Genomic DNA, 142172 nt, shown 5'->3' with positions numbered 1-142172 from the left:
GAAACACCCTGAGGCTGGCACACACAGTGGAACACATCATGGGATTTCTGCAGAGGAAATGTGTGTGGAAGCCAGGTCCCATGCCTAGTCAAGGCCAGGCCAGCAGTCGGCTTGGATGTCCGGCTGTCTCAGGGACTACATTGGTGGACCTCTTCTCCTCTAATCCACTCAGGGCCTGAATAGATGAAAAAGACTTCTCAGGCAGAGTCAAGGATGCTTACCTGATGACCTCTGAGCTGCATTCCGGCCTTTTGTTAGCTCTTGAGCAGCCTTGGAAGGCTACTTGTCACAAACAATACGAGGGGAGCTTGGACTCAAAGGAAGGTCTGGCCAAGTCTGAGTTCTTTGTCACGAGTCCTGGAAATGTGTTAGTTTAGAGATAGGGTTGGATGTAGTGGAGGCAGGTGCATTAAGACCCCACCCTGACCCCTTAGATAGCCACTCCCTCACTCCCTCAGGATGAACCTCTAGAGTGATGGGCATGGTTGCATAGCCTTTGAGTTAACGCAGACCTTGGCTGGTGGGGGCTACTAACCTGTTCTGCCAGCGAGTACACTGAATCCCGGCTCTGACCTCCATGCCTTCTTCTGGTCCAAGAGGGCTGGAGATCAGCCTTGACTTAGATTCTTTCACACATGACGCCTCAGCTTTGGTGGGCAGCAATGTGTCCAGTTGGGCATAAGCTTCAGATAGGCTGGGTCTGGACCAGAGTGAGGCCAGTCCACACACATGGATTCCAGGGCTGTCTGTGGGTACCAGGGTGGCATCAGATCCCCAGCAGGTAGAAGCTTGGAAGCTTATGGATAGGTAGGAGCCTCAGGAGAGGCCTGGAGGCCAGGGTCAAGCAGGGTTAGGATAGGAAGTAGACTGGGACAGCTGTGCGATGAGCCAGCTCACAGGACAAGCACAGAACAGTAGGCCTTTGGCTCAGGGCACTAGAGTTAGGAAAAGATGTTTCTGGAAGGGTGGGGATGTATGGAGAAGGGACAGTCCCTTCACAGGAGTCCCCAGGCAGTCTCCCTCTCCAGTCAGGATGTAAGCTCCCTCAAGCAAGAAGATGCTCCCTGGGGCCTTGGAAGGAGTACAGAAGCACGGAGTCCTGGGGTCGCTGCCAAACCCCAAGTTTGCTCCTCAGGCAAAGGCTGGAGAGAAGAGGAGAGAGGTAAACATATGGGGAAGTTAGCATCCTTCTCCCGTTGCTGGGAGATGCAGCGCTTGTTGCGGAAGCTCAGAGGCAGCTTGCCCTTCCTGCCTCCTTCCCCCTCCCATCCACGTCTGCCTGCCTCTAGGCTCCAGCTCTGGGTAGGCTCCAGGGATGGACAGTGGGTCCACACCAGCCCCTGCCCTCAGGGAGGCATGGTGACAAAAGAGACATGGGTCAGATGGGGACCGGGGATGTGGCCAGACAGAGAGCATTGGCTTCCTGGAATAATCAAGGAGGGCTCCTGGGAGGCAGCAGCTGATGAGGTCAGCTGGGATCTGGTTGGATCTGTGGGTTGACCGAGGTGGGTTTCCACTTATGTGTGTGCATCTGAAATGTGCACTCACAGGGACCTGAGCTCAGGGGTACATGGGGTGCTTTGCTTTCTTAGGGTCAATAGGTGAGGGTAAGACATTGGATCCAGACCGATGGCTGTCCTGAATGGACTTCCTTGGTCACTAGGCCAAGTTGACAAAAGGGGGATGCTGGGAAAAAGCGTGCCTGACTCACTCTGGGTTTCGTCTTGAGGAGGAGCTCCTGGGACTGAGGAGGAAGACGGTGGCCTCTGTGGCCAGGGTCTGGGCTAGGGAGAGAAAGAGGAGCATGCTCCAGATGTCCCCACAACAGCATTTCAGACCATCTTCCATGGCCCCTTAGCATGCTTGGAAGGTGTGTGTGAGCATGTGTGCAGAGGTGTTTGTAGGCATGTAGGTGTCCAGCCACAGCAAACTGCCGGCAGGTAAACAGCCTTTCCTGGACACTGATAACCAAACTTGGTTTGGCAGCAAGTCAGCAGGAGCCTATCTGGATCTCAGTCCTGTGCTGGGACTTGGTGTACTTGAACCTGGCAACCCACCGAACATCCATCCAGAGATATGCCAGATTGGCAGGCAGATGTCAAAGCCACGCTGGCCGACAAGGTCTCAGATGTCCTTGACTTGATGATGGTAGTGTCCACTAGCTCTTCTCTCTGTAGACCAGACTGGCCTCAGGCTCACAGCAGTCCTCCTGTCGCTGCCTCCCACAATGCTTGTGCCACTACACCCAGCTTGTCTCTTTTCTCTGGAACAGGAGATTCAGGGCAGGTCAATTCGACCCTGGGATCCTGGCGTCTGGCAGGAAAGGGTCTTAGGGAGTCCAAGGACCTTCACTGAGGGCTGGCTAGGGGCTTGCATTCCTGCACTTTGACCAGGAATAAGACCGTGGCCTCTGGGTGAACCCTGGCAGGGTGGAACCATCAGCAAAGCCTCCAGGAAGTCTCTGGAACGAATCACCTATCAGCCATCTGGCTTCAGGGGCCAAGGCTATCCTCCTTTGGACACTGACATGACAGGACAGGGTTTGGAAGACTCAGGACACAGCAGGTCCCGGAAACAGAGGTCACACGCGTGGGAGGAGGTGAGAACTCAGCCCTGCTTCAGCTCAAGGGTGTTTTCTCACTTCTACAAAAGCCTGTCCCTGGCCATGGCCTCTGTGGTCAGCTAGCTGGCTCAGGTTCTGACCTCTCTGTAGCCTCTAGGCCTGTGGGGGAGGGGCACTTCTCTGTGTGCAGATCTACTAGCCGGCCTGAGGTCTCACACTTGGCTTTCCCCTGTCCCTAAAAATGTCACCTGACACCCTGAAGTAACCAATTGCCATCTTAGCCCCTTCCATTCAGCTGATCAAGTACGCTCACCTAGAGACCCTCTCAGGACCTTTATGCCCACCCAAGTCCTCTTGTGCCAACCAGCCAGCTCTCTTGCAGGATGGCTCTGTGCTGAGGATCACCAGACACAGCTCAGGACCAGGGTTTATAAACTTAAGTGGCGCCCCCTTGTGGCAAGAGATTCCTTGCAATTGATAGGCTCTGCTCTACCCACACAGGGACTTTAAAATGGGGTGCTGGAGGGTAACTTGCTTTACACTGATTTCAGGCTTTAGGCGTTGACTGTGGCTTCACTTCTGCTGTCATGTGGTGTCACAATAAATACCCATCAACTGGCTTTCCACAAAATGAGACTTAATAGCATGCTGCTTACACCTTCCGTTTAAAAAAAAAAAAAAGCCACAGTACATTCCCCACCCCCCAGCCCCACCGACTCCCCAAGTTATCAAACCAGGCTTAAATGACCTTATTATCAAAGAAATGTTCTCAGGGCTCCCTCTCAATCCAAACTTGGTCCTTGGGGTCTGAAGGTACTCAGGCCCACAGCTTGTGAGTGAGACACGCAGCCAGACACATATTTTATTTTGTTATTTTGTCTTTTTTTGAGACAGGGTTTTTCTGTGTAGCCCTGGCTGTCCTGGAGCTCTCTTTGTAGACCAGGCTAACTTCAAACTCAGAGGTCCGCCTGCCTCTACCTCCCAAGGGCTGGGATTAAAGGCGTGTGCCACCAGCTTCCAGACACAAATTTTAATGTCACATTCTATTCTGTTCTATCTTCAGTGTGGAGATTTTAGGAGAAAGCCAGCGTTCAGAGAAATGCAAGGTCATATACTGTAGGAGAATAAGTCCACACAATGCCCGTGAAGTGCACGCTAAACATTTAATTGGGGTTGGGGCTGTTGAGGAGGGAGTTCTCCCTGCCCCATCTTTAGACTTCCAAAGCACCTCTGCTCGGCATCCTACTCACTTTGCCTTGGTGGCTCTGCTATGTTCCTGTGCCAGTTGCCCTGGTAATAACTGCAATTCTCTAGGATCTGCATACTAATTAGTTAGCGCAGGACACTGGAGGCGAGTGTGTCTTCAGAGAGAGCACAGAAGGAGGTGGTGTGGGTCACTGTGGTATTTCTAGGTCGCTTGTTGATCGTACTCCCTCAGTTTTGTTTTTTTTTTTAACCTTTGCTGTAGACACTTGGACCTGGGCCTTCTGGCCTGTTATAGGTTTGAGGACCCTTCATGTCCGGCCTGGGTGCAAAGTCAAATGCGCCTCTATCTTCAGTGGGTCATATTGATGCTTCCCTCTGAGTCACAGGTCCAGGGCAGCTAACCACCTGCTCACAGGCAGATCTCAGCCTCACTAAGGGCTCCGTGCCTCTGAGCAGCAGGCACCCTCCACAGCTCTCATGGCGATGCATGCGAGTACAGGAGCCAAGAGTGGCAGGAGTGCTCAGGTCCTAGGCATGGTGGTGGTGGTTCCTTTGCCGCTGTCTGCAGCTCTCCCTCCTGCTCTCCTGCTCTCTCTAGAGATAGGAGAAAACTCAGAGAGGACTGGCCAGAGAGGGCAGCTCAGTTTTGGTTTTGTGTGCCAGCCTGGGACAAGTTGGTTGGTCCTGTTGTTGCTGACAGAGAGAGTGAGGCTGGGGTGGTTGGCTCTCAGCTTCCCCACCTCCCTGAGGGGGCTGTAGCAGTCGGGGCTACCCAGTAAATCAATATTCCAAGTAAACACGGAGTACAGCAGCTTAACTAAAAAAAAAAACAAAAAACAAAACAAAACAAAAAACACTGATTAAAAAAGCTACATAGTGATTTCACTATCTCATCTCTTTTTCTTAAGATTTAAAAGAAAAAAAACCCTATGTGTCTGTGTACATGTCTCTTTGTGTGTGTGTGTGTGTCTGTGTTTGTATGTGTGTGCGTACGTGTACATAAGGGTAGGTGTTCCCAGAATCCAAAAGAGGGCGTTAGAGGACAGGCAGTTATGAGCCATCTAATGTGAGTGTTGGGAGCAGAGCTCAGGTTGTCTGAAAATGCAGTATTAGCTCCTAACTGCCGAGCCACCGTCCAGCCCTGCAGTGTGGCATCTCAGTCATGCACACACCACGCAAAGATCAGATAAGGGTCACCCTTGCACTCCTCACCTCAACCACTTACCATTTCTTTGTGTTGGGAATATGTTTTTAAAAACTCCTGTTAGGAGCTAATTAGAAATAAACAACTAGATGTCAGGCACAGTTGCCCTACTGTGAAACAGATGTGAAGGAGCTCTGCACTCTCTAACAATCCTCTTTCTGCCCTCTTCCTCCTCCCTGCTCTCCCTGGCCCCTGATAACCAGTGTACAGTTGGTTCTCTGCTTCCGTGGGATCAATTCTCCTGTCCACTTGCAGGTGAGAACATGCGCTGTCTGCATTTTTCTATCTGACTTATTTCTCTTAACACCATATCCTCCAGTTCCATCCATGTAACTGCAAGACAGGCTTCCATTCTTTTTTATGGCTGAATAATATTCCATCGTGTACATGAACCTGTCGATAGGTACCTATGTTGCTTCTCTGTTAAAGACATGAAACAGGTGCTGTGTTGTTGTGTTGGAGTGCAGATGTCTTTTTTTTTTTCTTTCCCACTTTGATTTTCCTTTGGATGTATCCCTGGAAGTGGGATTGCTGAATAGTTTTTCTCCTCCTCCTCCTCCTCCTCCTCCTCCTCCTCCTCCTCCTCCTCCTCCTTCCTCCTCCTCCTCCTCCTCCTCCTCCTCCTCCTTCTCCTCTTCTTCTTCTTCCTCCTTCTCACACTGCTTTTCATAACAGCTGTGCTAATTTATTTCCACTAACAGTATGTGGGCGTTTTCTTAGAGCCTTCCTACAGCAGTGTGAATGGGATTAAAGGAGCCACCAGGAATGCTGCTGTACTCAGGGGCCAAGAGGAGGGGTGCAAGGTGGGGTCAAGGAGGAAGTCTCCTGGTTGAAGCTGTTGTCACAGGAGGACATGGCTGTAGCCAGTGCCTTGGTGGTCACTTAAGGAGAGGGCAGAAAAGAAATGTCAGTCTTCCTCAGTCCCCATCTGTGGGGACCTGCCAGTGGTTCCATGTTAGCACCAAGCCGCTAAGTCAATATAGTCTTGACTGGGCCCTGCATTCCAAAGCCATACAGAGAGAGTGGACAATGGGGCAGAAAGGGCCACAGAAGTTGTCTCAGGTTGTTCTGGCCCAAGTTATTGATTCTAGGGTGTCAAGAGAGGCCCCACTTTGTAGAGGCTGGAGGAATGGCTTAATATGAAGATCTTCAGAATCCACTTAGAAGCCAGGTATAGAGGCGTCAACACTGGGGAGGCAGAGACAGACACATCCTGGGGTGGGGGAAGTTTGCTGTTCAGCCAGCCTGATCAGTGAGAGACCCTGCCTCAAAACCCAAGGTGGAGAGTGATTGAGGAAAAAAAAAAACTGGATGCAGGCTTCCTGTCTCCACATGCATGCTCACACACAGCACTCCCTCATGCAAACACATAAGAACGCATGCTTACGAAAGCGAGGTGTCTCTTCATGTCTGTGGCGTCCCAGCAGCTTAAGATGTCTGCAAGACCCCTGTCTGGCTCAGCTGCTGACTGTCAAGAATGCTGGGTAGATTTCAGAATACACCAAGGGTCAGGAAGTATATGTGTATTCTGGGAATTGAAGGGGTATTCCCATGGTGCCCAGACATGGGGCATACCTCACATGGGACGCACCTGTTGCTAGGGTCACTGTGGATCATTCTCCGTCTACCCCAGCGTCATGCCTTGTGCTGGTTTGGGTGCTGCCAAGGCCATACAGATGCAGAGCCTGGTCCAGCCATGATGTGTGATCTTCCAGGATCCTCGTTGGTGTGTGGGGTGAGCTGTGGGTTCCCAGAACATTTTCAGGGTCCTGTCACTAAGCAGCTGCAGGCCGTGTACCCTCCTAACCTATGATCAGAGGCCAAGGCCATTGGCAGGAAAGCCAGGAGGCTCACTGGCTGTCTGACCCTGGAGGCACAGAGCACTAGGGCTCTGTTCCATTGTGCGGCCAGTGCAGCTGTTGTTCTGCAGGCCAGTGGTGGGCTCTGGGTGATCATTTACAGATCAGCAGTGGGAGATAAGGCTTGCGTTGCCGGCTGTTTGCGTGCCCCTTAGGGTCATAAAGCGATGGCACTGCATGGCCACACTCCCTGCTGGCCCCCCTTTTCTGACTATCTTTTATTGTCCACTCTTATCTCTCCCTCCCCATGCCTCACCCTGTGCAGATCCCCAGGACCATAACCCTCTTCAACTGCTGGTGTGTGTGTGTGTGTGTGTGTGTGTGTGTGTGTGTGTGTGTGTGTGTGTGTGTGTGTTTGTGACCTTCTGCCCCAGGTGTGGAAGGAGACCTTATCATCAGGGGTGGGAAGGCTTGGCATGTCTGGCCCTGAGTGGTCGGAGAGGGGCATGGTGTCAGCAAAGCTGAGATGTGAGAAAGCAGAGCACCATGCAACAAGGGCTTATAAAAAACGTCCCTGTCAACCTCAGGTGTACCTCAGCCCTCAACAAGCTCTTCCTCCTTGGGGAATGGGATGGGGTCAGATTGGTTCTTGTTTTCATTGTGCCCAGTGGCTACTCTTGTTAGACAATGAAATGTGAGCTCTCTAAGTGATGAGGGACTCTGAGAGACTCTCAAAATTCTGTGTTCAAACCTTCTTATGGTGGGAAGGGAATAGTCACTGCAGGCTGGGGAGGTGGCTCAGTGGGTAAAGTGCTTGCTTGGAAAATGTGAGGTCCTGAGTTCAATTCCTGCGTAAAAGTGGCATGCACCTACAATCTCAGTGCTGGGGAGGCGGAGACAGAAGGATCTCTGAGATTTGATGGACAGCCTCTCCAGCTGAACCAATGGTCTCCAGGTTCAGTGAGAGATCCTGTTTTAAAAAAAAATGACGAAAGCCATCATATTAAAGGTGTGATGGCGCACACCTTTAATCCCAGCACTCAGGAGGCAGAGGTAGGTGGATCTCTATGAGTTCGAGGCCAGCCTGGTCTATGGTGTGAATTTCAGGACAGCCAGGGCTACACAGAGAAACCCTGTCCCGATGAAAAAAACAAAAGATGGAGAGTGATTGAAGATTGATAAAGTATATGACACTGACCTCTTGCTCCTCCCCCTCCCCCCCCCACTCCCCGTGGATGACAAGTTCCCTCAGTTTCGGAGAAAGTTAAGAAGTCATAGAGCATGAATCCACATCTACCAAGTATGGGGTTTGAGCCACAATCTCTACTTCACAGCACCCATGGCCAACCTTTATACTTCCATACATAGCGGAGGTGAAAGAGGGTAACTTGGGTCTGGTGGACACTTGGGCAGTAGAGCTTGGTATCACCATCGGGCAAATCCATCTTCTGCGTCTCAGTTTCCTGTTTGCAAAACGAGACTTGTGAAGCCCCCTACTCAGTCAGGTACTAAGAGAACTGAAACCAGGGCTGGCCTTGCTAGTAACAAGTGCTCCCCAAGTGGTAGTGGGTTTCCATTGTCCCAGAAACTGAGGCTACTGGAGAGCAGTCATATGGTGGGCGGGGCCAGCCTTCGCCTAGGGCATATCTTTTATTCCTCATTCATCCTTTTTCTCTCTTTGCTGGACTGCTACCACAGTTGGCCCAGCCTCACCTCTAATCCAGGACTGCTTATGGCCAGTGTGGCATCAGCTCTCCTTTTAAACCTGCAGCATAAAGCTAGCATCCATTACCCAGGATGCATTATCCTGCATCTCACCACCCCCAATAGAGAAAGGCTAGTGGGATCCTCACAGTAGGTATTCAGTTCTTGCTTCAAGTGTTCAGAACCCCCTTTGTGGACTTTGAGGCATTAATAGGGCTTGGGGAAGATGGGGTACTTACTGGCTCCTTCAGCCTGGCTTTCTTGAGTCACTCTCCTCTGGGCCCAACCCATGTTTGTTTAGTCTTTCTGGGTTTGAGGCCTTTGGCCAGCAAAGGTTAAAGATTATTGAAGCAGCTGACAATAAAGTGCCTGGCGTGGTGGCCTTTGCACCCCCATTAGCAGCAGCAGGATCACCTTCTACACAACGGCCAGAAAGGCGAAAGTGCCAGGGTGTGGGCAGGCACACCTTGGGCATTAATACTGAAGGACAGTCGCTTTTGCTTGGCAGTTGGGCCAAGTTTCTCTTTTATCTGTAGCAGGGCCACAATGTGTCATTGTTCTCAGTCTCAAAGGCCACCGTGCAGCCCCAGAGTGGACCTGGTGTGGACTCCACCTGGTAGAGTAAACATTCGGTGGAGGTGGCCGTGGGCCAGGGGGACAAGAACATTTCCTTCTTCTGGAAGAGCTGCTTTTTCTCCAAGTGGGCTGGGAATCAGAACCCTCACCGTCTCACCAGTCCCCTGTCTGGACCTCAGCTCCTCAACCAAGCAGGTGGCTCTCAGACAATCTGGGCCCCAGAGAAGTATCAAAGCCTTTGTGCCCTGGACCTGAAGCAGCTGGGGGCCCACCTGGGGCAGCTGGGGCCCTCTTCTCAGAATAATGCTTTCTTGGGGCCCTCGAGACAAAGCTCAAGGATTGAAAGAAAGCCAATGATACTGAAACTTGTTATCAACATATTTCAAAACACATTCGAGTCAATCCAAGTGGGTCTTTATGGATGCAGTTTACAATCTGGCCATAGGTCTGTTGACAAGTGTATTCTCTTGAGAGTAGCAGAAGCCATCTTCCAAGTTATGAGGCCACAGCCATAGGAACTATCTGTATTTCAATGAAGGATTTTTATGTATGTGTGCTTATGTTTTATTTTATTTTGGAAACAACTATTGGCACACAGGAAGTTGCAAAAATAGCATAGAAACCCAATTTCCCCTTCACCAGCTTTTCCCATAGCAGAAAACATTGTCAAAGCAGACTCTCTGACTACCACGTCTCTTGCCTCAGTTCTTACAGTACTGGGTAGGGGGCATCACAGATCCCAATTTACAAACAGGAAATTGAAGAACAGAGATAGCCTTGTTCAATTGTTTCTCTACTAGTGACTTCTCATACAAAAAGTAAAAAAATTGACATTTATTTATTTATTTGGGTGGGCCACAAGTGTCACAGTGTCTGTGTGGAAGTCAGAGAACAACCTGCAGGAGTCAGTTATCTTCCATCATGTGGGGTCCTGGGATCGAACTCAGGTCATCAGGCTTGGTGGCAAGCTCCCTTTACCCCTGAGCCATCTCACTGGCCCTCACCCATGAGCTTTTAAAAATGTGATTCCCCATGTATGGGTGTTTAAGATAGGTATACCAGCCAAACATTTACCACCAATAGACCACAAAGAAATTTAATTTAAGACAGTTCTATTTACAGTGCATATTTCATCTCATTATTTATTAAGGATTAAAGTAAATTTACATATTAATTAGATGAGTATGCTTGTTCATTTGTACATGATACATTAAATCCTGAATGAGTATTTGACATTTTCAGGATGTAGAAAATCTCCAGCATTTTCACATTCAATTGATATTTTTATTTTATAGTTGTTAATATTGATAATGGTGCTTTAAACAAACAGATAGCATAAGTGGTGGTTTGAATGAAAACTGTTCCCCACAGTCTTGGGCATTTGAATGCTCATACTCACTAGGTGGCAATGTTTTTTTTAAAGGAAGTGCATCACTGGGGGCAGGCTTTCAGAGGGAAAAAAAAAAATCTTGCCTATTTCCAGTTTTCTTTCTGCTGCTGTTGCTGCCCCATGCCTGCTGCTTGTTGCTACATTTCCCTACCATGGTGGTTCTGTCTGGAACCATAAGCCCAGGTAAACATCTTATATAAATTTCCTTGGTCATGGGATTTTATAACAGTAACAGAAAAGTAACTAATAAAACATACAAAATGATAAGTATGTCTAGGACCATTTTAGAAGTCGTTGGAAGGTCTGTTCTAATCCTAAACCAAAGTTGATTTAAGATATATTTGTAAATGAGACTTGTAGAGGAATGTTAATTCAGAACATGGCTGTTCTGGCAAGAGATCACATCCGAAGATCTTCTAGGTCTGTCTGAGCTGGCTGGAATACAAATATGCCTCTAATCCAGGAGACAGAGGTAAACAGATCTGAGTTCAAGACCAGCCTGCGATAGAGCAAGTATCAGGTAAAGAAAAGCTTAGATCCAAGCATAGTGATATATGCCTTTAATCCCAAACAAAGGTAAAGTTAGTTTGTAGAAGGAAGCACCCATATTTGACAGTGATGTCTAACTGAGTGGCAGAAAAGGTGACAAATCAGAGAAGATTTGACAGAATATGATACGCCCAACTCTCATGAGAAGAGAGGGGAAAGGGAAGCTACTTAAGAGGCAGTTTTTCAGAGAGAGGAGGCAGTTTTACCAGGATGGTAATAGAGAGATGGGTTGCAGAGAGAGAACTCAGGTGAAGATGGAACACGCCAGAAAATGAGAAGGAGCCAGAAGACTAGAGCAGATTGTTGAGTTAGTCTGAGGCCAAGCAGAGCAATTCAGGGGCCGAGAGAGAAGCCAGATTGAATAAGTCAGCTGGGAGAGGAGTTTGACCCAGAACATCTGAGTTGAACCAGCCAGCCCAGAGCTCAGAAAGAACAAGTAAGGGTGAGCTTATTAAGCAGTAAGTCTCAGAGGCTGAAAACATTCGAGGCCTAGGTTAGATTGTATGGAGGCTAGAAGCTTCCAGGACTAGGTCTAGGTTAGCAGGAAGAGGGAGTAAGCCGTAAGCCTCCCAGACAACAACTGAACCTGGAGAATAAAAGTTACTTTTACAGAAACTCAAATAGTAATTAAAAAAAAAAAAAACCCAAACATTATATCCCAGCACTCAGGAGGCAGAGGGAGGTGGATCGCTGTGAGTTCGAGGCCAGGCTGGTTTGAGAAGCAAGTCCAGGACAGCCAAGGCTACACAGAGAAACCCTGTCTTGAAAAATCCCAAAACAAGCAAACAAGCAAACATCATAAAACAGTCAAATCCAAAAATATAATACTATGATACTTACATGTTGAGGAATGACAGTGGGAAAATATTAGAAGTCCTTATTTCTGTAGTTAACTATTACATTTTGTGCTGAAAACTGTATAAGCATCAAAACACTTCATTTCATCAAATACAATATGGCTGAGGCTCTACCTCAGTGGTAGAATGCTTGCTTGTATACACGAGGTCCTAGGTTCAAGCCCCAGTATTGCAAGGAAAACAAACAGACAAACAAACAAACAAACAGGAAACTAACTTAACGTAACTTTTAGTCTGACCTAAGGTGTCCCCAGCAGAGTTGATTGGTGTTGGCTGATGTGACCCTGTGTGCAGTGTCATGTGAGCAGCACATTACGTAATCAGAACAAAGGAGCAATGAGACTGTGTGACGCCACACAAGCAAGCATTTGATTTTGGATTAATGTCCATTTGTTGGCACTTTTAGAAACATTTTACTGTTCCCAGTTTCTTGTGACTTCCCTAAACCTGGTGGGGCAGCTTGAATAAGAATGGCCCTCCTAGGCTCATGTATTTGAGTTCTTTGTCAACAGGGAGTGGCACTATTGAAAATGATTAAGAGGTGTGGCTTGTTGGAGGAACTGTGTCCTTGGGGGTGGGCTTTGAAGGTTCAGAAACCCAAGCCAGACCCAGTCTCTCTCTCTCTGTCTCTCTGTCTGTCTCTCTCTCTGTCTGTCTCTCTCTCTCTCTGTCTCTTTCTCTCTCTGTCTCTCTCTCTTTCTGTCTGTCTGCCTGTCTCTCTCTCTCTGTCAATTTCTCTCTCTCTGTCTCTTTCTCTCTCTGTCTCTCTCTCTCTTTCTGTCAGTCTCTCTCTGTCTCTTTCTCTCTCTGTCTCTCTCTCTCTGTCAGTCTCTCTCTCTGTCTCTCTTTCTGTCTGTCTCTCTGTCTCTCTCTGTCTTTCTTTCTGTCTGTCTCTCTCTGTCTCTGTCTGTCTGTCTTTCTCTGTCTCTGTCTCTCTCTGTCTCTCTGTCTGTCTGTCTGTCTTTCTCTGTCTCTGTCTCTCTCTGTCTGTCTGTCTGTCTTTCTCTGTCTCTCTCTCTGTCTCTCTTTCTGTCTTTCTCTGACTCTGTCTCTCTGTTTCTATCTTTCTGTGTCTCTGTCTCTGTCTCTGTCTCTCTCTCTCTCTCCTTGTTGCCTGCAGATCCAGATGTAGAATTCTCAGCTATTTCTCCAGCCCCATGTCTGCCTGCACGCTGCTATGCTTCGGCTATGCTGACGATGGGTTAAACTTCTGAACTGTAAGCCGCTGTACTGGCTGGTTTTGTGTGTCAACTTGACACAAGCTGGAGTCATCAGAGAGGAAGGAGCCTCAGTTGAGGAAATGCCTCCCTGAGATCCAGCTGTAAGGCAGTTTCTCAATTAGTGATCAATGGGGGAGGGCCCAGCTCATTGTGGGCGGTGCCATTCCTGGGCTGGCGGTCCTGGCTTCTATAAGAAAGCATGCTCAGCAAGCCATGGGGAGCAAGCCAGTAAGCTGCATTCCTCCGTGGTCTCTGCATCAGCTCCTGCCTCCAGATTCCTGCCCTCTTTGAGTTCCTGTCCTGCCTTCCTTCAATGATCAACAGTGATATGGAAGTATGAGCCAAATAAAACCGTTTCCTCCTCATAATAGCAATAGTAACCCTAACTAAGACAGCCACCCTCTATTCAATGTTTTCCTTTGTAAGGGGTGTTGTAAGGGGGGTCATGACCTCCATCTGTTTAAAAAAGCTAGGATCGAGGCAAAAGGAGCCTAACTGGGATTTCCTGCTTCTTGCATGCGCTTCCTTTGTGAGTGTCTTTGTGGCTAATTCTATGCTAGTGTGGCACATGCAGGTTCACTGATAAGTCGCCTTACCAAAAAGCAAGTTTCTGCCCTAACTTCTAGGGCCCTGCTGATTGTTTCGGGTCTCCCTGCTCCAGTGTCTGCCCTCTTGCCTCAGCCTCCTAATCCCAGTGATCTGTTTCCCTTCGTGTGTGAGTACTAAATTGATATGTACCACATGCCCCAACCAAGTACTCTCTTGTGTTCACAGAGGTTGGGTAATGCTCCCCAGTGACCCAGCAGCCGATGACAGAAACATGTCACTCATATCTACAACTTCTGCTTAGCAACCCACCCCCAGCCCCTCCCCACTCTCCCGCTCCAGAGAATAATAATCTTGGGTTCTATGGGAGACTTTATTGTTTAATGCACCGTGACTGGAGGCATTGTGATTTGGGGGTGTGCCCTGGGCCTGTGTTTGGATGTCATCTCCTGAGGGAAAGGAGTGATGATCTTATCCATCCATCCATCCATCCATGCATCCATCCATCTATCCATCATCCATCCATCCATCCACTAACCTACCTACCCATCCCTCCATCTCTCCATCTTCTCTTTATTCAACAATCCATCCATGTACCCCCCCATCATCGGCCACTCACTCATCCAGTGTTTGCAGGGTGCCTGCAATGTGCTAGAACTTGAACATGCACTGATGAGCATACTCCACACAGTCTCTGTCCCTGGTCTCCAGATTGTGTCACCAGGTCCTAAAGAGAGTGCAGGACATCTCAGCTGGGCAGTCCAGCATCCACCTTCCCTGCCCGCTGCCTTTCCTCTCAGGCTCACTCACTGCTCCCCTCCCATGGCCACCTACAGTACCTGAACTCATCTGGCCTTGCAAGCCTCTGTGCTTGTGTTCTGCTGTCCCTTCTGTTTGCAATACTCTCACAGCAGCCTGGCTGGATTCACCTTCAGAGCCAGGCTCATCTTTACCTCCCTTGGAGCCTCTTCTCTTGTTTGCTGGGATGGCAATGACAGGTCTGTGAAACTGATGACACTAAAGGCTTCTGAGACCTGGAGGGGTGGCTGCCTTTCTTTAAGCCTGAATTGTGTACTTTTTGTGCCTTTCCTTAGAAAGTCTCTCTCTCTCATGAGAGAGACCCTGTATTATAGCTTGTTTGAAATTTCTTTCCCTCATTTTCCATCCCCAGTTATCCAGGAGTTAGCTAGAAGCACACTTTGGCCTCGTGCGCCTGGAGATGCTGTGGACCAAGCTCACAAGCACTGGAGACAGTAAAACGTTTAATACTGAAAAGGTCTTGAGTATGGCCACTCAAGCCAGGAAGTGAGAACTGATTCTGGCTGTCCATGGGGCAGGGAGGGAGGATGTGGACAGCTTGTGGGACCCACCCAAGGTGGCATTATGAAGCTAGGAGCCAAATCATGCAAGGGTGAGCCAGAGGCCATGTCCCTTCTCCTGGGCCATCAAGGAAACCTAACTGCGTGAAAGCCCCTTGGAGAAATGGTAGCTCAGGGCAAAGAGCCTAGCTTAAGGGATCCTAATGAAAAGGGACCCCAGATGCAAGATCTGAGGTTTGAGGAGACCAAGAAAGTGTTCAATGTGTGCGTCAAAGTTGTTCTGTGTAGAGCATATGGAAGCTGGGATGGAAGTCCCTGGTGTTTGCACATCCAGCAGGTGCCTGCTAGGGATAGTGGCTGAAGATGATGGCGTTGTTGACAATGGTGGACACAGTGGCTTGCAGGCCGGTTCCATAGAGAAGTATAATGTCACCAAAAGTTAGGCTTGATCACAAGATCCCTGGTCATCTGAGGCAATGTGAAGTGTTTGCAGAGTCATTGTGAAGTCATTGTGAAGCATATTAAACAGCAAGGGGGCAGGGCCGGGGGCGGGCCAGCACGCTGTTGGGACTTTGAATCTCTTTTTTCTTTTTCATTTTTGGTTTTTGAGACAGGGTTTCTCTGTGTAACCTTGGCTGTCCTGAACTCACTTTGTAGACCAGGCTGGCCTCGAACTCACAGAGATCCACCTGCCTCTGCCTCCCGAGTGCTGGGATTACAGGCATGCACCACCATGCCTGGCTTGGAACTTTGAATCTCAATGTTAAATTCAGTTTATCAGATAAAGTCTGGAGCTAGAGAGACAAAAGCTGAGGAAGGTGGGTAAAGATGCCAGCAGCAAAACTAACTGTGCACCGAGCACTGGCTATATACTAGACACTGAGCCATGGAGTTCATATATGGCTCCGTATTTAATTGGCATGACAGCTTTGTGCGTTAGACAGCGGCACAGCTCCTGTCCTAGTTTCTTCTCCTGTTGCTGTGATAAAATACAAAAAGGGGAGAGATAGTTTATCCTGGCTCATGGTTCAAGAGTATGGTCTGTGACGGTGAGGAGTCATGGCAAAAAGGAGATGGAAGAAACGGACCATGCTGCATCCCACAGGCAGGGAGCAGAGAGTGATGACTGCCCGCCACCTTGCTCCACTAACACTGTCCAGGATCCTAGCTAGGGAATGCCACTGCCCACAGTGGGTGGGCCTGCCTACCTCAGTGAATACAACTAACGTACTCTCCCAGCCATGCTCCATGCTGAGCACCTATCTCCCAGGTGGGTCTAGAGTCTGCCAAGTGGACAGTCAGCATTAACCATTGCATCTGATACATTCAACACCAGAGTGGATGAGCTTTAACTCTTTTTCTCAATTCAACATGCAACAGTCGATATCAGTTACTATTTTCTTGATTATTTGGTTAAAGAAACAAACGCAAAAGGAAAATTGCCTCAATTCAATGAAATTATTTTTGTAACAATCACGTAACAGTCAATATTATTATTGTCTTAATTATTTGGTTCAAGCTAAATGTAAAAGGAAAATTAATACTAAAGGTGTTTATATTCAGTAACATGTACTAAATTACGTACTAAAATTATACTTTTTAAACAACTATATATATAATTCTCTCAAGGTTTTTTTTGGGGGGGGGTTTGAGACAGGGTTTCTCTGTGTGGTCTTGACTGTCCTGGACTCACTCTGTAGTCCAGGCTGGCCTTGAACCCACAGCGATCTGCCTGCCTCTGCCTCCCAAGTGCTGGAATTAAAGGCATGCGCCACCAGGCCCGGCTCAAGTTTTCAATTGTGAATAATTTCTAACTATTCTGAACTTACTTTCTAAATAAACCCACACACCTGAGTTTATTTTTATGCATTGGTTGCAAACTTTTTATCTGGAACTTTCATCTAGGATACAATATTTGTCAAAAAATAAAATATGGTAATTGTGATAGCGATGATCAGATTATGAAATCTCAGCCATAATAGACATGGTTATTTATATATAACTAACACCAGCAATGTTTGTTTTTAACAAAAAACTTTACTATTTAAAAGAAAAATCTTGCAGATTAAAAAAAAAAATCACAATTAACTAGACCCAAACTAACTGGGCCCAAAGTCTATACAACTCAATGAGTGTGTTGCTGGGATTATGACAGTTGATGCCTAGTATTAAGAAAAGCGTCTAACAAGCCAGGCATGGTGGCACACGTCTTTAATCATAGCACTCGGGAGGCAGAGGCAGGTGGATCTCTGTGAGTTCGGGGCCAGCCTGGTCTACAGAGCGAGTCCAGGACAGCCAAAGCTACATAGAGAAACCCTGTCTCAAAAGACAAAACAAACAAACACAAACAAAAAAGAAGAAAAAAGAAAGAAAAGAAAAGCTTCTAGCCTCCACATAATCTAACCTAGGCCTATGATGTTTTCAGCCTCTGAGATTAACTGCTTAATTAAGCTCACCCTTTCTTGTTCTTTCTGAGCTCATAGCTGGCTGGTTCAACTCAGCTGTTCTGGCTCAAAATCCTCTCCCAGCTGACTTATTCAATCTGGCTTCTCTCTCGGCCCCTGAATTGCTCTGCTTGGCCTCAAACTAACTCCAGCAATCAGCTCCAACCTCCGGCTTCTTATTCCCTGGCTTGTTTTGACTTCACCTGAGTTCTCCCTCTGCCACCTGTCTCTCTATTACTGTCCTGGTAAAACTCCGTCCTCTCCTTCTCATTCTCTGTGCTGCTCCCTTAAGTAGCTTCCCTTTCCTCTCTGTTCTCGTGAGAGTTGGGTGTATCCTACTCTGTCAAATCTTTCTCTGATTTGTCTTTTTTTTTTTCTGTTACTCAAATATCACTTTCAAACATGGGATATTTCTTTTACAAACTAACTCTACCTTCATTGTTTGGGATTAAAGGCATGTACCACCATGCCTGGAGCTAAGCTTTTCTTGAGCTGAAACTTGTTCTATACAGGCTGGTCTTGAACTCAGATCTGCTTGCCTCTGTCTCCTGGATTAAAGGCCTGTTTGTATTCCAGCTGGATCACACAGATGTAATCTCTTGCCAGAACAGCCATGCTCTGAATTACAATTCCTCTACACACACAGGCACCACCAACACGTCTCCCTCCCCGCTCTCCCCATTTCTGCTAACCCACTGAGTCCAGTTAGTGCTGCTGGCATGTTGACTGGTCAGGCTGGCATGATCCTTTGCAGGTTACCATAGCTACCATGAGTTCCTGAGTGTAATGGCTGTGTCGTGTCCAGAAGACAGCACTTCACAGTTCTCCTCTCCATCCTCTGGTTCTTACGTTCTTTCTGTCCCCTCTTCCACGATGCCCCCTGAGCATCTTTTATTATACTTTTATTAATTAAATGTATAATTTGTCAATAATAGTGTGCAATCATTCTTGCTCTCTTACTTTATTCTATGGGTTGTGAACACTAACTTTATTCTGATAATCAAATTGCCTCCAGTTTGGCCTCTTAGGTCTGGCTTTGTCCTGTGTCATATCCTTCCTCCTACTCTCACTCCTTCCCCCTCCTCCTCCCCTTCCGCCTCCTCTTTCTCTCCCTCCTCTTCTTCTGTCTTCCTCTTTTTCCTCCTCCTCCTCTCCCTCCTTCCCCCTCCTCCTCTTTCTCTCCCTCCTCCTCTTCTGTCCTCTTCCTCCTCCTCTCCCTCCTTCCCCCTCCTCCTCTTTCTCTCCCTCCTCCTCTTCTGTCCTCTTCCTCCTCCTCTCCCTCCTTCCTCCTCCTCCTCTTTCTCTCCCTCCTCCTCTTCTGTCCTCTTCCTCCTCCTCTCCCTCCTTCCCCCTTCTCCTCTTTCTCTCCCTCCTCCTCTTCTGTCCTCTTCCTCCTCCTCTCCCTCCTTCCCCCTCCTCCTCTTTCTCTCCGTCCTCTTCTTTTTTGCCTCCTCCTCCTTCTAGCGTTTGTTTACTTTTATCTTCTACAAAATGTTCTAAGCTCATCTGTACTTTCCTTATTCCATCCCTGGATCAGTCACCTGCCCCTTGGTGTTTATAACCAGGATCTTCACCACACCAGCCCCCAACACCCCGAGACAGGGTTTTTCTTGTAGTCCTGGCTGTCCTAGACTCACTCTGTAGACCAGGCTGGCCTTGAACTCACAGAGACCCGCCTGCCTCTGCCTCCCGAGTGCTGTATAACCAGGATCTTATTTGTGCATGTGTCCATTGCTGTTAGGCTCAGGAGTCAAAGTTGTGTACACACATAAGCAAAAACAGTGACAACTATCTGTCACCTACTGTTTATCTACATGTCTGTCATCTGTCAACAATCTACCTATTTATTACCTTTCTGTCCATTTTCTATCTATCTATCTATCTATCTATCTATCTATCTATCTATCTAATGTCTATCCATCTGTTGGTGTTGCCTCCCTTCTCTTTTCCTCACTCCTTCCCTCCTCTCTATTTTGAAATATGTAGCTTCACACTGATATCTCCAATTCCCAGAAACACAATGTGGACTCCCTCTCTCTCTCTCTCTCTCTCTCTCTCTCTCTCTCTCTCTCTCTCTCCCCACCTTTTCACATTTGCAGTTTCTTTCTCAACAGCGACAGCACTGGCTTCCATTCTCACAGCACATTCATGTTCTTTCATCTTAAGATGTACAGAGTAGTTTCAGAATTGCTAATCCATTTTCTGCAAAACTGGGAACCAGTTTGCTTGAGTTTATAATGTGTCTAGAGCTTTTGGTCCATTTTTTGTGGGTGTGTAACCCAAACTTGTGTTCAAATGTTACTGGCTTTCCCCTTTTGTGTGTTCTGCCATTTGTCTGAACTCTAGCTCTGTGCTGCAGATTGCTTTGGGTCCCTGCCTGCCTGTCTATTTCCTTTTCCTTTTCAGGCACATGGAATGTGAGCTTGATCGTGACCACACAAGGTACAACAGGAAGTGTTAATTGCATAGCCTTGCCCCCTCTCTGCCTCCCACAAAGCCTAGGGACTGTGCTATAGTCTCTTCAAACTCCTGTGCTTGAAGCACAAGGCTCTTAAGCTCAGGTAGTGACTGCTGCACTTGGAGACACAGCTTGTGTGTCTCTGGGTGGGTGCACATGTGTATGTAGGCCAGAGAGCAACCCACACTGTTGTTCCCCAGCTGTCCGGCTCATTTACTGTGGGATCCTGCTATTAAGGTCCAAGTCTGGTATTTCTAGATAGCCTCTGAGCTCCATATAAGATGAAGGAATCCCTTTCTCAACTGGGTTCCTCTCCACCTGACCTGGGGAAACCCAGATCTTCTAAGGAGAGTCACATAGCCCTCAGGGAGATTGCAAGCCCAACTCTTTCCTGATAAGAAACCCATTCAGCAAGCACCTAGGGATTCCTGGAAAAACCCACCCTATGCTAATGAGATGTCTTGGTGTCTTAGCTTTCAACCAATGACCTTTGTGTACCTGGAGTTCTACCCTCCCCGCAAACCTCCCATTGGATGATTAAGCACTGCTTTCCCCTCTTATGATAGGGCTGTGTTGTTACATATAAATCAAGTATCCCTGGCACTCCTAGCCCCAGCGAATCAAACACATTCACCCTCAAAACTCCTCCCACTGCCCAAGGTTCTTAAGTCACTGATTTTACACAAAACAAATGTGCTGGGTGCTACCATTAGCTTTTCACCACGTCCTTCTGAAATTCATCATTTATTATGGGGAAGGAAGGGCTCCCAAGACCACTTGCCTAGTCATGGTATTGCCCACAGTGGTTTGGGTCATCCCACCTCAACCACCATTAACAAAAAAATGCCCTGCAGACTCGCATGCAGGCCAACAGCATGGAGGTGTTCCTCGAGTGAGATTCTGTCGTCCCAGATACATCTAAGTTTGTGTGAAGTTGTCATAAACCAACCAGCACAAAGAACTCAGAACTCAGTCTCAGGTTCAGGGTGAGGAACAGCAGAAACGTAACCAGACAGTGGGTGTATGGAGGCTAGGCTGGGGATGGGTCACTGGGCACAGTTAGAGATGGCCCTTGAAGCTGTGTGTGGTGGGATTATGTGTAAAGAGAGAGTATGAATCAAGAGGTACAACTACTCTCTCTTTGTGTTCAGAGCTACATGGCTACAGCCAATGGATATAGTGTCCAATACTTTTAGTCACCAACCGCTCAGAGCTGTAACCTGGCTGGTCATTGTTCCCTGGTCACTGAGCTTCAAAGGGGGTACCACGCCCCAGGTTTTCTTTCTCATCTCCCCTTCCCCTCTCAACCAGAGAGGACATGCAGAGAGCCATGGTTGGTCCTCTCTCCTCATTGAGGGTTGCATCTCTATCTTGCCCCACCTCTTCCTCTGCAGTATCTCTGTCAAGGCCTGCCCCTTAGTGGCCTTTATTTCCCACCCATACTCACGGGAAACTTGGGTCTCAGGGTCTCTGTGCACCGTGGGGTCCTGTCCATCTTGCCACTGATAGTGCTTCCTTAGAGGCAGTTCCTGTCTTCTGACAGGGATCCCTATACCTTGGAGTGTTTTCATTTTCTCGTATGCTTGACATCAAGCTGAGCCTTAGCATGCACAAGAGCATAGTAAATTAGCTGAAACAAGTCCCTGTGATTGCGTGTTTCACACAGCAGGCCTTTCTCCATATTGAGGTCTCACTATGAATCAATGAGACTGCAGGTCCTCTGTCCTCGAGATGCCTACTCTCTTCACGAGTAAGTCCTTGGAGTCTTTGAGAATGCTGTGGCCTGCCTTCCAGCAGGAAGACTCCTTGTCTTGGGTGAGGTTGGCCCCTTAGACCTTGGGTAGGAACCCCAAGGCTATGATGAACGTCAGTAGGGGCAGAGAATTTGGAAGTTATTATGGACTAATGTAACCTTTTCATCTGTGTAGTGGAACCCCTGTGTGGTGATTGCTGGAGCAGGTGACGTGGTCATGGGAGTTGTGAGGGCAAATATGTCATCCTGACAGAATCTGGAGTCACCTAGGTGACAAGCCTGACGCATGCCTAGAAGGGATCCTCTAGATTAGATTAGTCTCTAGGCATATCTGTGAGGTGAGGAATTGTCTAGATTGGGTTAACTGAAGTGTGGGCAGCACCACTCCCTGGGCTGAGACCCTGGACTGAATGCCAGCATTGTCTCTCTCTACTTTCTGTCGTGGGACGCATGTGATAAGCTATGTCATGGTCCAGCTGCCATGCCTCCTCCACCACACGGACTGCCAACCGAAAGAAGCCTTGGCTGCCTTAAGTGGGCTTGGTCAGGCAGTTTGTCACAACAATGAGCACAGCGATTAATAAGGGATGGGGCCCCACCCATGGATTAGTGGCCTTATTGAAGGAGATGCTACTGCCATACTTTCCAGGGCTGAGAGCTCAGTAGGGAGATAGTTGGCCAACCAGACAGTGGGTGCTCGTGAGCCCCTGGAGCTGCTAAAGTCTCCATCTTGGACTCCTTTGCCTCAGAACTGTAAGGAGTAAAGTGGCTCAGTGTCCCCTCTTTGGTGACTGAAGAGTCTCCACATGGCCCCACCCATTTCACCACCTAGTGTCATCCTGGGTCATCCAAGAGACATCTCCAGGCCTTTATCAGTCTGACTAGAAACTGATTCCTATGTTTCCCCAAACATGGTTTCCTTTTGTTGCTTGACAGACCGAGACAGAGTAAGGAAAATTTGGGGATGGGGTAGGAGGTAGAGATACTGACACAGGCCTGGAAATCAGGGAATGGGGTCTGCCTCCAGGTTCACGCATTGCCCCTGGGTACGTAGCATCCCTACCACCCCTTGGCCTCCAACTCCCTCTTGAGGTAGGTGGACTGCATTATCTCCTGGCTCATTCCAGCTTAGAATTCCTGTTCCAAATCCATCCATCAAACACTGTTTTGAGGGCTTTGAAGGGAAACCTGGGTGTCATTACATTATCTTCCACACCCACCTCACAGAGCTTTCAAGACACCTGATTGACACGTCTAACAGACAAGTTTTGGGATTAGAGGGGGGCCCCGTCTATGAGCCACTCTTCACAAGGAGCTAACAAGTCACCTTTAAATCTCTCAGGTGTGTTTGCTCTTGGTGGCAGACAGCCCCAGAAGGAAAGATGCTTCTAGACCAAGACATTTCTGCATCTGGGGAGGTCTCAGCCTTCTCCTGGGGGGCGAAGCCAGCTCAGTGAGTGTGTGGCAAAGAAACCAGTCACATTTGGTAAAAGGCAGAGGGCAGGAAGCCTAAACACAGTAATGATGTTTGGCCCTTCTCTTTCTGTCACCCATGGCCTTGTCCCCAGTTAACTTGTGGAGGCTCATTTACTCATTTATTTCACTGGTAACATCCTGGCACACTCCTAGGGTAATACCTAGGTACTGCTCTCCATACTCACCTGCCTGTGTGCATTTCCCAGTTTCCTTTGCAGTTACATTGGGTCACATGACTGGTTCTGGCCAATAGGCTGTTAACAGAAGAGCTAGGAGCCCCTTCCAGGCATCAGAGCTACTGTGACTTCCCTGAGTCCTTCCTGTGTGTGATAGTCCTTGAGACCATCCCATGTGTGGCTAGCAGAGCAAGGAAGGCTGCAGGCAGCCCAAGGTATGAACAAACACCTGATGGTTCCTAGCAGGAGCCTGTTGGATACAGGGGTTGATTGTTCCATCAGCACAGCCTGGCTCATTCTAGCCAACCAGGGTAGACAGGGTGAGGACCAGTGTCTGCCTCTCCTGGCTGTGCTTGCTCGTCAAGCTGTGCATTCTTGGTTCCTGTGATGTCTAGGGGACATGTTGAACTGACAGTGTGTGGTGTGCCACATGTGCTGACCGTGCCCACTGCACTGTACAGGAACAGTCCCTGCCCTCAACAGCCCTGTGAAGGTCACGGCCGGCCCCTAACGGACATACACAAGCCCGCTGTGTTTGGTCAAAGTTGCAGCAGGTGGTGGCCGAGTGTGAACCAGCACCTCTCAGAAGTGTGAATTCTCCACTTGCCTGCTAGGGAGGCAGAGGCAACCAGTGGTGGGATGAGGCCGCACAGGGCAGCAGGAGCCAGGGTGGGCAGCGTGCAGAAATGTTAAATCGGACCGGTTCTCTGCCAAAAGTAGGTCAGATTTAAAAAAAAAAAAAAAAAACAAAACCAAAGCTGGTGCATGGGACTCAGAGCTGCTGCAAAACAGTGTTTGTGGGTCTGACGCCTTTTCAGCCTCTGGACGCAGTGGTTCTCAACCTGTGGGTCGCGACCCCCTTGGAGGCCAGCCAGCCTTTTCATAGGGGTTGCATATCAGCTATCCTGCATATCAGATGCTTACATTATGATTCATAACAGTAGTAAAATTAAAGTTATGGAGTAGCAGCAAAAATCATTTTATGGTTGGGGGGGTGGGGTGGTCACCATAACAGGAGGCACTGGACTAAAGGGTTGCAAACGTTAGGAAGGTTGAGATCTGTACAACGAAGACGAAACCTGACCACAGACACCAACCGGACACCTCAGGGGCTGCAGAGGTTCAGGGCCAAGTGTATCTCACTTTAGGATGGGCTTTGTGTCGGTGCTGGTTATGTGGTCAAAGGGAAGGTGTGATTTGAGGGCCACAGTGACTGTCCTTCAGCCCCTGATGTTTCCTGTAACTGAGTGCTTGTTTAAATCAAGCCCTGTGGTAGCAACCGGAACCTGAGCTGGGTACAGGGGCTGTGCGTGAGTGAGGAATAGAGGCTGTTGTGTAGTTCCAGGTGGGACATCAGGATTAGTCTGTGTGGCTTGGCCCAGCGTGTCTCCTGTTACGGCTCCCCGGGCACATGGCAGTCTTTGTTGATGCTCGCCTTGCACTTGCACCACACGGGGAAAGCGCTTTTCATGTCAGCCTGCTTTCCGAGGCCTCTGACGGTGCAGGGTGGTGAGGCAGTAGATGCCAAATACACTTGAAGGTGTTCAGAGAGGAGTAGCAAATGGGGACCCTGGGCTGGGGACCCTGGCGGGATAGAAGGGGAAGAAGAGAAGGCAGAGGCAAGCGCAGGCAGCATCCTTCTTCTCTGCCTCCAGGCCGCCATGTTCTGCTTTCCATCTGGACTGAATGAAGCCCACGAAACCGTGAGCCTCAGGGAGAGCCCTTCAACTTCAAGGCCTTCTTACAGCGTCCTGAGAGCAACAACCGCAAGGGCTTGAGGGGCTTGAGGGCTCTAAGGTACTTGCAGGAAGCACACAATTGGGACTGTGATAGAGTGTGATGCAGTTTGAGTGACAAGATGCCCGGGGGGGGGGGCGGTGTATGGAGGGAGGCAGAAGGGGAGTAGGGGGGGGTAGGGGGGAGGTGAGAGGGGATGGAGAATGCAGTGTGGGATGAAGGGGAGTGAATAGAAAAGAGGACTTTATGTTCAAAACAAGTCCATTCCTTCCAAAGCTGCTGTGTACTGTGCAGCCATCAACAGCTTTGCTGATTGCTCATTTGCTCTTCTGTGAGGGTCACAAGGTACTTTACTGGCCCCACTTCCTTCCCTCCCTCCCTCCTCCTCTCCTGCCACTCCTTCCTTCCTTCCTTCCTTCCTTCCTTCCTTCCTTTCTCCTTCCTGTCTGCTTGTTCATTGGCTGTGCTGAGGCCAAGCCAAGCTCCGATGAGATGGAAAAGATAGTAGCACACTTCCTGTCTTCATAGACCTCCGGGTCCTGTAGACATTTCAGGACACTTCATCCCAGCAGCTGGCAGCTTTGGGCCTAGCACTCCTGAGTGGAATCTTGGGAAAATGGGACAGGGGGAAAAATTCTTTCTCAAAGAAATTTGAGAAATAAATCTCAACTTTTCTCTCAGCTATTGCGCCCTTTGTTTTATTCAAGGGGAGACCCTGGGTCTGAGGGCTGTTTGGGTTCCTGGCTCTTGGGGAGGACCTGAGGTGAGGAGTTGAGGAGCTCTGGGTCTTGAGTGCTCCATTGCCTTGTGGTAGTTGAGGGCATGAGGGAGCCTCTGGAGAAGGCTCAGAGATGGGAGCCAAAGCGTGTGCAAAGCTTCCAGGAGGTTCCGGGGGATCGTCCTCTGCAGGAAGAACGGAGCCATCCTGTAGCCTTCCCCATTCCAGAAGGCTCTGTAGTGAATGCATAATTAGTCCCTCTGTAATTACCAGTTTGAATCTGCTTAGGACACTCAGGCTCCCACCCCCTAATTTACCTTATAAATTTATTCTGCTAAAAAAGTTGAAAATGTCAGTCTCCTGTGAGCACTGCATAAATGAATTATCTCCCGGGATGACAGAAGGTGGGAAGGAGGAGGAGGCTCTGGAGGACGTTCCTCACTCTGAGTGTTTGCATATCTCTACCCAGAGAGAGGCCAGCGAAGGGCGCTTTCTGTGCAGGAAGAGGACAAGGCCAGGGGTTGCGGGGGGTGGGGGGTAGGGGGATGGACAGAGGAGACAAGACGACTGCCATCCAAGCTAGCCTGCCTGGACTCTCTGAGGACAGCTTTGGGGGCATTTCCTACTAGGTATTAGTAAATGTTTATCATCTCAGGAGGTGATGGGAAGGGAAGGAGGCTGTTTCTTATAGAAGCTTATATCCAACTAAGTCCTGCAGTCACCTCTGCGCTAGGATGGTCTCACTTGGGGGCAGTGACCTTATTGGATCTCAAGGCCACATTCCTTGCTTCAAAGAACAGTCATGATGCCTGATTCTTGAATAAAGAACTGTTGCCCCAAACTGTAGAAATGTGTGTTGAAGCCCGGACATGGTGGCACATGCCTGGTGGCACACGCCTGGTGGCACACACCTGTGACTCCAGCACTTGGGGGTGGGGAGCTGAGGCAGGAGGATTAAAAATCCAGCCTATATAGAAAGATCTTGTCTTAAAGAAGGAAAGAAAGTGAAGGAAGAAAGAAAACATACAAGACTTAAGGCTTCAGTGCCATGCCAGGTGGCTTGAATGAGAAAGTTGTTTCAGAAGCCTCTCTAATCCCATAATCCTAACAAAACGGTGGTTGCCATGTCCAAATCTCCATCTAGTCTGCCCCCCTCCAAAAGATAGTCAGCTTCATCTCTCTCCCCATCTCTCTCTGGACTAAATGGCTCAGCGACTGTAAATTTAAATTTTGAATTTGGGGATGGATTATAAACACCACAAATGCAGCCTGCTGCAAACTTGGTGACCAAGAAAAAAATGAATAATGGTGACCAGCCCTCCTCATCCCTGAGAGGACACCCAGTAGCCACAGAGACATCCTTTCCTGCCACTGTCCACTCGTTTTCCTAGTTTGTTGATGCATCGGGTCTTTTATACTAAGACCCAGATGGCTTAGACACTGTTACACAAGATTGTATCAGTTAGAGACAAGCCAGAAGGCGGAGCCTGGACAATCCACCTGGAGAAGCTGAGCCTGGTGACAGATGTGACACTTGGAAGTGTAGACTTCGGAGGTTTTCCTCTGTGCTTGAGCCTCAGCCTGGTCCTGTCACACTGAGCTGAAGGGCTGCAATGGCTTGTCCATGCACACTTCAACATTCATACCAATTCTTCCTCATGATGTGACATTAAGAGGTGGGAGGGGACTAAGTCATCACAAATGGGTCAGTACCTTAAAAGGGGCCAAGGGAACACTTGTCCTGTGCCTTCTACTGTATGAGATGCAGGCCTGGTTTTCCCTGGAGGGCACAGAACCCATCCTAGAAATCCTCAATGGACCTTAACCTTCCTTGGACTTTTACTCTCCAGAGCTGTGAATATTATATTTCTGTTCCGTATAAATGGCCAGCTCCAGGTGTCTTCCTATAGCAACACAGAAGGACCAAGACAAGCTGCTTTATCAATCAATACTAGCTGAATGCATTCACAGAATCTGGGGCACACTTCTCCTTTTGAGTGAAGATGTTGAGATGTGTGTCACTGATTGAACTGAACGTGAATTGCTGTAAAGTTAAACATTGACCTCCACTGTGCCATCCTTAGTTAAACGCCTGCACTGTGCTGTGTCCCGTGCCTTGGGCTTCCTGCATGGTCACCCGAGGAACTCCTGACCGAGGCTGGGGCCTGACATAGGAAGACCTGGTATGCTTAGAAGGTTAGCTGCTTGCCCCCAGGGCTCCTAGCTTATGGTAGAGCTGGTACTGTGAGGATGTAGGCCCCATGCACTCCCAGTGCACTTCCTTGGTTCCCCTCTGCCTGGGACAATGCCTCAGCACGTTAGCCTTTTGTTCCTCAGCACGTCCCCTTTGTTGTTTGGTGTCCTGGCTGTGGACATGGCTTCCCTACCCTTGCCAATCTGTTCTGTTAAACAGATGTCCTTACTGGGTTCAGGGCTGGTTCACCTTTGAACTTTCTGTTTCCCTCCTTTGTGTCTTAATCTACTTGTGACTTTTTGGCACTTCTATTCTAGTCCTAGGTCGAGCGATGTCTCTGGTCGAAGGCCTGGGGGATTTGGGTTTTGTCTCTGGGAGCCTGACTTTAGCATGGCCTGGGAAATGGGCACTGTCTCCCTACATAATGAGATAATATAAACCCCTGACAGATATGTTTAGACAGAGTGCTCCTGTGACCTGGCAGGCCTTGAGAGGATTGCAGGGGTGAACTCAGTAAGAGGGATGCACAATCCAGGTGGTGGTGGTGGCGCATGCTTTAATTCCAGCACTTGGGAGGCAGAGGCAGGCTCTGTGAGTTTGAGGCCAGCCTGGTCTACAAAGCAAGTTCCAGGACAGTCAAGGCTGTTACACAGACAGACCCTGTTTCAAAAAAACAAAAACAAAAACAAAAACAAAAAAACAACCAACAACCAAACAACCAAACAAACAAAAAGAGGGATGCACAGTCACAAGTAAACTTTAGAGACTGTAATGTCCCTAGTGTCCACAGCTGTCATTGCCTTTTGTTTGATGTCATCAGAGTGATGGATCAAGTTTAGGTTTGTCTGAACTATAAACCTGGGTACTAGGTAATAAGTGCCATCTCAATCACAGTGTGCTTGTGAGGTGTGTCCAAGAAGAAGTCAAAGGGTACGCATACTTCGACTCCTATGTGGCAGAGGCCAAGACTGCCAGCTCACAGGTGTGCTGAGGCTGTGTGACAAAGACACCCTAAATCAGTGACAATCGTCTATTTCCCCACATTGCTCAGCAAGAGGGCACCTTTTCCTAGCCCATGTCTGCCCATCTGTATCCTGGGAGTATAGCGGGAAGGCAGGGTTTGCAGGCTAGGAAACCACAGGCAGTTGGGAGCTGGTAGGGGGAGAGTGTCTACGGGTCTGGCCATCACCTCTGAAGTCCGGCTTTAGACCTAGTTTCCATTTCTCATTTCGTAGAAGCCCTTGATGGACGCCATGGTGGTGGCGGAGGCTAATTGCATGGAGCCTGGAGCTAATGCAGATGCTGTAATTCCTGTCACCTTCTAACAGCTCAGTAGGCGCTTCTGATGAATAACGCGTGGCGTTCACAGGCTGTGTACATCAGTCGCATGTGTCACTGGCAGAGGTCTGGCAGGGCACCAGAGCGGTGGGGGAACACAGCGCCACCTTGCCAAGTCTTTAATTAAAGGAGGAAATATGTCAGAACCTATTCGGCCACTGTCCAACCTAACAGGTCCTTCCTAGTGTCAGTGAGCACTGCTGTTAAAGGCTTGATGGGGTGCTGCAGAGATGGCTCAGCGTGTGCGATTATTTGCTTCTCTTGAAGAGGACTCAGTTCCCAGCACCTAAATGGTGCCTCACAGGCATCCATAGCTCCAGCTCCAGGGGATCTGATGCCCTTTTCTGACCTTTGCAGACACCAGCCACATACATGGTGCACATATGTACACGCAGGCAAAACACCCATATGCGTCAAACAATGAATAAATAAATCTATTTATTAAAAAGGGACCTTGATGGGAGCCAACCACTCCTCTGGCCTGCTCCTTGAAGGAATAGAAAGAGAGACTGTCTGAACATATTAGGGGTGAGAAATGTCCACCCAGGAGATGTCTTCCGGTTTCAGAAGGGTCTCCCTAAAGCCCCTCAAACCTGGCAGTTTTGGGGGTCTTGCCTCCTTGCATCTCTTGCTTGGGAACAGTAACCTTCAGAGATACACAGGGGCCTGAGATTGAGACAACTCAATAAAGTCAGAATGAAACACCCAAAGCGTTCCATTCTCTCTCACTTCTTTAACTCAATTTATTTTTCATTTTGTGGACAGAGATTTAGTCCGGGTATTAGTTTATGATTTTTACTGAAGGAATTACTCAACACACACACATATAAAAAGGAAATATTATTTTTATCATTTATTTTGTGCCATGTATACCATAGAAGAAGAAAACAGAGTGAAATCACTTCAGTACTGCTGTTTTTCATTACAAAGTTATTACATATAGAAATTACTCCAAATTATCTGAAATGAATGGAAATTATGAGGTTTAAATTCCCCAGGTTACTGCAGGCAACAGCTCTGGAAATTTATTTTGTCATCTTGCTGAACATAATTGCTACAACAAAATTTCTTCCATTTTACAACTGCGGTATAACTTATTTATACCGCTGTAGCAGTAATTTTACATCAATAAGTTGCATGGGAAGGAATACACAGGTGGTAATTGAAAACAATAATTTGTGCCGAGGTCCAGGTGGGATGGTTGGCTCAGAAAAAAAAAAAAAAAAAAAAAAAAAAAGGCTCCAGTTACTGTCGGCAACAGCTCTTCTTCATCCCCTTAGTCAACGTGGGTCGAACCATCCAAACGCCTTTCATCAATGTTCTCTGGGGCTGGGGTAGTGAGGCTTAATTGTCCTCTTAGCCCTGTGGCTGGTGCACTCCATTCTGAAAACGGGGGGGGGGGGGGGCCACAGAGGCCCGGGGGGCAGGTCTCACACTGCCGCTTTGCCAGCTCCCGGCTTCTTCCTCTCCTTTCCGACTTGCCTCTGGGTTGGATGCATTTAGGTACCCGGAGCTAATTAAGGTGTGTGATAGATTTCAATTGGAGTGTGAGTTCTTGCCAGAAACATTGACAATCCGATCCCCCAAGCACGGCACACAGTGTTAAATCCACTAATGCTTTATACATTACTGTCTTCCTTCCCAGCCGGAATGTGTGGTCTGGGTACAATACCGAACCGGTCCCCAAACAGGCGTCCCCACTCTTCTGTTCTGTAATTGTTCCTGTTAAGCAGATAGAAATAATGAAGCTGCGGATGCCTGTGCCGAATCCCAGCAGCTGATGGAACCACCGTCTACATCTGGGGGGTCCAAATGCAGATTTTAACAATTGACCATAAATCTGCCCCATTTAAGACTCCAGATCGTCAGGGTGAGCTGGACAGAGGCCGGAAATGGGCTTCCTTGCTCCTGTTAGTGTTCCTTGTCACACTTGTGGGAGAGAGCAAGCACAAAGCGGGTGGGTCGGGTGGGGAGCTTTGTTGCAAGTTCAGATGGGGAGAATTATTGTCGCATCTATATTTTAGAAGCCATTGTTGTTTTAAAGATCCCGAAGGCTTAAGATCACAGTGAAATCATTTTTTTTTTTTTTTTTTTTTTTTTTTTTAGAAGACCCAGATTAAACTAGTATCAGAATGTACAGCAATGCAGCAGCGTACTAGTTCTCCCTTGGGGGGCATTTATCCTCTTTTGTTGTGGTAAATTGTCTGCCTGGAAAATGGTACCCAAAGTGCACCGTCAAGCCAACATACATTTTGCTTTATCTTATATTTACTTTCTTTCTTTTCTTTTTTCTTTCCTTTCTTTCTTTCTTTCTTTCTTTCTTTCTTTTTTTTGGATAGAGAATCTCCTGCAGCCCAGGCTAGCCTTGAACTTGCTACGTGCCTGAGGATGACCTTGAACACGGGATCCTCCTGCCTCTACCTCTGAACAATGCGTGTTTGAGTATGAAACAACTGAAAACTTCCATGCACTATAGTGATGCTGCCCCCACCCTCCATAACTGTGCTGTCCAGTATGGCTTGTTAGTGGGATTCCGACCTACCTCTCAAATAGGGGAGAAACACCAATGCATTTTCTAGGATGCAAGCAGCTATCTTGGTTGGATTCACTGGAAAGCATGTGTGTGGCTGTTTCTAAAACAACGAGACAACAGATGAGCTCTCTCTCTTTTACTTTTCCAGCTCTGGAAGGCATAACTGAAGCGAGGTGTCTGCTGGCTTTTCTTTTTGTTTTTCTCTTCTTCTTCACTTTTTTTTTTTTAAATAAGCGCCCCCTTGCAGTGTTCTCATTAGCTGTGCCTTTCGCCTGCCTTTCGGAAAGGATGCTAGCCTGACTCACGCTTCTCGCTCCTTCTCCTTTCTTCCCGAAGCTCTCCTTCCCCCTCACTTCCTTTGTAGTGCATCACGGCACAGATAGAAATTTTCACAGCCTGGGCCTTTGGGGTGGGGGCAGCAGCTCTCAATTGAATCAAACTTGTCTACAACTCTAGCTTAGCATTTCCAGAAACCTCCTCCTCTCTTTAGACTGCTTAAGGATACAAACTAATTAATCCTCACAGCCTCGTCAAGCCCTCGTTGGGAAGGTGACCCTTACAATTGCCACCACCCTGGCCCTCCCTGGCTCCTATCACCAGGCACCTCCTTGTCGCCCCAGTTCTCAGCTATAGTCTGACAAGCCAGAGCCGGAACAGAAAATTCCCTTTTGAGTCCCTGTGTTTCCCCCAAATGAACCGTTTTCACTCTTCTCGACCTCCTCACGCCCTTGCCTCTGCTCTACATGGGACAGATTGCTCAGTCACCAGACCACTGAACCCCAACTCCCTTGTGTGTGCCATGTGTGAGTATGTCTGAAGCAGAGATGTCACCATTTTCAGGGACATGGCCCTCTCTGCGTTTCGAGTCACACCAGGCGCACGGAGACCAAGAACAGCAGCGGGGAGAGCTTTTGCACGCTGTGCACATGTAGATGTCAGGACCCACCATTCTGACTGTGAGAGAGGTGAGGCTGCAGACTTGGTGGTATCTCTCCCAACTGGGTGATGGCTTCCCTACCCAGTTTGAATTGATGACTCAACTAAGGAATTAAAATTAGCAAGGCAAGAAAATTCCAAGTGAGGTGAGAAAGCTGTAGAAATAGTTCCAGATCCCCCAGTACCGAGCCATTCACCATCACTCCTGATGACAGGGGCAGAGTTAGGAACATTCGATGTGGGTGTATGTCTTTTTCACATACAGAGAGCTGCGAGTTGAGAGCTGGGCAAGGTTTTTTTTTTTTTTAATTAAAAATATTTTCAAGGAAAATAAAACATGAATCAGGAGCAGTGAAATGTTTAAGTCTTCTAGGTGGCAGACTGAAAGCAAGCAGGCAGGGATGCCTCTGTCTCTCCCTCTACCCCAGACTACTTAAGCAGTTAAATGATTGGTACTAGGGACCAAGTCTTACTTGCGGGGGGGAAAAAAAAAAAAAAAAAAAAAAAAAAAAAAAAAAGAAAAGAATAAAGAAAAGAAAATATGATGCAATGACTCATGTTTTAACAAAAATCTGCATCTTAAATTCAACAAGAACAGGCTGGAAAAGGTGAGGCAAGTTTCAGGGTCCTGTTTAGCCTTCAAGTGCCTAGACGTAAGTCCTCTGGTGATCCAGAAAAGTCCTTTCCTGTACCCACAAAGGGCATGTGCAGGGACACTTAGCAGGCCTCTTACTGTCCACTTAGGAATCTGGATGTTAGAGCAGGAAAGATGAGGCCTTTGCAGTGACGACCTGACTTGGATCCCTTTGCTCCACATAAAGGTTTGGAAGGAAAGAAGCAAGTCCACAAAACACACACACACACACACACACACACACACACACACACACACACACACACCTGTGCAGGCTCATTAATTTAAAGGGTAAGTCACGAGGGATGACATCAAGGCCGTCTTCTTACTGTGTACAGGACTTGCTTAGGGTTTTCCATGCTCACACAGAAGAAGGCGTGGACGCTCTGATGAGAGTGCTCTCGAATTTCCCGAGTCTTCACAGTCAGTAAGGTTTGGAGCCTCGGAGAGCAGAAAGCAGCAGGCATAGTTTACTTCTGAGTTTGCCCCACACTTGTGAAAATAAGAAGATTCGGCTTCTCTTTGCACAGTTTTTTTTTTTTAAAGCACCAGAAATGAAACTCAAAGTAATTTGGTAAGCTGTGCTGTTGGGTCCTCAGACAGCTCCAAAGTTATCTGTCTACATTTCAGAGGGAGGATCCCTGTTAAGAAGAAAATAACAAAAACAAATGAAATGTCAGTTTTCTTCCTGCAAGGACTCCAGGACTTCCCATTTCCCCTGACACTTATCTAGATCTTTCCAAATTTTTGTAAAGACATAAGATGAAATATAACAGCTCAGAAGGCAAATACAACATTGCAGACTCTTCCATAGCCCCCCCCCCCCCCGTTTGCGCCTAAGGATTGAGAATCTTTCAAGGAATTTTAAGCAAAAAGCCTGAATGAGGTGAGGTGGGCGGGGGTGGTTCGGCTCTGCTCAGCCTGCCCCCACCACACAAGTTAATAAATACGCGATTCGATTCGGCAAAATGAATTTTAATTTTAATTTCAGAAGATTCCTCTGTAAAGTACGATTCCCTTGTCCTTAAAGGGACGGATGCTGTGGGCTTTCACTCCGGGGATGTGATGTGAAGCCGAGGAGGAAAAAGCAGGCAGATATTTGGGACTTCAAAAAGCGTTGTGACGTTCATATTTATATTCTCTTATTCATTTTCTATCTGAGTATGGCCTTTGCCAAGGGCAGAGCACACAGTAGGTCTATAGCAGGTGCCACGGAAAATGATGCTGAGGTTTTACGCAAAGGGTTCAGTGCCATGAGTGTGCCTTCCTTCTTTTGGTGTGTGTGTGTGTGTGTGTGTGTGTGTGTGTGTGTGTGTGTGTGTGTATGGGGTGGGTTGTCTGGTAGTGACTTTTATTTTAAACAAGGCTTCATAGGTGGGTGGATCTGTCTAAGGTGTTTTGGACACACCTGCCTGCCCCTGAGTTCTGAGCAAAGGCTAGTGATTTCCAGCCTGGTCAGATCTGAGCCAGAGCCTGTACCCTGGAGCCAGAGGCCTAAGCAGGCCTGGTCGAGCGAGAGGTCAAGGTCGGCCTTGAGGCCGCTATTGATCTGGCTGGGAACGCGAGACACCGAGCGCAGCAAGACTAAAGGGGGAGCTGTGAGACCAGACATTAACAGCTTTCAGCGCAAATGATGCCGTGCCAGACGGGCAGAGGGAAAAGGAGGAGACTGGAGTGGCAGCTGGGATCGCTCGCTGCCTGCACCCGACCGCCTCCTGGGAGAGGAGGAGGCTCAGGCCCGGCAGACAAGGCGGCCTCTTGCTGGCGGCCGCGAGGTGGAGCGCTCGGTAGCGACAGCTCGGGCCCTGCACCCGCGCGCACGCCTTCCCGCCGTCGGGGTACCGCGGGGTCCGGGGAGGCCCTGCTCGGGGTCAGTCCCGGCTGCGCCGCCGCTTCCCGCTGCTCCTTCTCGAGTCCCATCCGTGCTGGAGCGGGCAGCTGACTCCGGGGGCTCCTGAGCTCCTTTTTTTTTTTTTTTGAGTGAGCTCCTCCTTCTCCCTTGTCCTGGGCCGGGTCCCCCATCCTTGGAGCCATCTCCCCCAGAAGGTGAGGGCCACGTGTTTGAATTTCGCGCCCAAGGTGGCAGGCTGCTGCTGGCAGGCCACAGCGTTTTAAGTACAGACTTGTCCTGACGCGCTGTGTGTTTGGGGGTAAAGTGTTATCCCTCTCTGGCCTCCCTACCCATCTGCCGGTCTGCGAAACAAGACTAGTTGCTCTTTCAAATTGAAGCGAGGATGTGAGGATAAGGCCAGTTTATGGATTTCTTGGGAGCTTTATTAAAGGGTGGGTGTGGGCTATTTTTTTACCCCCGACTCTGGCCACTTTCCTGGAAATATTTTTTTTTTTTCGTTGGGGCGGGATGGATTAGGAGGAGACGTTTCCAGACTTTGGACCACGTGTGTGTGGTGGTGGGCAGCAGCACGCGGCCTGCCCGGCCTGTAGAAGGAGGTGGCAAATCCGCCCCCATCCTACATCACCACGGCTCAGCCTCGCGTCGGTCCGTGGACCTTGCAGCCCACAGCGCTGGAAACTGCAAGCTGGGGCACATCGTACAGTGATTATTTTGGGTAAAGTGGGAAGGGAAGAGAGATCCTTCTGTCCTTGCTCCTAGCACTGAGAGCTTCGGTGGTGCCAGGGCCCCACCCATGGCTTTCAGGATGAACAAAAAGCCCAGGTGCCCCCTGAGGTACAGGCCCCGGGAGAGGAGGCTCGCCTGGAGGCCTTGCAGCCTCGCCAATCCCTGGGCTGAAGCCGGGGCGCCGGGCCTGGGGCGGGGTGAGGCCGGTGCAGCCAGTCTCACCGCAAAGCTCAGCCCCAGCCAGGCCCCGACCCGCCCTGGCCGCCAGGGAGAGGAAAAGGGGTCCAGGAGCCCGGCGCGCCCAGCGCGGGAGGCCAGGTTATCCAGTAGACCCAGCTGGTCTTCTGGAAGAGAGCGCCGGGAGGGGGCGGTGCGTTCGGGGACTGCAGCCTGGCCTTGTCCCCGGGCCACGGGCAGGCCCCCACAACTCCCCTTGTCCTCGCCGACTAGAGATCAAACGGCTGACAAGGCAGCTCTGTCCTTCCCGGTCCGACAAGCAATTTCAAGTCCGATCCCCGGCCTTGGAGGAGGGGGGCGGATATCCAGGTTGCGGAGATTTTACGGAGAGAGTTGGGGGGCGCCTCTCCGAGTCACCCTCCTGCGGAGCGCTAGCCACGCCCGCTTCTGGGTCTGTGAGTCCCACGTGGAGTGCCCATGTCCCTCTAGCGCGTGCTTCCCAAGGAGACTAGGATGTGGGGGCGGGACAATGCTTGACCCCTAGGAGTTAATAGGGCTCAGAAAGGCGAGGGTCCTTTCTGGAATTGGATTCAAACAAAATGCACACCCCCTCCACCCGTGCCCTCCTAGTATCTTTTACTTTGTTGTCTAAGAGAACCAACCTCCCCCCCCCACACACGGTTTATATGGAAATACTTTTTGGAAGTTTCTACAAAACGCCCCCACCCCAAATAAGTAAAACCAACTGTAACTACTTTTCCAGAGAGTGAAGTGAAGCAATTGTATCTATCTCCCCAGTCCCTCCCCCTCGCCCCCCCATTTCCAACCCTCCTTCCTGAGTGTTAAGAGTGGGTGAGTTTAGACTTGCTTGGACTCAGTGTACCTCAGTCACTCACAGAGCACTCCGCCCCCTTTCCCAGGGGGTCCTGCTCCCGGAATAGGGAGAGTGAGGGAGGGGACAACAAAGATTTTATTTTATTTACCCTCTCCCCCCGCTTTTGCGCAGCCAGTGCTTGGGGATAAGACCAGCTCACAAAAACAGCAGTTTGCACGTGTGGCCGGTCTGGGTTGCGGGTGTGCGCACTGGCGAGTGTGTGTGAGTGCGCGCGCGCGTGTCTCGGTGTGTGCTTTCTTGTTCTCTTACAGGGTACAATGTTAAAAAGCCACCGCTAGTCGCCCCCAGTGCTCCGACTCTCTGGGTCTTTTTGTCTCTAGAGCAGATTAAACGTCACGTCCGCACTTGAACTTGAATTTTATCCCATTGTACAGAGGCAGCCCCAGCCACAGAGAGACCGAGAGCTCCCGGAGAACCCGGACTCCGCCATCTTCACGTTGCAATCTATAGCTCCTGTCCACGCCCGCACCGACCCGGGCGCACTGGGCGAACCGCCCCGCAGACCCGCTCCCCCTGGGCCCGCGGCGCCGGGCAGTGCTGGGGAGCGCGCGCGGGGACCCGCAGCCCCTCCGGCCGGCGCCAGCCTGCCAGGTGACCCGGGAAGGAGCCGCTCCCGGAGTCCCCCAGAGCCTCGGAGGGGTCAGCCTCCGAGAAAGAAAAAAAGCAGGCAGCGCGCAGAAAACCCAGAAAGAGCCGAACCAAGGCAGTTTTTCATTGCTTTCGGGTTTTTGAGGGGGCGGGGTAAGGGGGGCACGAGACAAGTCCCCAAGTTTTCTTTGCTTTTTTTTTTTTTTGCTTCTTTTTTGAAATTTGTTTGCATTTTTTTCTCCCCCCTCCCCTTGGGTGGAAGTGCGCGTTCCACCTACCAGACCCCGAAAGAAAGGTGTCAAGAGGCCGGTGCAAAACCCGGTGTAACTTCAAGAAGACATTTACAAGTCTAAGAGGCCAAGCACTTTGAAGAAGTGTGAGAAATATTTTTCCTTCAAAAGAATATATTTTTTAAAGAAACCGGTCAGCCCGCGGCGAGCAACTGCAGTTTTATAATTTATTTTAGCCTTTTCTATTTTAGACCAAGCCATCTTCCTGGTTTTTTTCTTTTTGCAAAAACAAAAACAAAAACACAGCCCAGAAGAAAAAGCAAAATAAAGACGAAGAAGAAGAAGAGGAGGAGGAGGAAGAAGAGAGGAAGGGCAGAGGCACCAACCCGGGCGGAGGAGGAGGCGCGGCGGCGGCGGCGGCGGCTCTGACCCCCTCCCCGGCCCGCATCTGTGCAGCTCTCCGGGCGATGCCAGAATAGATGCCGGGGCAATGTCCCGCCGCAAACAGGGCAACCCGCAGCACTTGTCCCAGAGGGAACTCATCACGCGTAAGTGTCTGCCGCGCGCGCGAGGGGCCGGCGGCCGGAGCCCCGGGCGCCCGGGGCTGGGGACACCAAACTGGGCGCAGCGGCCGGTCGTGGGGCCCTGGGAAAGTTTTTCTGCAGCCGGGGGCAGCCGCTGCGAGCTCCAGGCTGGGGAGGGGACGCGCGGGCTTGCAGGCGGCTATGCGCGCCGAGCCCGGCTGGACGCTTGGCCCTCCAAGCGGCGTGTGTGGCGGCGGCGGCGCTGGTGGCGGGGTTTGGAGAGGAGGGGGAGGGGGCCGGGGAGCGGAGGGGGAGGGGGAGCCGGGAAAAGTTGGCGAGCGCGTGGGTCCGCGCTCGGAGGAGCGGGCGGACCGAGCCCCGAGTGCGCCCTGGACCCGGGCACCCACAGGACGAGGGGGTGGCCTCGGGCGTCGGGTGCCGAGCCGCTGCTCCCCGCCAGGCTGGGCGCCGGTCGCGCTGGTTCTAGGATTCCGAAGCCTCCGTCCCCTCCCTCCTCTCGCTATTTGCAAAAGAATCCAGCTGCGCAGCTGTTTGCTGGGCTGGAGCACCCCCTCCTCATTTCTCCACCTCCGTCTCCTGGGACGGTCTTGTCTTCTTCCCCCCTCCCTCAAGTCCCCCCAAAAAATGTGGGGGGAGGATTTGTGTTGGTGAAAAAAAATCCCCGCCACGAGTTAAAAAAAAAAAAGATAGTCATGAGTGGGAAAAGAGAGATGCTCTTATAACAGTAAAAATAAAGATGAAAAAAAAAAAAAAAAAAAAAAGGAAGAGTAGAAAATACCTATTGCCCTCTTATCCATCTTTCTATCTCAGTATCTTTCATCTTCCCCATCTAAATAAACAAGGCAGGTCGCGGTGCAAATCCGCCGGATTTCAAGCAACTGGAGGGGCTCGCGAAGTCAGGCAGCAGGGCAGACACGCAGCAGCTTCCAACGCCCCAGCTGGGTTCATTTAGAAAAGAAAACGCCAGCGAGAGCCGCGCAGGTACGCAGTTCTCCCGGAGCCCGCCGGGTCCCCGTGCTGCCACCAGCGAGGTCCGCTTGCAGAGCTCCGGGCCGGCCCGGGCTGCAGCCTCCGCGAGTCTCTCCCCGCGTTTATTTGGGTCGCGGTTGCTTGTTATTTATTATTTTTTTATTGCAATAGAAATAAAATTTCCTCTGGGTGCCATCGAGACCTCAGGCAGGTTGTAATTTTGCAATCCTTCGCTCACCTCGCTGCGCTGGGGCCGGGCTCTCCGCGCTAGAGCGGAAAAGGCTGTGAATGACGGCCGCCGCCTAGGACTGGCTGCCCTGAGGTCAAGAGCCGAATATTTATGTTATATTTTAAAGAATTTAAATAAATAAATAAATATATAAAGGGGCTCTCCCCTCCCCTGCAACCCAGCGCAGGAGCCATCTGCTCGAAGCTATTGCTGGTCCCATCTCTCCTTTGTTACAGCAGACACATTAGTAAGATTTTGTGCGTTCTATTATTATTATTATTATTATTATTATTATTATTATTATTATTATTGTTATTATTATTATTATTTCGGGGCATATATATTGAAGTGAGGTTCTTGGGAGAGGATGTCTTTTTAGGGGCAGGAGGGAAGAAGAGCCTCCTTTATTTTTGCAATGCTATAATGTCAAAGGAGACTTACTGGTTGCATTTAAAAGAAAATGTTTTGCAACCAGATTTGAGCCTGGTCTCATCAAGAGCCTCTTGACCACTTGGTATTTATTTTCTTCCTTTAGTTTGCCACAGCCTTGGGTTATTTTAACAAGCCCCCCCCCCTCCTACCTTTAGGTGAGGTGACTGTTAAAACATCCATACTTCCAGACCCTAATTTGTCCAGGAGGCAGTTTGCCCCGGGGAGCCCCTGTATAATTACAAGGATTGTTTTTGAGGAGGGGAGAGAGAGAGTCTATGGGAAGAAGGAGACGCTGGTAGCTTCAACCTGAGAACATTGAGTATTAGGGGGAAAGGCAGGTAGATTTGCTGTCTTTTTCTCTGGGTATCTCTGGGACATCCTGGGCAAGCTCTGAGCAGAGGGACCAGTGGCAGCTGGGCCTGGGGCTGACGGGTGCTTGGTGTGACATGTCTCCATTCTGCACTGGCTCACTGTCTCACCCTTACTCAGAGCAGCTGGGAAAAGCCAGCTGACGCTGCACCAGAGGAGAGAAGTGATGGGAAGAAAAGAGGGGCAGGAGGCCAGGCTGCTAAGCAATTCTACCTGCTTTCTGGAGGCCCCAAGAGCCTGGGCATTGTTTAGGGTTTAAGGAAGGAGAGTGGTCCAAAGAGTGCTCAGGAAAAGCAGCTGGCTTTTCCGTGCACGGTGTCATCCCAGAGGTGGCAAGACAGGGATGCAGGAGATGCAGCGTGGCCCGGGGGATGTGGGTAGCCACAAACCGTGGCATGTGGAGCCCTGGTTGCAAGGGGACTCTGAAGCCCTGGCCAGCAAAGCAAGTGTCTCAGCCCCTACCTCTCACATGTGAGATTTCAGTATGCGAAGGAAACCATGTAAAATGTGGCGTATCGTTTTCAGCTGGGTGGCAGCCTTGGGCCTGTGGGGCAGCCGCTTAAGGTTCTTTGGGGATGATGCAACTAAGATCCACTGATGGCCTCGGAAAGCAGAGAAGCTCAAAAGTAACACCCATGATTGTGTGTGTGTGTGTGTGTGTGTGTGTGTGTGTGTGTGTGTTGGGGGTTAGGAGAAGGGCTCCTTAAAGAGTTAGTTACATTTACCGGTTAACAAGAGTGAGGCAGCTAAGAGAGTGGGAGACAGCTGGAAAGGAAAACCTGAGGTCTCTGGTTTGTTTCAAAATGTTTGACCCAGATGGATGTGGCTTTTCAAACAGGAGGACAGACACATCAATAAAATCAAACCCAAAACAACACAGGGGGAGTATGGTCGAAGGGAGGTGAGGGAGGCAACCGCTGGCCAGGCAGAGGGAAGGGCCTTCTTGCACCAGCCATGCCAGGCAGGGTCAGGCAGAAGGAAATGTGTTGTGAAGTCTGTGGAAAAACTCAAAGGTTTTCTGAAGAAAACAAGGAGGTAAAATTGAGTGCTCAATTACAGAGCGCTAATGAAGTCAACTTTTCAATAACCCACCAACAGGTTCCTAAGGAAGGGTAGTAATCTGCTGTACGCCTTCATGATTTTGCACAACAGCCAGAGAGCCAAGATTTGCCGCAGAAGTTAGGCTGGTTGAATTAATTCCATACTAGCCTCTTCAAATTGGGTTTTGTGGTCGTTGTAGGTTTTAAAGGTGGCTATGTTCATAATTATCTGAACCCTAGGGTACAGTACGTCTCTACTGGTTCACTTATAAGCTGCATTTCTGATACATTTCATAGGATATGCCCCCCCCTTTCTCTTTCTGTGATAGTCGGGTAGGGGCAGTGAAGTTTGCCTGCCGTTTTCACAGAAGGGAACCCCGTGTCATTAGAAGTGTGATATGTCAGCGGCTCAGATTTCATGGGAGAATAAAAACGTGTTCGCCAAAGGTGTTATGCCAGGTTGATTTTATTCATTTGTAATTCACACCTGAGAGAAAACAGCCATGAGCATATTTTAACACCCCCTCATATTTTTGAAGAATATTTTCCCTCTTATTCAAAGATTTTTATATACATGTTTGTTTCTTGTTTGGAAGGGGAAGTCTGCTATCTGCCTGAGCTCTGGCTTTGGCAAATTTGATCTAGTCTTCAGTATGTTTCATAACAGAAAAACAAATCCGCTTTCCAATTTTGGGGTGAATGCAGTTACTTTTGGGGAGCTGGCCTTAGAAACTTGGAAAGGGTAGATGGTTAGGTACATGTCTCAGCTTACCAGCAAAGGACCCAATGGGTCTTCCTTGACAAGAGGAAAGGTCAGTTTTCAGTGCATTTGACAGTAATTAAAACTATATCTCAGGTGAAATGGACGCTTCTAAAACTGGTTACAGACTTCAGTTTCCTACAGCGGCAAGCAGGTTTTAAACGCCTAATCAGACTTTGACTCCTGATAGCTCCTCCCCGCCTTTATGCATCAATTCTACCCCTCCCATCTCCACAGCCTCGCTCTCTCTGTTGCTTGTTGTGATAAAATACTTTACAAAGTAAACTTTCAGTGGAATTGGCTTTTGGTTAATGGTAAAGCCGGAGGCTCCAAGCCTCGCCTAGCGCCTCTCGTCAGCTAGGGGGCGCTCGGTGCCCGTGTCATGGCTGCGGTGCCTTCGCCGCTATGCCTGGGAACCCGCGTCCATCAGCAGCATTGGCCTAGGCAGCAGCTCCAGCAGCAGCAGCAGCAGCGGGCTGCAGTTTGTGTCGCTGCAAAATGTCTTAAGCGTGAAGTTGTAATATTGATTTTCCTGCGGAGATTCGTGCAGGACAAACATGAGAATATAAGTTTGAGAAATCTATTTTCAAGCCATTGGCATCCATTTGTAAGCCCTTACCTGGCAGGTGGGGAGACGTTTCCTTTTCTTTTTAAACAATTAAAATGGTTGTTCCTGAGTGAGTGTTCCGCGCCCCCCCGTCCCCCCGCCCCCGCCCCCGCCACGATCTGCCCATAGTCTTGAGTTCTGAACATTTTGTTTTGTTGGGAAGGCATTCAAAATTCATGCAGCGAGTCTGGTGAGAGTGGTTGTCATTTTAGGGGTAGTCCATCTTGATGCAGGTTACCTGGGGGTGGAGGGTGGTGGGGATCACTGTGAATTGCTCCTTAAGAGAGTGACGGACATAAGGCAGCTTGATGAATGGATATCCTTTCCGCTTCCATTTGATAGTACTTTCAATCGCATCTGTTCTCTAGTGACCCCCACAGAACTTAAGGGGAGCCGGCACTGTTTCCGCAACGGTATAACATGGGCAATTTTGTTTGCAAGGAGTGTGTGTGCTTGCTGGAGGAGGCAGCAGCAGCCACCATACCTTTCACCCCAGACGGTGGCATGTCATGAAGCTACATCGCTCGCCAAATGTGTGATTTTAGTCTTGGGGAATATGTGTGTGTGTGTTGATTGTGGGGGTTTTTAGAGTTCAAGACATCTGCAACCAGCAGTGTAAGCTGGAGCCGAGTGCAGGAATTCAGTTTATGAGCTGAAGAGCTCGCCCCGACACAGCAAAGCGCTTTATTCTAACCTAAAAGAGAAGTAAATTAGGTCAGACAAAAGCCTTCACTGTCATCAGTTGGAGGAAGAGGGCCAGCCGTTTATCTGATGATTTCTCTACTTGACTTAATGTTTGAATCTGCCCAGTTGTAAGCACACCATGGGTGCAAGCACGGAGGATAACTCTGAAATGAAGACCGAGGTACCTCTCCATCTGGGTCTGAGCAGTGGCTTCCGAACCTCAGAGCACTGTTTTTTTTTTTTTTTGCTTTAATTCAGTTTATAGAAATCCCTAATCATTTGCCTTGGAATTTGGGGACTTTCTCATACTGTGACTACACACCAACACAGACATTCAATTTTTGAAAAAAAATTATGTGTGCGTGTGCATGTGTGTGTGTGTGTGTGTGTGTGTGTGTGTGTGTGTTGATAGGACAGATGGCAGCTGGATGTTTTCCTGTGAGAATCTCTCCCTCTTTCATGAAGGAAGGACTCTTCGGCTGCCTGGTCGGGCCTTCCTTTTAGCTTAAACTCTCCAAGGGTTTTTCGTCCCCAGGTTAACGCTGATGTCACACCTGGGAAGGACAGGTGAAAAATAAACTCTTTTGTGTGTGTGGGGGGGGGGGCTGTGCCCAACACCACATGATCAAGGTATTGAGCAGCCTGTCCTGAAGACTTTGTTAGCTGCTGGCACACTTGGATTCTGCTTAGTCGGGGGGAGACAGAGAAGAACGCTGGCGATGGTGGCCCCACGTCATACAGATGTTCCTACTGTGGCTTTGTCCTGTCTCAGCGTTTGCTTGACTCATAAGATCCTGCTTTTAGGCGCGGGGGGGCGGTGTCTTGAGTGCTTTGCCCTCTACCAGTGGCCATCCACTCCCCCCCCCCATCCCCATCTCACAAATCTGCTTTCCCATCCTAGGGAGCTAAATACAGGACCAGTGGAGGTTGCTCACATTCTGTTACAGTGTCTCTAATTAGTGGACAACCTCCCCTGAGCGTTTGGTGTTCACAGGATGTGAAACCTAAAAATTGCTGGGAGCAGGCTCCCCATCAGGAGCTGGTTAGAGGTGAGCATAGCCATCTCTTGTTTACTGACAGAACGGCACTAGCTGGTGAGCAGTGCTGTGTTCCGGGGACTCTTGCTGGCGGTTTGACATATGTAAGTTTTGTATGCAGTTGCTGAAATTCCAGAATTTCATTCTTTTTTTTTTTTTTTTTTTTTTTTTTACCTCCCCCCCATCTCTTTCTCTGTGGCAGCTGATAATTTGCTTGGGTGTGGAATTAAGCCAGCTCGAGCTATTTACTGCAGTGAAATGCCAGACCACACAAAATTAAGTAACTTCAAAGTAAAAAGAGTTAAACAACAACAACAACAACAACAACACAACAACAACAAAAAAACCTCTCTGTTTTTCTATAACTTTTTACGACCTTGATCTGCTGAACTGCTAAAATACAAATACACTTGTGAATCACTCTAAGGCCCTTCTAGAACTGCATGCCGAGAGCCTCAAGAGAGCCGGGTGCCGGCATCATCTTCATTAGCAAGTGCCTCAGATGAAGGCGTTGCTACAAATGAGAGATGATGAAGTCAGAGTCGTGTTTAAATTTCTATCCTAGAGAGGAGGTATGGGAAGAAACGGCTGCCCTTGTGGGATTCTTGCTACCTCGGAGTAGCTGGGTCCCCTAAGAGACAGCCTCATGTCCACTGTACCCAAGGAAGTCCTCTCCCCCTGTAGTTCTGAAAACCCAAATGTTAAACAAAACAAATGCCCTCATTTGGCCAAGGGGACCCTCCTCTATCAAAGGGTTGCTAGCCCCACTGTGGCTGTGAATGTTTAGAAAGTGTTCTATGGTTGGTACATCCCGCCCCCCCCTTCTTTCTTTTTAAAGGCAGCTGTTTTATTTATCAAAGTGATGCCGATTCATTCTTGTTTGTCATGGGCTTAGCTTTGCATTTCATTTTCTGGTACAATGAGGGTCTATGGATATGGCTGAGTATAAATTTCCTTTCCCCTTCCTTAGTTTTGAGGGGATCCAGGCTTCCTGAACCACGTTTTTGGGGGTTCTCCAGAGCCACGTGCAGTGGAGGACAGGGGCTGTTATAGGACAGTCTGTGCAGATGGGGCTGCCAGCCCTCACCATAGGATTCTCCTACCTAGACTCCATCACTGAAGGCCATGGAAGTGACGTTTCTCCCTGTAGCCAGGACTTCTGCATGGATCAGAAACTGCCCACCTTCCTGGAGTGCTGACCAGGTTCCACCATGCCCCCAGTTGGTCTTGTCAGCCCTAATCCTGGTCAGTTTCCCAGAGGAGAAACCTACTCTGCTGTCACATTCTCTGCTCACTGATTTCTCCCGGTCTTTATATCACTTGTCAGAAAATGGTGAACGTTTCACGTAATGTTGTGGTGATGTACACCTGTAATACTAGCACTTTGCTGGGGCGGGGGTGGGGTGGGGGCAATGAGCAGGCAAGTGGATCTCTGAGTCCAGGCTAGCCTGGTCTACAGAGCTAGCTCCAGGATAGGATCAGGAAACCCTGGCTTGAAAAACAAAACAAAACAAAACAAAACAAAACCAGGAACAATTTCAATTTGAGTTGTGTGCTACGGTAGGCGTAAAGCAGGCAGGGTAGCAAGCTGGTGTGTGCTATGTCCCTACTCCTGCCTGGAGGTGGCTTTTGTAAGGTCTTAGACAGATGCAGAGAAGTGACGCCTGGGACTTGCAGGACGAGAGAGGGCCGATGATCAGGGCAGAGGGGGCAGACTAGAACGTAATTCCTGCATTGCACCCTGTTAGATGTGCCTTCCCAGGTCCTTGCTAGGAGCCTAACCCTTTGTAGCCCCGCATGGGTATTCCTCTCAGCATGAGCTTTACCCTTGCTCCTAGCGCTTCTTCTTTGGACACTTCATTACTCCTCCAATTGCAGAACATTATCAAACCTCTCGTTGCATCGTCCAATCATAGGTCATTTTCTCCCCCAAGAATTGATGCCTGCCTTCTCCCACCCAGCCCTCTTCTTCCCCTCCCCCAGCCTTCTCCTTCCCCCTCCCTATGCCTGCTATTTTTCCCATGGATCCAATAAATTAAAAATTGATGGGAGCTCGGAAAATGTCGTGCTCCACCGGACGTGAGTGTAGGTGGTTGTAACTGTTGCTGTGTCTCTTGGGTGTCTCGGCCCCTTTTCAGTGTCCGCCCAGAACAGACTGGGAAGACCCCTTTGCAGACTGTTGGTAAGCATGGGTTAGCTGGCCAAGGTTCTAGCTTCCTGAGAAGCAGGCCTAAAGTCTCCAGTCACAAGGAGGCAGAGCTTGGTAGATGCTGAACAGATTTTTGTAAGCATGTATAAGCATTGTGATGGCGGCTGTGACGTTGGCGGCACACCGTTTTAACAAGCTGCCCTCTCCCCCAACGCGCCCCCCTCCGTCTCCACCTACCTTACTGAAACAATACTTACTGTGCTTAGTCATTAAGGATAGAGATTTGGAATTGAGCAGAAGCAAAGGGGAACAGGAGCCTATGTATTGCTTCGGCAGCAATGCATGTGCAAGTGTGTGTGTGTGTGTGTGTGTGTGTGTGTGTGTGTGTAGCAGCACACTCACACCATGGCCTGGGGACAGCAGGTAGCAGATCTTTTGGCTGGAATTCCCTGAGGGGCAGGTGCAGGGCAGTTGTGCTGCAGGAGCAGGAGAGGCAGGGCCCTAGGATCTGTGTGCACATAGGGACTTTCACGCTGGATAAGGCCTCTGAGCCTTGCTGGAGGGTTGGTTGGTGGCTGCTCAGCTGTGCCAGTGTGAACAGCTCCTCTCCGTTTCTGTCTTCTGTCCCAAATTCCTTGCCATGGGAGCTGACACATGGCAAGTTTGCCTCAGGATCAAGGGTTCCCCCTTCTACTTAACAATGATGCGCGTTATTATTTGTGAAGCCTGATTTCATTGCCTATAATTGCGTTTACCAGCTGGGAGGAGGCCTGGCCTTGTAAATAAAATGTGGTTTTGTTGTAAAAAGAAAATCTAACTCTCTCTCTTTCTCTTTCTGTACATGTGCGTGTGTGTGTAAATATATATTTGCTCCTGTACTTTAGATTTAATATTTCAAAACTCTCTCCAATCCCACGGTATCTTACATTTGAGCAAGTTGCCGGCTGCCTCTGTCCATTCATTTTCCTCTTAATGAGTCAAACATTTTTAGCAAGTGCTGTTCTTATTTGGCTCGTGGTGTATTGAGAGCAGTCATATTTTACAGGCTGCCTGACACTCGGAGCTTTTCAGGAACACACATATCTTTTCAGAGGAGCGCTTTATCTGGGCCTTAATGTTTAACGCCCGAGGTTGAGGGAGGGGCTGGTTTCTAGAATCTGGGTTCGGATGGCCGCTTTGCATCTGCTTCTCTCTCTCGTGGAGCAATCGAGACTGTGCCTGTGTACGCAGAGGCTCAGTCCTCCGAGGTGGATCAGAGCCGGGAGATACAGATGCCTGGGCCAGACATATACATCCTCAGCGTAGGGCAGCCGAGGAGAGTTCCCAGAGGAACAGCCTCCCTTTTCTCAGGAGTTGGACCAAGAGGCTCTTTCCCCCTTTTCTTTCTTCCGTTATTGATACAGTTCTTAGAAGGGACACACACACACACACACACACACACACACACACACACACACACGCACTCAACATGCCCAGCCCATATCCGCTTGCCAGCGGAAATGAAACCACAGCCTTTGGGGTGTCTCTGAGAGACTCTGCCTGAGTTTTTCAGGCCCAGTCAGCTTGCCTGGTCCATCCATTCTCACCCCAGAAGTTGGGGTTCAGTGGGACTCTGCTGTTTGAATGCTGGGGGACGAGTCACCTTCCTCAGGAGAGAACCATTAGCAACAGGCCAGAGTTCAGAGACCCACACACAACCCGGGGGTGGGGAGAGGAAACTCCACTCCTGGGCGTTGACAGGGCAGGCATGCTGTCACCGGCAGGAGCTTTACTTTCAGCATTGAAGGTGGGAGGGGAGGTAGCTTTTGATTTTTTTTTTCCTGGTTCCTTCTCCTCCTAACTCCTTTCATAGTTGCAATTGGTTGGGTCCCAGTCTTGGCTCAGCATGTCTGTCTGTCTGGCTTTGGCACTTCAGGTTGGCTACCTGTAAGGGGGGGGGCACGGGGAGACAGAGAACTTAGAACTGTAGCTTAGTAAACAATAGTGCAGACCTTCATACCCAATGACTGGGGCTCACAGGACTTCCTGCATGAGGAAAGTAAAGAGACAGACAGACAGACAGACAGACAGACAGACAGAAGACAGACAGACAACCAGATATTACAAAAAAGGGTGCTAATTTGGAGTCTCTGTCAAAGAAGGAATGGAGACAGAGGAATATATGACCTTAGCTAATTTGTGTGCTAGTCTGTGCTTCTTTGGAATTAGAAACGGATCTGAAATTCTGTGGCCTGAGACCTCCTAACAGAGAGGACATAACTCATATTTTTTGAGAACTGGCCAGGTGGGTAGGCATGCCTGAAAAAGTTAGTCCTACTACTAATAATAATAAACTGAAGTTAGACTCAATTAAAAAACAAAGGGGCCCCTTTGCTGTCGAGAGCAGCATTAGGTTGGGGATGTAGGCTCATTGTTATCAAAGGCTGTAAGGACCAGGCGTGTTACCAGGCCTGCTCGAGGAGGCCATTGAAACCTTCCCAGGTATAGCACCTTTCCCTGCTTGGTCTGAATTCTCAATTTTATTTTGCCCCCCCCCCCCTCCACTGCCTTTCAGCTCATTTCCTTTTGCTTTTTTTTTTTTTTTTGACCAAACAATATTTTGACACCCTCCTTCTATTTATTAGTGTTCCCTTTTTGCAAACAGGGCACGATACATCCTTATATTTCTAAAGGACTGTTTGCACAGCTCTCTCCTTTGGCTCTGAAATTATGTATATGTAATTGGTAATTAAAGGTGCAAGCTTTTCAATATAAACAGTATTGCTCAGTGTTAGATTATTAAAAGGAAAGGAGGCACCGAATAATTACCTTTTACGTCCTGACAAACGGTTTACAGGGAATCCAGTCTCTCCCTCGAACCTTCAGCTTGAAGGTTGTGATTACATTTTAACCATGGCAAGGCAGCTTTTCATAAGATAAATCGGTAAATTAATTACGCAGCATTGTCTTCAAGCTCCTCTTAAAGTAAACTCCGATTTCCTTTTCAAGGGTAATTAATGGTTTCTGGTTGGTGTGGTGAGGATTGCCCCTTTACCTGTCTTCCTCCCTCCCTGCCCTGGTTGTTGTTGTTAGTGATGTACAGACAACAGATTTAAGATTTACACATCTGCGGGCTGTTTGTAAGTGCCTTTTTTTGTTTGTTTGTTTGTTTGTTTGTTTTTTGTTTTGGGGTGCATGTCTACATTTAATTCTCAGAGGGCCCTGCCTGCCTCCCGGTGACTATGGGCAGAGAATCAGGTTGTGATTTCCATTGGGGGTACCTGCACCTCTCCCTGTATCACGCACGGCACTAGGTGCACGTTCCATGTCACCGTCCTCAGATGCTGCATTCGGTTTTGCACGTGGACTTGCGTAGGCTCCACGCAAACTTATGTTCAGGAAACATGTAACACTGGAGACGCCACAGGATATTTTCCTTCAATTTTCCACGTTGGCTCTGGCTCATTAATAACATCACTACCATGAAATGTACCTTCCTCCTTTTCGCCCCATCCTGCTCCTCTGTGCCAATCGTTACCGCCCCCTCCCCCCCCATCTAATTGCTGGACAGTTCAGAATTCATCTCTCTCCTCGGTGTCAGACCTGTGGCTCTCCCCAGCTCCTCTGAAGCCCTGGCCACTTGTCTTCCATGCTGACACCTAAGAATTCCAGCCAGAGTAGCCCAGACCCCCAGGGGGACGCAGAACTTCCTCGTCCACTTCCTCTGATTTATTATGGCACTTCACTGCTGAGCCTTCCAAGGATCCCTTGAGGGAGTGGCTGCTTTTTTGAAGCATTTATTAGCTTCAAAATATTTAGATCCCATGCCCCTTCCAAAAAAGTAACATAAACAACAAAAGGAAATGTACTGGCTGCTAAAGACATTTTAAAAACCTCCAGATCTGCCAAGAAATGATTTTGGAGTTCGAAGGAGGTTTCTTTCTTTTCTTTTCCTTCCTTCCTTCCTTTCTTTCTTTCTTTCTTTCTTTCTTTCTTTCTTTCTTTCTTTCTTTCTTTCTTTCTTGGAATGAAAAGAAAACCAACCAGACAAAAAGGATGGTAGGGAGCTGATGGGCACTGAGAATTTTGCTAGGGTGTGGAGGTCTGAGCAGGAGTGCACCGTGTGGGGAAGCCAGCTCCCCTCTTTCGGGTTTGCTTTTTCCTTCCGTATTCTGGAACCCGACTCTTCTCTCTGAGCACCTGTGCCTCTTTCTCTGGGCAGGGCTGGCTTTCCGTCACCTGTCTGGGTTTCTGTTTTCCAGTTTGGTGCCTGGCTAGGACTCAGGTAGAAGAATGCAAGCAGGAAGCCCAAGAATGGGGAAGGCTATGGCCATGAATGAAAGCTGGTGGGGAGAGGACACGGGAGCAAGGGGGTGGGGCACAGTGTCACCTCCCTCCTTCTCAATGTGGCGGGTCCATTGGAATAATGTCATCGGCGGGGCAGCTGCCCAGCTCACCCTTCAATCTGGAGCGAGAAGCTCCCTGTGTGATGATCTGATACCCAGAGGTGTGAGAGAGTCATCTCCAGCTGACGGTGCTGGAGTGTGATGCACGTGCACACACCACACACACACACACACACACACACACACACACACACACACACACACACGTGTTGGGAGAAATTGGCAGGGCACGCTCTAGGGAGCCCAGACAGTGCTGTTGTGATGACCTCAGGTTTATGAGGGGATAGGATGGTGAACTCCAATCCTGGGAGGATGTGAGGAGCCACAGCGGCTGGCCTGGCCTGGCCCTAGAAGGGTTTCGTAGTGGGGAGGGATGGAGGGGAGCCAGTCTGTGATCACCTAAGCCCATCTCTGTCTTCTCTGCCCCTCCCCTGTCTCCTTTCTGTCTTCAGCAGAGGCTGACCATGTGGAGGCCGCCATCCTTGAGGAGGACGAGGGTCTGGAGGTAGAGGAGCCGAGCGGCCTGGGGCTGATGGTGGGTGGCCCCGACCCTGACCTACTCACCTGTGGCCAGTGTCAGATGAACTTTCCGCTGGGGGACATCCTGGTTTTTATAGAGCACAAGAAGAAACCGTGTGGGGGCCTGGGCGCCTGCTACGACAAGGTCCTGGACAAGGGCAGTCCTCCACCCTCCTCTCGCTCTGAGCTCAGGAGAGTATCTGAGCCAGTAGAGATCGGGATCCAGGTCACACCGGATGAAGATGACCACCTATTGTCGCCCACGAAAGGCATCTGTCCCAAGCAGGAGAACATTGCAGGTATGACCTTTGCTCACCTGGTGGCTGCTGAAGCTGGTCCCGTTTGCTGACCTTGGGACATTGGTTCTTGGGGAGGTCCAGGGCTTTTCAAGATGGGCCTCTGGGTCACCCTCTGGGGCTTCCTCTTTCTGAGGGCTCACCTTCCAGGTGACTCTCTGGGGGCCCACAGCTGAGGGAGGCCCAACGGTTTGCATGTTGGGTACTTTGCTTTTGGTGAGGGCCTGGAACACAAGATGGAGGTTTGGAGGTTGGCTTGGCCCTCTCTGTGTTGGCAATCTTGGCTCAGTCCCTGGCTTTGGAGCCAGGCTCAGTTTGCACTCTTGTGACTTCCAACCTGGATACAGTGTTTCCTCATCTCTAAGGTGGATGGAGTTCAGGAGACCTCCCCTGTGTTGTTGATGGTTTGGTACTTGCTAGGCACTTACGTATGGCATTTGTCTCACTTCCTCTCTACGGACTCAGTTTCCCCAAATGTGAAAAGAGCTGGTAGGCCCTCTGATCCTTGAACCCATTTTGCCTGATCCTCAGGTTGTGGGAACCTGTCTGAGCTCTGGTCCCTTGGGGGGGAGAATGGACACTTGTTTTTGGCATGCTCTTTGGTTTTATCCGGACAGCTGATCTGTCCACCTGAAGAGCAAGCATGGGGCCTCTGTCCAAAGTACCACCTGTGCCCTTCAGTGGGATGTGCCCACTTGGTGACTTTGCTTTACGTCCTTCCTGGCCACACCACGGCATGCTAGTCTCCCAGGGAGCCTCTGTGTAGTATGCAAACCAAGGCTTTTGCTTCTGGGGAATGTGGGAGCCATGTTCTGCTGTGTCCCCCTCCCCAAAAGAGGCAGCAAGACAGGTTGTAACAGTTCATGCAGATGAGAGATCCAGCCCTGCTTCTTCATTTTGGGCTAGCTGCTTCAGGGCTTTTGAGTTTCCTCTTTTGTTAATAGGGAATGAATGGTCCTAGGAGGCCTCGTGTGAGAATTGGAACAAGAAAGGACTCTGCAAGTGCTTGGCAGTAGAACTGCTCTCTGGCTTTGCAGCATGCAGGAAGGACACCGGGGCATTGCATGCTCTTAGGAGGGGACACAAAGTATGGACCAGGCCCTCTCATCACCCAGAGACAGTCAGTGCCACTGCAAGCCCAACGCCACACCATGGCAGGTGTACACCTTTGGACGTCAGTGCACTGGGAGTAACTAGACAGTCTGAAAACCCTCACAGACACAGGCTGGGCAGTGGGGAGAACCTGCCAGCCACTTTGGAGTTGGCTTTGCTTTCTGGGGTGTGTGTTTGTGCCCTAATGGGAATCAGGCATGAAAACAATGCCAGCATAACCAGGTCTGGGACAGACAAACATGGCCTGTGCGACACCTCCATTAAGGCAAGAGAAGTCTGTGTTGTCAGATATACCACTTGGGATAGATTTCAGAAGTGGGGGCATTTACCTGGTGTCAGCAGTGCACAGCGACCTTTGAGGGGTGGTTGGTTCCTATTTGATTTCATCTGCTGACCCTAGCCTCCAAATCCTCACTTTACTTTAAAGGGCTTTCCCAATGAGAGTCTGTGGATCACCGTGGGAGAAGTTTGCTTAAGAAAGAAACTAAATGTGATTTTTCAAAAGACGGTTAATCTCCTAGCAGCTTCGTTCTTATCCTCCAGCTCCCTCTGCCCCTCCCTCATATCCTCCCCACATAATAGCTCACAATATTTTTATTTTATGCATGACAGGAGCTATCCTTGGTTGTCTGTTCAGTGGTAGGGCAAGAGGAACCAGGTGGGAGTGGTTTTCTTCATTCTAGAAGAAATACGTAAAATAAGCCCTTAGAAGTCTAAAGAGATATGTTTGTTCAAAGCATTTAAAATATTATTCTAATGAAAGGCACAAAGCACTCGGTGTGCTGTGTCAGCTGTAACTGGCCACTCTCATCCTTACAGTTCATCCCGTCCTTCCTTTCCACTCTGGGACCTCCTGGTCCCTCCCTACTTGGGTACCAACTTTTTCTTTTTTTCCCATTTAACAGAAAGGAAAGATTAAAGAATAAAACATCAGTGGCTCAAATGTATAAAGTAATTTAATATGGCGAGAGCATTAATTATTTTAGCTTAATTGAATTCTGAGGACCCTGCAGTCCTTGCAGCTTGGTAGACAAGGCCTGTTTATTATTTCTGTGTAGATTAACAGTAAAGGAAACACAGATAACTTTCGGTTATTTATTGTAAAATAAATGTGTCAATTCATGTGTAAAGCAAGCTGCCCAAAGATAATTGAGTCTTTATGTTTTAAGAGGGGAGCTCGGAACCACGGACTCTTCTCCACCCAGGCTTCTGGAAATCCTTACAGCTGCTGTCCAGGCCTCTGGCACACTGGCGTCCATGGCCCCCTGCTCCTGCCTCCCCGGCTGTGGCTTTGGGGGTTCCAGCTGCTCCATGTCCTGTGCTGTCTCCATTGGCCTTGCTGGTCCCTGGCAGTAGCCGGCGAGCAGGTGGCTGGCTGTTGATTCTCGGGACCCTGATTCTGGCTGGTCAGTGTGGCTGAGTCCGTGGGCTGGCTGTGAGAGAGGCATGTTCTGGAGCCTTCACTTGCCTCCAATAGCCTTTCCTTTCAGCAGAAACCTCTAGAAGCAGGGCCCCAGAGAAGGATGCAGGTGCTGGTCTGTAAATAGATGAGACTCCTCCTGTCCTTCACTGTGTCCCCAGGGTGAGAGGTGAGTTGGGATTTGGCCAGCCATCCAACCAAAGTGTGGGCCAGGCCATTCTGGAGATGGCTCTAAATAGTTTGCGATCTTTTTTGTTACTTTAAATGAGAGAGCAGCGGTTCTTAACCTTCCTAATGCTGCTACCTTTTAATACAGTTCCTCATATCGTGGTGACCTCCAACCATAAAATTATTTTTGTTGCTACTCCTTAACTGTAATTTTGCTACCGTTATGAATTGTAATGCAAATATCTGTGTTTTTTGATGGTCTGATGGTCTTAGACAATCCTTGCGAAAGGGCTGTTCAACCCGAAGGGGTTGCAACCCACAGGTTGAGAGCTACTGTGATTGAGGATTAGGAAGGTATGGAGAGGAATTGATAAAGCTCGGCTCCCGGAGGTCATTCATTCATTCATTCATTCATTCATTCATTCATACCACACCTATGTGCTTCCCCTTGAGGGGGTGTCCCTCTAGGGAATGTGTAAGGAGGTAGCAACCTCATCCTCAATGTTGGCCTGGGGGTCTCCTCATCGGTCACCTGCTGTGGTAGAGGAGGTCCTTGGCAGCTGATTTCAAGGCCCACCTCCAGATGGGGTGATGAGGAGTAAAGCTTTTGGCTGCAGGTGACTCAAGAGTTTGAGGGATGGCTTTGAAGATACCCACCCATGGAGGTGCTGGGTGCCCCTGGTGATTCCTCCTGTGGCCTCTCCCTGCCTCTGTCAGGGACTCTACTCAGGCACTAGGTCCTGAGTGGGGGGTGAGGAGACTCAGGGTTTGCTGGGGGCTTGTTCAGGGGAAGGACGGAGAAGGAAGGGCTCAGCTGTCTGGGGTGGGAAGCAGTGTGGGAAAGACAGGATTGAAAGCGACTGTGCTCCTTACCCTTCACAGTCTCAGTTTCCTTATCTGTGCATGCAGCTAAGGACGGACTCAGGCCCGTGTGTGGGGACCTCGTGTGGGGTGGCCACTAGTACGATCACATGTGCAGCGCACATATGTGCCCGCCTGAAGTTTTCCACATGGCACTCTGCTCGCTATCTCCACACACTTTTGGGTGTTTTAGGAAAGGCTCCCAGAGAGAGAGAGAGAGAGAGAGAGAGAGAGAGAGAGAGAGAGAGAGAGGAGAGAGAGAGAGGGAGAGGAGGAGAGGAGGAGAATGGGAGAGAGAGGAGAGAGGAGAGAGAGGAGAGAGGAGAACATGCTGTGGAAGCATCAGAACCACTGGCTTCTGAGACTCACACACCAGAAACAATGACAATGGGTAAGGGATCATGTCCACCCCTCTGTCTTTGTCACACTAGTGTCAGGTTGTGACATCCACGCAGCACCTCATCCGGGGAAGGGGATGGGGTGCTCTCTGAACTGAGTGTAAGCACTCCAGCCGTCAATCACCACCTGCCCGGCCTCATTTTTCTCCTGCGCCCCACAGGAGCATCCCGCAGAAGACTCAAGTGAAGTGAGGCCTAGGATGCAGCACGTGGCTCACACCAAGCCAGAGGCAGGCAGCCCAGCAGAGGAGAGTGTGCACCCTATTTAGTGACCGGAATCCTACTCTCTCAATCTTAGTCCTGAATCTGGCCCTACCTGTGAATCCTACGTTCTCCTTAGGCTTCTCTTAGATGGCCTCCAAAGGAAACTTGGTTTTTCATGTTATCACACCATCCAGAAGTAAGCACAGTGGGGGAGGAATCTTCTGTCTTTTCCTTCTCCCTGAATGAAAAACAAAACAAAGCAAAGAAAAAACAAACAAACAACAAACAAACAAAAACCCCACAAATGGAGGACATAACTACCTGTAAGAGGTTGAGCTTTTTATTATAGACATAAGGGAGAAAACAGGCAGAGACAGACATCTGGGAGAGCCCAGAGAGAACATGGCCAGACCAAGCTGGGCCGTGTGAGAAGAGGAAGAGTGTGTGGGAGAGCGAGAGCGGAGCCGCTGACCAAGAGGGGCGACCTGGGCCGAGAGAGTGGCGTAGCCAAAATGCCTGAGTTATATAGGGGCCAGAGAAGCTGGGGAAAGAGAAAGCCGAACCAATTCATGAGCAGGAGAATTTTAGGGCAGGGGGCCTGGTATGCCAGGCAGGAGAACCCTGTGACAGGAAGGGATTGGGGGATACTGGCAGAACCTGGTGGCCCGAGTCCATTTTGATATGTTAATAGGCACCTCAGCTGGTTGTCCTGGGTTTGAGCCCTAACTCTCCCCAAAGCCCAAGTGCCAGTTTTCTGAAATCTAGGAGAGAGGATGGCAGTGTCAGGTGGTGACAGGTGGTTATCACTAAAGGTGGCTGTGCCTGCTGAGTGCATCTTCATTGGAAACCTGAGCAGGGCCCAGGATGAGCCCGCAGAGCTTCTGTATAGACAGGGGCTTGGCTTATGGTCCCAGAAACCCCACTGCTGGAGGAAAGGGGGTCTCGGTGAACCCCACGATTTACACGCTGCTCTGAGAACACTCACTGCACGCTACATAGAAAATTCAATGTGAAAAACCGAAACATTACCTTGGATGTGCGAGAAAGTAAAGGAGTGGCTTGTGCTGGGCGCTGGAGATAACCCCACTTGCAGGCAGGATGCCTCAGAACACTTGCATTTGATCTGTACGGAGCTGTCATTTTTCCTCCAAACTAAGATTAGTTATATCCGTGTATATTGTGGTTTGGATTATCTATCTTTACTATTAAATCATGGCAACTAATTATTAGTTGTGTCTGCAGTGAGGAACAGCTCTGTGTTCTGTGTGAGGGACGTAGGCCTGGGGGAGGGCTGGAGATTGGATGCTGGTGGACTGACCGCAAGGGTCGGGATGGTGCGCTGGGCGGGTCCAGACAGAGGTCCTGCCTGGTCTTTCTCCTTACTGTGCTCGGTTTCTTGGGTTTTCACACTTAATTTTCAAACCTCCAAATAGATCTCGCTAATCCTGCATTGAATGCAGGTTTTGACAGTTCTCGGACAAGTTGGAGGACTTGCCCATAGTCGCATAGCAAAGGAGATCCAGACCTGGTTGGCCTCACTAGCTTAAGCGGGAGGCTTTTAGAGAAAGGCATTCTGTCATTTGCCTGGCAGATCCGGGGTGGTGGTGGTACAGCAGGCAACACTTCTGTACCCCATCTGGGATGATATTTGAATCTCATGTTGGAGTCTAGATGTAGCCTGAAATCTTTAGACCCCCCCCCCAAAAAAAAAACTTGACCCTTGTTTGTGAAGGCTTTGGAGAGAGGCAGGTGGCAGCCAAGCAAGCTGTAAATGTGAATTTCCATGGGCCTGGGATAGAAACTTTTTTTTTCCATTCATGAAAATGATTTATTTTGTTTTATACTCAGTGTTGCAGTTATTTGGAACCCACAAATACAAATCATTTGTTTTATTTTGTGGAATTGTGGGTTTGAGCAAGAACTGGTTCTTTGCTTCTGGGAGTCTCAGTGCCCCGTACAATTGGGTGATCTCTATTCCTTCCAGGACGGACGGTTTCCCGTAAAGCTTACTTGATATTGTGTGTCTGTACACCCAGCCCCTAGACCGGTAGCTGCTGTTACGGGGCCACTCATAGGAAGGCTGGCCTCAGAGACAACACTGGAAGGCCGGGTAATGCCATCATAGACTGGGTGGCTTGTCTGGACTTAGCTGTTCATGTCCTTGAGTCAAGACAAGTGGCACTTTGCTAGCCATCACTACCCAGCTCTGAGACCTGGGGCCAGTTGTCTCCCTCAGACGGTCACTTCATCTGTGACTGGGGTGAACTTCTGCATGGCAGCAGGAGACAGAGGCCTCTGAGCTGTACGAATCAGAGCAGTGCCAATGACAGACACGGCCTCACTTCTGAGCTATAGCCCAAAATTTCATTGGATTGAAAAAAGCTTTGCTCTTTTAGAAGGGTATCTCTGCGTGCCCCCTCAGGCTCGTCTTTTTATTTGCTAGGTGGCATATTGACCCATTCTGAGGGAAGCAACTTGAGAAAGGAGGGAAGAGAGAAAGAGAGAGAAACCGGCTCTGAGGGAGAATTTAGCTACATTTAGTCTGTTATTATTGTTGTTTTGTTTGACAGTAGTTAACAGTTGACTCGAGTTTTTATTTTTTTGTAACCCCGCCCCCCCCCCCGGTCTGTGTGTGTGTGTGTGTGTGTGTGTGTATGTGTATTGGACAGAGTTTGCTGATGTTGCTGTTGTTAGTCTTATGCAGAGCTAGGGAGATGTGTGTGTCCATGATTGTTGGATTTTTAATTTAATGAATACACACCGCAGCTCAGTATGAGCTGTGTGTCACTATTTCCAAGGGCCTCGTAAAGATTAGCCCTCCGTTTAATGTTATAAACTCCGTGCCTTAGGAGTTAACTTGAACCCCACTTTACAGACAAGCAGAGATGCGGTCGTATTTGATTCTTGGTTCTGTCTGCTATCTCCGCCTTCTAAACGCTGTAAATCAGCTACTACTTTCGTTTTGTAGGAGAGGCAACTGAGTCATAGGCAGGGTAGGGCCTAAGTCTGTGGGTGGTTACTGGAACCCAGTTCCTGCCCCCTGACCCGGAAGGAGTCTTCTGAGCCAGTGAGTTTCACTGTTAGGTACAGGCTTTCTGCTCCTAGCTGAGCAATAGGTACAGTCTACTGGAGGGCCATCCTGAGAAGATGTGGGACCAGGAGGACAGTGGCCCCAAGTGTGATGTACATATCTGTGGTTCTGTGTCCAGTGCTGGCTGTGCTGCCCCAACTGCAGGATCAGAACCAGCGGGTGGCTGGGTTCACGGAAGGATCAGACTGGTGGGCAGAGATCTAAGACCCTGAAGGTGTATTCTTGTTGTGTGACCTTGAATAGGTCCATTCCTTCTCTGGGTCCCTGTCTTATAAACTGAAATGTGTGTGTGTGTGTGTGTGTGTGTGTGTGTGTGTGTGTGTGTGTGTGTGTGTGTGTTAGGTGGGCTCCATTTCAGCCCCTCCTACCCAGCCATCCAGATTTGACTTACTTACATAAGGGGCTTGGGAAGCAGATTTCTCTGAAGAATTGGCCGTTGAAAATGAAAATCATTCAGGTGGGGGTGATCAACAGACTACTGGGGAGTGCTGAAAGGGACAAATGGGACCTCCTAGTAAGCCATAGGTCTGGGGTGGCATCACTTTGTGGCTTCCCACACAGGATACCTGTGTTTAGATTTGCCTCCCAGGCCAGAGCACCGCCCCCCCCCCCAGCCCAAGTCCAAAACAGCCACACCTAAGGATGTGTGAACAGCAATGTAGTCTGTTGGCTAGAGCCAGGGCGCAGTCTCCATGACTTTCAGGTTGTCAGTGTGGACACAGCCTTAAAGGGGCAGGGCGGCCCTGGAGGGATCAGCCTCTCAATACTGAGCCCTGTAAAATGGCTGCAGCCCCAGTGCTCGGTTTGTGCCCCCAGTGATGACACAAATGTCCTAGTTAGCATCCAGCGAGTTTAAACCCGGTTCTTCTTGAACTGTCTGAGTGGTCTCCTTTGAGTTTTCCAAGACAGACCGGATGTATGGAGAGGGTAGTGGTCCAGTTAGGGATGGAAGCCAAGTCCTGTCCTGCGTTTAGGGTGACAGCAAGGTCTGGATTCTTCTTCCTTAAAAATAAATAGGACAACACGTCTCCGACCCTTTCCCATCTCCAGCAAATGGCTGGAAAAACCGTTGTGGGGTCCTAGGCTAGAACTAAGTTCTTACTTGGAGCCTGAGCTGGGTCTGCCCCACCCCCACCCTAGCTCAAAGCTCGGCCAATTAAGAGACCTAAACAGTGCGGTCTTCCCTGCATCACTGGCTTGTAAAACTTTCCCTGCAAACCGGGCGACTTTATTCGCTGGGAAGGGGAGAAAAAGGCATGTAATTTTCCTGACCTAGCCTTTGCTTGGGGGGAAAATGGAAAAGAAAGTCATTTTCATAATCAGTCTTTCGAGCCTCAAAGGAGGTCCGTGCTTCGGGTCCGGGTCTGTATACTGCAATGCAGGGGTCTGGAAAGTGTCCCTTGGTTGTGATAGTGGTCTCTAAGGTTTCAGGGTGTTTTTGAGGCCTGAGGGAGGACCTGGGGTCGGGGTGGACATCAAAATCTTCCCGAATCTGACCCCGAACTTCCTCAGGCTCTTGCCACAGGCACCACTAATGCAATTTCCCAGGCGCCCGGAACGTGCAACTTGAAAGAATCATCTCCTTTCCTGCCTCTGGCCGCCAGCAGCCCTTCCCCCACCCGGCCTCTGCCCCTCCCCTAGGCTCCTGGGAGAGGGGGCTGGTACTGCGCTCCTGGGCCTGGTCCACGTGGTGTGCACCTTCAGCCCTGCCTTCTCAGAGGGCACTCTGAAGTTTGGGTCCATTGATACCAGCTCACCCAGCAGAACACAGTGACCTCCCCTGAAGCGGGCTGCGCGGTGCTTTGGCCGGCGCAAGGCGCGATGTGGACACCTACAGCTTGGTGACTGCACCCGGGCTTCTCTGGCTCCCGGTGACCCTCCCCAGGCCCGGTGCACAGCTTTGGGGCCTTGGGGCGCGCCAGGTCCTTCTCGGGCCATTCCTGACTGCCCTCCCCACCGTGCACATTGATTGCGCCCTGGGCGGGAGGCCGAGGGGAGCCAGACCCATGCATAATTCGGGGGCTTAATGGACCAGCTGCCTGCGAGGGGCGCGGGCTGGGTAGAGGCGCAGCTGACCCTGCCGTCGTCTGGCCTCGCGGGGCAGGCGGGCTCCTTTCTTCCCTGCCCGCTCTGGCCCGGGTCGGAGTTAGGGGTGGGGGCTGGGCGAGCCAAAAGGCCACTCCTGATGAGGAGGGTCCGTCCTTCAAGCATCCACTTTTGCAACTTTTGCTTTGGGCTTGGGCACTGTGCATTGAATCGCAGAGGCTCAGACCCTGCGGGAGTTGCAGTGCTGGTTTCCGCAGAACGCGCAGAAGTCGTAGACTCTTTTTTTTCCCCCCTCCTATTTCTTTTATGTGTCCCTTCCTCCACCCCCACCTCCATCCCGGCACCTTGGAGGCCCCCAGCCCGGCCTCAGTCCAGCGAGCACGCCTCTGGCTCGGTGCCAGGCCCTTTCCCAAGCTACTAGAGCCGGGATGGAGGCGGAGACCCAAGGTCAAGGGCGGGGAGGCAGCCCGCCTTGGGGCCTTTGTGCACGGGCCACCCCTCCCCCACCGCTCTCCCAGTCTCTGCCTACGGTGGGTGCGTTAAGTCCAGTGACCCCTTGTCTGGGGAGTGTGGCATTTCAGAAGCCCCTGGAAGGTTCCAGTGGTCTCTTCCCCGAAGCCGGAGAAGGGCAGAGCTCCCAAGCCTTGTGACTTTTGTCCGGAGTCCCGAGGCCGCCCGGGAACCCTCTCTCCTTTGCCGCTATCGCTCAGAAGGGATCTTAAACTCACCTTGGCCTAAGGATCCAGGTGAGACCGCATGGCAGGGGCCTGCCTGAGTTCCCTCCTGCAGGCTTGAGTTCCTGTAGGGCAGCCAGGCCTGCCTCATAGTGGGAACTCATGGGGTCGTGACTTGGAAACACTCGGGAACAAAAGTTTTCTCAAGTGTGCGGGACTGGAACCCTCCACTGGAGTGGGGCGGAAAGCGTGGAATTACCGGGAACGGAGTCATCCCCCTCCTCAACCTCTTATGCATCCTTAGAGAGAATTTGTATGCAAATTGTCACCTCGCTAGAATTCCGGTCCTGTGTCTTCAATATTGGCCTCACTGTTGAAGCGCTCCAGTAGCTGCAAAAGCAGTGGTGGATCTCGGTATTAACCAATAAGCTCTTAAGAAAACGGCCAAACGGTCTTCGGGGGCTGGTACTTCTGAAATAAGATGGAAGATGAGGTGTTTGCCTTCCCGGGGACATCTTTTCCAATTGAGGATTGTGCCCAATTCTCTGTTCTCCATCATTCAGAAATAGGGTCTGAGGGAGACAGAGTAAATGCATTAGAACAGTAGGCAAGGTAGTTAAAAAAACGTGTGTCCGTGTGTACTTATGGTTTGGGCCTGACAGGGTGGGTTATACCTCCTGCTCTCTTGTGTCCTGTGTCAACAAAGCTTTCCTGGAATTTTGAGAGAGAGAGAGAGAGAGAGAGAGAGAGAGAGAGAGAGAGAGAGAGAGAGAGAGAGAGAGAGAGAGAGATCTTCAAAAGAAAAAACGAAAAAGAAAAACAAAACAAAACCTTAGCTAATCCGATTTTGGAGCAACTGGCTTTTCTGGTGGAGTCTGAAGGTACTTGTCAATTTACTTGTTGAAAAGCCTTGGGGAACAGTAAGTTGTTCCCAGAAGTGGAAGCCTCCAGTTCTGGACAGGAAGGGTCTCTCTCTCTCTCTCTCTCTCTCTCTCTCTCTCTCTCTCTCTCTCTCTCTGCCTCAACTTGCTCCTGGATTTCTGAGACATCCATTTATGACAGTTCCAACAAGATAGAAACTGCCTTTGGTTATCTGTAAATACTGGTGAAGATCATATCCCTGCTCTCAGACTGGGCTGGGGCTTGAAGGCAAGTTCTGGGCTTGATTCATTTTTACGTACCTGGGTTTCTTGACCGAATGAAAGATGAAACGCCGTGTGTGTGTGTGTGTGTGTGTGTGTGTGTGTGTGTGTGTGTGTATGTATACTGTGTGTACATCCCAGCTCTTTGCAGTTAAGAGAAATGAGCATTTAGTGTGTTGGAAGCTAGGTGTGTGAGAGGAAGGGGCCGCTGTTCCTGCTTTGTTTGCAGGACAAGTGTCTTGCCTTAATGGCCACCACCCCAAGGAGAAGGCCAGCTTACCACTTGTGACGACTCAAAAGTGATTTTTAAAACTATGCATGATTCCCCCCTCTACGTTTCAGTTAAGGCTTAGGGCTGCATAGTGAAGGGGTTTCCTCCAGACCCCCTCCTCCACCCCCTCATCCTTTGCAGGAAGGGTGTGTAGATTTTCACGCCTGGGCGCCAGAGTGACAGAGGGCTCTGCCTGGCTATGTGCTTCTGAGCCCTGGGCTGTGTCCTCAGGGCACAGGTGGCTTTGCTTGGCTTTGTTCGGGAGCAGTGTGTGGGAGGTGTGCGTGGAAATGGAGCCCTCTGTCAGCCTGATGCTGTGGCAGTTCAGCTAAAGGGTGGAGGAAGCCTGCCGCAGCACCACGGCCCAGCATCACTTCACTTTCACTGTGTGGAGAAATCTCTGTGTTCTCGTAGGATTTCCTATAGCGCCCCTCCCTTGGTGGCACTTGCAACCTGCTTAGGCCTTTGATAAGTATTTGTTGCTTTTGGAGTGTCAGGTGCCACCTCAGGGCTTAGGCACTGGGTGGAGCCTGGGGCCTTTGGCATGCAGCCTGGCCTATTCTCCAACAGGCCTGGACCAGCCAGTCCCTCAGCTGGTGCCTGTATCTGTATAATGGGGTTGTATTTTTTTTTTTTTTAACTTACCGGTCCCCATCTATACAGGAGCTTAAGCCAGTGGTGGATCGAAGCTGCCGCTGATTTCATAGATATCATACCGGGGAGACTGTTATTGTTTGGGCCCTGGGGGCGGGGTGGTTAATTTGCAAAAAGGAAAGGAATCCAACAGCTGCTTGTATAGGGTGTTGTTTTTAATGCAAAGAGGAAGCATTTGGGGGCTTTGGGGAGAGGCTTAAGGCATACCACTAGTAAACAGCCCTCCTCCATCTTCATTCACGTTAGAGGCCGTTCTCTGTAGCGCCCACCCTCCGCCCCCCAACTCCAGCTCCTGATTGTTGGGGCACATCATGTGACTTAATACCTAGTGATGTTTCTGTTCTAGACCTGAACAAACACCCCAAAAAGGCCCCCTTCCCCCCCCACTCCTGATACCAGCTTCTGGCCAAGGAAGGGTAGGGAGGAAGTTGGGGGTGAGGGTGGGTGTTGGGATAGGTTGTAGACTTGGCTTGGGAGGGATGTATTCAGCAAGCCGCCTTTAAATGTATAGTCTTGCTCAATGAAGGAGGGACTCCGATCAGACGGGTGAGGAAATCATCGTTTTCCTCTCACCGCTTCTCCTCAAAGCTCTCAGAAATTAGCATCTGTACCCATTGAGTACACAGCTGGCGGCCATGAAATGGCACCTTCACTAGGGAGATGCAGACCCCCAGTGGCCTGCAGGGGGCCAGCGATTTACCTTTTGTTGTTGTTGTTGTTGTTTTTTTTAAATTCAAAGAGGCTTGGTTTCTTTTCCTTCTGCAAATGCCGGGTGACCTGAAGTCGAGTTTTAATAATAACCTCTTGCAGGACCCAAAGCCTCCAGGCAAGTCCTGCTCTTTAGGCGTGCTGACCTTGCTGTGTGTTTGGAGTGTTTGACAGCCTGGGCTTGAGTCTGGGATGGGGCCGGTGTGCGCACTCTCATCCTCCCTACGGGGACCTTGGCAGAGGCCCTGCTCCACCATCTGAGCCGGAGGGGGTGGGGTCCGCAGATAGGCTAGGTCTGTATCGTTAGTGTAGGCTTGCGGCCAGGTGTGTGGCACTTTGTAATTGAATACAGACCTGAGTGAGTCCCGTGTGGGCACACAAGGATGGGCGAAGGGAGGCACGGAGGCTCCCGGCTCTCTGTCGCTGGACCTGGCATCTCAAAATCTCCCGAGCCCAAATGGTGTATGGAAAAGCTAGGGAGCAGCAGAGATCCTAGAAACCCGTGCATCTTCTGTTTGCACCAGTATGCTCTCCCATCTTTTGTTAGTGGCAGTTCCTTAATTAACCCGCAGATTAGGCCTGCCTTCTTCTGACACATGCGTATATTTTGGCGGTAGAATATTCTTGCTCGCAAATCCAACCGGAACCGCTCAGGAGCCTCCCTAGGGAGCTATGGCCTCTCCTCTCCCTCTTGTCTTCCCAGCGTTTCCCCTTCCTGTAACCTCCTACCCACCCTTCCCTTAAACCCAAGTGGGCTTGTAGCGGAGTGGAAGACAGGCGTGTTACACACAGCTAAATAAATCATGTTTACGCTTGGCGTTCTTGGTAGTGAAAAAGCTGTTGGCTGTTTCCACTTCCTTATTTCTCAGCGTTTGCTTCCTACCTGTTTTTGAGTACATGCCCAGAAATAGTAGTTTTGTCAAATGAGGGGGTAATGCCAGCCAGCCTTTCCTGCTGCCAAGGAAGCTGCTGGATTTTGCAAAACAGAGTGACGTTTTCTTAGTGACACTGATTTCTCCCCCCCCCAAAGAAATTAGGATATAGAATAGGGGGTATTAAAATGCACATAGAGTAAGAGAGGCAAAAGAGGAGCTTCTTAGCCACTTGGTAGGACTTGCAGCAAGCAGGGTTAGAAAGGAAAGATCTGGATTTATTGTTGCTGTTCATTTCTCCCAGGGCAGCAGGCAGCCGCAGGAGGTGCAGAGGCTGTTCTGGGCCCTGAGAAAGGAGTTAACTTCCCTCTTTTTCAGTCCCAAGACTTCATTTTCTCAGATTTGGAGATAGAGTGTAAATGATTTTTTTCCCCTCTCTTTCCTTCTGTTCAGTTTTGGGTCTTAGTTCCGGAGGCCTCCAGAGCCTCCAGAATAGTACTGGCTGTGTTCTTCCCCCGAGGTCCCAGTTAGTAATCTATCTCACCCTGGCCTGAGGTGGGAGCTTGTAGGGACCCAATGGACACTGCCATCATGCCTGTACAGCGTAAGCGCTGCACCCGCTATGTTGTTTTGGGGACATGTGAAAAAGTCACTTTCATGATGGGTCCTGTCTGCCAGGCAGAGGACTTCCTGGGTAATCACAGCCAAGTGCAGGCTTGCGGATTAAAAAAAAAAAAAAAAAAATTAAAGAAACTATTTCAAAACCATGTAAGTGGCAGATAAACACTCCACTCCTGAAGGAAAGTGAGACCGGTTTTCTCTGTAAGATCCCTGCAGAAATTCTGTTCACAGTCCAGCACATCAGCCCTGTTGCAAAAATGGCCAGGAAAAAAATTACAATAAAATCAAAGTAGGCGTGCTCTGATTTTCCACAGTTTCTAATGGGAATACTCTGTAGTAGAGATGATATTTCCATTGAGGACTGCACTGCCAGCATCTTTAATTACATTAAATAGTGGTATAAACCTCAGCTGAATGTAAACCTCCTGTACGGCCGCCGCCGCTGCAAGCTCGCTAGATTGACTCGTAAGCATCAATGTTGCCAGTGTTAACGTGATAACCATCTTTATTAAATTAATCCCACGAAGTGTTAATTTTTACATATTTTGTTGTGCACACACCCCTCATCACCTCTGGTGTGTTAGAAGATGAAAATGGATTTCATGTTTAAAAAAAAAATGTAAAAAGGTGATTGTCAGACTGCTTGGTCCCCCTTAAAAGGAAATGGGTGATTTTTTTCTTTTCTTTTTCTTTTTCTTTTTGCTATCAAATGCTACTATGCTGAAAGCAGGCACACAATATACACATATGTATGTGCATATACATATGTATATAAACATACATATATATATTAAATGCCATCTACATACAGAAAACTGAAGTAAAGAGACTACTTGGTTGAAAGTAATTACAGGCCTGCTCAGTCTTCAGTCAGTGACATTTCAGACTTAGCTTAGAAACATAAAGGCACTAATGACCCTGCCCTTATGTGAGGCAAAGCATTCAACCCCAGTATTCTGTGTCCATTCAGAAGAGGTACAAAGAGTTGAAAATGCAGGAAATCAACTAAATCTAGAAGAGAGCTGGATTAAAATAATTATAATAGGGGAGATCAGTTGCTTATAAGGGTTAACACATGCAACAAAAAGAAAAGGCTAGCAGGGGTCTTTTTTTTATATTTTATTTTATTTGAATTTTCTCTTTACCAAGTTTACTTTTATTCCATCTGAAACAAGAAACCCTGCCAACCTGGATGCTGTGAGTTCCTGTCTGCCCTGGTGGAGTTTTACGGTGCACTCTGCACAAGGGCAGCTGTGCTGACTCGCGTCAGCCCCGGCAGCTCCATGTGTGTGTGCTTTCAGTGTGCTCCATGCTCTAGGCTGAAGTAACCGGGCTAACTCCTGTAGTGTACGGCCTTTTCCTTCCATTCTTTTTATTGGCCTGGGCTATTTTTGTCTGTAATTCTCTGGGATTCACACAGGTCAGGCTCGCCTCTCCCTTCTATTTACTCCCTTGCGTTTTCCCCAAGTAGAAGCCAAGGTTGGAGCTCCTGGCACCTTCTAACCATAGCGACTTCCTGAACTCAGCAGCTTTCAGACATATTTTGTACAGGATCAGATCTCCCCCCATCCCCAGACACGGTTTCTCTGTGTACCCCTGGCTGTCCTGGACTCACTTTGTAGACCAGGCTGGCCTCAAACATACAGAGATGTCTGCCTCTGCCTCCTGAGTGCTGGGATTAAGGGTGTGCTCCACCACCACCTGGCTCAGGACCAGATTTTTGATAAGGGGACAAGTTCAGTGTCTTTATCTTTAGGTTATCGTGTCAGGCCCAGTAGATGCTGTCAGGGAGGATAAAGCAGCCTTTAGCTTAAAACTCTCAGGAGCCCCCAAATCTGACAGTTTGTTCCCTGGGTACTTTTCTTCTTGTCACATGACTTGTTTTCAACCAAGGATCCCAACTCCCCCCCCCTCCCCCCAGCTGTAAATGAAAGAAGACAGAGCTCATGAGTGACAGAGCTTGTTGCTGGAGTTTGGTCCTGAGTTTTATCTGAAGGGTCCTGACCCCTAAATCTCAGATTCTTTATTCTTGGAATGCAAACAGTGCACTCAACCATTTGTTCTGGAGGTGGAACCTAAGACAAGTTTCTGAAGTACATGACGGACTTAAATTGAGAGCAGGATCTGATAAGGTCTGCCGCAGCATCACAGCTTTTGGCTGAAGGGCCTAGGCTGGGAAACAGGAGTCTCCTCTGCTGAGCATTGGCTATTTTTTGTAGGTAAGGTTAGAGACTCTGTCAGCTCCTGTAGACTCCTGGTAGACGGCTTAACCTGTCCATGTTCCTGACACAGATGTGGGTGCATGCTCATAGTGGGTGCTTGCAGCTCTAGCCTCTTTGCGTCACAGATGCGCTCACACATTTTTCTAACTAGTCAAACACGTGGCCTCGCTCTCTGGTACCCCTAGGCCACATCATTCTCAGAGTCCTGGACCCTGGTTTGGTGGGCTATGCCTGCCAAGATCACAGTTGAGGACTCCTCTTTGCTGTTTTGTACGCAGCAGCCGGAAGCCACCAGGCTCTGGCTTCTGGGGCAGATGACTGTGGTTAACTTGCATCCCAGCAGTCAGTCGTGGGAGCTCCAGGCTTCCTCAGGAAAGAAGCAGAAGTAAAGGTCCAGGTTTCAAGTTTCCCCAGCAGGTGACCTTCTCGGGGCTGGAATGGCTCGAGGCCCAAGCAACTGGCCAGCTCCTCCACCTCACCCTGGGTAGATCTGAGGAGATGCTTCAGGGTCCTCTGACACACACTTTAGTGACACGTGCACTGTCCTCCCTCTGCCCCTGGAGTCTGGAAGCTATTGGAAGATTCTGGCACAGGTGGCGTAGCTTCACTTGTCTTTGGCTCTGGGTACAGAAAGGGGATCTGCTTGCCCCCCAGGGGATTTCAGCAGCTCCTTGCCTTGAGGAAGTTAGGCTTGGCAGCCATCGAAACAAATGGCTCCTAGACCTTGGGAGGTGGTACCACTCTGTGCCTGCTTTGATTGCTAGATACAGCTGCCGGAGATGATGATCTCTTTTCCAACCCTGGTAGGAAGCAGAAATCAGGTTTTGGTGTGCCCTTGGAGGGCACAACCGTGTTTTCCGCATCCCTTAACCCTTTCCTGGAATGCCTGTCTGGGAGTGAAAACAGTGATGCTCTTCCGGCAGTTACAGGGATGCCAGATGAGGGAGGTGCTTGGAGGAGGATAGCCTGGCTGAGGATCCCAAAGATGTGCTGCTTTCTCTTAGGGCGCTGGGTACAGGAAAGATGTCCAGCTGTGCACCATGGGTCTGTGAGTGGTGTCCCGAGGTGGTCATTTCTGGAAGAGGCAGTAACAGTGGCTTCGGGCTCAGCCATGAACAGTTGCCTGTGGTCCTCCAGACTGTCGTGGTCAGCCATTTTCTTCCCTGTCATAGAGACCTAATTCTGAGTCCAGTCATAGCAGGTGGAGGATTGAGGGAGATAAGGCAGGCTCTTTCACCTGCATCCAACGTTCAGTCACCCTAGGCACCTGCAAGGCTACCGACCCTGGGTGGATTTGAACTTTGTTTTCACGTCTCCTATGTGAAGACCTGGATGGAGCTCTGTAAACACAGCTGCGAGACCCCATTTCTTGATTTCCCTTATTGCAAAGGACTCATGCACCCTACTTGCCTGTCTGCCAGGGACTGGAGAACCATCCCATCGCACGCTACAGAGACAAGAGTGGCTCAGAGTGAGGATCGAGGAGTGAGCCCTTAGCCTCTTCATGGTTGTGCAGTTGCTGTGGGGCAGGGAGCCAGGCCACCCTTCCCGTGACTTGCTTTCCTGCTCTGCCTTGGAGGCCTGGCCTGGCCTTCTAGGTTTTCATGGCAATTGGTAATGTTTATTAGAGGCTTGGATTTTCTTTCCTGCTTTGCTTTATTGTTACGATTTATTTCTTAAAATGAAAGAACAAACGAATTTGCTTGTTGAGCTTTGCTCCTCAGACCTGGGTAACTTTGACAGTGACTGACAGAGAGGTTTTCTTAGAGTCATTTCTGTTCCTCCTGTCTCAACCTCCTAAAAAAAAAAAAGGGGGGGGGGTGGAGGAGAGACTAGTAATGGCTGGTCCAGGCCTTGTCAGGTGAGTTATCCAGGCCTGTCTCTATTAAGATGCCACTCCACCCCTCTGAAATAGGAAATTGCCAAAATGGAGGTCATTGGCTGCTAATGAGGTGGATTTTAACTGCAGGATCATTTTCCTGGCTAATACCCTTATTATGTGCTTCTGTGTGAACCCATGGTGGGGCGTTGCAGTGTGAGCTTAGCCTCTGCGGACGGCTAGCGGAGTTGGGTGTTGAGGTTCTTCGGCATGGCTGCTGGCTTCCTGGCTCCCACTTCTGTGTTTAGACTGGGGCCAGTGAGAGGACACCGTGAGATGTCCAGACCGTGGGCCTGAGTGCCCCTCCTTCCCACATGTCACGCTCCCCCAGTTTTGGTGGCTTCTGGACTGGCCTAGCAGCTGCATATTATGGCCTGCATCTATCTATGTGGTACCCCACCATAAGGCTTCTTGCTCTGAGCAGGCTTTCGCTTTTCGGGTCTAATCTGCCCTCACCTCCATCTTCTCTCTCTACCAAACCGGAAAAAGAATCTTAATTTCCTGTGGAGCTGGGAGGAGGCGGGCTAGCGACAGGATAACGAGTCTTAAATATGAGCAATGCGTTTGGTTACATGTTATTTTTCTCTACCCCCTTAATACACAGCATTTTTATCATCCTTAAGACAAAGTAGCTGGCAAAATATTTAAGTGATCAGAAACAAATGTTTTTATTTGCCTGCGTGCGAATTGGGTTATCTGCCTATCTTGTTTACGAAATTTGGGGCTGCCTCTCCCGCACAGTATGCTCGCCTCTCGAATCTTCCCCAGCTCCCATTTCCATATTTCTGCGTGCTTGTTCTTTGTTAATCACTTGGCAAGCGCTTATTTGAATATTAAAAATTTCTTTAATCATCAAACGCAGGAGCACAGTCTCATGAATATTCATATTCTCCCCCCACCCCCCTCCTCAGACTGGATTCTAGTTCATTACCCTGCAGTAAAAGCCAAACAGCCATCAATCGCCCTCATTACTGGCTCTGGCGTTTTGATTGGCTGCCTGCTGCCCATAGCTTTTTTTTTTTTTTTTTTTAAATTTCCCTTCTTCTATGAGCTGTCTTATACCTGCCAACAACTTAAACACACACACACACACCACCACCACCACCACCAAAACAACAACAACGATGCAAGAATAAATTTCTCTGGTTGAAAACAACTCAGCAAACTTGTCAAACAGCCCTTGTAACTTGCTGGGCCCTCCTCGGACTCCTCAGTCTTCTTGGTCCACCCTAACCCCACCCCCAAAAGCCCCCCAAAAACAGGAAAAGGGGGGGCTAGGGAAGAGGTAGAATTAAATAAATAAATAAAAAAGAGAAACTTGAGCTGAGAGATGAATATTTGTCAAGAGAGTTGACGTAAGTTTCATTTGCATAATGACTTTGTACTTCTGCATTAATAAAATTTGCATATGAAGCCATGTTAATTACTCCTGATCATGCTTTTTGCATTCATGCATAGTAATTTTCTCCGACTTGTGAGAATTAATGTCTTGGCACGAGGGGGGGGGGCGGGGGAAGGGGCGCGGGGACTGTCAGGTTCCCTCGCCAGAGTCCCTCGCTCACACGCGCTGGCGTGGCTGTCTGTCTCCTTTGATCTCTGACTCATTTCTGCACTATCAGTAGGAGTTCTCGCCTTAAAAAAATGTATCCGCTGAAAGGCACCAGTAGGGAGAAAAATAGACCTCTCTGTACGTTGTGTGCCAGGCCACCTCTCCAGCTAGGAACGGGGGACCTGCCACCTCCGGGTTGCAGAGTGGCAGCCCAGAGGATGCTATACCAGGAAGGCTTGGTTCCCTCAACCGGGGCTGGGCGGTTCCAGGCATTTTGTGTGTCTACTTGCTCCTGGCGGTGGGCGTGTCTCTGCTTAGTGCGCATGTGCAGGGCATGGAGCCCAGCATCTGCAGGGGCTGCTTGCAAGGGAGGTAGGATTCAGGCCCGCTCCTAGAGCCTCACTCCTAGGAAGGCATTATCAGCGATCTTGTCCTCTGGATTTTAGCAAAACATACCAGAGGCCGTTTTGGAGACTTTTTAGATATTCTTTTATAGGTGGCATAAATACCAAGAAGGCAGCCTGACCTTGACTTTGGAGTTTCATTTTCACGTTTTCTTTCTTTTTACTTTTTTCTTTCTTTCCTTTTCTTTTTTTTTTTTTTAGGGGACTATGTCTCCACCAGAGAGGAAGGCTTTACACTTACATGACATAATACCGGTATCAATTTTTAAAAAATTTCTTTCTCCCTCATTAAAATGTACTTTTATGAGGAAAAAAAAGAAAAAGAAAAAAAAAAAAAAAAAAAAAAAAAAAAAAAAAAAAAAAAAAAAAAAAAAAAAAAAAAGAAAAAAGAAATCGAGCCAGCTAGGATTTCATTACTGAGCTGCTTGGATCCTACAAGAAGCCGAGATAGTGGCTGCACCCCTCTGCCTCATATCTTGTTTTTTTTTTGTAACTGGCTTAGGCTGCAAAAGAAAGTGTCTTTTAAAAAGAAAATGAAAAATCGTACTGTGCATGTTACTGTTGTGTCTGTGTATATATGACGAGTGCGTGTGGGTGTGTGTGCTGTGGCACACAAGTGGGTCTCAGAGGGCAATTTGTGGTTAAGTTCTCTCTCTACCCGTATGTGGGCTCTGGGGATAAAAACCCCATACCCGCTGAGATATCTCACAGGTCCACATCTTCGAGTCATCATTCTGGAAGTGCTGGGAGTAGAGTCCAAGACCTCATGCGTACTAGGGACGCACTCTCTCACTGAACTCCAGCCCAGAAAGCCTTTTTAAAGAGTGTCCTGCAGAGGCTTATAGGCTGCCTTCCGTACTGGAGCAGCCATGCTGCTGTGAGAGGGATGCGAAGGAAGGTACCAGAAAGTTCCAGGTCTGAAAATAGACAAGGACATGAACAAGGTTGGTAGTACTCATGTGTACTAGGTGCTGGCTCTGGCTTCACGCAGCCCTGATAGTCTTTTTAAAGACGCAGGGACTGAGACGGGGGAAGAGTGGCCACTTTAAGTCACATGCCAGGAAATGTCCGAGAAGGAATTGGAACCCAGTTTTCTGTCTCTAAATCCCTATCAGTCTTTCTGTCTTTGTCTCTGTGACCACCCCTCCCCTAGGCTGCCGTCTTTCTCTGTGTGTCAGGTGCAGAGTCAGTTAGCAGATCTCAGGAGCTGTCTGCCTTCTAGAGCCAAGGCCAGCATCCCTCCCAGTGGAAGGCTGAGGCTGGGAAGTGGCCAGGACAGGCCCAGAGACGTGGTCCTTACCTTTGATTTTTCTTTTAAATTAAGATTCACATATTGTGAAATGTATTTTAATTTGTCCTGTTTGTGGCTTGGGGTTTATGAACAATGCTGCCTAGCTGTCACTACTGTTTAATTTATCACACCCCCAAAAGACCACATAACCCATTGGCCCTCAGTCTCCACTGCCCCCAGCCCCTGGTAATTACTACTCAGTCTCCATGGATTTGCCTGCCCAGGAGCTCACCGTGTAATTATAGCATGGTGGCTTCTCGCTCAGCTTTTGCAGGAGCTGGGTTTCAGGGGTACCTCTGTATGCAAAGCTCTGAGGTAAGCTGTGTCTAAGAGGGGACTTCCTGTGGGGACAGAGATTACTTTGAAAGCCCCATAGGGACCCCATACCCTCCTGCCCTTGGAACAGGTCGACTTCAGCAAGGTCATGCCCGATGAGGCCTTGTGCCACCTGTCTAGCCAAAGTGTTACCAGCTGGTATGGCTGTGAGACTTCATTGTGTCCAAGCCTGGTTCAGCCCCAGCGATGTCCTTCTAGAAGGCTGTGGCAGCGTGCTATCTCCTTTCTGATCCTTGGCCACTTTTCCCAATAGAGTCAGCTCTGAGGAGGTCCCATTGGCATCTCAGCCAGCCACGATATGTGGTGCTGGCTGAGTCGGGGCCCTCTGTAGGCTCCAGAAGCCTTTTGCTTTCACTAATGGATGCACTGAGGTCAAGGATGCTCAGACTTCCTCCACCCCCATGTGGCCGTTGGCTTCAGAATAGGGGGGTACCCTGGTCACCTTACCCCAGCTGGAACATAGCCAGGCTTTGGAGATACTGGTGTATTCTTATCCCAGAGTGCTTCCTCTTAAGCCTCAGTTTCTCCCTGTGGAGTGGGAGGTAGCCCTCCCTGTTAAGTATGGTGTCTGTCTTATAGTTAGTGCCAACTCACTGTGATGACTTGCATTGATCCTGAGCTCTTCATGGTCTAAAAGGGGAACCCTCACAGCGATTCAAGCCCGTTAGTGGACAGAGTCAAGTACAGTGTCTGATTCAATGGGCTTTGAGGCAAGCACTGGCCTTTCCAGGGGAGTTCGGTAATTCTGGCCTTGGATTGTCTTTGCTTGCCACCCACGGGAAAACTGTGATCTGGCTTTCTGCTGTGTATTTGGTACTAGAACCATCCTTGGGCTTACTGACCATGCTCTTCTGGGGCTGTGTGCCAGCGCAGAAACAGGTGGGGCCTTGTATGAATATATCACTGACTGCCTCATCGAGGTCCTAGCACTGTCAATGCTGGCACAGGCCTCTTTGCTCGATATCAGCAGTGCCCCAGCTCTAAGCTGAGGTACTTTAAAAAAAAAAAAAAAAAGTCCCAAGGACCTTGATCCTGCATGTACACATTGGTGGTGGGATTTTAAAGGAGGCTTGCAACTGCTTGCTGTTTCCTGCAGCCTTGGCCTCTGTCTGGGTCTGTGCAGTGGGTGTCCTATGCCTTTGTGTTTAGGGGTGATGTTAGGCTCCCCTGGCTGTCAGTGGCTCTTCTGGAATGAGGGAGATCCCTGTGGTGCCTATGGAGTAGTCAGACCGCCCACCCCCCCCACACCCCCCCCCACCCCCCCCCCACCCCCCCCCCACCCCCCCCGCCAAACCTGTGCAGATCTGCAGGTGCCGGGAAGAGAGGCCAGGGCCCCTCCTGCTGAGCTGCTGAACCTTAGCTGCCCAGCCATCTTGCTGATGTTCTCTTGTCTCCCCTCGCTTCTCTGCACCAATTATTTACCCAGGGAATTTGGGCTTCTTCACTTGTGGTTTTGGCAAGGGCTTCACACAAATGTTTTGCCCTGGTGGTCTCTTAACCAATGTAAGATAAACGGCCAAATCAAACGCAGGCCTTGCTGGTGGTGGAGGCTCACTGTGGGGCCCGGTGGAGACAAGGCAGCACCCCTTCCCCCCCCCCCCCCACCCTGTTCATTGCTGTCACTGGCTGTCAGATGAGGGAGTGGGGACTCCCAGATCAGGGTGAAGACATTTAGAGGGGTCTGGGCCATGCTAGCTAGGTTTTCTTGTGGTAGGGGAGGGAGGAGGAGGTCGGGATGTCTTGTGAGCTGCCAGAGCTTGGGTGCTGCTTGTTGGGGCCTAGAGAGAAGCCCCAGGTGATTAGCTAGGGAGGAAGGAGGCTCATCAGTGTTCAGACCCTTGGAGGTAGACTTGAGGTGGCTCAGGCCTGTCCGAAGAACCTATACGGTTACAGCTCCCTGCCTCTTTAAAAAAGGGGTCACTCATATTTTGAGAAAACAAATCCTCAAGTGAAGCCTGCTCTGGTTTGTTCTGACCCCTCCTAGGGAGTCTGAACTGGGAGTAGGGGCCTGACAGATCCTTTTGTATGTTAACCCCTACACTAGGCTCCCAAAGGCGGGGCACCCCGGAAACTATCTGGCAGCTGCAAGGAGGTGTAGCCCCTGCTAGTGTCCTCTGTGCACCCCGATCCCTTTTCCCTTGCCCCTGTGCCCCAGCTGCCATCACTGTAGCACTCCTATCCTTGGGCCACACCCTCTTGGAGGCTGTAACTCTAGCCCCCGTGACCCGGGCCCCCTCTTGAGCCCCAAGTCCCTTGTACAGTTTAGAGCCCAACTGACCAGTCTTTTCTATTGTTTTTTCTCCAGGGCCGTGCAGGCCTGCCCAGCTGCCATCGATGGCCCCCATAGCTGCCTCCTCTTCCCACCCTCCCACATCCGTGATTACTTCACCTCTGCGTGCCCTGGGCGCTCTCCCACCCTGTTTCCCGCTGCCTTGCTGTGGTGCACGCCCTATCTCGGGCGACGGGACTCAGGGTGAGGGTCAGATGGAGGCTCCCTTTGGATGCCAGTGTCAGTTGTCAGGTAATAGAGCCGCTGCGGTGGGGGAGGTGGGCTCCCGGGATGGCGGGCAGAGCTGGGGACCCAAGGTGGGGCCCTGGGGGGGGGAGGTGCACACCCCACACTCAAAAAACTTTTTGAGGGGATGGCGGCAGACGTGGCAAAGGATGTCAATTGAACCGTGGAACCCATGTCGGTTCCTCCGGGGGTGAGAGGACCTTCACCCTCCTTCACCCCTGTACCCTCAAATTCTGAGAGTCTCGCTCCCAGAATGCACTGCCCGACCTCCAAATTTCATCTCTTTGGGCTGTTTAGCTCAAGTTTAATTGGATAACACTTAACATCTGAAGTTTTCTTCTGCCCCTTGTCTCTGCCTCCCTGCCACCCACCCCAGACAAGGGTAGGAGAGGATTCCTGGGTTGTCTGTGTACCGTGCTGGAGCCGTTCAAAATGCTGACTTTCTCTTTGGGACAATGTGTTGCCCATTAACTTAGAGGGAAGGAAAAAAAAGTTGTCTCAAAGAGGAGCCTTTTAAAAACTCTGTGGCCACAAGTAGCAGTGAAACACTGTGGGCGTCTGGGGTGGGGGACTGTGAAGGTTAGTTAGTGCCTCTAGGCAGACCCCAGACCCTGCTCCAGTTACCTCTGCTGCTGCTGGAGGTCACTGAAGCCCTGTTACACAAAGGGCATCCATGGCCAGGTACCGACATGGCCCCCTTGCTCCCCTGCTCTGTCTCCCCACAAACATGGACGTCTGTGGCCGAGGGTCCCCACGAGGTCGAGTGGAGAAGGCCCTCCTTGCAGCCTCGTGGTGGGGCCCAGTTTGCGACATACTGTGGCTTTGGGAGCCAGGATGCTGACACAGACTCACGTGGCGAGCAGCTGTGGCCTGGTTTCCGTGGCCAGGGCCTGGAGAGGAGAGGGTGGCTGGGGCGCCGGGGCACATTCAGTTTGTCCCTGCTACATTGCCAGGCACGTTGCAGGCTTTCTCTTGAGTCAAGCTGTGAAAGGAAAGCTATTTTTATTGGGCAAGTTTTACTTTTCATTGACACTGTCTCAGAGACCTCTCTTACTGGAGCTTTGGCTTTGCACAAGGCCACAAGTAGCTCCTGCCCCAGGGTGAGACCTCCCTGGCCTTCCCGCCAGTGGGGTGGTCTGCAGCCTTCAACACCATTCCTGTACTCTTGCTATGACAGGTGGTTATGCCATTGGATCTGATATCCAAGACTAGGAGGCTTATATCTTGAATGCATAAAGCAGAGACCAAATCACCCAGAAAGGAATTGAGGCAGTTTACAAGGAAGCTGGCTTCCCTTCCTGGCCAGCCTGGTCCCGAGATGTCCGAGGTTTCATGCAGCTTGGAGGATCTGTGTGTAAGACCCTGTTCACCAAGCTTGGGGTGTCTGCTGGGGTCTAGGTGTTTGCTCTGTGCTCAGGCTTCCTGTAGCATGTGCTGCAGCCTTGCAACCTTGCAGCTCTGTACCCACGGGGGCGGGTGGGGGTGGGGAGGAGTGTGTGCTGCGTGGACTATCAGAGATATGCCTGTGTGTTTATGGCTGGACTTGGTCAAGTTTTGCATGTAGAAATATGATCTCTTTGTCCTGTGTGTCACTGTGTAACCCCATGCTACCTGGCCTTCCTTAGGAGCTACCGGAGTGGAGGACTGAGTTGTCTCTGATTTGACTGAGCTTTCCTGGTACCTTTGTACCAAGTGTCAAAAGAAGCCTTTCCTGTCCCTATTTTGTAAATGAGTGAGAGGGGCCAAGGCTGGGAGGCCATGGCTGAGCCCCTTTGGCAAATTGGGCTTTGGCTTGGGGACTACTTCCTTTACAGCCATATGGCCCCTGCCTAGGCCCAGTGGAGGCCAGACAAGGTCTGCAGGGCCTTGGCAGCCAGAGAAGTCAGTGTGTCCTCACACATGCCGCTTGCTTTCTTAGTAGCTGTCTGTTGTGTGCTAGGCATTTATGAGTGCGTGTCAAGGCTTTACTTTCTCGCTTTATAGATGAGCCTCAGAGCCCTCAGGCCTCCCAGCTCAGACTCTCTCATTCCTTAGTTCACTGTAGGTCCATAGGCGCACAGTATGGAGGCCACGTGCAGATGCAGGCAGAGTCAGGTATGTGGGGCCTTTGCCTACCCTGCAGCTTCCAGTGTGGGCTTGGGGACATGCCCTAAGGCTGACAGGAGGGGAGGGAAGGACACAGAGAGAGAGGAAGTGGCTCCCGCATGGCACATGTTTCATCTGTCGTACAGAGGCCACCAGAGAGCTCAGGTCTTTGACCTGTCCTGTCCACGTGTGATGATTGTGATGCTGGAAATGGAGGAACAGCGAGGGCCTGAGCCCTGGGGCTGCTCCAGCATCCGGCTTCTAAGGGCCCTGCTGGTTCTCTTCTTCCCGTCCTTCGTCCAGTGTCCAGTACTGCCATGGTTCCACCTTGTCAACTAAGCCTGCGTCAGGCTGTACCACTGCGCTGTGTGTTCTGATAAATTTGGCCACATTCAAGTATCCTCTTCCAGTGGGGTTTGTCCCTTTAGTTCTGTTCCTGGCACTGGGCTGTTTGCTGAAGTGTTTTTTAGTGCCTGTTTAATTAGTAGCTGCAGAGGAGACATAAAAATCGCCAGGAACCCCTGAGGAAGGAGGGGTCATCCAGACCGAACGCTGCGGCACTGACTGCGCTTCGTCCCTCTGCTGATCAGGATGCTGTGAACCTATGTCTTCAAATTAACTCAGGAAGCTCGAGCTTCACACAGGTTAATTGCTGCCCGTGAACACGCTCTGGGTTATTTATAGAAGGGCGTGATTTCATGGGACTGAAAGCTACCCAGGCATGCCCAGGCTCTGCTGGGACCCCTCATCCATGCTTCCCTCAGAGCTGGGAGAAGGGACAAGGGGGGTGCATTCCACAGAGATCCCATGTGGCTTTGAGTCAAGGTGCTCCTGGCAGCGGAAAGGTCTTCTAGATTTATCAAGGTGCCTGGGAAGAGCCATAGCCAGTTACCCTGCCTTGTGCCATCTAAGGACCAGAGGCTTTACACGTGTCATTCTCTTTCTCCAAGCCTCATCCCCCTTTCTTGTACTCCTCCCCCATTATACACACACACACACACACACACACACACACACACACACACACACACACACACATGTATATGTATATGCTTGGGTCCCAAGGCAGAATCTGAGGCTACTGAAAAGACAGCTAAAAGTCGCTAGGCTCCGTCCTGCCCTCAACCCTTCCCTGCTCTGAGACATCTTGATAAAAAAGCGGCCTTCGGAATGTACCAGACTGCCGTAGTGGGTGAAGTATGCGGCTAGCTGTATATATAGCCTGCCGCTCTGTTCTCTCTCTGCTGCTGCTCCATTCTCTCATCTGTGAAATGGGCACAAGGAGAGGGCATGCTCTGTGGTTGTTAGGAGGGTTTTTCATGAGGTCATTTAGGGCAGATACTCACAACAAGCCCACAGACGGTATGACTCATCCGTAAGCAGAAGGGGTTTCGCAACCCAATGGCGTTCCGTATCCCCCCCCCCCCCCGCGGGGGCTTCCTTTAAACCGCATCCCTGGTTTCCATGCCTCAGAAAGCATTTAGCCTCTTGGCTGGCTCTGTCATGCACCAGCGTTGGGAGGTGGGATGGGAACTGGGAAACTTCATTGCATATTTAGGAGCTGTAAATGGTCATCAGCCAGAGTGATTAATGCATGCGCTTGGCCAAGTTCAAGGTCTCACACAAGAACACACAGCATCCAGGCTCCGGGAAGTGGAAGTGCTTGAGTTTAATAGAGGGAGTCAGTTGCACTCATTAGTATATGCTGAAATCACAGGGCAATCTTGTAAAGTTAAATTCAATTTACTTTTCTACTGAAATTGTGCTTGCTGTGTTATTTAACTAGTCTGGGGTTTCTTGGCATGGGTTAAAGGGACAATAAAGATAAAAGAGTACCTGTAAGTAAATAGTAGGGTTTAACAGTAGAATCTATCCTCTCTCCTCCTTCAATTATATCCCAGTGTTCGTTTTTTTGTGTTGGTTTTTTTTTTTTTTTTCATAACTGGAGCCCTCCAATGGGATGCCTTGGATCAGACCACCCTAGCTGCGGAGGCTTGATGCAATTAATACAGCCTGTCTGGAAAGTGGTCTTATTTCTGGAAGTTTTATGTTAATGATATGGTCTGCACGCTGCACATTTCATACCAGAATGAAGAGTGAGCTGGGGTTTCTTTCTGGACTGGGTTTGATTAGCAGCAGGGCCCCACTGGGCAGCCACTCTCCCGGAGGACGGAGATTGGCAGTCCTCCCTGGTCCCGCCAGGGCACTCACTGCCTGGTGGGTGTGGTACACTGGGTGCTGGGGGGCATTTAGGCCTCCATGGGGAAGGAGGGGCCGTGAGGGTGTAGTAGGGAACTGAGTGTGAGGGAGATGTGTGTTGAGTCTCCAGAGAGAGGTGACGGGCACACTTGTGAGCTCTTCTGTAGTGTAATGCTTTTGGGGGGAGGGGTGCTGCTTTCTGAGTTTGCCAGGTCCCTGTGTCAATGGGGCTGGCTCAGTGGAATTATTAAAAATTTAGAGAGCCCTTCTGGGAGTGTAATTCAGGCGGCAGAGTGCTTGCCTAGCATGCACGAAGCTCGGGGTTCAATCCCCAGTAACACATTGTGTAAAGCAGGTGTGTGGTGCAAGCCTGTTGTTCTTACGCTTGGGAAATTAATGCAGGAGGGTTAGGAGTTCAAGGTCATCCTCAACTACACACATTCATAGGTCAGACCAAGCAACCAAACAACCAAGCCAAAACAAAAACAAAAACAAAAACAAAACAAAACAAAACCTAGTTATTTGTCCCTTTACAGTGTCTATGTAATACTGACCTTGGTGGTCTTACCCTATGACTGGCATTTATAGCAAGCACGGTTGGCAATGTCTGGGGGGCTGCCTCCTAAAATTGTCTCTGGTGTCTGTGTCATTTGGGAATGTCCCTGCCATAGCTGCTTTCTTCTAGTGCCTGCCCAAGCCCTTCCCAGTGCCCTCCCTGACTGGACACATGCAACAGAGAGCTGCATGGTCCCTGGGATTCAGGAAGCCAGCTTTCATGTTGGCAGACGTAGCTAGCGGAGGTTGACGAGGATTTGGTAGACTCAAAAAAAAAAAAAAAAAAAAAAAAGGCCAGTGTCCACATAGCTGGCAGGTCACACCTTTCAGCACCAACAGGGGCCAGAGAAGCTGGCAGTGGGATCAGGGGCAGGATGGCAGCTGGCCAGTCAGGGCAGAACTCACTGGGGTGACTGCCTTCGGATGAAAGAGGTGCCAGCCACTGCAGATACCATTTCACCCTCTGCCGGACCTTCAGAAGGCGGAGTTAAATCAAAGAATTCTGTTCAAATCTGTACAAGATGTTGCTGTTTTTCTGCTCTGACAGGAGAGGCATTTGGAAGAGCAGTTTCTTTTTCTTTCTTTCTTCCTTTTTTTTTTTTTTTTATAGCTGTCTTAAAAAGGAGTTTGGCTGTTTAGCGCAGCTGGTGCTCATTACATTATGGACTGGCAATAAAATAGCATGTGTAATTAATTTTTAATGCAGCACTGGATGCAGCACTTTCAAGCAGTTAGTGGATATGAAGACCCAGTGCTGGTTGTGGACATCAGAGACCTCGGAGCCAAGCAGCCATGGACTCCTTTAAAATGGAGTTGACATTGGCAGAAGAGGCTGGTCACTGCCTACCCCCCCGCCCCCATGTGTAGGGGATCTCATTCAGGAATGAGGTTTAAACCAACCCTTAATGAACCAGGGTTAGGGGTCCTGATCGGGCATCTCATCTGACCCTTTTGATATCTGCATGGGGAAACGGAAGCCATGCAGTCAGGAAGACACTATAAGACATGAATGGTGGGCAGAACTGACTTGGCGCTATGGCTCTTGGGCTCTGCCCACTAGACCACACTGCCTCTCTCCTGCCTTAAGTTGGAGTGCTGGGATTGCAGGTCTATACTACCATGGCCTGTTTTATGCAGTGTTAAGTAAGGACTGCACCCAGGGCTCCATGCGTGCTAGGCACGCACTCTACCGATGGTGCTGCATCACCAGTCTGCGTTCTGACGCGCCTTGGGTTCACATTGAGAACTAGCTAAGGACACCTGCTATCCAAGGGAGATGCTTAAAAACCAGTTTCTGTGCTGCCACCAAGTCTGATGCCCTGTGCACTGGGCTTGGCAGCAGATAGCATTTTGACAGCGAGGAACCCTGGAAAAGTAGTCCTGGGACTCTCTTGAGGTTTTTGGCCTCTGCTGTGGGACACGCCCCTACACATGTCCCTGTTCTGAGACCGCCTGTGGGCTTGCCTTCGTGCCTGCTGTCCAGCCTTCCCTGGGACTGTAGCATGGACTCTTGTTTGGAGTCAATGCACAGGTACCAGACGTGGGACCTCCTTGGTCCTGTTTTGTGTTGTTGGGCATGATTGCATGACCCTAGGCTGCCTACTCGCTTTCTCTGGGCCTCAGTCTCCTTCCTCACTTGTCACCCAGGGCACAAGTACCCCCTTTGGGAGGGCACTGGGAAGTTTCCATCAGGGCATGCCAAGGCCTGAAGGAGCGGCCTGGATGACTTTGGGGACCCGTGATGACCAATCTATCCACTGTGTGAGAGTACTCACCTGAGAGTTTCTTAGCATGCATGAAGGGGGAGCGAGAGCCATTACTCGCATGCAGCGCTCATGGAACTTGCTGCTGTTATCTACAAAAGCTATTGTGTGTTTGTTTTGCTCAGCTCCTGGCACTCTGTCCTCATCTTTCTGCCAGGAAGATGTGCCCCTCATCCTGCGAGCATCCTCTGCTTAGGGTGTACAGGCCACCTGACTGAGGTCATGCAGCATAGCACCCGCAGAACCCAAGGTGCAGACTGAGTTCTGCTCAGCCCCCAAGCTCTGCTGCTTTCACCTGTCCCCTCTGCTCTCCTGTTGGTCTGCAGTGGCTGCTTGGACCTGCCTAACATGCAGAACGTGCCGGTAGGAAACCAGCTGATGCTTGGACACAGCCCCTGAGGGGGTCCCCTGCTTTCTTCGTCTCACTGGCCACATTTGTGTCTGACCCTAAGCTAGAAAATGGGACCCTCGGGTGTGCGGGAACCATAGTGTGCCAGAGACTCCTGAGTTAGGAGGTGGGGCAGGCTGCCTTCCAGCCTGCTGGCCAGTGGCAGATTTGGCGTGGGCCCTCATGCACGACTGGATTTAAGAGGGACAGGAGGAAGAAGAGCACTGAAAAAGAGAGGTAGAGCCTGCACAAGACAGTTTTGGCAAATTGTTCTGAGTCTGGGTTTCCGGTGTCTGGGTGGGAATCTGACCTGCCCCAGGCAGGCTTTGTGCTAGTTGTCGCTCCTGTGCTTGTGGCAGGGCCTGTACCTCCAAGTGCACTGGACACCGGTGCACATACTGGGGCCCAGCAAGGTGAGGAGATGCAGGGCAGATCCACAGACAGGTAGGGCCACTTGGCTTTTTTCATATTCTGCCAGGGCAGTCCTTCTGCACTCGGGGAGAAACTGGGTTTGCTGTTGTGGGAGAGCGTGGGATGACACATTGAATGTTGCCATGGTACACGGACATGATCATCGGATCTTTTATTTATTTATTTATTTATTTATTTATTTATTTATTTATCTATCTATTTATTATTTTTAATTTTTTGATCATTGCATCTTTTAAAAAATTATAAGTATACATAAGAATTAGAATTTTCATGACCCTGCCCCCTGCTGCCTCTTCCATTGCTGAGACTGAACCCCAGAGCCTTGAGCTTGCTAAGGTGAATAAAATAGCTCATGTCTTCCAAATCTATGGCAGGGGCAGCAGGAAAGAGGCTGAGAAGTTGAAACCATGAAATATGGTTTATCCAAGCAAATCAGGCTGGCCACTTTAATCCCAGCAGTAGTGGGAAGAATCCATAGGTCTCTCCGTGTGAGGCTTTCCAGGTCCCGTTAGACTTTAGAGGAAGTGTGTCCAGGCCACTTCTGTGGTCCTCTCTGGACATGACTTAGTAAGTGGCAGGATGTGTCATATTATCTCAGTATGTGGCCACAGGTGACACAGGCAGCGACCTTGATTTCTCTTTCTCATCCAGGCTCTTATACCTAACAGTGGGCCTCATGGTCAGGTTGTTGTCTTGGCAATCCAAATGTGCGCTAGGCCCTCCGCTAGGGCCTTCTGAGGTTTGAATTCAGACTCTCCCCGAGAGTCGGCTTCCCACAGAGTGCACGGATGAAGACACTGCTGTCTAAGAGGCAGCGTGATTGGTGCTGAATGGTGTGTTTGACAACGGCTTCCCTGAGTCTGGGTCCTGCTCTCCTTCTTGCAGCTTCTACTTGGCAGGTGCTGGAACAGAGGAGGCGCAAACACGAACCCGGGTGCTCCTACGGGCCCTAGATAATAAGACCAGCCACGTTTTATCGTTTCTGTAGAAGGGGGTCAGAGGGCTCGGGTCTTCTCTGAAGAGGTTAATGCAAAACTGAAGTTACTGTCTGCGGAAAGCGCCAGATGGAATCGGTTCATAAAACCGGACATTAATTACTACCTTTTCTAATAAGGTGACGACTGGCTGATGGGCTGAGGTCTGCCCCACCAGGTGGGTGTATGTGTCTTTGACTTGGGTTTAATCTGGACATAGTTAATTCCGCCTTGGTTCCATCACTCTGAATATCCTTGTGTCTTTGTCAACTAGCTCATTTATTCTGTATTTAATCGTAAAACAAAACAAAACAAAACAAAAAACCCAAAACACCCCCATTGATTGATGGCCTACGTTATGTCACAGACTTTTGCATTCGAGACAGGGTCTCATGTAGCCCACGTTAGCCTTAAACTTGCTGCTTCCACCTCCTCAGTGCTAGGATCACAGGTGTGTGCCCCCAGCCCCAGATTTCAGGGTCCTGGATTTCAAAACTCAAGGTCTTCTGCAGGCCAGACAACCACTGTGTTAACAACCATATTCCCTGCCTCTGGTGAACTGAGGGTCACAGTGGTTCAAAGGCAGGGCCATGAAGTGTGTGTGTATGTGTGTGTGTATATATATATATACATATATATATATACATATATATATATATGTATATATATATATATATGTATATATATGTATATATATATATGTATATATATATATATGTATATATATATATACATATATATATATATATATGTATATATATGTATATATATATATTACAATTTTGGTCAGGTCTAGAGTCTTGCGCTTGCTAGGGCAGGCTTTACCATTAAGCTACAACCCTACCCTCAGTTTTAACTGTTTTCTAAGCATACACTACAGTTGTGCTAAATACATTGCAACTATGTGGCCGTCACCTCCTTCCGTCTCTGGAACTGTCTCGTTTCCCATTAAGCAGTAACTCCATCTCTTCTTTCCCAGCTCCAGGAAACTGCCATTCCACTTCTTGTTTCTTTGAATGCTACAGCTCCAGGGACTACCATATGAGTGGAATGAAGTGTGCTCTGTGCGTGCATGCGCGCGCGCGCGCGTGTGTGTGTGTGTGTGTGTGTGTGTGTGTGTGTGTGTGTGTGTGCACGGTTCTGCTTTACTCGGCTCATCCATGGTATAGCAGGTGTCAGACTATCTTCCCATTTAATTCCCTGTCTGTTGTTCCCTTATGTGGATGGCTTACCTTTGCTTTTCTGTTCAGTGGGCGCCCGGGCACCTTCCATCTTCGCCTGTTGTCATCACTACAGCTGGGACCCTGGGACTATACATCTGCTTTAGGCCTCTTTGGGTGTGTACCTAGAAGTGGGATCTCTGGATCGTAGATGACTCTTGTGTTTAATTTGGAGGCAGTCACCCAGCTTTCCTGCAGAGGCTGCCCTGTTTTGTATCCTTGCTCATGCTGCAGAAGGCTCCAGTTGCTGGGTTTTAGAGCTAAGGAGGCCATCCTTCCCGGAGATGAGAGCTGGCTGAAGGGACCTAGTCATGCACGTGGAGTGTGACTAGAGGCCAGGCCCCACTGACTCAGGCTCAGCCCTGCTTTAATATCTCAGTCCCAGTCTCCTAACGCCCCTCAGGACAACTCTGTCTTCTCAGTGAGCTGCTTTTAAATAGTCAGCGAAACATTCTCCCAGCCTGAAGATTTGGGCAAGAAACTGGGCAACTGGGTGATTTTCATCGACTTGGAGACAGCTGGTCAGAGTACTGGGTTAAGAAGGGTGACACGTTGCCCTCTGTGGGCCTCAGGGATTTTTGTGACCCACAGGAGCCTTTTGCTAGGCTGACTCCTTTGACTGGAGGGAGGGTATTCGGTGAGTGGCCTTGGGCTCTGTGTAGGCTGGTATAGTAATTATGAGAATTCTGCAAAGATGACTGCTCAGGGCTGTGCCTTCTCTCTGATACCTTTTTTAAGTATCCCGGGCATGATTGTGGCAAATGAACACAAACCGGATGTTCAGGAAGCTACAGATTCAAAGCCAAGGTGTTGGCTTCCTTTAGAGCAGCAGTTCTCAACCTGTGGGTCACGACCCCCTTGGTGGCATCAAACAGACACTTTCACAGTTGCTTAAGACCATCGGGAAACACAGATATTTATATTAACAATTCGTAAAAGTAGCAAAAATTACAGTTATGAAGTAGCAATGAAGATAACGTCATGGTTTGGCATCGCCAGAACCTGCAGAACTATGTCAAAGGGTTGCAGCATTAGGAAGGTTGAGAGCCACTTCTTTAGAGGCTCTGACTGAGGCTGCTCTTTGATTCAGCTCCAGGTGACTCCAGGAGTCCCTTGGCCTCTGGCCGTATCGCCCTCACCCCTACCTTGGTGGCTACACGGTGCCTCCTGCAGTTTGCTGCCTCCTCTTGCTGACGATGGGCTAAGGGTCCACTGAGACCATCCAGCATGGCCTCATATCACAATCCTTAATTTTATCCACAAAGATCCCTTTTCCAAAGAAGGTCACACACAGCTTCCTTTGATTTAGTTATGGACGTGTATACCATTTTGAGCCTCACTGGCAAGCCCCCTGCATGCCTCTTGCTGTTGGACTGTAGGCCTCTCCAGGGAAGGTAGCCCAGTGTGGTTCCTTTGAAGAGATCTGTTGTGATCTGGGACAGTTCTGGGCTCTGTGTGGTATTCCCCTGCTGGACTCCAGAGCGGGTCCCCGACAAGATGGACACAAGAATGTCACATTTCTCAGCTGCCTGACACCTCTAGCCAGCTCTCCTCAGCTCTGTGGAAAGGCCTGTGGCCATATCTGGCCACATCTGGCCCCACCAATCCAACCCATGTCAAGTCAAGAGTGCCCAGTATAAGGGGCGGGGGCTGGCTTTTCAAAAAGCCTATAATGATTGTGAGAAAAAAAATTAAGAGTTGAATCGAAGCTAAAAATAGCTGGACACACATTTGCCTATAATCTTTTTTTTTTTTTTTTAAGAAAACATAATTATTTTTGTAAACCAGCTCTGAGAAGCCAGGAGTATTTTTAGCCCACATCTTCTAGGATGCTGGGCATCATCTTAGGAAGAGCATCTCAGAGCCCACTAGAGTGTAGTGATGTCAGCATGTTGGGTGACAGCCCCTGAGGGAAGTGGGAGCAGGCTGGGTATGTCCTGATCACACTTGGACAGGTAAGCCACGGCACTGGCCAATTGGTGGCTAGCTAGCTCAGCTCTGAGTTGGGTGAGGGGGACCTTTGTGGTGATGCTGGCCCAGCCTGTTACCTTAGCAGATCAGAAGGGGTGACTGGGGCTTGGGGGAAATTGTTCCCAGCCTTCTTGTTGGGAGCCAAACTTTGTCTCATGTCATTTCCCCATTTTTTTCCCCATCGCCTCTGCCAGGGATGTTAGGTCTGGCACAGTCTCTGTAATAAAAAGTTGTGTGTGTGTGTGTGTGTGTGTCTGTGTGTGTGTATCAATGTATGCTTATGTTGGTGTTAGTTGTCTGTAGGTATGCTGTGAGTCCGTATGTGAGTGTGACACAGCACCTGGTGGGTCCATCCTATCCCCCTGCCTGGTACTAGGTGTCTTTTGGTACAGGAGTGTGCCGACATGGCTTAACATTAGCCTTGTGGCCTGCTGCCACCCCGGTGTGAGTGTGTCTCTGAAGACAGATTCTCTTTTCAGTAGTTAGACTAGATTCTTCCCACCCCCCCCCCCACCACTCCCCCACTAAGGAGTTCACTGTACTTAGGCCAAGACATCACAGCCAGTCCAGAGTGTGGCTGCCCATGTGTGTGGTCAGGGAGACCAAAGACTTCCAAGTGAATGGTGGGTTCTCATCTTGGTTGTGACAAGTATGATTGTGGGTGCATGAGCGAGCCCGTTTCCTCATCTGAAAAATGGGAATGGTGCCAACCGAGGGTCCCTGTCAGCCACAACAGTGGGACACACGCTTACCGTCTCGGCACTCCCAGGCTTGCTCTGTGAGGAGGGCAGTCTCATCCATCCCACTCCTACAGATGGGGAAACCGAGGCACAGTGACTCCAAAAATGTTCCTGTTCAGTCTTGCAGTTGTGATACACTCACTGCCTCAAGCAGCAGCTGGCCTAGTGTTGCTGTTACATTTTACTGTTGTTCTAACTATAATTATCATCCCCGAGATCATTATGGTAGCCGTTTCCTGGGTGGAGATAGTCGTCGGCTGCTTCTGCAGCAGCCCTGACTTCTAGGCCCGTACATCCTTTCTTGTCTGCCGGCTTCTTCTACCGCTGTACCGCCTCTCTTCCATTTCGGGCTTGTGCGTTTGAGGCCTTTCTGCTCTAATTGAGATAATGAACACAGGCCCCCACCCCCAATCTGAGCACTAAAAGTCAAGTGCAAAGTGATGTTTTTTATTTGTTGACCTCACCCCCCCAACCCCCACCCCCCCCCCCCCCCCCCCCCCCCCCCCCCGCTTCCTTCTCTCTCTGAATATGCATCTCTTTAAGACGGGATTGGCTGGATGCAAACAGCTAATAACCTATGGATTTATGGAGGCAGTGAGAGCTGGCTTTATAAGCTGGGATACCTGCAGTCAGCGTCCTGTCTCTTTAAGCTGAGGCTCCGACTTGCCGTGGTATTTTACAGTGCCTGGTTTCATTTATGCTGGAGCCAGACTTACTATGTGAGCGTCGTCCGCATGCTGGAATTAGTCTTAAGCTTGCTTCTGTGGCGTTGCCAAATTCCATGTTTGTGTTTTATTTAGATTTCTCTTCACGGCCAGCCATTCTGTGCCGGCACACACAGGCACTGTTGCGCCCCGTGGAGAAAATAAGCAAGCTTGCGTTTTCTTTGGCAGAGGCCGCGGCCACAATAGACTGTGGTCTCTGAAACATTTTTTAAAAGCTATTTTAACCCATAACAGATGCATAAAGTCGGCTCAGGCATGCCAGTTTTCTTAGTTTTAATTAAAAAATAATTACAGTCTAATGGGATGTTAGTGACACATTTGGATGAATGGTCGGTGACATTATCTGCAACTTATAAATTAGTGCCTCTCCCTTGGCTGGGGCAGGGATGGGGAAGATTTGGGAAGGGACATTTGCATATCTGTTCTTAATTGCAGGGTGGGGGCTGGGAGGGTAGCATCGCTGCATTGGAGACTTAGGGGCAGCTACGGAGACCTTGGTCGGAGACCTTGGTCGGTAGGTAGCACTGAGTCCCAGCATGTGTGACACAGGCGTCTGGCAGCTTTCTTACACCACCATCAAATGGGAAACTCACCTGCAGAGTCCTTGCACGCATGTGGCACGTGGAGGTGGGTGCCTGGGGTCCTGCAGGACCACCCAGCTCCCATGATTCCTTCTCTCCTTCAAAATGGCAGGAGGTACCAACTAGGACCTACTGGGCCGAGGGAGGAACAGAAAAAACAAAACAAAACAAAAAAAGCAACAGCACATTGCCAGGTAGGGAGGCTTGTGGGAACCTTGTATAGCCTACACACCCTTGCTTCAAATTTTATGGACCCTTTGGAGTCCCAGAGAAGGGAAGTAGGGTTGAGGTTTGTGGGTTCAGGGGTCTCTGCAGATGCCAGCTGGGAGCAGACAGGGCAGGTTGTTGCATTGCTTCTGCCAATGAGGCAGTTAACCTCTGATGACTGGTGAGCCTAGGTTCCGTGTGCTCTCGGTGGGATCTGAGAATCAGAGTCAGACGGGCCAGTGTCCTGGGACCAGCCTCTTGGTGGGTGCTGTTCCTGCTCATCCTGCTATCCTGGACGGAACAGTCCCAGAGGGCCACAGTGTGCACTTGTCCCTCTTCTGTAGATGCGGGGAGCTGTGACCCCTACCCTTGGGGATCAGAAGAAGGTTCACCTTAGCTGTGCCTCTGTGCTTGGTCATGTAGGCTGCCCATCTGGGGACTGTTCCTGGGGCCCTGGTGCTGTGCTTCAAGGCCAGGGTTCTTCCACAGGTACCACCCATTGTGTCTTAGTGAGAGGGGACAGTACTTGCTGCCGGGTCAAGCCAGGACCTGCCCACTTGCTTAACTCCTCACTTTCCCTTTGAATGCTGCACTCAGCCACACCCTGCGGCTCACTTAGGAGCCATGCTCAGGGTCTTTATTTTTACTTTCAGGGCGGTGGTGGCACTTCCTGTTGTCCCGGGGTATAAAATAAGTGTTTCTTAGACAATGTTTCCCCAAGCCCAAATTCCTCCCGAGTAAAATTAAGTTCTCCTATTAAAACCATGAGTCACACCAGCCCAGATGAGAGTCGTTTTGACGTTCCTCGAATTTTTTCTGGAAGAGGAGCATCACATTGATGCTAATCCTTGCAATTATACCTCATGGCTGGGTAATCCGCCAGAAGCTTGGTAACCTAGCCCTCAGCCACCGCTGCTGTGCTTGTCTCCTTGCTGTTGCTTACCCAGGGTTTCTTCTTCTGTTCTGGGCTCATCAGATTCTCTGGACATGGTCCTAGGTATCTAGTTGCCTAGGATGATAAATGTCTGTCTGGCTGCTCGTGTGAATTCTAAGGAGATGGGAGTCCAACTCTGTCTCAGAACTGGGGGTTTGCTCCCTCCTTGGGGGTTTCCTGCTTAGATTGGGGTAGACCCCAGACATCCCTGATGATTAAGACAGGGCGTGGGTATAGGCCTGCTTTGGGGGAAATGTAGCAAGGCTGGCGAGGAAGTGGAGAATACTGTGGTCATCATATCAGTTTTCCTGAGCTGTGTGTGTTTCTCTTACTGTGACCTCTCAGGTCCAAGCTCAGTTATTGCTACAGGTCGTTGTAAGGAGGTTCTTACTGACCTTGGGTCTAGACTGGTGTCACCTCTACCCCTTCCTTGTGTGTGTGTGTCCCTGTTACTGTCAATTGTGGTCTATTCCATCTGCCTGTGGACCAACCTGGGTGCTCCTGGTCCCCACATGTCTAGGCCAACATCCGGCTGCATGCAGTGGGCTGTCTCTGAGTGCTTCTTCAGCCCAGGTCAAAGAAGAAGGCCAGTGTGGCAGGCACCCCAGGCCTGTTACCATAGTGTTGGCTGTTGGCTCTGGTCCTGAAACAAGGGCAAGTTGGCACCGTTGGAGAATACTGGCCCCTGGAAATGCAGCTGCCAGGTGAACCACAATTGAGTCTCCACAGCTTTTGGTGCAGTCTTTGAGTTTTGGAGATGGGGTGGGTGGGGGTGGTGGGGCACATTTTGCTTTTATTTCCCTTTATCCAGAGAGCTGCTGCTCACATGACCCCCTGTGGGGTAGGAGGCTCTGATGAGCAGCACCTCAGGGAGCTGAGGTGGAGAGGCTGAGTGTGGAAGCCAGTGACTGCGATGGGACAGGCTTTGGGTTTGGAATGGATGGACTGTGGTTTCTGAGTTTGGAATAGCACTTCTCTTTGGGATGTGGGGGAGGGGGGCAGGGCAGGGTTTCAACTTCATTTACTTGTATTAAGCTGAAGTTTCCTCTTTTCACGAGTAAGAGGAAAAAGCCCGAGAAAGTGATGAGAAACACAGTCTGGAAAGGCAGTTCGTTTACTCATTAAATCTTCCATAAAATAAACAAAGATTTAGAAGGAAGGGCCCAGCTGCGGGGCGTTCTGGAGGGAGGGAACAAGTTTGGTGTGAACCTCAGAGTGGGAAATGGGCCAGCAGGCCAGGACCATGTCTTTCTCCTCCAGAGGCCAGGTGCTGGCCCCGGAAGTAAGAACAATCGGCCCGAGTGTCCAGGAGGGGCGTGTGCGCACATATACATGCGTGTAAACATGTGGGTACACTAACAGTTCACACACGAACCTGAGACATGTGAACATACATAAACATGCTTTTATGTATGTATACATACAAGCAAGCATGGGTACAGGAGGACATGTATGGAAACTTGCAGGTGCATGGTTACACAAATGTGTTCATGTGCATGAACATGCAGGGATAGACGCATGCAGATGCTCCTATTAATTTGTTAATGTGTGTGCGCCTGTACCTGCAGGTATAGATGCATGTATGTGCTCACATGCACACATGCAAGCATGCATGTGTGTGTTTATATGTGCTGTACACACATGGACAAGGTCTGTTTGTGCACATTCAGATGCAAGTGTAGTCTGTGCTTACATGTCTTCATATGTATTCATGTACAATATGCACATATGTATGTATGTATGTATGTATGAAGAATGTCTCTGCCCAACTCTGAGGACCTGCTTGTGATCAACTGCTGTGCTATTTCAAGGGGGATCCAGAGTTACAGATGCATAGGATCAGAAAGAAGCGAGGTATAGAAACAGCATCCAAGTGTGCATCGCTGTTCTGGTTCCGTGGAGGTCAGATGCAGGCTTGGGGTGGGTAGCTATACCTTTGATGTTCCCGTGGTACTGCCTGAGGCAGAGTGGAGGGGGGAGAGCACTAAGGGAGTCCAAGATGGGCCTTGGCCTGACCCAGCTTTGCCCTTTTATACCTGGGCGGCTCTTCACTTTGATGTTCTAGCCTCAGTTTTCTTCCCAGCTCGAAGAATATCATGGTGTTACACCAGTCCATGTACGTGCAGTGCTCAGGGTAAGGCTGACACATGACGGGCTCCAGCAAGGCAGGCTATGATCGACCTTGTTGTGTGGTAAATGTCTATGTATGTGGGGTGAACAGTAACCCCAAAGCTGAGGGATGATGGGAAGGCTGAGACCCTGAGCTTGTCTAGGTTTGTCAATGACATTCTTGTGCTCTGGTGGGAAGGCCTGCCTGCCTTCTCTCTCTCCATCCAGACAGGGTGAGGCCTTCCCTAAGCTGCTTCTCAGTTTCCTCAGGGAGGATCCTTGTCATGGCTGACTTGAGGTGGTAGCCTTCTCCGTCCTCATTGTGAGCGCTCCAGACAAACCTGGGCAAGGTACTAGCAGGTGACTGAGTGAGCAGTGAGATCTCGAAACGGTTTCTCCCTGGAAATGTGGACAGTAAGCGCCTCTGCAGACAAGGTGGCTAAGAAAGCTGCATGCTTGCCTTGGGCCCTGAGAACTCTGGGAGTTGGATGGCTGGTCAGCTGGCCCTCCTCCAATGGCTGGTCAGGCATTGTTTTGGAAAAGCTCAACGGCCTTCCTGTTTTTCCATTCCTGGCCTCATCTCTTTATTTCTCCTCAAAGGAGCAGGGAGCTGCCCTCACGGGTCACATTTGGACAGGGTATGCACACATACCCTGTGCCTGAGTGGCTCCCTCCTGCACCTCGGCAGACATTACTAGGTGATCACCACCTTCTCTGATTGGGATAACTCAAGATCAGAGGCAAGCAAGCAGTCAGTAGTAATTGCTCATACTGGCCAGCAGTTGGAGCCTCTCTTCTGTCCTGGCAGGCCTTTCCTGAACGGGGGGAGGGGCACGTTAGATAATGGCTCGAGCCAGCAGTGTGTGCTAAAGATTGCAGTTTCTTGGTTTTGCCTTTCGAGCTCAGAGGAGGGAAAGCTCTGACCTCAGGTCCCAGACTTAGAAGCAGAGCGCATGCAGGACCAGCCAGTCCTGCCCCCAGGGGTCCAGAGTCCCCGCCAGGTGGCTCTTGGCTGCTTGGGAAGTAGGCACTGGCTCCCTGAGGCGGAGTCTCCCCAGTCTGGGGCCCGGCGCCCAGGCATCTTGCTGAGACGGTGGTCTGGCAACCTGCCTGTTCTTCCCTTGGGGTCCCACGTGCTCCCGGGTGCAATGTTGGCATTACATCTAGGGTAGCGCCTATCCTCAGACTGCCCCTAACCCTGGCTGTGCCTTGCTCTGTCACATGGCCTCTGTGGTCTCTGTGGGTTTCCACCCCAGGGCCATGGCCTGCTCTCCAGTCACCCAAGAATTCTCTGCTGATGTCAGTAGAGGCTGTGTGTCTACGGGGAATCTTAGGGTCCGCTAGGAATGTGGCTTGAGAGAGAGCAGGGAACCTCTGTTTACCATTAATAGTCCAGGTGTTTCCTCTTTCTCCCTCTCTTCAGGTCCTGCTGAGGTGGTGGCTGCTTCTCTCTCAGAGAGGGGGTAAACTGAGGCTTAGAAGGGCTAGGCCCTCCTGAGGGAGCCAACATTGTGATACCAGTCCTACTCTCTTGGGCCAGCTTTGTCACACAGTGCTATCCCTTACCGGGCACATCAAAGCTTCTCCCCATTTGCCACCTCTGTGTCCTTTAGTCCTTTTGGTCTCCATGTCTGTCCTGGCTGCAGTCCCGCTACAGTGTATGTATGTGGCTGTCTGTGAGTTCCTCATCTAAGCTGACCCTAGGCACTTTGGTCTCTGTGTCTCTGACATCAACATTGTAGCTGGTTCATGGAAGGACTGAGTTATGGCTGTTGGTGGGTGGGTGAACAGAGTACCGATCTGATTGGACCTTGGGGCCAGGCCTTCAGCCTCTTTGCATAAGATGGAGGAATGTTGGGGCTCCTCAGTGAGGTGTATAGGTTCCAGAAGCCAGCTCAGTCTCTGTGCTGTCCTGGTACCCCACAACCCTAGACATGCTGGCGGTGGTGGCTTGTGTGGGTAAGTACCCATTGGGTGCTGGGTGTAGAGACTCGTTATCTCAGACCTGCTATGAAAGCGTTGCTGTGGGGACCAGGACTCCAGCCCTCTGTCCTGCATCCAGGTTCTTCCGTCGGAGTTTACAGGCATACCTCGGAATCCCATCAGCTTCTATTGGGTGGCTGAGCTCTGCTCTTTGGGGCTCCTGACTAAACCAGATGCTGCCCAGCAAACCTAGGCCCTTGTTCCTGATGACTAAGAGCCTGCAGAATGCTACACCCTGGGAAAGCACCCTTGGGCAGCACGCAGCCGATGCACACCCCAGGACCTATCAGACTACCTTCTGTGGGAGAAAGCCAGGTGCTCTCATGCATGCATACGCTTGCTGCACTGTCTCCTGCTCCTAGCTCTTAGATTAGGCATCGGCGTTCAAGGCCAGTGAGGGACTGGGTGATGGAGATCTGTCTTTGGAGGCCTCTTGCCCAGAAGTAGAAAAGGCACTGGGAGTGAGTAAAGTGAGGGTCTAAAACTCTGCTAACTCTGTGCAGATTCCTAGTCTAGAAGATTCTACTGGGTAAAGAGTTGTGTGGAAGGGAAGGAATGTGGGGCTCTTGGCTGGGCGAGTTGCCATAGTGGGGGTATGCAGAGATCCAGGAGCGGATGCAAACTCTGTTCTACTACATGAACTACAATTTACTTCTGTAGTTGCAGTGGTTACAAAAGGAAACAAACCAAAAAGACAGGATAGCAGGAGGGACACTCCATGGCAGGCTTCATGAGAGGGGTTAAGAAAAGATGGAGTTGGGAGTAGGGCCAGAACCTATTATATATGTGTATAGTTATTTTTTTTAAATCTTTTTTTAAAAAAAGATTTACTTATTTAATGTGTATGAGTGTTCTATCTGCATGTACACCTGCGCAGTCCAGAAGAGGGCTTCAGATCCCTATGTAGTTGGTTGTGAGCCACCATGTGGTTGCTGGGACTTGAACTCAGGACCTCTGGAAGAACAGCCAGTGCTCTTAACCTCTGAGCTATCTCTCCATCCCACATTAGATTTTTTTTTTAAAAAGGGGGAAAGGGGCTGGAGAAGCTCAGTGGTTAAGAGCACTGGTTGCTCTTCCAGAGGACCTCGGTTAGATTTCTAGCGCCCACATGGTAACTTGCAACTGTCTATACCTCCAGTTCCGGGGGATCCAATACCATCTTCTGGCATTTCACACATGTGGTGCACTGGCTGGCAAAGCATCCATACATAGAAAATAAAAATATCTTAAAATGGAAATCAGGGGCTGCTGGGGGATGGCTAAGTCAGTAAAATGTTTGCCCTGAGTTCTATCCCCAGCACCCACGTAATGTCAGGCACAGTGAGCAGATCTGTGATCCCAGCGCTGCGGGGGTGGAGACATGATCACTGGGGTTTGCTCACCAGCCAGCCTAGCTGAACCTGTCCTTCAGAGTCAGTGAGAGAAGACAAAACAGAAGATCAAGTGTTTGCAGAATACACACACGCGTGCGCGCACGTGTACACACACACACACACATACACACACACACACACACACATTCATGCATGCACCTACCCTGACAGCAATTGAGACACATCTTGAAGTGGAGGCCTTGGCTTTATTGTCCTGCATCCATGGCCTCCTGCTTCTGTCACAGAGCGAGTCTGGTTGTCAATGAGGCAACTGATCCTGGGCATCCTAGGTGCACCGCATTGGCTCAGGTGTCCCTTCCTTGTGTCTGATCCTCTCTGGTGAATTCCTGGAGGCCCTCGTTGGCGTCCTGCAGGACCCTCTGTATAGGGTTGCTGTGGCATTTGTCAGTGGCATCTGGGGTGTGGTCTGTGGTAGTGGGGCCCTGAACTGCTCTGGGAAGAGAGATGCGGGCTGGTGTTTCCCTTGCCCCAGTGGAGACCAGGTGTGTTTGCTGGCCTTGTGGTTCTGTGTTCTAACTTAGTGCACACACTTCCACCTTCCTGCCCTCACTGGCTGGCTGGGAATGCTGCAGCCTTGCCAAGCATCGCGTGGAGTTGGTGTCATTCCTTCTAGGGACAGGAAAGTCAGGCAGGCAGGAAGGAGGGCCTTCATGTCGCTCTCCCCTCTCCTTGGGTGCTATTCTAGCCAGCCTGGTTGTCAGCTGCACTGGACTGACACCAGAAATGAAAAAGAAGGTACAGCCGTTAGATGGGGTACAGACTTTGTATTATGGACCTTCCAACATCTTGCCATTGAAAAATTACATTCTTATTGGCAAGAGCTTTCCTGATAGTTGTAAAGTTGAGGCATAAGAAAAAAAAAGCCACACACATACTTGTAAACTCTGTCTGTCTCTCTGTCTGTCTGTCTATATGTCTGTCGGTCTGTCTGTCTCTCTCTCTCTCTCTCTCTCTCTCCCTCCCCCCCCCCCACTCCAGGGTTTCTCTGTGTAGCCCTGGATGTTCTGGAACTCACTATGTAGACCAGGCTGTCCTTGAACTCAGAGATCCACCTGCCCCTGCCCCCCGAGTGCTAGGATTAGAGATGTACACAAACACGCCTCGCAAACAGCTCATGATGCTTTAGGTTCAGAATCCTGTGCTTGTTGGACAGCATTCATAACCTCCTACCCTTGAGTCTATGCTGCTTGGATTGGATGTACAGGCTTGAATGTGGGGGTCCCCAGAGGGAAGACAACTCAGTTGGGGTGTCCCAGGAAACTGGTTATTAGGGGCTGAGACCCTTTATGCAGCCTGCTTTGAAGAGCTAGCCCAGGATAATAGCACCATCACGGCTAGCGTCAGGGTTCCCTTGGCCACCAGCAAAGCCCCAAGAGGCTTTCTGCATCGCCTGGGACCCGCTTGTCCCTGCCCTGAGAGAAGCAGCTGGGAAGTAGTCGGAATATTATCTGTCTGCAGAAGTCATGTGACCAGAGCCATGAGCAGGCCTAGCACACCTGTCCAAGTGGGCCCTTGATGAGGGCAATGGTACAGTGTATCACACTGATCACACACAGTGGGCTTCCTCCAGGCTCTGTATCAGGAAACCTTGCTTGCCTTATGTGGCCATGGCTAGCAAGGTTCAAGAGGTCCCTCACGGCTATCATCAGGGACCTACTGGACAGTGTTCCTGTAGGTCTCTGCCTATGTATGGGAGAGTAAAAGAAGTTTCCAGACCATGTCAGTCTGGAACTAGGTGCCTGGTACTAGCTCTGGCAGTTGAGGAGTTTAGTCAGCGGTCTGTGAGCTAGGCATCTGGTGGGGGATGTTGATGGATCCCTGTGTTACACTGGCTTGGGAGTGTACATTCTACTTAAAGGGCCAGAATTTTGAGGTTCCCCTTCTTGCGTCCTCCCTTTAGGGAGCCCACCTCACTTACAGCTGTTGGGTTCTGCAGACGGGATGAGCTCAGATGTGGGCCAGCCAGAGGGGGGAGGTGGTGGTCACAGGTTGTCCTGCCATCTTTCTTCACTTCAGATTCCCCCAGGAAAGGCTAGGCAACCTTGGACAACTGCTGTCTGAGTCCAGGACCCTGCCCCCTTGCCTGAAAGCCTGAGTCACCACGTGGGAGGCAGCATCTTCCACTCTAAGGCAGGTCTCTGACCAGGGAAGTTGAAGAATACCCATGCCTTGGGGCTGGGCCGTGTCTGGGGATGCTGCTGACAGCTCAGTTAGGCTCATCAGCTGAGGTACAGAGCCAGGGGCTTGACATGCTGAAGAGGACTATGTGCAGCGAGCTGAGCTTGCTTCCTTCCTTTCCCCACAGCTTTCTATCCCTTCCTATAGGTGCCTTGGGTGACGGGGTTGGGGTGGGGTCTCTTTCCTAATGCCCCCCCAACTCATTGCACAACCCAAAGATGTACTCAGCAGACCCCTTTGTGCTGAAATGAGTGAATGAACTGCTGTGACAGGCTCTTTCCCTCGATCCCCCAGTGCCCAGGACAGAGCGAGTGCTTAGGAAACGTTTGTTCAAGAAATGATGCAGCAAAGAACCCATCTTCTCTGCCTCGGTACTTGGGGCTGCAGGGTTCACACTCTCGCCCATTAACCTCATTGACTCACGCTTTAAGACCCAAGCTTAAAGCCATGGATTCTGCAGTCTCCTGCCCTAGACCCACATTGTCAGCCGATGGAAAGTCCTCTGATTCAGGGACATCTCATCCTAGCACCTTCTCTCTCAGGGCTGAGCCGGTGCCCTCTAAGGGCATGGAGGACAAGAACAGAGCCTGGGGTAACAGTGGAGTGGTTCATCGAGATGGCACCTGGCTGGATTCAGTCTCATACCGTCCCTGGCATAGTAGGGGCTTGAAGAGGCTGCCATTTATTCTGTCAGAGTAGGGCAGGCATTGGCCCGCGAGGGTGGAGCTGATAAGACAGGAGCTGGCCCTGCATGGAACCGGCTTCTCAGCAGCTGCCCTTAGCCCAGGGCGCTTGGGTAGGAGGCACTGGCTTGGTGTTGCATTAGAGGCTCTGGCCTACCTTCTTCCCTAACTAGAGCCCCGGCCCAATGCTCTGAGAGACTCAGGCTGCTTCTGCCACACTCTAGACCTATCTCATTTTTTTTCAACCTTCGTCAGGAGCCCCAGTCGCTCTGTGCCCGTGAGTGTGGTTGGACTTGGTTTCCAATAGCTAAGAGATTACCTCGCCTTCCTCCTCAGGCCTCTTGAGCTGTGTGGGCCTGGAAGAGACTGGCCCCTGCCCTTCCGCTGGCATGCTTTGGGTAGATCACCAAATTACCACCCATCTCCTCTCTGATGCAAACTCCAGCAGGAAACCAGCAGAAGGGAAGATCACCGCCCCTCCTCCTTGGATGAGTTTATCACAGAGGGAAAAACAATAATAATAAGAATTTCCTCTGAGTTCCCTCCTTGATCAAACAGGTCCCAGGGCGGGATGCATCGTCCCTGTCAGCCAGATCATGGTTGCAGTCACCTAGAAGAGAGCATTAAGTAAAAAAGGAAGGACCTACCTAGAATTTGGCAGCACTGTCCTGTGGGCTGGGGTTCTGGAGTGAATTAAAAATAGGGGAAAGGAGCTGAGAGCAGCATTCGTCTGTTTCCTGATTGAAATGTGATGTCACCGTGCTCTTCCACCATGGTGGAATGTACTCCTTTGACTGTGAGCCAAAACAAACAGTTCTAGCATGACTTCAGTGTGTCAGAAAACTCTCGGTATGAGGAAAGGCTCTTATACACAAGGCCAAGCAAGGGGCTCTGGCGTGTGTGATTAAGGCTGCCACGTCTCCCTGGGGACAGCGAGCAGTGTGCTGCGCCAAGCAGCAGCCTGGATGTCCGGAGGTCTGCTGGTAGTTAGAGCCTTACATTCACGGGGACAGAGACAGCCCATATCCCACAAAGCACCGTGGAGGAGGCACCAAAATGCGAGGTTTGAGGGAGGAGAGTCTCCTGAGGGACCTGTCCTGAGCCAGCGATGCTCAATCTTGGGGTGCCTAAGGCAGAATGCAGAGGGGAGGTCCAGCTGCCCACCGGCGGCATCTGAAAGCAAACGCGTTGCTCTAGAGCGGCGGTTCTCAGCATGTGGCCTGGGACCCCTTTGGAGTCACATGTCAGACATTTACATTACGGTACATGACAGTGACAGTAGCTAGCAAGATTATAGCCATGGGGTAACAGTGAAATGATTTTACGGCCGGGGGTCACCACAGGATGAGGAACTGTATTAAAAGGGTCTCAGCGTCAGGAAGGTTGAGGACCACTGCCCGAGGGTACGAGTGGGTTGTTCACTTCCAGGGGAATGACCTATTTGTAACAATCCAGCGGTTTCCAGCTGTGTGACCCCAGGTCCATTGCTTTACCTCTCTGAGCCCTAGAGGTTCGTCATCTCTAAATGGGGGAGAGATGTCTCAGACGGACCACGAGATGGAGAACAGTGCTGGTGCATTGTTCAGCTTGTTGTCCGGCTTGAATCTAGGGGTGAGAGGAGCTGGTGTCTGGGAGGGTGCTGTTTTCATGCCCGCTTCCTTTCCAGCAGCATTCGTGACCGTTTGTTCTTTAGCGACTGGCCAGTATGCCCTCAGCCTAGCTCTTGCTTTAGGCTAGAAATCCCTGGCCAGAACTGGTTCTTTCCCTGTAAATATATTGGCACTGGCCCCTGGCTACTTGCCCAAGTGACGACTGGGTGCTCTCTAGGCTTAGACTGGGTGTTCTCTAGACTTACCCTGGGGGAACCTAGGGTGGTATGTGTCCCCCTTTTGGCCTGCCTTGTCACAGTGCTCTGCGTTCATCCTGCCTTCTGGATGGGGCTGAGTCCATCACCTTGTCTAGCCAAGTGTGGTCTAGGACAGGCCTGGAAGCCGCACACTCCCCAGCCTATGCTTTACTGTTGGTTTGGGTCAACGCCCCCAGATTGGAGGTCAGTGGAATACAGAGGTCACCTTCCGGAAGCTGCAAGTTCATTGGCCATTTCCCATCTGTGCTGTGGTAGGCCAACAACAGCTGTACCAGCCTCCTGCCCTAGGCCAGGGGCCTATGGACCTGGGGTCGGGAAGGAGGTTGCAGCTCAGGACTTGGGTCAGGTTTGCAGAGGTCTGGGGCTGTGGCTGTGACTCTAAGCACATGGGCAGTTGGATGCCACCTCATTGCCTTGGCTATCCTGGGTCTAAGTAGAGGCTTCCTCTTCTGTTCAGAAGCATGAAGACTTACTAGTGCCTACATCTGTGGTTAGGACCCTGGGTACTGCTCATGTCCTCTGACTTGGGTAGTGGGTCCTGGGTTTGACACTTAGCAGTGATGGGGGAGGGCGCATAGGGCTGCTGAGCAAAGTGGACCACTGGGTCCCCTCTTCTGACTGCCAGGGAATCTGTTGTCTTGTTAGATCTGATCAGACCCGGCCTTCAGTGCCTGGACTGAGGTCTCTTCTCTTTGCTGTAGACTCTGGCCACATCTGGATTTCTACATACTCCTGTTGGTGGGCTGTTGGGTCTTCCACCCACCTGGCTTCTTGTTAATAACGATGTTTTTTAAAAAAAAAAAAAAGACAAGAGTCTCTGTCCGTGGTAGAATTTGTTGCCTTTGAAGCCGAGGGATGGAGAAGTCAGGGGGAGCTGTTAGACAAGGAATAGACTGCCGTAGCTTGCAATTTGGGGAAACAGAACTGGCAGGGTTTTTTTTTTTCTTCTCAGCCACTTTGTATTATTAAGACACTCTGTCTTATAAGGGATGCTGGATAATTAATCCTGGGGAGAGGTAAAAGCAACAAGCATTCGAAGAATATATTTAAATAATGAAGAAGTACCTTAATGTGGACCAGAAAAAAATTGCTGTGGGCTGATGGCACGAGTAAGAGAAAGCCCTGTCTGAATGTGTTGAAATATACTTTCCCCTTTTAGAACATGGGGGTTGCGCACACACAAGCACACGTATGCACACAGACACACACAGATATACACACACAGAGATACAGACAGACTGATGGACAGATGGATGGGCAGGGACGCACGCACGCGCGCACGCGCGCGCGCACACACACACACACACACACACACACACACACACACACACACACACACACACACACACACGAGCATCAGGCCAGAACCCTGCTAAGTCTTCTCTCTTTTCAGTAGAAAAGAACCAATTATGTCTTGTGGTTGATTTCCAAAAAGCACTTTTGATTGTGCGATTCAGTTGCACTGGAGAGCGCTCCAGTCAGCCCCTCAGACATGAGAAGAGAGAACAAAACCCCCACCAAATATCTGGGCGAGACTCAGCGCTGAGGTTATTGACAGCAATCATGATTGTGCGGCTGTTGAGACTTCGCCTCTAATTGAACTAGGAAAGGTAAACCCGGATTCAGGGCTCTGCACGCTATAATTGCAATAATTTAATTTAGCTATTTAACCTGTAATTCAGTGGTATTTATTAAGGAGCATGGGAGAAAATGAGGCCATTAGGAGCCAGAGATGAATACATTGAAATGAAAATGAACATTTCTAACTGCCAGTTGACCCTCGGTTTGTAGCAGTTTTTATTAGGCTGGTCACGGTAATTACCAGGACGTGAATCGGGGAGGAAAAGTGAATAATTCAGTAATGAACATTTTTATTCATTATCTCACATTTCCAGGAAGTGGAAAGTGTTGGGAAAGTCCCAGGCATGCTCTTTCTGTTTGTTTTTCAGAACATGGTTGTTTGTGGACAGAGCATTGTTTTGTGACTGGAGAGCCAGAGTGAGGTATATGGGCGTGTCACTGGGGCTAGCGTGCTTCTGGAGTGCACCCTGAGAGAGGGCGACATGCTTGGCAGGAACAAGCAGAGGCCGCCGCCTCCTCCTGGCCTTGCTGGCCCTGGATAGGTGATGTTTTTCCATGGTAATTTGTGGCACAGTGGGAAAATTTTCCTAATGTACTGATCCCTGGTAGGGGAGGCCAGTATCCTTGGGGCCAGGCTGTGTGTGTGTGTGCATGTGTGTGTGTGTCCTGAGCTGTACACAGGAGCTGGACACATGTTGTTATAAGTGCACTCACTACCATTGTCTTAGGGATACTGTTTCCAGGACACCATGAAGACAGGCCATAGAGGCACATCATGTCAAACAACCTGTGACATCCTGTGACAGTGGGAAACTGAAAGGGAGTAGATTCCTGTAGGAAGACAACAGTGAAGGCAGGCCCAGGAAGGAGCATTATGCAGGAGTGAAAAATGACAACACCATGGGGGAATTGCCAAGAGGGGCAAGGATGAATTCAGACTCTGTGGTGTGAAAATGTACCTGGGATAGGGCTGACACCCGAGGAACGGTGGCTCCTGCTCCTAACAGAGTGTACACTAGCCTTTACATTCCCTTCCGTCTCCCTGTCTGTGTCTTTTACATTTCCTTTGAGAGAGACTTGACCTTTGAAAAACAGAGAACTCAGTGACCCCCCCCCCCTTTCCCAGCTCCCAGAGTTTCAGTGACTTTTGCTGATGGGAAAAGAAAGTTTCTGGCCGGGCACCCCATGCCAGCAGCCTGTGCCAAGCCTGTGGTTTCATTAGCCTTGCTCTTCCCAGAAAACCATTCTTCCCTTAGATGTAATGGGGATGGGTTCAAGATACTAGTGTCAGCGGTCTGTGATTGATCAGTTCCCAACACCGCTCCACACCCCCTGTGTCCTGGGAGGCACTGTCTGTTTATTCCATGCCCTGCTGGGGCCTCCAAATGGGAAGGCAGAGGGGCCCAGGGCCCTCAGACACCCGCATTCCAGGGTAGGGGATGTGTAGGAGATGATTCCTGGTCCCTTGGTGCCACTGGTAAACTGAAGGATGGCTCCTGAGTCTCCTCCATCCCAGCTGTTGACCAGCTTCTGGCTGTGGTCACTGACACGCAGATAAATGTAGTAATAATCCTATTTGGTGCATGCGGCTGGGTGGTGGCAAAGGCAACCGGGCCCCTTGTGTGTTACCAGGAGAGGCTCATTAGACAGGCAGGTGATCCTCTCCCCTCCCCCCAGCAAGGTCTTCATTTCCTTCCTGAATGCCCCTCGACACCTCCTGACACCCAGAGGGGCTAGAGTCTTGTCACATAAAGAAAAAATTATTCTCTTTCCAATTTTCAATTTCTCATCTTCACTCATTTTCTTTATTAGGTGCACTATGGATATTAGAGGGAAAGAAAATGACATTTCTGCCATGAATTCAAAGCGTGGGACCCTGCTTTGCATAGTCACTTATGCTGACTGGCAGGAGGGGCCACTGGAGCTCTAGCCTCCAGGGTGCTGCTTGGCACTGGCTGGGTCGCTGATGCTATGTGGCCTCTGCCCAGGGACCCCTTTTCTTCCCACGTGCTGGCTGTTTGCTTCTGGCTCTGTGTCACGAGCCTTCAGTCTTAGACGATGCTCTAAAGTTGGTGGTTGTGAGCGAAGACTGGGTTGCACCCAAGGACCCAAGGACCAGGTTGGCAAAAGGAAAAGCCCCTGGCTCCTGGCTCTGGTTTGGGACATCAGTTCTTCCAACTGTGAACCAGGAAAAGAAAAGGAAAAAAAAAAAAAAGTAAAGTGCCAGGTATGAGACCAAATCCTCAAGTATAGGAGAAACATGTGAGTGAAAGTCCTAGCACACAGTAGGTTCTTTTTCCTTCTACAACTTCTAAGCTTCAATAGCACCATGATTAGTGTGGTGGAATCTCTTCTCTGAGGGGTAGAGCCTGGACACCCCCAAACACCCAGCACATGAGGTACCACAGTAAGCAGAGGTGTTGGTTTTCTGGGGGTGTCTCCTCTACCCCGAGAAGCGTCAGGTGCACACTCTGACCTACTTTAGAGTTCAGTTTCACTTGTAAGAGCCCCTTCTTCTCCCCTCATCTCACGGGACACCCACATACACTCTTGACTAGGCGGGGGTTTTCCTGGAGTGCCTTCCAGCCACTTGGAAGGTGGGTACTTGCCTGTTGCCACAGCTGGGGCCCTGCATGGTCAAGAAAGGAGGGTGAGGAGGAGCTGCCACAGACTGGAGACTGTTCTGGAAAGACAACGTCTTGGGCCTGTCACTGCAAGCTCTCTGGGAGCCAGCTTTGAGGGATAATGTTTGAGGAGGGCAAGGAGCTGCTGCTTACAGAATGGATCAGCCCACCTGGTGCGGATGGTGGGGCCTGGAGGGGGGCTCTTCGAGATGTTTAAATGTTGCCCCTGCGCTGCTTTGTAAGACCCAGAAAAGATATTTGCAGCCAGTAGCCACGGTGTGAAGAGCACGGCCATCCTCACTTGTTCCTGTAGAGGAACTTGGGAGCTTTTCTTCCCCCTGGTTGCCTGGTTACAAGATCATCTGTCACATGTTCCCGGAGAAAGGGGCTTGGCTGGGGAGATGTGGCAGGCGGTGGTGGGGTGCCAGGAGATAGTGTCTGCTGTGGGAATCAATGGATGCCTTCGATCATATCACACTCATTTATATTACACCGGACAGCCCCACTGCCCAGCTGCCCTCTCAGAGCCTCGGACCGCTGGGGCTTTTTTGATGCATGAATGAAGACTGGGAAGTGGGCCAGGACTTGGCTCCTGGGCTTCTTCATCGTTTATCAGCTCCTAGTTTTAATTGTTTCTCGACTTCTTTCCAGATATTTATCTAGGAGGAGTTGTCAGTCCTTGCAGCGTGGTGCAGACGCCGCGCAGGGCGGGTGCCGACTGCAGAATTTTAGCGGCGCCTCCGATGACTCCAGCGGGAATTGCTTGAGCACCTACTGTGTGCTGGGTAGCTATAGGGTTTCAGGGATGAGTGGGAGCACACTCCGGCCCATGAGAGACCAGTCTTCTAGGGGTGCAGGCAAAGGAATGGTGTTTGTTTTGTGTTTTGGGTGCTTCTGTGGCCGAGGGCCTGGGATGTGAGTGAACTGTGTGGCCTCTGAAAGCTCCATCTTATGTCTTGGGCCTTTGCATTTTCAGACTGGAATCCAAGGTGGCCGAACCCTCACGTGGGATTGGAGAAGGCACACTGGACTGCTCACCAGACCTTAGGAGGGCAGGGCATTGTTGAGGGGGTTGAGCCCAGAGGTGTTTTGGGGTGGAGAGGGACCAGGGTAGGATGCTGGGAGTGTCTCTGTCCTCTGAGTTCTAGCAACTGTGGGAGACAGAAGTGTGATGGAGTGTAGCCAAGAGGAAGCCAGGAGAATGTTGGGGAGCCGTTGAAGGCCCTTCTCCCTATGAACTGAGCTATAAGTCAGAGTGGATGCTATTGGTGCCTACGGTGGGTTTGCTGAATAGGATTCATAAGTGTGTAAGTCAGGGAGCCCAGGCTGGCTCACTCGGCAACCTTCAGAGGGTATCACCTGGGTTTTCTTCAGGAGACACAGGTCCTCAGTAGTGAGGGAGTACTGTAGGGCCTGAGACCTAGATCGGCTACTTGGGAAGTCATCTTACAGTAGATAGTGTCAGTTTCCCCTTCTGTGCTCTCTAGGGGAGAGACTTTGAGCCAAGGCCAGCTTGAGTGGGAAGGGCGGGGCTCTATCCTGCTAGAAGCCTTTCCGTTGTCAATGGGGTTCGCAAGCAAGCTGCTCTTGTGCTCTGTCTGCCTCCACTGCACCCCTTGGGAGCCATGGCAAGATGGGATTGCCATGTGAGCACGATGAGGTGCCCATCCATGTCTGGCTATTAGCTTCCTCCTTGGGCTGGTGCCACGGATGGTAGTATGTCCCTTTCTCTTCCTCCAGGATTAGCCCCCAGTGGTGTTAAATTCTTTGCCTGGTGTGCAGGTCACATGGGCTGGCGTCCTAAGTGGCTCAGATGACAGAACTAGGATGATGGCCTGCTGACCACACCTCAAGCCTCTCGTTGGTAACACTGGTACCCGTCGATCCTACCAGAACGGTACAGGCAAACTAGAAGGTCAAGCCTGCAGCTAGCCCTAGGCTGAGGCTCAGGATAGTGGAGACAGATCCCTGGGCATGCGGCCTTTGCTTCTTACCCACCATGTTTGGGAGAACTATCATGAGCCCCAGATGCATTATGGGTCAGGCATGTGTTCAGCTCTCACAAAACCCCCATCTGATGGGCAGAGACCATCCTGCACTCTAGTGCCCGGAGTGGCATCGAGCAACATCAGGACCAAAGAAACAGTGGCATCTGGGGGGCGGGGGCGGACATAAGGAAAGATTTGGAGTGATGGAGGGAAAGAGAGAGAAACGACACGCCCCCTGGCTTCTAGGACAGTTAGTTCAAATCCAGTCTGGCTTGGGAGACAGAGAAAATGACCACAAGCAATGAGTATGGGATGCCAGCAATCAAGGCCTTCTCCTGTGGACTGGAATGTCTGCTAGCCATGGGTGCTGGAGACCTATGTGCATCCTATTGTCCAATATACCTTGGACACTTGCTCCGATTGTCCCTGGCTTGGCCACAGTCGTTTTTACTTTACATCTGCAGATGGGAAGGATTTTCACAGTGTGTAAGTGGATTGGGGGAGGTCGCCCCTCTCTGCTGCCGGAATCTGAGTTCCCCGGTGCATCCTGCCAAGCAGTGGTTATTATTTCCCTCAGAATAATGTCCTTTTTTTTTTTTTTTTTTATCACTTGCTTTTAACATTCTGCCCTTGGCATCTGTTCCAGGCATTGTGGACGTACGGAGACTGTGTTCTGACAATGGGTTAAAGCAAGCTCTTATTGAAAAGCATTCTCTACTTAATTACGTTTCCTTCTTCTGGAAGCTATTTTAATTTTTTTTTTATAATCACATGTTAATTGTGTATTAGCGGGGCCTTTCTGATTAGTTGAAAACATAATGAAACCTTTGTAAACAACACAGAGAGAGAAAGAAAAGGGAATATGTGAAACAGAGCCCGCAGTGACGAGCCAGCTCCAAGAGGCCCAGAGAGCTACATTTCTTGATGGTGTGGAGGGATGGAAATTGTACCTGCACGTCCTCCTTTGAGTGGCAGCTCCCAGTTGCAGGGCCAAATGGGGCTAACAGATCAGTGATGGGGAGGCGTTTGCTTGCTCATGAGTAGTTGTGAGATGGCACCTTGGAGTCCTGGCTTGTTGGTTTGCATCCACTCTTCATTCATGCATTGACTGGCCACTTAATCATTCACCCAGCCAATCATGAATTCACTGACTCTTTCTCACTTCGTCACTTGTTCGTTTACTTGCCATCACTTAGTCAGTCAGTCACTCCTTGGTAGTCTTACCCATTCAGGAGCTGTGTCTGCAGAGCACTGACCGGATGCAATTCCTCACGGGCCTTTCTGCCGTTTCCCTTACATCTTTGGTGGGAGTATTACTCACATCATGGCTGAGGAGACTGGAGCTCATTCATTCAAATTTAGCTAAGGCCAGGAAGCTTGAGAACCAGGAGCCAGTGAGAGTGGGCCTCTGTGTGTGTGTGTGCTCGTGTGTGTGTGTGTGTGCGTGCGTGCGTGCGTGCGTGCGTGCGTGCGTGCGTGCGTGCGTGTGTGTGTGTGTGTGTGTGTGTGTAGGGAGATGAGAGTTAGCATGTGTGTGTGTGTGTGTGTGTGTGTGTGTGTGTGTGTGTGTGTGTATGAGAGTTAGCCTGTGGCTGTCACCAGAAAGTTTGCTGGTATTGTTTTGTTTTCTGCTTTTAATGGGAGCCTTGTTTTTTTTTGTTGTTGTTTTGTTTTGTTTTTGTTTGGTTTTTTGGGGGGAGGGGACAGAAGGCCTGAGTGTAAGTCCTGTTGTAGTGAGCCGGCCCCAGGGCCCTGCTCTTTTCCCCATTTAAAGGGCTGGGCTCACAGGCGTTTTGCAGTTCCCAGGCTGTTATTAAGGAAGCGTGGCTGGGGCGCTTCAAATGAAAGTGCTACTGTGTGTGCGAGCCAGGTTCACCGTGCGCGCTCCAAGGAAACGCTGCCAAGACAGTCTTATGAACAGGCGCCAAGCAAAACACGCGCGCTCCGTCCAGAGGAGCCAGCTCACTTCTGCAAATAGAGGAAAAATTGACTTTCTGATTTGGAGTGTTTTTACAACTAAGAAGAATCACTCCAGTGATTGTTCTAAAAATAGCCCAGAAGCAGCACACTCTCGAAGACCCAGGATGGTGAGCGTCCCTTAATTGTGCTTTTTATGTAATCTCTCTACATCATTTAAAAAAAAAATCACTTATGCTTGCGTGGTCATCCCCCCCCCCCCCACCTCCCCATATGTAACACAGAAATACGAGAGTGGTCTACGCAGCAGAAACTGTATTTTTATCTCTTTGACTTCAGGAAGTGTATTTGGGTTTTCGTCTCATGCAGCAGCCGCTGCAAGGCTCACAGCTGAGCTGCCAAATCTAGGGCAGCCTCTGCCACTCTGCCCCAGTGGCCACCGAGCTCTGGAGAGAGGCGTCCCTCACACACAGGAGTGCTTGGTGGCAGGCCAGGGCAGCGGGGGTACTAATGGTAGCACGGGGGGTGTGGGGGGGGCTCTGCCTACTTTTGCTTTTACTTTTCAAGTAGCCATCACCTTTCCAAAGCTTGAAGGCTCTAAGTAGCTACTGCGCAGACTCTGACATTTGTCACCAGGGGGAAGATGGTGTGGTCTTCCCTCTGTCTTCCACTGCTGTCCCTTCTAACGTCTCATTCTCTCTCCTCCTCACCCCTGCTCTTACTTTTTCTTCTGTGGTCTGTTCTGCTAGCTGAAGAGTCCAGCCCAGGACTGCTCAGTTGTGCTCTTGGCGCGGGGACATGCTGCATGTATGGGAGGGATGGCCCGTGCTTCATTATGGCCTCCCAGACCTTTGCCCAAGAAATGCCAGAAGCGCCTCTCCATTCCTTCTAGACCTGACAACCAAAATGTCTCCAGACAAAGGGCCCCTACAGGGGTGAAAGTGAGAGCCGGTGGTCTAATCTGTTTTCCAAGATGAGGAAAAATGACCCAGGAATGTGAAGATTCATCCCCCCCCCCCCATGTATCAAAATAACAACAGGGGGAAATCTTAAGGCTTTGGAAATCGAGTTTTGAATTCCACTATCAAATTTTACTTCCAAAGTATATTTTAACGTGTCACATAATTGATCCTGGTTTTTTTTTTTAATTTTTTATTATTTTTTTTCTTTTTTGATCCTGGTTTAAGGGTGACTTTGTTGTGTTCCGTGCAGGCAGCAGGGGTCCCAGGGGGGCAAGCTGGCTATCACAGGTGTCACCCGACGAACTTGTGTGGGCAGTAGGCCAGATATCTGCAATCAAGGTGGCTTTATCTATAACCGTCTACATTCTGAGCCCCGAAGGTGATGCTGGGAGAATTGGTTCCTTCATTTTTTTGGGGGGTGGGGTTAGAGAGGCAAAGTTTCTTCAATCCAGAGCTTCCTCTGTAGTCTAACATGACCTTTAACTCACAGTAACCCTCCTGCCTCCTAGGCTCTGGGTTTACGGTCATGAGCCACCATACCTGCCTCTGAGAGTTCTGTCAGGGAGTCAATTCTTTTTAGGTGTTTGCCAGCAACTCTGGACCATTCTCTGGGACTTGCTTGGTTTTGTCATCTTTCCTTTCTTTCCTGCCTCCTTCCTCTCACTCCACTCTCCTTTTTCCTCTCTACTTCCCTTCTTTCTTGGAGATCCTCCATCTCCATTCTTAGGAGTCAGACTCAGCCTGCTCCCGGGTAAAGCCTGTTCTGATGACCCATGCAGTAACCATTTCCAAGAACCATGCTCTGTGTCTTTAAATTGACTCATCGCTGTGAGGCCGGATAGGACCAGCTGTCAGGTGTCACTGCCTTCCTCAGGATTTATCTTCAAGAAATCTAGAATTGGGTGGCCAGTGGGTTTTGTGCCCAGCTTCTTTGGAATGCCATGTGACTGCTGCACAAGAGTAATTTCCTGGGCCCAGCCAATACTCTGGCTTCCACTGGCTGCTCTCAGCCAGCTGGCCGGCCAGCCAGCCAGCCAGCTTGTGGCTCTGCAGACATGTGGAATCCACAGGACCTCACCTCCCTTGGGTCTGGAATTCATGATTTCTGGTTCTCGGATACAGCATCCAGGCCCAGGGACCTTCTGGCCTCAGACCCTACAGTTCTGGGCTATGGTTTCCCAGCCTTACCCCTTCCGACCTCCTCCTCCTTTGTCACTGGGCCAGTCCTCTGGCTGCCTGTGCATACTTCCTCCTGTCCTAGGATGGTGGGCAAGATTCTGGGAGGACCAGTTAGCACAACTGTTGTTGGTCAAAGACCATGGCTGGACATAGATGCTAGGCTACCTAGCCAGCCATGCCGAGTTATTAGTGTTTGGAGGAGGGTGTGCTGGAAACGTAGCTGTAATCGCTGTCTGATGTTAATTTCTTTCCTTGTAAGTGTCTGTGTGTGTCTGTGTCTGTGTGTGTGGGTGTGGGTGTGTGGGTATGTGTGTGGTACGGTATGTGTGTGTGTGAATGGTGTGGGTGGTGTCACACCCACATCCCTTGTTTTTTTTTTTTTTTTTATGTGAGCGTGTGCTTAACTTCTGTCTTCCATGGTGGCGATGTTGGCCTGCATCCGAGTCCTCTGATTTTCTAATCGCTCATCTGGGCACCCGGAAACTCCAGTGTTTCAGGGCTGTGCCTGGTGAGGATGACCACAGCCCGGCTGCCGGCAGAGGGCTGGAGGACGCTTGGCACGGTGGCAGAGGGAAAGCTGTGCAGAAGAGCCGCAGGTTTTTCATATGGAAATGTGAAATAATGGGGTGATTAAATAGAGCTGTATATTAAAGTACATCTGACATCAGAATTACCATAATGTGCTGTAGCCTTAGGCTGAGTACTTTATTTGCCATCTGCGTCGGCCCAAAATCCCCCGGGGAAGCGCTAAAATATTCTGAATAAACTCGGCTCCAGTTCTTATTGAGAGTAAAATACCATTTGTGGCACGTCGTATTGATTCGTCTTAATTGTGGTGCAAAAAAGAGCAGTCGCTGGCTGATGACTTTTGTGCTCGGTGACAAGCTGGCTGGAGTTACTCCTGCACTGTAGTTGGTTAACCTGAGTAGACTGGCGGCCGGCCGGTACCAGGTGGGCACCTGGGCGGCAGCAAAGAGCTACACCACCACCCCTGTCCCCGCCCCAGGCTGTTGGGCACAGCTGGGGCTCTCTACCAACCCCTCCTGGGGGAAGGAAATATAGAGCAAGGGGGAGGTAAAGGAAATTTATGCTGTCCTCTGCAGTGCCCCCCGTTTTCCCCTTCCCCAAGCCTGTCATCTCCTCAGCCACAAGGCAGCACTGACACCAGCTCTGAGGACAGGAGCCCTTTGCCTCAGCTTCCATGGGTGGGGGTAGGGCGGAGTTTAGAGAGACAAGCTGCACACCGAAGGAAGCAAAACTGGAGAGAGACACCTACCCTGGCAAACCCAAGTCTAGCTGGTCCCTGCTTAGTGGCTGTGGAGTATATTGTGTACCTCAACCCTTAGGGGGAGGGGAGGAGTGGGGGTGGCGGTGCTTGCAAAAGTGCATTAGGAGATGAAAGAGTCATCAGGGGGTGAGCACTCCATGATCCACATGGTGCTCCCCCCATTCATAGGGTCCAGTTTGTACCCTATAATTGTCTATCATTATACACAATTTAAATATTCAAACAGTCTCCACAAACCCTGGCCTAGCATGTTTTTATTACAAATTCAGAACAAGGGAATAACCTTTAACTTCAGAGACAAATGAGACAAATTTACAAGTGCGTATCTGCTGTTTTCTTGCGCTTTATCAATCCCCGTGGACCGGAACACTTTCGCTGTAACACCACTCAGAACAATATACATATATTACGACTTGTTTGTAGTGTGTCGGTAATGAGTCCCCTCTGCAATAGCTAACCTATATAACTCGGCGTCGAGGCTCTCCATAACGTCAATTATCTCCTCAGAGCTAAACGTACACTCCATTAAAAGCAGATTTACTGCCCTGGCCATACTTCTTGGGGTGGAAAGTGGAGATCTTTTTTTTTTTTTTTTTTTTTTTTTTGGTGGATTTAAGGAAAGGAAGGAAAGATGCGGAGTTTCCTGAGACGAAGTCATGACACAAGAGACGCCCTGTGTCACCTAGAAGGGCTTGGGTGAGGGTCAGCTGCCACGTGTGGGATGCACACATGGATGCTCCTGCACAGCTGCAATGGCTCCCTAAACTCACTGCATTTTGGCCATTAAGTGATGAGTTTGGTTTCCTTGTTTCTGACCCCTGTAACTCCTGCTCTCGAGCTCTTGAAGAGCCCACGCTGGGTGAGGGTGGTACTGAGTGACACAACCACTCAGATGAATTTGTCCATCAGCACCTCAGATCTGTCAGGAGGGCCCTGAGGAGACAGCGCAGTCAGTGATACTCTAGCTCCCGAGCCTGAGGATGTGCTTTTGATCCCTAGAACCTACATAAAATTAAAAAAGCCAAGCATGGTGGCGTGAGCCTGTGATCTCAGGGCTGGGAGGCCGAGCCAGGTGCTTCCCTACAACTCCCTAGCCAGCCAGTCCAGCCTGTGTAGTAAACTCTAGGCCAGAGAGAGACCCTGTCTTAAAACAAACCAAAAATGGCTTCTGAGAAATAGCATCCCAGGTTGTCCTGTGTGTGTGTGTGTGTGTGTGTGTGTGTGTGTGTGTGTGTGTGTGTGTGTGACACACACACACAGGGAGAGGGAGAGAGGACTACCTCTCCCCTACACTCTTGCATCTGCTTACACACACACACACACACACACACACACACACACACACACACGGCGAGGGAGAGAGGACTACCTCTCCCCTACACTCTTGCGTCTGCCTAGATAAGACCCCATGAACACATATCCACACACATAAAGAAAAATCCACTGGAGAGGAGTGGGTGTGGTCCAGAGAGGCCTACAACATGCAGATCTCAACGGCTCTGACTACACAAACGTATGAGGGTATTTCCCAAGGAACTTGAAGATTTCATGGGAGGGCAGGGCTCTGAGGGAGATCAACTGTAGTTGTTGTAAGTGCTCCGAAGGAGGTGTCACCTGTCCCTTTGCATCCTGTCCTCCCCACTACTCATGCCTGACAGACACCCCTGTTTTCACCCTACTTGGATCAGCCTCTCGGTCAGCGATTTCTTTGTTTTGGAGATGGGTGGCTGTTTCTCCGACCTTGCACACCTGGTCTGACCACAGAAACTTGAACAGTTGAAAATAAAGACTGTTTGGAGGATATGTGGGGTGCCTGGTGCCCCCATTTGAAGCTCTGTTCCGCTTAGCCTAGCCCATCCTGGACCTAAAAGTGTGGATTCTCGGGTCTCAGCTATCAAATGAGAGGTTTGCTGTGATAACCGACCTGCTTGAGAGACAGATGGAGAGCCAGGTCCTTCATTAGAGGTCTTCACAGATTGGTTTGAAGCTTCCTTTCCACTGTAGTTTCAATATCTGGGCATCCAGTTGACCCAGCATTCTTTGCTGTAGTGAGATTTAGCTAGACAAAACCATTCTTGTCTTGAATAGACCTTGAGTATGGGCTTGGGGAAATAACATACTTTTGCTTTTTTTAGAAATTGGAATTTATTTCATATCTGGCTATGTTATTCCTGACCTCCCTCCCCCGCCGCTCCCACATTTTCAGTCTCTCCTCAGATAAGCTCCAAACCCCTTTGAGAGTTCTGCACCCAGCATTTCCTGTCTTTGCATGGAGGGTCCCTTCTCCTTGCTTTGTCACTTGTTTATCTTTGCTAGCTTGTCCTTTCTCTCCCTCCTAAAGTCAGCGTTAGGGTGTCCAAGGAGGGTGTTCCCCAGGGCTCCCCCTGTTTTAGGGAGCGGTGGCTTGAACTCTTGTTGGAAATGTCATAATCCCCAGAGTCTTGCTGGGCTGTAGGCTCTATGAAAGCACCCTTCCCCCGCCTGTGACCTGATGCTCAGTGGTCACGGTGCTTTGCCTGTCTGTGGAGTGCAGAGAGAAGGAGGTGGCAATGCAAGGATCCAGGGCACTGGGAAGTTGCTGGCGACGTTTACATAAAGGTACAGTTTCTGGATTTCCAGACCTGGTGTGACCTTGGAGACTTCTGGAACTTCTGGAAACATTCAGCATTTACTTTAGTTCGAGAGGCAGAGTGGGCGGGTGGAGCCAACCCTCCATCCGAGGGTTCTGGAATGCAAAAGTAGATTGTGCGGGGTGGCTGTGGCATCTCTCTTGCCTCCTCCCTCCCTGTTCTGCAACAGGCCTTGCTGTGCCCTCCATCATGGCTGCCTGTCCTGTGTTCACAAAGTCTCCCTTGTAAGCTGTCTTTCCTCACCTCGGCACTTCTGGTTCTTTCAGTGTCTGCCTTGAATGTCACCTCCAGCCCCAGGTCCAACCTCTTCTGTTTCTTCTCTTGGTATTTCTGAAGTCTCTGCCTGACCAATGCTTAACTGGCCACCATGCCACCTATGGCCCCCTGGAGGGGAGGGAAGCAAGACTCGATGACATTTCCAGTAAGACTTGGCTGTTGAGGGGACTGTAGGAGGGTTCGGTTTGCCACTGTGGTGAAGGTGGTAAGAACAGAGCTTTTTCTCCCAGGGGTGAGTTCACACCTGGTAGACAAAGCCACATGGTCATCTGTGCTGCACTGGTCCCACACAGGGGGAGAGAATAGGGGTTTCTCAATGTCACACCTCCTCACCCCTTTCCTGTGCTGGAACCTCACCACCTGACTTCCCTGCCTGTCCAGCTCTCTGTCGTTCACAGGGGCAGGTGGAATGACTGTGCGGTCAGCTGGCCAGCTCCCCTTCAGGGCCAGTGACAGTAGAGTTGGCACCTCTTTTGGGACAGGGGCAGCTATCTGTGACTAAGGACATAGGGTGAGCCCAGGTCAGGCAAATCTGAGTGTGGATCCCCACTTTTCCAGTTAATGAGCTGTGCGGGTCATGGAGCCCAGGGCCCACTGAGGGTTGAAAGTTCCTTTTCCTAAGAACTTCGTGTCAAATCTCTCCATCCCATGGTTCAGAGATAACAAGGCCAAGGTCAAAGAATGACAATCCAACATGGTGACCCTCATAAAAGTGGGCCTGACAACATGCGGAAACACAGGTAGGGAGCAGAAGACTGTCCCCATGACACCTGGTGGTGACACATTTTGTGACTCAAACCTTGGGAAAACAGAGGAACATGTGGACACACACAAAGTGTGCATTTTCAGTGCCACCTGCTCTGTTCCCAGGAAGTACAGGATAGGGGACCCCATCTTGGACAGTTTACCACAACAAACACCCCTGCAAGGTTTCCCCTTTCCCAGTGAGAACTCTGAGCTTCCTTCATGCCCAGCAACTCGACTGCAATGTCAAGTCTGATGGGAACAGAGGCACCTGATTACAGAAGCTGAGGAAATGTCCCAGGCTACAGCGGACCACAGGGCCACAGGGTACCACTATAGGGCCTGCAACCACAAGATGGAGTCTGAATAGATAGTCCAAGACTTCTCTTTTGTACTTAGTCACGATATGCAGTTATGGGAATGCAGACCAGAAGTCTACGTAAGGCAGCCAAGCTCTTGGGTCTTCAGCCAGCACCTTAAATTTCCCCTCAACACCATTGTACATCCCCATGTTTGTGTGTAAGGAGGGCGTAGGGGCGCATGTGTGTTAGAGGCCAGAGGACAGCCTCAGATGTTATCCACTTCTTAAGATTTTCTTGACGTGCCTAGAAACTGCCAAGGGGCTGGTCTCCCTGGCTAATGGGCTTCTGGGATCCTCCTGACTGTTTGCCCAGCACTCAGATTCCTAATGCGTGTCATCGGGCCTGTTGTTGTTGTTGTTTTTTTTTTTTTTTTTTTTTTGGTTGTTGTTGTTGTTTTTAACATGGATTCTGGGAATTGAACTTAGATCTTTTGAGGCAAGCACTAACTGGGCTATCTCCCTAATTCCATCAGTTGCACTTTTCACTAAAGAGTTACAAGGTAACTAACCTCTAGCTCCCCTGGACTGTGAGCTGTGTGTATCTAGCTGCCAGGGGACTATCAAGCACACACAGGGTATCCAGCCAGTGAGTTAAAGGTTCATGCCATGACTGTCCTCAGCCAACAGGAAGAGCTTTCAAGTTTCTTCAGTCCTGTCTTGTCTGGTTCCCACCGCTTGAGCTCTCGTGTGCTGGGACCCAAGACAGCAAAGAGACCCAGGCTCCCTGTATTTGCTCAAGGCTCTCCAAAGCACAGACCAAAGAGGACTCCAAGGTTTGTAGGGAGAGCAAAAGGATAGAGGGGTCTGTCTGTTAGATTGAGGCCAGCGGAACGCATCGCCGAGTGTCAGTGCTCGTGCATAACACCCCCACAGCCACTGTCACAGCTACCACACTGTCACATCCTTCTGTGGACCACTTGCCCGTTCTTGTGAGCTGATCAGCGTGGATTCAGTCGCCACAGCTCTAGCCTAAAGCTGGATGCTTTTGTTCACACATAAACTGAGATGGAAGGTGAAACGTCAGGGCGTGCATGCCTACCCCCGCCCTAGGCCCCTGAGCTTCGGACATGTCTCTCTTCAGCGACTTTTATCTTGACTGTGTACCACATAGACACTGCCACTTGCCAGCTGTGGGTCATCAGGCAGATTCCCCTCAGCTCTTCCAATCCTCAGTTTCCTCATCTGTAAAATGGCACTGGTGATGGATGGTGCTTCCGAGCTGCAGGGGTATTGTGTGAAGCCTCTAGTGTCCTCAGCTCATCCCTGCCCACAGTATAGATTTCCTACTGTCTGTTCCTCCCTCCCATTCCTCATTTCCCCTTTCTGCCTCCCGGGGCTGGGGTTTGATTGGGTGACTTGGGGACCAGCAGGATGCTCATGGATTCACAGAGGACTGTAAGCACTCAAGGGGTCCGGTTGACATTTTCTCTCTGGCATCATGGAAGGCTAAATAGTTTTTGATTTACTTTGGTGCTGGGAGATTTAGAGATTGGACCCAGGGCTTCACGCACGTTGGGTAAGTGCTCTCCCGTTGGAACACAGGAATACAGCTTTTGCCCAGGGGGCAGTTTTTGTTTTATTTTTAAATTCATTTATCTATTTTACTTTCTTTGTATGGGTATTTTCCCTGCCTGTATGTCTGTGTCCCTTGAACTGAAGTTACAGACAGTTGCAAACTCCCCTGTGGGTGCTGGGAATTGAACAGTCCTATGAAAGAGCAGTCAGTGCTTTTAACCACCGAGCCATCTCTCCAGCCCTACAGGGGGCAGTTTTTAAATGAACATGAGATCTATTTGTCACCTGAATAATGGGTGTAGCTATTGCCGTATGAAACTGTGGGGACAGTACTCTTAGCAGTTGTTGTTTTTGTTGGTAGTGGTGTTGATGGTGGTGGTGGTGGTGGTGGTGGGGTGTGTGTGTGTGTGTGTGTGTGTGTGTGTGTGTGTGTGTGTGTGTGTGTGTGTGTGTGTTTTAAAGTCTTGAGGCAAAACCAGCCTTCTGTTGTTCTTCTGTTTGGGTTCTGGATGACGAGGATCACTGTGAGACAGACACCCGGGGTAGCAATTCCTGTTCAAAGTTCAACCATCTCAGTATGGTGTGGTCCTATCACTATCTTCCCCAATTAGCATATGCTACCCAGTATGCTCTCTGGCTCTGTAAAACGACTCCCTTGTCGCACCCTAGGGTGAAGGTTTGTTGCAGGCCTAATGGGAGACTGTCCAGGGACAATCAGTAGCCTTAATGAGAGGGTGCTGCCATTGTGAAACTGACCTCTGCGCATACAGAAAGGGTGACAGACCCTGCGGTTGCCAGGTGTTGTGTGCAGGGAGGCCACTGGGGTCCTATACAGGGCTTGGCAAGATGGTGAGGGTGTGGCCTTGCTACTTCCTGGCTGTGTGACTTCCATTCTCTAAACGACATGTCCTTATGATCTAGCGTGATCATGACCCCCGCCTGGCTTCCCTCAGAGGCCCTGGTGAGCAAGGATGACACTAGCCGAGGCAACAGAAATGCCAAGCGAGCTGTTCAGTGCGTTGTGGTTTACTGATAAGCCCAGGAGGCCCAGACCAGGCCCCCTGCTGGGACACAAGTGCCCTTCAACATTTGCTGGTTTTGAGGCAAGCTATATTATTATTTATCCAGGCCTTAAACCAAAAGGCATCTGTGAACCACCCACAGTCGTGTACAGGGACGGGTATCAAACCCTACAATGTATAGAGCCTACTGCCCTATCTATTCAGCAATGAGTGGTTTATAAAAGCAGGACCTTACTACCCTCTGGTCCCCGAGGAGGCAGGTGTAGTTTTTCTGTTTTAGTGACTAGGAATCAAAGTTCAGAAAGGTGGCATCACTTGTTTGGCTATACTTGTAGGCTCAATTTTCTTAACAAATATATTTTATTATGAACTTTTTAACCAAGCGTACGTCACTTATAATCCAACTAACCAAAACAATAGGAAGAGGATTAAAGAACACAATAACAAAACTGCAAGGATATCAGTTCCGAGGAACGATTCTCCTGGCGTAATCAGCAGGATTTCTTCTGCTGGAACCTGGAGTAACCAGAACCCAGAACCGCAGCAGGAGCCTGGAGCCCCAAAGCCTTTTCTCGAGCGGTTCTCTCTAGGAGCATCCTGAAGTAGAGTGATGAACAGCCAAAACTATCCCAAGTCTCCAAAAGCCCTTTTGTTTTCTGCTCTCCTGTTCCTGCAGTGCTTTTTTTTTTTTCCCCCACAACCTCTTCGGCTTCCTGTTTCTCTCTGCCTCCTTGTATCTTTTGGTGAACAAGGCACAAATGTTTGGTGATGCTCGTGTGTGTGTGTGTGTGTGTGTGTGTGTGTGTGTGTGTCTTGTCAGAAGAGAGGTGGGATAGGATTCTGCATTTGAAAACGCTAAGGCAATCTATTAGTGGCTGCAAGAACAAAGAGGGCTCAGTGTTTGCTCCAAAGATGTCTGAAAATAAGGAGGACGGAAGCGAGAACCGACATGGCAGTGCCCTGGGTTCTGAGCTACCCACTGTGACTTAGTAAGACAAACACAGCTGACATTCCTAGGTCTGTAGGCCAGGATCAATGCTTCTGAGGTAATCTGGATCCAGCAGTTGGACTCTTTAGCAGCAGCCACCAACAGCAGTGTGAGGCCAGTGGATGCTGTCCAGCCACTAGCAAAGCAGTCCACTCCTGCTGCAGGGTATCCACAGGGGCACCTGTGTATGCAGGTAGCTGTGAGTTTGAGAAGGCAGCAGGGAGGGAAAGTTTGGGATGAGCTGAGGCCAGCCCTGAGTCAGAAGCCACCTGCTGTCTGAAGCTCTTCTTCCACGTCTGAAAGCAACCATCTGTCTGTGTGGCGTCTATAAAACCCTTATTCAGTTCTTGAATAGAAAGATGTTCCAAGTGGCTCAGTCAAAGACTCTCCAACATTGTTTAGTTCTGAAAAAGTGAGCAGCCCCGTGCTCAGGGCTCTTTGTAGGCAAGAGAGAGCCATGAAGTCGTCATACATAAATGAACATTTTATTTTTTAAAAAAGAAGGGGGTGGCTAGAAAGAGTTTTCTAGGGAGGGCCTTCAAGGGCTGAGAGATATTTTTTTTCCTGTCAGGTACTGGGGTGACTGTTGCCTATAATGAGTGAACCCTGAGTTCTGTAGAGGGACATTTAGGGGCTCTAACGCTGGGGTGACAGGTGGCCCTAAAACCAGACTTGATGCATCATCAGCCTTTGTTTTCCTCACAGTTAACTATGGAGGCGCATCTTCAAGAAACATCTGACTTTTAGAACCATTGGGCATGTACTTCCTTGTCATGCTTTTTTAAAAATTTATTTTAATGTAATCAGTTATTTTGGCTACCTAGTTACCTAACCTGCTTTGGACTTTCGATATTTTTTGAATAGCCGCATTGCTTACTCGCTAGCCATAGAACAGTCTAGAAAAAAGAAAAAAACGGTTGGCTCCCCCAGATGAAGAGACAGGAAGTGCTTCAGAGCTGCGCAAGGAAATGAAGATGCTGAGAAGAGCAGACCTCGGCAGCCATGTACAGAAATGCATTCCTTAGAGTGCCTGGGGCCTGGAGGAGGGTGCAGAGACACCCACTCATTTGCTATGCGGCCCCCGAGGACATGGTGCTTCGTTTGTGTTAGTAGCTGCAGTGACTCTAGCTTCCTCGTGCATGCACACACATCTGTGTACATGAATGTGCCTAAAGAGGACTTGTATTTACCTTATTGCACACACATACACACACATACACACACACAGGCACATACGTGTGCACGCACACACCACACACACACACCACACACACAGGCACACATGTGTTCACGCACACACTCCACACACACACACACACACACACACACACAGGCACACATGTGTTCACTCACACACTCCACACACACACACACACACACACACACACACACACGCACACATGTGTTCACGCACACACACACACACACACACCATATGAGGAGTCTAAACTTGCCTCCTGGCCAGCTCATTAGCTAATAAGCTGAGGATGGGGCTGGGTATCATCAGGGCTTCGGAGAGGCATGGCTTCTCTGTTAGTCTAAGGCTGTCTCTGATCATGAGCATCATGGCTTCCCAGGCCTTGTGAAACCAGGCTGGGACAGACGATCCCCTTTAAGGGTCCCATGCTGAGGACAGACCAATCCAGACAGGCTGAGACACCTAGCGAGAGCAATAGACTCTGTTTGCCAGGACTGTCTGTTTTCCGGGACTGTCCCGCTGGTTGGTAGTTCTGTTTTGTTTCGCTGAGGGGTCTGCTGCAGAGGATTGTACTAAGGGCTTCATACATGCTAGGCAAGTGCTCTACCACTGCATTGTATCGTCAGCTCTCCTGTGGCAGTTTGAAGAGTGGAGTAGGGCCTGGGGAGCTGGCTTTCTGTCAAGGTATGACACATACGTTTGAGAACCCGAGTTCAGTCCCTAGAATACACATAAAAACCAAGGAATGGCGTCATGCCTTATGTTCTCAGTGCTGGGGAGGATCTCCAGGGCACACTGGCTAGCAGGTGCATCCTATCTGTTAGTCCCAGGTCCCAGTGAGGGATCCTGTGTCAAAACAAACAAACAATCAAACATGTCCTTTAGCTTCCTCATGCATATGTTCACACATGCATACACACCTGCATACATGAACACACATGTACTGTGGAACAAGGCTGAACTTTCAGAATTCTCTTATTTCTTCCCTTCTCTCTGCTTTCCTGCCTTTCCACCCAATCCCACAGAAGACGCAGGGTCAGGGGATGGCAGGGTAATCCATGGCTTGCTGTTTGCCCTGAGCCTGCTGGTGCAGTGGTCGATGGAAATCTCAGTGCTGCCTCATGATGTAGCACTTTTCCTGGCCCACCAGCAGACCTAACTTAGAGAGGTGCATGCTGGAAACTGAGGCGGAGGTAGGACTTCAGAACATGCACACAACTGCCGGGAGGTGCCGCCTCCTAGGAAGTGTAATTAGCTGCTGGGAAGTGAAGATGCTGTCTGCCCGGGATCACAGAAGTCCCAGGTCAGGCTGGCGGTACAGCAGAGATGGCGGCTGGTCAGGCCCATTGCCACAGCCTCTCTGCTGCCGGGTATGGTAACAGTGTTCATGTTTGCCTTTGCCAGGGAGTTTGAAGTGACTGACTTTGTATCAGCTTTAGTATTTTTTTTTTTTTTTTTTGACACAGGCAAGTTTAAACAGGGGTGAGGGGCTTCTCAAGATTGAGGCTGCCGTTGCTGTGCCAGGTCTGTTAAGAGGCCTGTTCTTACCCCTTCTGAGATGCTACATCTAATGATGGCAGACAGGCCTGTCCACGCCTGTCTTTCTTCTCTAAAGCATTAGGAAGGCTCTGGCAGGCAGAATGTGGCCTCACGTCGAGGTCAATGGCTCCAGACAAGAGGTTCAGGCCCCATCTTGCGCCTGCCCTGATGACTGACAAATATGTGGCGTTTTGGCTCAGGGCCACTAGTGTCCACTACGATTTGTTACTGATGTCACCCAAGCCAGTTGTAACAAATCAACGCGTGTGGCTGTTCTTCCTGACTGCTGTCACATTTGGCCACCGCCTTTCATCCCTTTGTCTTTTGGCAGAAGCCCTCAAAGTGCTCTTCTAGGCTAGAGTCCCACCCCACGCCCTGCTTGGGGGCTGTGGAGCTGATCTCCACACTGTGGGTGTGTGTGAGGCTGTGGGTAAGGACGCCTTTCACAGAGGAGCAGGTTTTTGCTCTGTGTAAGTCTTGCCTCACCCACCTTGTTTTCTATTGGGCAGACTTTGCTGCACAGATACTGGCCCATGAAACAGGAATTTCCTGTGGCTAAAATCTCAAGTGCAGGCAAAGGTATCACCACACTGCCTGGTTGTCTGAATCTGACATTGCAGGGAACTGAACTTATGTCCTCATACATGCCAGGCAGGCAGTCCACCGCTAAGTGTCATAGCAAGTTCTGTTGTTGTTGTTATTGTTATTATTATTGTTGTTGTTATTGTTATTATTAAAGTTTTCCAAGCAGTGGAGTCAGTAGTTCCTAACGGGAGGATGCGGTGGAGTGATTTTTATCCCCGAGTAGACATTTGATGACGAGTATATTTTTCTGTCTGCACCACTGGAGGGTGGGGTTATTGGCACCTACACCCCCTTTTCACCCCAGCAGTGAATTACGACAGTGGGATCTACATGTCAACAGTGACTAAGTCAAAAAGCCTTGGTCTAGATGGTGTGGGGGTGAGGTTTGTTACCCTGACTGTCTCTTACATAATGTGGCCATTGTCCCTCTCTTTTCTGGTCCCCAAAATGATGTAAAGAAGAACACTTTTAGGGGAGCAACGCCAGGCCTATTAAATGCAAGCTACTCCCGGGTGACCTCAAGCTTGCCATAGAGCTCGTTGTCTGCTGTCATTTGGGTGGATGCTGTGAGGCCTGCCCACTCTTCCAGCTGCAAAAGCGACTCCCTGAAGTCCTAGAGCCTGCATAGATCTATTGTCCCCTGCCAGCTGGGTGGTCGAGGTGAGGCCTGTCTGCCTTTCAAGGGCTGCCCAGGTACTCTATGGATTCCCAGGGCCTCTGGATCTTGTCTCTGCTCTCCGGGTGGAGGCAGCGGTGAGGCCGGCCCACCCCTGTGGCCGCCCTAGCTTCCCTGAAATTGCTCACGCTCTGCCTTTCTTCGTGTTTTCCCAGGTAAAGATGAGCCTTCCAGCTACATTTGCACAACATGCAAGCAACCCTTCAACAGCGCCTGGTTCCTGCTGCAGCATGCGCAGAACACGCATGGCTTTCGCATCTACCTGGAGCCTGGGCCAGCCAGCACCTCGCTCACGCCCAGGCTCACCATACCGCCGCCGCTTGGGCCGGAGGCCGTGGCACAGTCCCCGCTCATGAATTTCCTGGGGGACAGCAACCCATTCAACCTGCTGCGCATGACGGGCCCCATCCTGCGGGACCACCCAGGCTTCGGGGAGGGCCGCCTACCGGGCACGCCACCGCTCTTCAGCCCACCTCCACGCCATCACCTGGACCCACACCGCCTCAGTGCAGAAGAGATGGGGCTCGTGGCCCAGCACCCCAGTGCCTTTGACCGAGTCATGCGCCTAAACCCCATGGCCATAGACTCTCCCGCCATGGACTTCTCACGACGGTTGCGAGAACTGGCAGGCAACAGCTCCACGCCGCCGCCCGTGTCCCCAGGCCGTGGCAACCCTATGCACCGGCTGCTGAACCCTTTCCAGCCTAGCCCCAAGTCCCCGTTCCTCAGCACGCCACCGCTGCCACCTATGCCCACAGGCACACCGCCACCGCAGCCACCTGCCAAGAGCAAGTCCTGTGAGTTCTGCGGCAAAACCTTCAAATTCCAGAGCAATCTCATCGTGCACCGGCGCAGCCACACGGGCGAGAAGCCCTACAAGTGCCAGCTGTGCGACCACGCGTGCTCGCAGGCGAGCAAGCTCAAGCGCCACATGAAGACCCACATGCACAAGGCGGGCTCTCTGGCTGGCCGTTCAGATGATGGGCTGTCAGCCGCCAGCTCCCCTGAGCCAGGTACCAGTGAGCTGCCCGGCGACCTTAAAGCAGCCGATGGCGACTTCCGCCACCACGAGAGCGACCCATCGCTGGGCCCTGAACCCGAGGATGACGAGGATGAGGAGGAGGAGGAGGAGGAGCTGCTGCTGGAGAATGAGAGCCGGCCTGAGTCGAGCTTCAGCATGGACTCGGAGTTGGGCCGAGGCCGTGAGAACGGGGGCGGCGTGCCACCGGGTGTGGCGGGCGCAGGGGCTGCAGCAGCGGCTCTGGCGGACGAGAAGGCGCTGGCACTGGGCAAGGTGATGGAGGATGCAGGGCTGGGCACACTGCCTCAGTATGGGGAGAAGCGCGGCGCCTTCCTGAAGCGTGCAGGCGATGCAAGTGACACGGGAGCCGGCGGCTGTGGGGACGCGGGTGCGCCAGGTGCAGTGAACGGGCGTGGTGGGGCCTTCGCTCCAGGCACCGAGCCCTTCCCCGCGCTCTTCCCACGCAAGCCCGCTCCACTGCCCAGCCCTGGGCTCGGTGGTCCCGCGCTGCATGCGGCCAAGCGCATCAAAGTGGAGAAGGACCTGGAGCTGCCACCTGCTGCACTCATCCCTTCTGAGAACGTGTATTCGCAGTGGCTCGTGGGCTATGCAGCGTCACGCCACTTCATGAAGGACCCTTTCCTGGGCTTCACGGACGCACGCCAGTCGCCTTTCGCCACGTCGTCGGAACATTCCTCCGAGAACGGCAGCCTGCGCTTCTCCACACCACCCGGGGACCTGCTGGATGGTGGGCTGTCAGGGCGCAGTGGCACGGCGAGCGGGGGCAGCACGCCTCACTTGGGTGGCCCAGGTCCTGGGCGGCCGAGCTCCAAGGAGGGCCGTCGCAGCGACACGTGCGAGTACTGCGGCAAGGTCTTCAAGAACTGTAGCAACCTGACGGTGCACCGGAGGAGCCACACCGGAGAGCGGCCTTACAAGTGCGAGCTGTGCAACTACGCGTGTGCGCAGAGCAGCAAACTCACACGCCACATGAAGACGCATGGGCAGATCGGCAAGGAGGTGTACCGTTGCGACATCTGCCAGATGCCCTTCAGTGTCTACAGCACCCTGGAGAAACACATGAAAAAGTGGCACGGTGAACACTTGCTGACTAATGATGTCAAAATCGAGCAGGCCGAGAGGAGCTAAGCACGTATGCGGGGGAGGGGACACTCGTGCGTCTGTACAGCGTGACCATCGCCAACCATCGCCAACGGACCCGGTGACCGGACTGGCCTCTGAGTCTCCGGGACCCAGGGAGGCGGCAGTCCAACCTAACCTGTGTCTGCGAAGTCCTATGGAAACCTGAGGGTTGATTAAGGCAGTAAAAATTAAAAAAAAAAAAAAAAAAATAAAAAAAAATTGTGGAGCCTTTTAACTGTGCAATAATTTCTGTATTTATTGGGTTTTGTAATTTTTTTGGCATGTACGTACAGGTACTTATTATTATTATTATTTCTGTTTAAATGCCTTTAAAAGATTTTGTTGGATATACACCCCTTCATTTTTTAATAACCCAGTAGTAGGCTGAGCAATGACTCGCAAGTGATGTAGAGGGAAGCTATCTTTTAAATTATAATTTTTGTGTGTGTGTGGGGGGGGGTGCTGCTTTTTTGAAATTTAAGCTAAGCATGTGTAATTTCTTGTCAAGAAGCCAACACTTAAATGACTTTTAAAGTTGTTTGCCTTTTCATCATTTACTTTTGTCCTGAAATAAAAAGTGGCATGTGGGGTTCTTTATTTTCGGGGAGGGGTGGCTTTCAAAAACATGTTTATTATTATTTTTTTTTTCTGGGAGGTGGATGTACAGCGGATTACAATCTTTAAAAGTGTAGCACTTTGTTTTTAGCATTGGATTGGAGAGGTGGCACTGGTGTCCTCTGGAGCCACGGAGGCCTTCTTTGTATGGAATTCAGCTATCTTGCTATGGGAGGGAAACTTTGAGGGGGCCATGGCAAGAGAGCCTCTCCCCAATTCGGGACCTGAGAAACTTTTCCTGGGTGACTCTAGGAACAGCCCCCAGCATCCTGCACTTGTGCATTACTGGGAGATACTGTCCTTTTCTGGGGAGCTTAGTGTACCCTGGGAAGCCGCCTCTGCCCTTTCCTGTTGGTTTTGCTGCGGAAAAGGGGCTGAGGGTACCTACTGGGTAGATAGCGGTGGCCTGTGGTGGCAGCAAGGAGGAGACTAACAATGTTCTTTAAGGCTTCTGACGTGATGGCTTCTCTCTTTTCAGCCCCCAGCCTACAGATAAATGCCAGGTGTCCATTGCTGCAGTGGTGTTGGCCAAGCAGACAGCTGGCCCTGATGGTGGGATTAGGAAAATTGGCTGGGGGGGCTGCTTGTCCAGCGTGGACAGCGCTGCAGGGCAGGAGAATTTGGAAGAGTTCTGCCCAAGGTGCCCTACGCTGCTTCCATTTTGGGTTTTTGTTTTTTCCTTCCCCCAGTTAGTTGGGACATGCTATACATCGGACTTGTTGGGATTTGGTGTTTGAATTCTGTTGACCCGCACTTTAAAGCTTTTGTTTGCATTTAAATTAAATGGCTTCTAAACAAGAAATTGCAGCATATTCTTATCTTTGGCCCAGAGGTGGGTTAAACTGTAAGGGACAGCTGAGATTGAGTGTCAGTATTGCTAAGCGTGGCATTCACAATACTGGCACTATAAAGAACAAAATTAAATAATTTATTGGACAGTTTCTCTACTGCCATTCAATTTGATGTGCGTGCCTTGAAAACTGATCTTCCTATTTGAGTCTCTTGAGACAAATGCAAAACTTTTTTTTTTTTTGAGATGAAAAGACTTTTTAAAAAGCAAACAAGAAAAGTACATTCTTTAGAAACAAAGCCACATTTACTTTAAATTAAAAAAAAAAAAAATCCTGGTTGAAGATAGAGGACTTGAAAATGCCATAAGACCCAATCAAATGAAGAAAGAAACCCAGAACAGCCCTGGACATCCATTAGCAGAATTGTTTTCAGCCCCCCTTTTTTGGGACAACGCTGCTTAGATGTGGAGTGGAGGTGATTTACTGCTGAATTAAAGCTCAAGTCACACAAGCCGATATCGTTGAATGAAAAAATAAACAGCAAAACAATTCAGGAACAATGGCTAATTTTTTTTTGTTGTTCTAAATTTAAATTTAGTGCACTCTGTCTTAAAAATACGTTTACAGTATTGGATACATACAAGGGTAAAATAAATCGTGTGTATGTGTGTTGGAGCGATCTTTTTATTTTATTTTATTTTCAAAGTTTGCATAATAGGTTATACAGAAATGCCACAGTGGCTACGTGTATATTGTTTTCTTTTGGTGACGGGGTTTTAGTATACATTATATATATTGAAATTTCTTGATTACTGTCAAAGTGGACCAGTATTTGTAATAAGTGAGAATGCCTGGGCATTTTACAAAACAAGAAAAAAAAAGTCCTTTTTCTTTTCCTTGAAACCGTTACAGTAAGTTTTAAATGGTGGGTCTATAAAATCTGTTCTGTCACAGTAACTGTAAAGTCGGAGTTTTAGTAAATTTTTTTTTCTGCCTTGGGTGTTGAATTTTTATTTCAAAAACAAAATGTATAGAAACTTGTATTTGGGGATTAAAGGGGGATTGCTACAATGTGTAGAAAAAGTATGTAGAAAAAAGTGCTTACTATTGTCACTGCTTTGCAGAAGAAAAAAAAAAATCACATTTCTGACCTGTACTTATTTTTCTCTCCCCACCTCCCTCTGGAATGGATATATTGGTCGGTTCATATGATGTAGGCTCTCGCTGTATTTTTACTGGAGCTTGTAATTTTTTAACTGTAAGCTTGTCCTTTTAAAGGGATTTAATGTACCTTTTTGTTAGTGAATTTGGAAATAAAAAGAAAAAAAAAAAACAAAAACAAACAGGCTGCCATAATATATTTTTTTAATTTGGCAGGATAAAATATTGCAAAAAACAAAAACAAACGAAACAAACAAACAAACACCACCCACATTTGTATGTTAAGTCCTCTTGTACAGGAGAAAAAAAAGGGTTGTTTGACAACCTTCAAGGAAAAAAAGACACAGAAGGAAATAGTCAAATATTTTGGTTCACAAGTCATTTTAGTTGTATATATTCTGTCAGAATTGGCCTACTCAAAGAACTGTTGGCTTTGGGCTCAATTTGAATGCCCCAAGTTTGCATCAGGCCTCCTTGGTGCGGCCACAGCAGACTTGATGGCAAGTGCTTTTTTTAGTGTGTTGAGTGGGAAAAGAGTGGTAGTGGGAGTGAAAGAGCGAGGTTACTTTCTCTGCTATGGCTACTGTGGCTGTCCCCTCCACTCCCTGACCACCCTCAGGAGCAGAGAGAGAACCTACAGCGGCTTTTGTCCTTGAGCAAGCCTGGATGGAGCGAAGCTTCTGGAAGGAGCAGCTGGGCCCAGGGGAGTCTCTGTCACGGAGACTGGGGAGGGTTGGGGAGGGCCTAAACGCAGGTCCTTCTGTTCCACGGAGAGCGTCCGCTCGCTTTCCCTCTTGGCTTTGCTGCTTTTCTCTGCAATTCCATCGGTTCCAGAGTGGTGAGGGCCTGGGCTGGAGGAATGCTGTGCCTTTCCCTCTGTGTTCTCGCTCTACCCTCTTCCAGTCTCCGCCCATCCTCTGTTCGTTCTGTCTTTAATTTTCTTCCTTCCTCCTCTTTGCCCCTTTCTCCCCCAGGACTCCTCTCCCTCTTTTGAAGCCAAGAAGCTTTAAGATAATGAAGTGGTTGTTTATTGGGTGAGGGAATAATACACTTTCCACAAATACCTATATCAGGAAGCCATTTTTTTTTCAGGAAATGTAAGAACCCAACATTTCAGGTTATGAAAGCATGACCGTGCATCTTCCCAGGCAGGTCCTTACTAAATGCAGAGTCTGTCTCACTGTCTCCTATTTGGACACATGCCTTTGCACAGTTAAAGGATGGGGGCCTAGTGGGAGGCTACACCTAGGTCTCAGTGTCCCACGTGCCTGCCCTTCTGCCACCCTGCCCCTCTGCTGCCCTGTTAGCTGCCTGGGAGCCTCTGAGCGGCTCTCCTGTGCTCATAAAAGCTAGCCAGCGTTCACCAGCTCACCTGTCACCAGAATTCCAGGACTAAGCCATCCTAAAGCACAAGGACCCTGTGCCTCTGTCAACTTCAGAGAGAAGAGAATTTTGCTTCTCGTATCAAAGAGGGGAAAAAAAAAAAATCAATTAACCAAGCTACCCGAAGCAGGTGACCCAGCCAAAGGGCTCTAGCGTGGGTGACCCAGCCAACCTCAGGTTAGGTTCCACACTGCCACAACTTTACCCAAAGTTGCCCCCAATTGGAACCTGCCACTTGCCATTGGAGGGTCATCACGGGAAGGGGAGGGGGAGGGGGGAAGAGGAGACTGGATTACTCTAAGCAAAATGTGAACTTCGAGGTGCACAGCCTTCCACCTGGCCCTTCCATCCAAGGTTTTGTTGAATGCAGGTGAATCCGTGATTTTGGTGCTCTCTGTGTCAGCCCTGCATAGCAAAGGCGCATCGATTTCAGCTGTTTGCTTTTGTACTGGCGAGGCGAAATATTTTTATTACCTTTTCTATTACTTATCGTATGAGCTTTTGTTGTTTGCCTAGAGGGTTTGTCTCTTACAACAAGTTTGGAGCTATTTATTATTGCTTGGTATTTGTGCTCTGTTTAAAAACAGGCACTTGTTGTTTTTTTGTTTTTTTTTTTTTAATTATGGATAAAATGTTGAGATGACAGGAGGTCATTTCAATATGGCTTAGTAAACTGTTTATTGTTCTTTTTCTTCTCTGTACAAGATTTTGGGCCTCTTTTCCCCCCCCTTAATGTCACAATGTTGAGTTCAGCATGTGTCTGCCGTTTCATTTGTACGCTTGTTCAAAACCAAGTTTGTTCTGGTTTCAAGTTATGAAAATAAATTGGGACATTTAACTTGATCTCCAAACCTCGTCCTTTTCTGTGTCTTTTGAAGGTGGGCAATGGACAGCTTATTTCTACGGGGGAAATTGAAGATCTTTCTGCTTTTTGACTAGTACCTTAAGCCCAGGGCCAGGAGGAGAGAAAATACTTTTGGGAAGCAGTGAGGTTTGGAGAAGTTCTTGGTCTTGGCTATACACTATGTGCGCACAGTGAGACCTTGTCCCAAAAAAACAAACAACTGAATCAGAAAAGAAAAAAAGAAAATAGCCTTGAAAAGCAGTTTAAGACAGCCCAAAATAATTTTGATCTTAGGTGGACATCCCATGTTGTAATCCCGACTCGCTCGTAGTCCAGGACTTCTCAGTGGCTTCAGCTGGCTTCTGAATTCTCAGCTCAGTTCAATTCCAGATTGAGCCACATGAAATGGCTCATTTTTGTTTTGCTTGAATATATATATTGCTGGTTGTGGTCTGTAAGCTCTGCATTCTGGAAGCAGCAACTGGGTCTCAAGTTAGAGGCCAACCTAGCTTCTAATAATGGGTTCTAGGTCAGCCTGAGCTACATAGGAAAATCATGTATGAGAAAGAACTAAAGAGAAAGGGGAGGAGAAGGAGGACGATAAGGCAGGCATGAACACTCAGAACTGGTAATCCATGTACAGGGGTCCCTGCCAGCTACTCCGTGCACTCTGGCAGGTGCAGAATGGGGGTTCTGGGCCAGACAGCCTTTCTGACAATTGCACAGGAGGATTCTCATCCTTGCCCTGGTGCAAGGTGTTAACAGAGTGGAAGGAACTCTCTGAGGTTCACCAAAGCCAAGCCTTGTGTAGTGAAAAGAGCCTTTAACTTGGCTCTTAGAGCAGCTGGGTAGATGAACACAGGGCTCTGCAGGGCTCTAGGTATGTCTGCATGAGTGAACTTAGGCCTTTACAACTCCGTGTGAGCAAGGGCCAGAGCCCACCAGAGCTCCAGAGGGAGGAGGAAGGGTCCCCGTGGGTCCTTAGCCTTTTCTAGTCCTAAGTTTCCCCATCTCAAAGGGACAGGGGACTTTCACCTGAAATCAGCCCTGCGAGCCCAAGAGTGTCCAGGAGGAGGTGCTCTGTGGGGTCCACCTGCAGAGATTAGATTACAGGACAACAGGAGTGGCGTGCTCCTCGCCATCCCATCCTCGCCATCCCATCCTCACCCCAAACAAGTCAACGTCTTCCCAAGAACCTGTCACATGACTGAACAAGAAAAATAAGTGCACTGGAAGTGGAGTGGAGAGTGACTTGGTGGCGGGTAGAGGGAAGCAGGGCAGGCTCATGCGCTTTCTAGAGCTCAGGGGACAAGAACACCCAAGCAAGACTTTTCCTTTTCCATAGCCTTTCCCTGAGTTGGCTTAGAAACACGGGCTTCTGAGCCTTGGTGTTTCCTACCTAGAGGCCTCTGCAAATCGCAGAGCCGAAAAGTTCCATAAGGACTCGTGGATTGAAGTTTTTTTTGGGGGGGGGTGTAGGGTGAGGAGGTGAGACACTCTCTTCTTTGAGCCAGAGAAACCAAGGCTCAGGCTGGGTCACAGAAACTGCTCAGTTAATTAATGCTCAGGAACACACTGAGGGCCATGGGCACATGGAGGACAAAGCACGACAGTGGAAGAGGCTTGATCCAGTTCCCAGCAGCTTCTTTGACAACTGTTGTCATGACCTCATGTCAGTGCCTTCCCTTTCTGGTCTCTGTTTCCTTAGCTGCATAGCGAAGGGTTCATGCGACAGGACGGGACCGTTTTGCTTTCAGACAGAAAGACCCTAAAGGTTGAGATTTGAAGGTCTCCCCCATGATATAAACCATAGGGTCTCTGCAGTTTCCAACTGTCCCGTTGTGGTTTGGGGGGCATCTCTGAAGTTTCTGGACACCTCTAGCTGCCCTATTCTGAGCTGCAAGGCCTAGCAATTAAAATGAGAAACCCTTCCTTGTCTGCTTTGGAGATAAAACCAGATGAATGGGACTTTTTATGTTAATGTGATGGAAATACATAATGAATCTCATGTAACTTTCAAGCCGGGGAGGATGAAAACGCTGACTCTGTGCAGGTGACGCCTTAGCCACTAATTGCCTGCCCTGCATAGTCTTCAAAACGGCTCTATCACATTCTGATTGCTGGCCGTCGAGGACACTTAAAAGACGTCAAAACAGGCTGAACCTGGAAACCAATTTAACTCCCAGAGCAAGGACTGAGCCCGATGTCATAGTGTGAGCACAGGGAGGTCTCCGGCTCGCCTCTGCCTCTCAGGAAGAGAAGCAGGCGAGGCAGGACAAGCAGGATTTTTAGGACTAGGGCAGGAAGGTTGGGGAAGTTGTGCTGTTCTTTCAAAGACAGTCGGAGACTCACCAGGAAGATGAGGACAAGGAGGAAGAGTATGAGGGAAACTTCATGGCAGTTGAGAGAGAAAGGTCAAGCTCACAGGAAAGCCGAAGAATCCTAAGGTTGGCTGGAGTCCTTGAAATTCACTTAGTATATTCCTTGCTAAAATAGGGATAGGACCCCGCAGCCCCCCCCAAGCCCAAAGTACCTCAATCTAGCCATGGATTCATAAATGCGTGCACACATGCATGCCTGTGTCCCCCTAACCATCTGTCCAAACATTCACCCACTCCCCACTCATCAATCTGACCATCCATCCATCCATCCATCCATCCATCCATCCATCCATCCACTTTCTCGTAACCTACCCACTTGCTCATTCAAACACAGGCTCATCCATCCACCCACAATTCTCGCTGCCTTTCAGGGAGAGAACAGGCCATCCATGCATCCATCCATCCATATACCTATTTGTTCCTTCCAGTCTTTTGAGTTCCCACTAGCTGGACCATACATCCAGGCCTGGCAATGCAGCCCCTGCCATGGAGTCACCTCGTCTTATCTGGGAATGCCTCGAGGGAACAGGGCTTGGTGTATTGACCAATGGCTTCAGTGGGAGTCTGGAGCAGGAGTCTCCCATAGACCTGTCTCCTTTTCCTGTGGTTTATTTTTCAGACCACAGTGAAAATAATTTTGTATTTTTATAATCTCCTGTAACTAAAAAAAAAAAAAGGAAATGTCTGGTTTAGGACACAGTACAGCTTGTGATCCCGGGGCCCCTGTCTAGAGTAAGGAGAGGGGCTTTTAACTATTCAAATCCCAAATAATGCTGCGTATAGCTCTCTGGTCAGGCTATGGAAGATGTTTTGGCTCAAAAGAAACAGAAGTCTCCAAAGGCTTGGCTAGCACCTCAGCCAAAGAAAGAGACCTGGGGTAGGGACGGAGCCACCTGCCCTTCCTCTTTCACCTATTGTCAACAAATCTCTGCCCCGGGCCTGCTCCAAGCCCATGCAGCAAGCATGAAGAGGAATGCGGAACTGCTGGATGCAAAGTGAACTTAGGAGGCCAAAAGGTAGTTGGCAGGTGCCATGCTCCCCAAGCACCTGCCCTTAGCCTGTGTTAGGAGTGTGATCGAGGGTTTTGTTTTGCCATTGACAACATGTTCCAATCCCATGGTCTAAGCTCTCTTTGGGTATAAGTGACAAACTGTTAGAATCTGCCACAGGATTCTGTAGGCGTGCTGGGTAGGTTTTGTTCTTGTTTGTTTTTGTCAACTTGACACAACTAGGGTCACCTGGGAAGGAACGTCTCAACTGAGAAAATGCTGCCATATTACTGCTTGTACACAAGTCTGTCAAGCCTTTTCTAGATTCATGGCTTATGTGGGAGGGCTGCACCACCCACTCTGGGTGGTACCATCCCTGGGCTGGTATTCCTGGGGTCTATAAGAAAGCAGGCTGAGTAAGCCATGAGAAGCAAGCCAGTAAGCAGCGATCCTCCATGGCCTCTGCATCAGTTCCTGCCTCCAGGCTCCTGCCCTGGCTGTCCTTTGCGATGGACTGCAAGCTGTAAGATAAAATAGATCCCCCCACTGCAACGTTGTTTTTGATCGCAATATTTATCACCACAACAGAAAACAAGCTGAAACACTGTGGGTTGAAGGAGAGAGGCAGCAGGGTAAATAGCCGACCAGGGCTCCCAGGAGAAGCTTGGAGTTGACAGGAAGTCAGGGAAGGGGATCCAGGGCCCTCTCTGATTGAGGGAGCTGGAGAGAGAAGCTGTGTAGTCAACGGCTGACAAAATCATCCTCCCCAGACTTGCTTGGGGGGGAATTCAGGAGTCTCTATCTGCCATGCCTGCTAACAACGGCATGCTGGGAGCGAGAGGCATGCTGGGAGCCAGCTATCCTGGCTTATAGCTGTGCCCAGACCTTGCAGCCTGTGAACTCGGAATCCAATCTGCAACCTGGTGGTGTCTTGGTTTCCTTGTTTGTACAATGAGAGATCTGAGGAGGATCCGGATTGTATAATCTTTGCTCTGTCCACATCAGCATCTAAAACAAGGTTCACTGCAGTGTTCGGGTGTTTATCTGTTGCACATAGGTCACTCCAGAAGAATTCTTGTCACCCAGCAGCTATTCTGCCTGTGTGCACAAGAAGAAAGCTTGCCTTGCTCGGAACATAGAAGTTCTACAATCTTGTTCTGCACATTCCATCACCCACAATCCCCTCAGTGGGTTTTCTCCTCTGAGGACTGCCATTGATCTGACTCCCTCATGAACTCATCTTTGCAGAGTCCTTGCAAATGCGTCTGCAGTGTTCTGACTATGGAAACGGCTTTTCACGGCTGGGTCTGCGGCTGCCCAGGGAGCTGTGTAGTGAAGCATTGTGATTTGAAAGTGAAATGTCCCCAGTGGGTCACAGGGCGCAAATGCAATGTGACCAGCTGCCACACCTTCTCAACCATGATGGGCCATACTCCAAGGAGCCAAAAAACGAACCCTCTTCCCGGAAGCTGCTTCTTGTCAAGTCTTTGATCACAGCAACAAAAGAATAACTAACATAGGAAAACACTGCCCGTGTCGACCCCATGCACTCATTGGTCCCAAAGTTTTAGTTCCTAGAAGTGTCGATTGGGGGAAGTAATGCACATCCTCAAATGCCTCCTGATGAGCATGACTTCTCCTGCCCTGGTTTTGATGATGGATTCACCCGGAAAAGCCAAGCTGTGTCATTGGGAGGTCAGGAGTCTCTACATGCCATGCCTGCTAACAGCCGCCCATGGATGGTAGAACTCAATGGCTCCTTTCTGGGTCTGAAACTCTGGCTTTTTGTTCTCTAGCTTTCATCTATTCTAGAGTTTATGTATTGAATATACACACACAGATATATTTTTGTATGTGCATATGATATACAACTCATAGGTATACATTTATATTTTGTATAAACACTTACTTATATAAATAAAACAGGATAATAGGTATTTGGAACATATTATCCTGAAAGTCTCTATCGGGGGCTTGAAGGACTTAGCAATGAAGAAAAAAATGCCTCCTTAATACCTTGTTGTTTCATTTTGTATTCAAGTTCACATAACTAACTGCGGTTTACATTTTGCCCCCACTGTCAGGAAGTTCAGTGTTAAACTTAATATTCAATCAAAATATCAGAAACATTCATTTCAGGTTTTAAAAAGTCCTCTTTCTATATTCTTTTTGATGCAGCGTTTTGATAAGATTATTCTCTATGTAATTTTATTGCAACCTCATGAATATTGAAGATGCTCTTATAAAGAACTATTAATAAATAAAGAGATGATGCCCAGTGCCCCCACAGAGCCATCCAGGATGCTGCCCACACTGTCTGCTCCCATCCAGGATGCTGTCCACGGCTGTCTGCTCCCATCCTGGCTCCTGATGCACTTGCCAGCTGAGCCTCTGGGGCTGTAGTAGGTCACAGCTCTCATACTGCAAAATGGTGCTGCTTCCGAACTCCGTGCGTTGCTCCTTGTGTTCTGAAGACCTGAGAAATGTGACAGCAGACACATCCAAACTGTGGTCCATGGGCCACACATGGCTGAGGATCGCTATGGTCTCAGCTCAGCACAAAATCATAAACTGACTTCCACTTTTATGAGCTTCACTTTTGCGAGTTTTTTGTAACATGACTACGTGCCTCTCAAGTGTGAACATTAATGTCAAATGTTAGACACGTGTGGGGAAGAAGCTGGAATTTATTTATTGTGTGTGTGTGTGTGTGTATAATGTGGGGTATGTGTGGTGCATGCATGCACATGTATGTAGGTATGCATGCCTAGGCATGCTCACAGAGGCCAGAAGGAGGATGTTGGATGTCCTACTTGCCCCACCGTCCACCTTACTCCCTCAAGACTGGGTTTCTCACTGATCCTGAAGCTAGGCTGATGGCCAGCACCCTCCTTTTCCCCACAGTGCTGGGGGATTGGCCCATGTGTGCGGCCACGCCTACTTTCATTTCTTGCTTCTGGGATCTGTGTGCTTCTTGCTTCTGTAGCAACTGTTCCTATGCACGGAGCCGTCACTCCAGCCCCAGGAAAAAGACATTTAAAATTGAGCAACCCTGACTTTTAGCAGGGATGTTATCTTTGCTTCTTGCCTGTTAGCTAAGTAAGCGAGGGCTGGGATCTCTCTGCCTCTGCCTCCCTATGTGCAATGTGGGAAAAGGATGTCTCTAACACTCCTGTGATGACCAGACAAGTGGAGACAAGGCAGATTGTACCTGGAAAGTACCCAACAACACCCTGCTGGATTTTCTTTTCTTATTAGTCCCAAGAAAGTCCTCAACCTACTCTAGGCAGCCACTTTCACCCTTGTCACACACACACACACACACACACACACACACACACACACACACACACACTGTCTGGTCCGCTGTAGAGGCCCAGAGTCCTCTGGATACCTGCTAGTATTGTTGGTGTCCTTTATATCTGTGGTCATCTCTGCCTCATGTGTCCCTTCAAGGAGCCTCTTCTGGCGTAAACCTGAAACCCAGTAGCTGGGTAAGGCTTGGTAGGCCTGTGGGGAGGGGACCAAGGGGCCAGATCTAGAGGTCATAGCCAGTCTGTCCACCCATTCCTCAGTCTCTGAGGTTGGAAGCTAGGAGCCACAGCTGTGTGGTGGTTCCCTCACATGCCCCACCCCCTCTCCCTTCACTCTCACTCCCCTTAGCCTGGCTGTACCTCTTTAAGAACTCCACAGCCTCTGTTCTAGTCTGCTCTTCTCCTGACACTCTAGCCCCATCTCTTCCAGATCCTCTCTGCCTCCTCCATCTGGGTTGCCCGATCCTTAGATTCATGCACACCATCTCTGATGGCATCTCTTGTGTGCTTATCTCTTGGCCACGTCCTGATCCTCCCTTGGTCATTTTCAGAAGCCCCTGAAAGGTCAGGTCCTTGTCCAGAGGGCCTGCTGCCATTGGGAGAGGGCCCACAGGTGTCCTGATTGTGCAGGCCCAGAACACTGAATTCATCCTGCAGCTCTCCAGCTTGAAGTAGAGGGATCATCCGTGAAACCGGTGAAAATGTAGACTCCCAGTTTCACTGCTCAGAAGGTAATGGGCCCAAGTGTGAAGTATTTGTGTCTTCGAACATGAATCCTGCAAGATTCTGAGGTAGGGGATTTTTCTCTGGTAGGGCCCTGAGCAAGAAGAAGCCCACGTGGGTCCGATACACACTAGTCTTCAGGGCTGGCCTGTCCTAGCCTATGACCCGGTTAGCATGGACTCCTTCACTCTCGTTCACAGCTCTTATTGAGGCCTGACTCCCAGGACAGAGACTGGAGAAAGGGGGTGGGGCACTGGGCAAGCCCAGGGCTCAGGCCAAGGGCAGCTGAAATGTAGTGAGTAAAGCTTGGGTCTTAGGATCCTCAGGCCATCACGGAGTTCCAGCCCTGTTGTTCCTGTCCCCTGGGTGACTGGACATGTCCCCTTACCTCTCGGTCTGTCCCATTCTCTGAAAATTCACTGAGGGGACAAGCTGTCTGCCCAGCACAGTGGGTGGGACTAATGACATCATGAGATATGAACCGTCTTGAAAAGCTCATGCCTTTAAACATCAGAAAATGATAGCCGGGCATGGCGGTGCACGCTTTTAATCCCAGCACTCGGGAGGCAGAGGCAGGCGGATCGCTGTGAGTTCGAGGCCAGCCTGGTTTACAAGGAGAGTCCAGGACAGACAAGGCTACACAGAGAAATCCAGTCTTAAAAAACAAAAATAAATAAATAAAATGGCGATGTGCTAAATAAACCGATGAAGTGATGGTGGTTTCCATCCCATCTCGCTCCCCCACATTTTCCACCAGCCGCTCCTCAGAGAGGAAATTCAGAGACATATATGTGATCCCACCTGCAAGCAAATGAGTGTGAGTGCCTGACTCATTATGTGAGGTCTGGACCACGCTGTCAGGACTCTTCACTGACCTGCCCAGAGACTGTGCCATGACTTCGCAGCCATTACTGCTTGTGTCACGCTGCCGCTTGAACTTTGGTGCTCCTTACATTACTGGATAGCTCAGGCTATGCAAAGGGTCAGGAAGGAGCCTGCCCTCCCCACAGGTAACTCGTTCCCCTGTCCCCCTGTCTCATTTCCACCCAGCCAGACAGCACTGCCCTCCTCCACCTGGGCTGAGGCATTATGTATGTATATATATATATTCCCCTCCCATAACACATGCAGAGTGCATAATTTATTTATTTATTTAGTCAGAGGCGCCCAAGCATTTAGCAGTTACCAATGATCAAGAGTACATTTTGCAAACAAGTAATAAATTTTAACAGCAATTTGTCCATGAATTGTGGCCTTTGGATGATATATTTGATTTTCCCCCAGAAGCTGAACTTCTTTGTCATCTAGGTTTGATTCATATTTTAATTTTTTTAAAAGCAAATGGTGTGTATAACACATTGCAACATTGAGCTGATTGCAAATGCTATTTGGGTTGCAGTCAATATTTTTAATTTATGCTGTTCGAGATACACAGGGAGCCCCCGGCCCACTCTGCTAACAGCTGCGAATCCACACATCTCTGCCCCTGACATTTCATACTCTGTAGTTTTCTTAATGTTGTATAGATTTTTTTAAAGAGGAAGAATAATTTATGCCAGTGCCTTTTAATGACACACCTTTACCCAAAGATAAAAGGCGCCCCCACTTCCCTTGCCCCCACCCTTTTGGCCTAGGTTCCTAGGATCACATTTTCTTATGGAAAAAAAAGCTGCCATCTCTTTGCACCCCACAACTGGTGCATTACTTTGTGTTAATCACCTCAGGAATGGAGAGTGGCTCAGATGCAATCATCTTTGTTTGTTAACACACCCTGGCTGCAGCAACACTCCCCATAAATAAAACATAACTGAGATTACAATGTCATGTTTGCCGTGACTCCAGACCCCGAGAACCGCTCTAGCAGAATTCACAAAGCATCTCTCAGCAGCCAAGCTCCTCAGAGTTGCGGTGTGGTCAGGGCGGCTTCTCCGTCCTTCTCATTCTTGCCCCCACCATCCTGTGAGCCTGAGCATCTTTCTGCTAGGAAGGCTGGCACAAACTGGGAGATGCAGTCTATGGAAAAGAGCCCTTTCCCACTCAAGGATAAGAGACAACGCCATAAAGAATAGGTAGGGTATAACGTATGAAAAATTGCCAACGTAAAGACGTCTCGTGGATGTTAAATACCTAGACAAAAGGGCGCTCATTACCATAGAGCATTAGCTAAATGCAAATTGCAAGCAGACAAAAAACACTAGCCACTGATAGCTAATGTTAAAAGACTGGCAGTAACGGGCTCTGAGGAGGCTAGGAGCAACAGGAACAGCCAAGGATTGCTGGGGCAATGCAAAGGCACAGAGCGCCTGGTAGATTCTTAGGAAGTTAACCATCCCTTGACCATAGATAGGAGCCAGCAAGTGCATTCCTTAGCATTTGCTGAAGGGAAATAAAGGCACAAACTTTTATCCCAAAATAGCCAACAACACAGAACAAAACATCCATGGCTAAGAGTTTAGGCAGGATGGGATACTAGTCAGCCGTGAGAAACAAGGACTCCTTTACTTTTGCAGGAGCCTGGATGCTCTCAGAGGCACTGATGCTACGTGACAGATGCTGACATTATTGGATTCAAGCAGAGTTCGGGTGAGGGCAAAGCCACGTGCAACCGGGTAGCCCAGTAGACGGGGAGACTGATTTCAAAGGGCGCTAAAGGGCGTCTGGACACGATGGGAATGCTTTCTGTGGTGAATATTAGGATGGCTACAGGACTGAATATGCCTCATCAGCCTTCTGTGTTTCCTTTCGTCCTACCCTGGACTGGATTTCTAAAGTACCCTTGAACCCTGCCCACCCCTTCTTTTTTAGAGTTTGTCCTCTGTGCCCAGATCACTAGGCTCCAACCTTGAATCACAGAACTTCTCAACTTTGTGCACTTAAAGATTGCTGAATTTCAGCCAGGCATGGTAGCACATGCCTAGTAATGCCAGCACTTGGGAGGCAGAGGCAGGCAGATCTCTGTGAGTTCAAGGCCAGCCTGGTTTACAAAGCGAGTCTAGGACAGCCAGGGTAACACAGAGAAACCCTGTCTTGAAAACCCAAATCAATCAAACAAACAGAATAATAATAATAATAATAATAATAATAATAATAATAATAATAATAATAATAATAAGAGAAGAAGAAGAAGAAGAAGAAGAAGAAGAAGGAGAAGAAGAAGAAAGTAGGGGACCTTGGCCTAGAATACAAGCATGCTCTCAGCATGTATAATTGTTCCTTTACAGGCTTTATGAACAGGATGAAGACAAATGCTTTCTTTTCTTTTTTTTTTTTTTAATTTGTTTTTAATTTGTTTTACATTCATTTATTTTTACTTATTTTTACATTGATGTTTTGCGAGCATGTTTGTCTGTGTGAGGGTGTCAGGTCCCCTAGAACTGGAGTTACAGACAGTTGTGAGCTGCCATGTGGGTGCTGGGAATTGAACCTGGGTCCGTTGGAAGAGCAGTCAGCACTCTCAAGCACTGAGCCATCTCTCCAGCCCCTTGACA

The 142172-nt window shown here is 49.7% G+C and overlaps 1 protein-coding gene across 4 annotated transcripts; it reads left to right on the top strand.

Moving 5' to 3' along the window:
• Window positions 1-37281: 37281 nt before the first annotated feature.
• On the top strand, window positions 37282-126689 carry Bcl11b (BCL11 transcription factor B). 4 transcript variants are annotated; one of them, XM_051151129.1, is made up of 4 exons: window positions 37282-38346; window positions 51460-51822; window positions 76049-76264; window positions 124475-126689. In XM_051151129.1, exons 1-4 carry the CDS (start codon window positions 38289-38291, stop codon window positions 126487-126489), a joined length of 2652 nt encoding a protein of 883 aa, XP_051007086.1. In that variant the 5' UTR covers window positions 37282-38288; the 3' UTR covers window positions 126490-126689. The 4 variants fall into 4 exon arrangements, with proteins under 4 accessions (XP_051007086.1, XP_051007080.1, XP_051007100.1 ...); XM_051151123.1 differs by having other exon boundaries at window positions 37283-38346; window positions 51457-51822; XM_051151143.1 differs by lacking the exon at window positions 76049-76264 and having other exon boundaries at window positions 37283-38346.
• Window positions 126690-142172: the final 15483 nt, after the last annotated feature.

Source organism: Acomys russatus, chromosome 1 (assembly GCF_903995435.1).
Source record: "Acomys russatus chromosome 1, mAcoRus1.1, whole genome shotgun sequence".
In the NCBI taxonomy this organism is placed as follows: domain Eukaryota; kingdom Metazoa; phylum Chordata; class Mammalia; order Rodentia; family Muridae; genus Acomys; species Acomys russatus.
This window is presented reverse-complemented; position numbering and strand designations above follow the sequence as displayed.

Bases quoted from the DNA above. Each gene is read 5' to 3' on its own strand.
- Bcl11b (XM_051151123.1), top strand. From the start codon at position 38,289: ATGTCCCGCCGCAAACAGGGCAACCCGCAGCACTTGTCCCAGAGGGAA. The intron at 38,347-51,456 runs GTAAGTGTCTGC...TTCTGTCTTCAG, and splicing joins CCAGAGGGAACTCATCACGC to CAGAGGCTGACCATGTGGAG. The intron at 51,823-76,048 runs GTATGACCTTTG...TTTTTTCTCCAG, and splicing joins CAAGCAGGAGAACATTGCAG to GGCCGTGCAGGCCTGCCCAG.